The sequence below is a fragment of the Eleutherodactylus coqui genome, chromosome 9, assembly GCF_035609145.1.
Source record: "Eleutherodactylus coqui strain aEleCoq1 chromosome 9, aEleCoq1.hap1, whole genome shotgun sequence".
In the NCBI taxonomy this organism is placed as follows: domain Eukaryota; kingdom Metazoa; phylum Chordata; class Amphibia; order Anura; family Eleutherodactylidae; genus Eleutherodactylus; species Eleutherodactylus coqui.
This window is the reverse complement of record NC_089845.1, coordinates 57647371-57791549: the sequence shown is the minus strand read 5'-3', so window position 1 is coordinate 57791549 and position 144179 is coordinate 57647371. Positions and strand designations below refer to the sequence as shown.

The 144179-nt window shown below is 43.7% G+C and overlaps 4 protein-coding genes across 5 annotated transcripts; 3 read left to right on the top strand and 1 right to left on the bottom strand.

Moving 5' to 3' along the window:
* Window positions 1-901: 901 nt before the first annotated feature.
* TDP2 (tyrosyl-DNA phosphodiesterase 2) lies at window positions 902-17800 on the top strand. Of its 2 annotated transcripts, none has more exons than XM_066579434.1 (7): window positions 902-1002; window positions 4658-4770; window positions 5544-5720; window positions 12066-12157; window positions 12703-12821; window positions 15204-15374; window positions 16851-17800. In XM_066579434.1, the coding sequence occupies exons 2-7, from the start codon at window positions 4745-4747 to the stop codon at window positions 17130-17132; spliced, it is 867 nt and encodes a 288-aa protein (XP_066435531.1). In that variant the 5' UTR covers window positions 902-1002; window positions 4658-4744; the 3' UTR covers window positions 17133-17800. The 2 variants fall into 2 exon arrangements, with proteins under 2 accessions (XP_066435531.1, XP_066435530.1); XM_066579433.1 differs by lacking the exon at window positions 902-1002 and adding an exon at window positions 1013-1169 and having other exon boundaries at window positions 16851-17799.
* A 3873-nt stretch (window positions 17801-21673) lies between these two features.
* KIAA0319 (KIAA0319 ortholog) lies at window positions 21674-66019 on the top strand. Its single transcript, XM_066579432.1, has 21 exons — window positions 21674-21818; window positions 22801-22923; window positions 27486-28201; window positions 28635-28821; window positions 30121-30219; window positions 33039-33136; window positions 34441-34528; window positions 36811-36903; window positions 39306-39438; window positions 42700-42928; window positions 44144-44267; window positions 44415-44547; window positions 47369-47517; window positions 51553-51704; window positions 54250-54388; window positions 56358-56517; window positions 59149-59291; window positions 60055-60177; window positions 62159-62249; window positions 62581-62672; window positions 63537-66019. The coding sequence occupies exons 2-21, from the start codon at window positions 22860-22862 to the stop codon at window positions 63713-63715; spliced, it is 3192 nt and encodes a 1063-aa protein (XP_066435529.1). The 5' UTR covers window positions 21674-21818; window positions 22801-22859; the 3' UTR covers window positions 63716-66019.
* Window positions 66020-81267: 15248 nt separating this feature from the next.
* On the bottom strand, window positions 81268-96859 carry ALDH5A1 (aldehyde dehydrogenase 5 family member A1). The gene is made up of 10 exons (XM_066579431.1): window positions 96311-96859; window positions 94354-94437; window positions 92287-92457; window positions 90186-90302; window positions 89944-90087; window positions 88020-88163; window positions 86027-86185; window positions 84689-84858; window positions 83575-83633; window positions 81268-82660 (listed from the first exon to the last, which is right to left on the bottom strand). Exons 1-10 carry the CDS (start codon window positions 96554-96556, stop codon window positions 82455-82457), a joined length of 1500 nt encoding a protein of 499 aa, XP_066435528.1. The 5' UTR covers window positions 96557-96859; the 3' UTR covers window positions 81268-82454.
* Window positions 96860-102779: 5920 nt separating this feature from the next.
* Window positions 102780-143807, top strand: GPLD1 (glycosylphosphatidylinositol specific phospholipase D1). The gene is made up of 25 exons (XM_066578950.1): window positions 102780-102867; window positions 105226-105281; window positions 107634-107712; window positions 110127-110224; window positions 110384-110494; window positions 110728-110776; window positions 112626-112680; window positions 115373-115480; window positions 115569-115596; window positions 115721-115860; window positions 116589-116654; window positions 118160-118292; window positions 120384-120517; window positions 121479-121665; window positions 125324-125434; window positions 128328-128402; window positions 128516-128672; window positions 130585-130726; window positions 131084-131174; window positions 134010-134103; window positions 135342-135518; window positions 139129-139289; window positions 141767-141793; window positions 141870-141920; window positions 143207-143807. Exons 1-25 carry the CDS (start codon window positions 102780-102782, stop codon window positions 143285-143287), a joined length of 2499 nt encoding a protein of 832 aa, XP_066435047.1. The 3' UTR covers window positions 143288-143807.
* Window positions 143808-144179: the final 372 nt, after the last annotated feature.

Below are 144179 nucleotides of genomic sequence, written 5' to 3'. Positions count from 1 at the left end.
GTGACCAAATAACACAACGCCAGAACTGCACAATTTTTTTCTGCCAACACTCACCGTGTGGAATATTCCATTATTTTGATAGATTGGATACTTTAATGCGGACGTGACCGTACCAAATATGTTGTGTTTTTTTCAAATTTCTTGTATGAATACAGAAATCGGTAACTAATAATATATAGAGATCCTTATTTCGCACTTATTCTTTACTTTTTTTTTAACTACCCACAAGGGACTTGAACTTGTGATCGATTGATTGTTTATACCATATACTGCAGTACTTCAGTATTACAATATATGGTATTTCTGCTGGCATTCTATTAGTATAGACCACAGCTCTGTGTAACTGTATTCCTGTCCGCACGTGCTTCTCGTGCACATCTCAAAAGGGGGTGTGTGTATCCAACAACCAATGAGGTTGCTGGAATTCCAGCAAAGTGCCGCGGTATGATATATATGCGCCCGAGAGGATCACTACTAGAGCGGCTACGCAGCTCCGTACAGTGCCGGTCACCTACGAGTGAACTTATGGGCTGACAAGTCCCCCTCTACCACGGTCGGGGCGTTGCTGACAGAGCTGCAGTGGTTGGCTGTCCGAGCCTCCTCCGAGGGTCACCGGCGGAACTATTTTACAAGTGTTCTTACAGTGTAGTCACGTGGTGCCGAAGAGCCAATCAGGTGGCTCTAATCAGCAGCGCTACTGAACTGCGGCTGAAATCTGTCTCCTGTCTAGCTTGGAGTTGCTGCTGGAAGGTGTGATGTCACAAGACGGGGCGTGGCCTCACTGGGAAGGAGCGGTAGTCTACTGAGCCAGTCAGCTTCTGAGTGGGCACTATTTTACTTCCGCTTTTCGCGCTAGAACGCATCACGTGGCTTCACTGCAGCTGGCGATTGGCTGCGAATTCTAATTCGTAATATTATAGCTCGGGATGTCCTTAACCGACGGAAGGAGGGTTCCTCGCAGGGAGCACGGGGATTGGACGGCTCTTCAGGCGACACTCACGGGTGGGTGTGGCTTATGGCTGCTGTGCCCAGGCAATGGGATGGAGACAGCCGGTGCTGCGGAGCTGATAACGGAGAGGGAGCGGGCGTGTGCGGAGTTCGCCAGCATTGCGGGCTGTGACCGGGCGGTGGCGCAGTGTTACCTGGCCGAGAATGACTGGGAGCTGCAAGTATGAGCGAGCAGACAGTAGACGCAGTGCTATGGCAGTGTGCACACTGCTGGCAGTACTGGTGTAGCAGAGCTGTGCACGCTGCTGGCGGTACTGGTGTGTAGCAGAGCTGTGCACGCTGCTGGTGGTACTGGTGTGTAGCAGAGCTGTGCACGCTGCTGGCGGTACTGGTGTGTAGCAGAGCTGTGCACGCTGCTGGCGGTACTGGTGTGTAGCAGAGCTGTGCACGCTGCTGGCGGTACTGGTGTGTAGCAGAGCTGTGCACGCTGCTGGCGATACTGGTGTGTAGCAGAGCTGTGCACGCTGCTGGCGGTACTGGTGTGTAGCAGGGCTGTGCACGCTGCTGGCGGTACTGGTGTGTAGCAGGGCTGTGCACGCTGCTGGCGGTACTGGTGTGTAGCAGGGCTGGGCACGCTGCTGGCGGTACTGGTGTGTAGCAGGGCTGGGCACGCTGCTGGCGGTACTGGTGTGTAGCAGAGCTGTGCACGCTGCTGGCGGTACTGGTGTGTAGCAGAGCTGTGCACGCTGCTGGCGGTACTGGTGTGTAGCAGAGCTGTGCACGCTGCTGGCGATACTGGTGTGTAGCAGAGCTGTGCACGCTGCTGGCGGTACTGGTGTGTAGCAGGGCTGTGCACGCTGCTGGCGGTACTGGTGTGTAGCAGGGCTGGGCACGCTGCTGGCGGTACTGGTGTGTAGCAGGGCTGGGCACGCTGCTGGCGGTACTGGTGTGTAGCAGGGCTGGGCACGCTGCTGGCGGTACTGGTGTGTAGCAGAGCTGTGCACGCTGCTGGCGGTACTGGTGTGTAGCAGAGCTGTGCACGCTGCTGGCGGTACTGGTGTGTAGCAGGGCTGGGCACGCTGCTGGCGGTACTGGTGTGTAGCAGGGCTGGGCACGCTGCTGGCGGTACTGGTGTGTAGCAGGGCTGGGCACGCTGCTGGCGGTACTGGTGTGTAGCAGGGCTGGGCACGCTGCTGGCGGTACTGGTGTGTAGCAGGGCTGGGCACGCTGCTGGCGGTACTGGTGTGTAGCAGGGCTGGGCACGCTGCTGGCGGTACTGGTGTGTAGCAGGGCTGGGCACGCTGCTGGCGGTACTGGTGTGTAGCAGGGCTGGGCACGCTGCTGGCGGTACTGGTGTGTAGCAGGGCTGGGCACGCTGCTGGCGGTACTGGTGTGTAGCAGGGCTGGGCACGCTGCTGGCGGTACTGGTGTGTAGCAGGGCTGGGCACGCTGCTGGCGGTACTGGTGTGTAGCAGGGCTGGGCACGCTGCTGGCGGTACTGGTGTGTAGCAGGGCTGGGCACGCTGCTGGCGGTACTGGTGTGTAGCAGGGCTGGGCACGCTGCTGGCGGTACTGGTGTGTAGCAGGGCTGGGCACGCTGCTGGCGGTACTGGTGTGTAGCAGGGCTGGGCACGCTGCTGGCGGTACTGGTGTGTAGCAGGGCTGGGCACGCTGCTGGCGGTACTGGTGTGTAGCAGGGCTGGGCACGCTGCTGGCGGTACTGGTGTGTAGCAGGGCTGGGCACGCTGCTGGCGGTACTGGTGTGTAGCAGGGCTGGGCACGCTGCTGGCGGTACTGGTGTGTAGCAGGGCTGGGCACGCTGCTGGCGGTACTGGTGTGTAGCAGGGCTGGGCACGCTGCTGGCGGTACTGGTGTGTAGCAGGGCTGGGCACGCTGCTGGCGGTACTGGTGTGTAGCAGGGCTGGGCACGCTGCTGGCGGTACTGGTGTGTAGCAGGGCTGGGCACGCTGCTGGCGGTACTGGTGTGTAGCAGGGCTGGGCACGCTGCTGGCGGTACTGGTGTGTAGCAGGGCTGGGCACGCTGCTGGCGGTACTGGTGTGTAGCAGGGCTGGGCACGCTGCTGGCGGTACTGGTGTGTAGCAGGGCTGGGCACGCTGCTGGCGGTACTGGTGTGTAGCAGGGCTGGGCACGCTGCTGGCGGTACTGGTGTAGCAGGGCTGGGCACGCTGCTGGCGGTACTGGTGTAGCAGGGCTAGGCACGCTGCTGGCGGTACTGGTGTGTAGCAGGGCTGGGCACGCTGCTGGCGGTACTGGTGTGTAGCAGGGCTGGGCACGCTGCTGGCGGTACTGGTGTGTAGCAGGGCTGGGCACGCTGCTGGCGGTACTGGTGTGTAGCAGGGCTGGGCACGCTGCTGGCGGTACTGGTGTGTAGCAGGGCTGGGCACGCTGCTGGCGGTACTGGTGTGTAGCAGGGCTGGGCACGCTGCTGGCGGTACTGGTGTGTAGCAGGGCTGGGCACGCTGCTGGCGGTACTGGTGTGTAGCAGGGCTGGGCACGCTGCTGGCGGTACTGGTGTGTAGCAGGGCTGGGCACGCTGCTGGCGGTACTGGTGTGTAGCAGGGCTGGGCACGCTGCTGGCGGTACTGGTGTGTAGCAGGGCTGGGCACGCTGCTGGCGGTACTGGTGTGTAGCAGGGCTGGGCACGCTGCTGGCGGTACTGGTGTGTAGCAGGGCTGGGCACGCTGCTGGCGGTACTGGTGTGTAGCAGGGCTGGAGACCTTCGCCCACACAAGAGAAGGCGGTGTGACTGCGGCTGGGCTCACAGGGGCGGCATGTTAATCACGTATGGGCTGCGGATTGGACACCTGCATTGAGTGTGAAGGAAGTGATGATTGCAGAACAGCCACGGGCTTCAATAGAAGCAGTCAGTGCGCAACCTGCACAAAATCGCGGCATGCAATAAATTTCTGCTCGTGGGCAGGAAATCACGTTTTTTACATTGCATGCTATGGACTGGATTTGCTGCGGAATCCCACTCCGCACTGCAGATCCGTCCGTGGACAGGAGCACTAAATGGCGAGTCTGTCGGCGTGTGGCGGCGCGGGTCCTGCACATCACCCTGTATCGCACGCTCGCGGTCATGTGCGGTGTGACTGCCCTTTGTCAGTGCGGTTGCATAGGATCAGCCTTTACACAAGTATAGCGCTCGCTGCGTGGAGAGATGTCGCACGCCGCCACCTGTTTCTTGCGCATATCTACACGCCGGTGGCCGCGGATCAGGGAGGCCATTTATTTTCATTGACTCAATTCATCGCGCATCAAGTACTATAAATACTAGTAATCCGTCCCGATTCCACGGAGTGCGGTGTGACCTGAGACTCTCCGAGCGGCTGGTGTGTAACCCTACAAGGATGTACCTGCGGCGCCCCCTGCTGACGTACTAGTCCTGTATACATTGTATGGCGGTCAGATTCTAGAACCTCTAGCGTGTACTGCAGGCTTATTACAGCTTTCCATCACACGGTTGTGGTACCGCGTTTCCTGAATTTTCAGGATTTTCGGCAAGGCCTGAAATATAAGCCCTAGTTACATAAAGAGGGGGGGGGGGGGGGGGGAAGGCATGCATTACCCAGCAGGCTCGGCGGAGCCCCCAACGCAGATGTGAAAGCGATATGTACTGATGTCGTCTTCATCAGTTTTGTGTAGTTTTTGGGCCTCATTGCTTCCTTTTCCCTTTCCTACTTTCAGAGGGCGATTAATTCTTACTTTGAACCACAAGTGGAGGCTCCTCCAGAGGAAGAGACGAACGCAACCAATCCACCGCCGTCGGAAGCCATGCCTGTAACCTCCTCGGATACCTAGTAAGAGCGATGGAAGTTACTATACAGATGTACATGGAGATAGAAGAGCAGGTGCTACTGGCAACCACTCAGCCACCATATCATGAATGCAACTAGATGTCTTCTAATGACACCTGAGGCCTCATGCCCACGGGCACACGCCGAGTCCAAGGCCTCATGTCCACGGGCACACGCCGAGTCCAAGTGCAGAATCCCACAGCGGATTCCACCCAGGAGATTTTCTCACCTGTCCGGATGCGGTGCGGGTCTTCTCCATCGCAGCCAGATCTTCTTTACGTCTGCACTGCGGAGTGTGCGGGCACGCCGGTCGCATGCACAGTGCCTTTTTTTTTTCTTAGTCTCTTGCTTTCTCGCTGTGTCAGCCGCGGATCAGACAGCTTCCATTGCCTTAAATGGAAGCCATCTGTGCAGGAATCTGTAGAAAATAGAGCATGCTGTGATTTATGGTTTTAGTTTCTTTTTTTTTTTTATCCTGCGCATGTGATCCGCTATTTAATTACCTGCGGATAACCAGTGATCGTCTGTGGGCATATTGAACTGCGGATCATCCCTGCGGGGATTCTGCAATTCACTTTTGCCCATGGACAATGAGGCCTAAGCGTTTTGGTTTGTTTCCTATAAGTGTCCATGAAAGTTTTTCTTGCCCGACACAAGAACTGTCCTCTGGGGTTCATCCCCATAACAGTGCAAAACTTGTATAAAGTTCAGTTGTAGGACTAGAATTCCTTGGATAGTAGAATACTGCTGATGATGGTTCTGGTTTTCTTGCCTAGCATCGACCTGACAGATGATACGCCCGTCATTATAAAGCAAGCGCCCGTCTGCGATAATCCTGCTACACTGACCCAAGAAGACGAAAGCCACATTGTGCTTCTAACCTGGAATGTTGATGGAATTGACCAGTCCAACCTTGCTGAGAGAGCCCGGGGGGTCTGCTCTCATCTGGCATTGTAAGTCTGTTACGTGGCTGCTTTTTCACATATGTTTAAATTTTATTTTTTTTGCAAGAAAGAAAAGTTTAGACTGATGACCCCAATGTATGGGTGAACTATGTAAGAGAAATGGCAAGTGAGACTGTATGTAGTAGAATTTGGACTCGCTTCCCTAATAGGGCCAGCGCTTAACGTTTTTGTTTTTTTTTTCTCCTCCCATTTGGGGAGAAAAAAGTTGCTGAAAGTAGATTTTGATAAATTAACAAAGGACTTCTCACCCGGTAAATTCTGTTGCCGTCCTTCTATGACAATGTTGCAACTAATCAACGACACATCAACGTATGGCGTTCTATCGAGTGATCCTACAATTTCATTTTTGTCTCAACTAAAGACTATGTTACTACACGAACTAGAATTGGGCTGTATCAACGATAAAGAATATCAATATATGTGCCCTTTAAATCCAACTGTGGCGACATTTTACGCCCTGCCTAAAGTGCACAAAGGCACTAATCCTATCAAAGGGAGGCCGATAGTGTTGGGGGTCGATAATCTGACTCAGAATCTCAGTACTTACATTGACAAAATCCTACGTCCATATGTCTTATCCTTACATTCTTGCGTGAGAGACACTATGGATGTCCTCCGCCTATTAGACGGAATTTCAATCGACCCCCGACACTATCTTGGCATCGTTAGATGTTGAATCGTTGTACAGCTCCATCCCACATGAAGGAGGATTGAATGCAGCTAAATTCTTCCTGGAGCAACGAGGGGCTCACTTCACAAATCATAATCAATGTATCTTGAAATTCTTAGAATTCACACTGAGCCACAATTATTTTTTGTTCGACACTAAGTACTTCCACCAGCTCAGGGGTACAGCGATGGGGACGCCCTGTGCCCCATCTTATGCCAACCTGTACCTGGGCTGGTGGGAGGAAAGGTTTGTCCTAAACAATCCAACCTGGTCAGATAACATCATTCTGTGGCTCAGATACATTGACGATATTCTTGTCTTCTGGAAGGGGTCTAGCAAATCATTCACTAACTTTGTGAACATAATTAACGCTAATACCCACAATCTCCATGTCACGTATGAGACGAGTGATACATCTCTTCCCTTCTTGGACCTATTAATCCAGAAAAAGGAATGTGGTCTCATTTCATCTACATTGTACCGAAAGGAAACTGCTACAAACAGCCTTCTTGGATGGCAAAGTTTCCATCCAACTCCCTTAAAAAAGGGAATACCTAAAGGTCAATTTCTGCGCATCAGACGCAACTGTTCGGATGATGCATCCTTTGAGGAAGAAGGGGAAAAAACTGACAAAACATTTCAAAGACAGAGAATACCCCCAAGATGTGGTACAGGAAGCTTTTAGATTTGCATCTCAACAACATCGTTCCACCCTCCTAACGCCTCGAGAGCGCAATACTGACCAACATGTCAGAGTTATTGGCACATTCGACACGGCATCTGTCCAGGTACATAACATCTTGACACATTATTGGGATATACTGAAAAATGATCCTGATCTGAGTGACCTTATACCATCACTACCTCTTATCACTTTCCGTAGAGGACGGAACCTTAAAGGGGTTGTCCCGCGCCGAAACGTTTTTTTTTTTTTTTTTAACCCCCCCCCCCCCCCCGTTCGGCGCGAGACAACCCCGATGCAGGGGTTAAAAAAACCACCCGCACAGCGCTTACCTGAATCCCGGCGGTCCGGCGTCTTCATACTCACCTGCTGAAGATGGCCGCCGGGATCCTCTGTCTTCATGGACCGCAGGGCTTCTGTGCGGTCCATTGCCGATTCCAGCCTCCTGATTGGCTGGAATCGGCACGTGACGGGGCGGAGCTACACGGAGCCCCATTCAGAAAAGAAGAAGACCCGGACTGCGCAAGCGCGGCTAATTTGGCCATCGGAGGGCGAAAATTAGTCGGCACCATGGAGACGAGGACGCCAGCAACGGAGCAGGTAAGTATAAAACTTTTTATAACTTCTGTATGGCTCATAATTAATGCACAATGTACATTACAAAGTGCATTATTATGGCCATGCAGAAGTGTATAGACCCACTTGCTGCCGCGGGACAACCCCTTTAAGGATCATCTCGTTAAAAGCCATCTCCAAACAGATGATAGGAAAAAAAACTTGGCTTGAGTCAAACAAACCATGCGGGACATTTCCTTGTCATGGGTGTTCAGTTTGCCCTTTTAGTTTGAAAGGTAACACCTTCACAAGCGCTGCCACACGTAAAATATATCAATGCCGAGATTTTATTAACTGCAGGTCCAATAACATCGTCTATATGGCTACATGCCCCTGCCCTATGAATTACATAGGGAAAACCATACAGCAGTTCCGTCGCAGGATACAGGGTCATATTGGTAATATTGAACGCCATGAGTCCACACCATTGGCTGACCATATATGGACATCGCATAATGGGGATGCATCCTCTCTAAAATTTCAAGGCATTGAAATATTAAAATCATACGGTCGCAGAGGAAATATAGATAAACGGCTTCTGCAAAAAGAAGCAGCGTGGATATTTCGCATGAACTCACTGAACCCGTCAGGTCTTAATGCTAAACCTAAGCTTTAATTGCTTCTTATAAAGACCGGAATATTATATGTCGCCTTGATATAAAGACATGATGAGTCTCTGACGGTCTCTCTCGTGAAAACAATTTAGACACATCCAATTCGTAGAACTAAAATATTATCTGATTTTACGTTAGAATTGCATAAATTATGCACTGACAACCTCTGACCTAGAGCCTTATCTTTGATATCTTGACCTTATATGGTCTCTGCATCGTGGGATGAGATTAATCCATTTTTAATATATGGTATCTCAGAGAATGTAGTATGTTATTAACCTGTGATATGCAGGGGCGCTACTGTTTAATCATGTTCAGCCCAGACATTCTTTAATAATGTCAACTTTATTATACTATATTCAGCATCTGCTCTCTGATAAGTATTGTATATACAAAACTTACCTGGTTCTAATGAATAGATTCTGGATGTCTTCATCTCCAATAATACCATCATTAATAGATAAAGCTGAACATGTATTAGCAATATGTATCAACATGATGCAATCTTCCATTTAATTGCTCTAATGCATTAGGTGGACTGAAAGGATGTCTGCGCTGCCTAGCAACAGGCAAACGCTTGTAACTTATTCCACTGCTCTGCTGCACTAAGCCGATATAAGAAGATGCCTGCGCTGCTTAGCAACAGGTAAACGTTACAACTGTCACATGACAGACGTGATGACGTCACTCTAGAGCGTGCGCGTCACATGATGCGCGCACTGACGTCACCACGCTGCATGCGCAGTGAGTCCGGAGGGACTCCGGTACTATTCCTCAGTAACCGCTCCGCTTTTACAGCAATCGGCAGCGGTAATCAACGATCACCCAGCGGCAGTACGCTCTTAGGAATAGGCTTTACACCTGTCTCCTTCCTAAACTCGTCATAAGCTATCCGGGAGTACTATACTACATTCATCAATAAAGCAGTCCCTGACCCCTCCCCTGAGCTGACCCCTGATTGGTGAGGCTATTTGGCCCCTCCCCAAGGGTGGAACGGTGAAGGGCTATATAAAGCACCAACGCTGTGATTGTCATTATTGCCTCTGGCTCACCATCAGAGCCACAGGCGCTGCACCTTTCTTTATCATTTCTTTTATTTATCATTTGATTTATCTCTATCGACTTTAATGCTTGAGTCAGTAGACAGGCGTTAGAACTACTAATGCGCTCACTTTAGATAGAAACGCTGTGGGCACCTCAGTGATTGAACTATCTAAAGGACTAATAGTCAGACTATTGGTCTAGACTAGTCTCTTCTCTCACTACTGTTGATACTGCATATGCTCCTAATACTCCCATCTGGGACTATTGGATACTATGCATCTTTGGCAGACAGTTTATCTTTGAGAGAGTCAGCTAATCTCTCGATCTGTCTGTAAAATTAACAGCCAGCGTTTCTATATCTAGACCAAACTAATTCCCTTGATCTGCTAGGAGCTCCATTTATGGGCAGTGTATTAGAGCTAGCAATCATCTCTATACACAAGTCAAATTGACATTTACTACTAAGGAATCTGCCTATGGTTCTTAGAATCAGATAATCCTATTACCTGTTCAGAGCACTATCACTAACTAACTAATTGTTCTGAGAACTGGTTAACTCTTTCATGTGTAGTTGATCTATCGTCTCTGCATAACCGTCAAGATATCAGACAGATAGCTGATTGCCTTACTAAAGCTACAATCACTTTAATGGTTGCTCCTAAGATAAGGAAGGTGGTCTAAACAATAATAAATCAAGCGCATAATATTTGGAATATTACGACCTATATGATATATCTACTTACCTCCACCAGTCGATAATTATTCCTTTTACCATCAAGTGGTCTTTATCTATCACACAGTCTATATAAGACTGTGTATATTGACACAAATAGTCAGTCTTGTATACTCTTTTTGCTCCTGATGAACCACTAATCAGTGGGGAAACGCGTTGAGCGTATGAATCTATTTGTATCTCTGACTTTTGGAATTATAGTCTTTGGATACTAATGGCTATATATTCTTAATATCGCTGGGACTTAACCATTTCTCACTCTTTGAGGTGTCCCTCTGTATATTAGTCAACTATATACCAACTGACCTATTAGTGATTACATGTACTACTCACAATTATCAAAGGCTACCCAGTCATACTCTACTGTCTGGACGCCGAGTAGTGTCATGACCAAAAATTAGAGACTCGTTGTATGGAAGGGATATTGTAGTATCCTTTGGTCTTTATGTTGTGTGTGCACAAATTAGCCGTATATGTTTTTAAAGGATCTTAATAAAGAATTATTATTTTAGTCTATATCTGTGAAGGGCACAACTAACCAACATGTGGCAGCGGCAGGTAATCAATTTCCTCGGTGATAATGGTAGCCCGGTGGGCATATGACCAATGGGGACAGTGACTGGCTTTAGCAGTCAGATCTGGGTAGTCCGAGTTGTCGCTCTGCAGGACCGAGACCTGTGTGACCACCGGAGTGGTGCTGCTGGAGGGGGTAGGGAATTAGCAGGTGTTTAATGCTTATATTGTTTTATCACATTCCGTGCAGTTCTTTTTATTTTTTTTTAATCATCCCGGACAACACCTTTTATGTTTCAATGGGTTTTATTGGGTTTAAACTTAAAGTTGGCAACACTCTGCCTCAGTGACCCCACGCAGGGGGATGTAGACAATTTTCAATCTAGGAGTACAAAGATCCCGTATTTCAGACAGGTATGCATCATTAGTATTGATGAAATAAGAGCGGAGGGGTAGGAAAAGAGAAGAAGAAAAGACTTCTGAGAAATTTAGTGGTTCTGATAGTGAGGGGGGAAGGCGGGGAAGGTGAAAAAAGAAAAAGGGAAGAAAACAAAGAGGAAACAATAAACAGGGTACAGTTTTCAATTGCATGTTTAAGGATATCACCATCTCATTTTACCTCACTTTTGTAAGGAGGGAACTGATCTCGATGTCTCCCACTCATTGTTGTACTATAGATTGTTGGGGACTGAGTGGGGGTGTGGGGTAGTTCTAAGGTCTATCTTGTTGTTTTGAGGTGTGTCTTGTTCATTTTCCAACTATAGTCTTACAAAGTAGGTTAGGCTCGGTACATTAGTGTAGGCTATCCAGGGGCTCCACACCTTTTCGAATTGCTGGACTTTGTCCTGACGTATGGCGGCGAGCTTCTCATTTAGAAGGGTTTTGTTGATGCGGGTTTCTAGGAGTTCAAATGGGGAAACACCTTTTACTAAAAAGTAAACTAAATAAAGTTATTACTTACTAAAACTATCCATATGTGTCGTTAAAGTGTTTCTCTGGTCCTCGTTTAGCCTGTGTATGGAAATGATGATTTAGTAACGTAATGTAACAAAAACCCACCAAGCGAATCCATGCTGCGCACACCCCCTCAGTAGGCTGCAGAGTTATACCTAGTGTTAGGCTGCCTGTCCACAGGCATTACGGATACCGCTGCCCAGGAGCAGGATTCGGCAGATGGATCTCCGCTGTCAGCCTATCTGACAGGCTGACCGCGGAGAATCGCGGTAATTAGCAGCATGCTGCGATTTGTCATCCGCGAGCGGAGAATCGCAATGATTCTCCGCTCATGGACGGGGGAAGCGCTTTTCATAGCAAAGCTATGGAAAGCTTTCACTGCATTCTCCGCGGCCGATTATTGCCACGGGGAATGCAATGAATATACTCCCGTGGACAGGAGCCTTACTTTAAATGAATGCAGATTAGCTCATCTTCAGTGATTTGTATCTTACTTGTGTTATTGCAGGTACAGTCCGGATATAGTGTTTTTGCAAGAGGTTATTCCACCATATTATGATTATCTGAAGAAGAGAGCCGTCAGCTACACAATCATTACTGGTATGTACATATTTTTGACAATCGTACAAGACTTTGTTTTCACAGGCTTCCTTTTAAAAGGGCAACTCTAGTGAAAATGCAGTTTTTTTTTTTTGGTTTTGTTTTTTTAATATATACATTTTATATATATATTCTCTATCCCACTTGATTCGTTGTCACATTCTGGATATCTCATGTATATTGTACTCGCTTCCATGCAGTGGTGGGGGCGCTATTATATTTTACGTTTTTGCTGTTCACCATATAGTAAAAGCAATCTTATTTCATGGGGCGTTAAAATTGCAGCATTGTCAAATATGTCTTTTTGTGTGTGGTTTTTGTTCTTCTCGCTTAATCTAATTTAATAATGTTACATAGCACAGCTTCTGTGAAGGTTTTATTTTAACTGCTCGGTGGATGCATACATTTGGATGACTGTCAGTTTTAGGTATAGTACTAAAATTCTCACTGATGCTGTTGTCCTGAGTCCACGGTGAATTTGCTTCTGAAGGTGCTTTCTAGGATTGCACAAAGTGACTTATTTACTTTTTTTGACAACTTTCTAGGAAATGAAGAAGGATATTTTACGGCCATAATGCTGAAAAACTCAAGAGTGAAGCTCATAAGCCAAGAAATTGTTCCGTTCCCAAGTACAGTTATGATGAGAAATTTGCTTGTAGCCAATGTAAGTGTCGTAGTTTGTCTGCCTTGTGTTAGAACTGGTCGTGTACAATTTTTTTTTTTTTTTCCCAAGGAAACTAGGCCGGCTTCACACGGGCGACAAAATCGCGTAGGACTTATTCATTTAGAGGCACAAATATGAACCCCATTCATTTGAATGGTGTCATACACATGAGCGATGTTTTCCTGCCCGGCACCGTGATGCGAGGCTATGCAGCAAACACATTGCAGCATCATCTATCTTGTGCGTGCTCTTGCATCACAATGCCCATTGTTTTTATTGGGGCTAGGTGCACGCAATGCCACATCTCCCATTGAAAACAATGTAGGAAACTCCGCAAACTTCCGCCTCTGCTGACAGTCACAGTAGAGGAGGATCGCTTCATCCCCGAAGTGATGCGGGGCTATTTTGACATGTAAATGAGGAATTCACGTGGTGTGGAGCGCAACATGGGGGTGGGATTCACAGCCCCCAATCGTGTTCGCTAGTCTGAAGTTAGCCTTAAGGTATATTCACACATGGCAGGCATGCTGCAGATTTCCTGCAGAAAATCCATAGCCTATTACAATAGCAGCAAGCTTAATGGGAGTTTGAGAAATCCCATGCACATGTTGCTGCAAAAAAAATCAGTAGTGTAAATTATGTTGTAGATATAAGTTCCATCCAGCAGGTCCTGTTGGTGCGGATTTCACTGCTTTAAATGAGGCCGCTGTCACACGGCCGGGAAACTCGCATGAGATTTTTGCATTGCAAGATATAAATATAAAACCCATTCCTTTGAATGGAGTCACATGTATAAGCAATGTTCTCCTGCATCGCAGGAAAAAAATTGTGGCATGTCCTTTCTTTTTTTTCGAGTTCCTCAGACCACGTCACCCATTGATTGGCACCTTTTAATGTATCGCACGGCTCTTGCATCCCTGCAATGTGAAGTTTCCCATTGAAATCGGTGGGAAAACACTTTGGATCCTGTCTCGCGCCAGAGGATCAGAATTCCACAGATGCAATGCGGTTTTGCCTGGAAATCGTCTCCCATCCACGGGTAAATCATCGCTGAATCGCTGGCTTTTTGCTTCATATACAGTGTGAAGCCGCACTCCAGCGGTGATCTCTGAATGCTTAAACGCTCTGCACAAGCACCAACGACTTTAGCAGTGATGTCGGCGCTCGTGCAGTCGTGTTTAGATGACTTTTGTCCTGCCTAAATCTGACTTTAGTTATTCCTTTCTATCAGAAACTTCCTGGACTTCTTTGCCTCATTCCTGTGATCTCATTCTGACCCGCTGAGACGTACTTGACTTTGTCTCAAGGAGTCAGTTTTCCTTCAGCATAACTCCTGTATGATTGACCCTACCCCACACGCTCTTTAGAGGGGGCACAGAAATTCCTATCACAGCCATTACTGATTAGTAGAGGCTGGCCAGATGAATATACCCTTTCCAATCCAATTTGTATCCTGGTTTTCCTAGGGGGCTTACTCTTTTTCTGCCGTTATAAACGGCGCTATATGCTGGCTAAACACAGTACTGCATGAGGTGACACGTTGGATAGGCTCCAACAGCAGAGAGGATGTCTTCCAACATCGGAGCTGTACAGCCTTAAATCATAATGTCTTCAGAGATCAGACAGTGGATGGGAAAGGGTTAAAACCTCGATAAACTGTTTGTTTCTTTCCATCCGCTGGCCTTTACTCTAAGTGCTCAGAATCCCGACTTCTTCACTACTGATTTTTCTTTTACACAGTTGTACGGAAGTAGGAAAAAGTTCAGCTTCCTAACTCTATTTTTATAGTCTGTAGCTTATTTAGGTGAATATAGAAGTTAATAATAATTACAGTGTCCTACCAGTAGGCAGAGATGGTACAGTGCTGATGCATCATGGGATTGAGGGCACAGAATAGTGAAAGAGGAAGCAGGGGCAACTCTCAGCAGATGAGTATCGGGCAGGAGGCTGCATTGCACGGAAGTGACTGCAGTATACATAGGAGGCGTCCAGTGTATGACAGGCAATTGGGAGAGAGGTGCAGGGATGGAGAAAAAATGTATTTTTGCCAGAGTGGCCCTTTTAAAAGTTAAAATTATGCAGTTGAGGTTGTATTAGATAGTAACATAGGATGTTGGGCCAAAAAAAGACACCTGTCCATCTAATTCAGCCTATTACCCATCAATATTGATCCATAAGAACTTCAGATTTTAAATAATTAGATCTAAATGAATATTATTTTACTATCCATTTGCTCCTTTTTTTTTTTTTATTATTATTCTTTATTTCTAAATCCCTTTTTTTTTTCCCTGTGAACCTTCGCTGTTCTACCGTTCGTACGCTGCTTAATCTTTCACCCCCATAAGTAAGAGAAAATGGCTCATGTTTGTCCTTTCCAAATAGGTTAATGTCTGTGGACACCATATTTGCCTCATGACTTCCCATCTAGAGAGCACCAAAGAACACTCAAAGGAACGACTGACACAGCTGAACATCGTACTGAGGAAGATCCAGGAAATGCCTCCTTCAACCGCGGTCATATTTGGCGGAGATACAAACCTGAGAGACACAGAGGTCAGTGCCAGTCACCAGTTCTAAATGTTCAGCAATGTATGTGCTGGTGTCCCCCACCACACTTTCTAAGACTACGTTCACACATAACGGAAGTTATGCAGATTTTCCTCAGCAGAAAATCTGCACCAAAGCACGTACCTTTTATTGAGCGGTGAAACCCGAAGCGTATCTGCACTGGTAGTGCACATTTTAGTACAGGTTTTGTGCTATGGAAGGTGAGCGCTATTTCCGCTACATGTGAACATACCCTTATACACTGATCAGCCATAACTCTACAACCAATGGCAGTTGAAGGTACTATCTAGTTACAATGGTACTTATAGAGGGGTGTGGTAACATTAGGCAGCAGGTGAACAATCAGTTTTTTTTATTTGATGGGTTGGAAGTGCGAACCATGAGTAAGTGTAAAGTTCTGGGCAACTTTGACAAGGGCCAAATTTTGATGGCTAGACAACCGAATCAGAACATTTCCAAAACGGTAAGTCTTGTGGGGTGTTCCTGATATGCGGTGGTTAGTAACTTTTAAAAGCAGCCTAAGAAAGGTCTACTAGTGGTAAGATGATGGGCGCCCAAGGTTCACTGTGTGTGGAGAGTGAAGGCTAGCCTGTCTGGTCTAAAAGCACCGAAAAGCTACTGTAGTTCAAATGACTGAAAAAGGTAATGCGGACTGTGATAAACAGATGTGACACTATACCGTGCATTATAGCTTGCTGGGTAGTCAGTGGTCAGAATGCCCATGCTGATCGCTGGAAGAGCCTGCAATGGGCAGGGAGCATCCATAGTATAGCTTGTAGCAGTAAAGGAAGGTGGCCTGGTCTGATGAGTCTGGTTTCATTTTACATCATATGGATGGCCAAATACCTGCATGTTATGTGCCTGCGGAAAAAAATGGCACTAGAATGCTGTAATGTAAGAAGGCAACATGTTAAGGCAGTGTGCTGCTCTGGCACAAACCTTGGGTCCTGGCATACATGTGGGTGTTACTTTGACACCTATCTAAACATTGTTGCAGACTAGTTCATCTCATCGTGGCATCCGTAGTCGATAATGGCGGTGACATCTTTCAGCAGAACAATGTGCCCTACCGCACTGCAAAGACCGTCCGGGAATTGGCCTCCAAATATCCCAGATATCAATCTAGTCTAGTATTTGTGGCATGTGCTGGGAAAACTAGCCTGTCTGATCCATGGAGGCCTCGTCTAGCAGTAGATCCTTTTATTGATGGATGTTGCACATGTCTTGCTGCCAGAAACCACAGGACACCTTTGACGGACTACAGCTGCACTTAAAGGAGCTACACAATATTGAGTAGATTTAATGTTATGGCTGATGTGTGTATGGAATAAAAATTTCACTGACTACGATTTAAAGGTCTTTTGTGTTTTTTTTTTTTTGTTTTGTTTTTTGTTTTTTTTTCTTCCTCTGATAAAAAAAAAATGCAAATATATACTTTGTTTTTCTCCCTTGCTCCTACAGGTTCAGAAGATTGGAGGATTGCCGAGTGACATTTTGGACATTTGGGAGTTCCTGGGGAAACCTGAACGCTGTCGCTATACGTGGGACACAAAGATCAATAACAATCTGAAACTTCCATTCACCAGCAGGCTGCGATTTGACCGTATATTCTATCGCGCTGCAGTAGACGGGAGCCAGATTGTTCCTCAATCTCTGGAATTGGTTGGCACTGAAAAGCTGGACTGTGGAAGGTTTCCTAGTGATCACTGGGGTCTTTTTTGTGATTTTGAGGTGATCTTATAAAATCAAACAGCTGGGATTTATTTTAAAGCTCCTTTAAATAAACTGCTTCCTCTGAGAAGGATTTTGACATTTTTCTTGCACTACCAAATTTCTATGAAAAATTCTGTTATTTCTGGTGTAGAAAATTTGAGAAACTTGTTTTCTGTACCAAAGTTATTTTGGAATGTTTTTATGGTGCGTAAAGCCATTCTATCGCAATTTGTTTAATTTTAAATGTTAAGCAATTATGTAAATAAAAATTTTTTTGGATTGTATGGGTGCCTCTGTATTCACCCAAGACTTGTGTAGTCTAGAAACAAGATATCCACATGTGCTAAAGGAGAAATCTAGTTTCCTCCATAGTAAAATATGGACTTCTAGTTCTTGCATTGTTTTATATAGATCTAACCCCAACCACATCAAGAAACACACATTATTAACCTATTCCTGGTACATAAACTAAAACCGTGATCAAGATGACCAGTGGATTAGTAAGCAGAATGCAATGCTCCCCTCTAGAACCTCATATTTGCATATATCAACACTCCAGAAAAACACAAGATACAGTATAGGTTGCTAGACTACAAAGCTATAAAGAAGGTTAAACACAACCCAACACATAATACAGTTATAGTTACCTATATACAATAGGTCCAGGTAGTTTTCAGGCCCTTTCACTTTTTTATATTTTATGTGTCGTCTTGTGCAAAATAAAGAAAAAATAAAGATTATACTCACAATGCATATCGGAGCCAAAACCACATTAATGTTGACTGACCTGACTTTTACCTCTTTCCCCTTGATCTGAGGGGCAAAGTGAATTAGGGCAAGCCAGATTGTCCGAAGTTCCCTCATATGGTAGGAAATCTCTCCTGCGATGTCTAAATACCTCGTACCGTGCCTTCCTCTAGATGGGCACCTCAACCTAGTTGAGATTCCTCCATGGTCAATGGAGTCCAAAGAGGGTGGACTTGTAGACCTCCCGTCTATCTGGTTGCTCCACCAATGAAGGGAGCGATGGATTTTGCAAGGCAGGATGCACTTCTTGTTCAATCCTATGGGAGAATGATTTCAACTGCTCAAGAACTCTTCCTGTAGAGGTTGCAAATGCCCCCCAGGCCCATGGCACTGCTTCTATAGTTTTAGCTATTGTTGGAGGAACTTTGCTGCTATGTGAATCTGGTGTGCTAGGACCTCTTTGGAGGCTGCCAGCAGGAGACAGTCATCCAGATAAGGGACGATAGACAATCCATGAACCCTGAGAGCTTTTGCTGCCTCTAAAATCACCTTTGTGGAGGTGTACGGAGCAGATGAGATGCTGAAGGGCAAAGCTGTAAACTGATAGTGTTTGATAAGCTCTGCCATACGTACGGGTAATTCTTAGTTACTTCCTGTACTGACCGGCAAATGGAATCTGAAGGTAAGCATCCTACAGATCTAAGGTGACCATGAATTCCCCTGGCTGTAGAATAATTATAACGGACTTTTTCTCCATTCTAAATCCCCTCTTCTGTACTTTAGTAATTTAAGTATCTGAGATCTATGATCCTCATCCCCCCCCCCTTCCACCCCTGTGGATTTATGAATCAGAATAAACACCTATTGCTCTATCTGAAAAGGGCACTTCTTCTAGAGCTGCCTTGCTTTGTTATTCGGAGATGGCATCCTCTAGGTCCACCTGTTTCTCTTGAGTAAATGGGAGGTGCAAACAGCTCTCTTGGGTGTGATATGAACTCTACAGCATAGCCCAAACGGATTATCTTTAGGACCCATAGGTCCTGTATTGATGATATCAAGCTTTGTAGGAAGAGGGTGAGATGCCCTCTTACAGGAGCGTCTAATATAGCTGGAGGTGGGGAAGGTTATTGCTTGAATTCGGGTTAAATTCTTGGACTCCTATTTAGTGTCTTCCTTTAACCCGATTTCATTATCTGTAACTACTAACCTGGTGTACTGCTGGATGCAACTGGACACCTGAATGGAGAATAGTTGTGTTTAGTGATGAATCCCAATTCTATTTGGGGCAGAGTGATAATAATCAATGTATCTGTTGGTATTAGGGCTTTTTCCCATGGACGTATTTCTGCCGCGTAGTTCGCGGCGGAAATCCGCTGCGTTGCCCGCAGCTATTAGGTTCTATTGAACCTAATGGCTCAGTGCTCACGGTGCCGAATTCCACACCGTTAAATCCCCCGACCTCACCCGTGGTATGCTCTATTTGCCGCGGGTGTACGCCCGGATGGCTTCCATTGCAGTCAATGGAAGCCGTCCGTCACGCTATCTTCCGCTCTTAGCGAGAAACCACTTCCCCGCCTACCGCCGCCGCGTCATGTGATGCGGTGGGTGTGTCATGTGACATGGCCAGCGTGTCACGTGATGCTGCAGAGCGCCACGCCCAAGCGAGGACGTCGGATCCGCAGGTAAGTTTGGGGGTCTCTGGGGGGCGCCGTGACGGGCTCCGCCGCGGAATTCCGCGGCGGAGCCCCTCACGGCTGTGTGCAGCCCGCCTTAAGGAGAAAGGGTCCACCCTGCGGTGATTTCAGAGCACCACATAGCTCCATTTCCTCTGCGGCGGAACCCGTCACGGCCGTGTGCAGCCCGCCTTAAGGAGAAAGGGTCCACCCTGCGGTGATTTCAGAGCACCACATAGGTCCATCTCCTGGAGTCCTAGTTTGGGGAGCAATCAGTTATCACAGCAGGTCTGAGTTGGTGGTTGTTGAAGGCACAATGGCTGCCCATCAGTATGTGGACAGAGCGGTACGTCCTGTTGTCATACCCTTCATGATCACAATCCAAAATACTATTTTCCAACAGGATAATGCCTGTCCACATATTGCAGCCATCACAAGACATGCCTTGCAAAGTGTCATGACCATGGATTGGACTGAGTGGTGCCCAGATGTATCCCCAATAGAACATGTCTGGTATGCCATTAGGTCACATGGCCACCCACCACAAACTAACTGCACAAGTTATGCAGGCATGGACATTCTGGGTATGACTCCGTACATATCTACCATGTTTCATGAAATCCCACCAATTCCTTCAAGATGTAACGCTCATTTTCCAAGAGTGTATTAATAACTGCCTATGGAGGAGGAACGGGTCAGGGATGCACACAATCTCTGGCACTTACTTTAAAGGACTACTATGGAGAAAACACATTTTTCTATCCCTGTCCCCCTCACCTGATTGCCTGTCATACTCGGCCGTCTCATCTGTATATTGCAGCCACTTGCATGCAGTGAAGACCCCCTATCTGATATTTATCAATCATCTTGATGTTGAGATTTTTTTGCTTTCACTTTCAAATCAGTCCTATGATGCATAAGCACAGCATTAGCTGGAGGCTGTACCATTTCTACCCATAGACTTCTATCGGAGCTTCTATGTGTTATTGTACGGCCCCATAACATATGCAAATGCCGTCAGATTTAAATACTAGTAGAGACTTTTTATACTGTTGTAGAAACCTCACTACTGATATATGCCCATTTTAGATTTTATGGGGCTTATGAGGACGTCACAAAATGCACTTTACACTACCTTTACTACATATGTGTGTGTACTAGAGCATGATGTATAGTTTAAAGGGCCACTCAAGCGAAAACACTATTTTTTTAAATCCCTGCCATCCTTACCTGATTGCCTGTCACACTCTGTTGGTCTCCTCTGTCTACTCCAGCCACTTCCATGCAGTGCAGCCCCCTGATGTGATACTATCTGGAGACTGAAATGTTTTACTTTCAGTGCAATCCCATGATGCATCAGCATTAGCTGAAGTTATACCATTTTTGCCTGCTGGGGGGACAGTTTAATTATCACCTTCTATATTCACCTTAATAAATTACAAACCATAAGTATACAGACAGGAGGATGAGCTGTGATCTCCTCTATTATAACTATGTGACAGGAATGGTGTGATTATCATCATTAGTAACTGTGACAGTATACTCTGTGTTCCTCTCTAGGCAGATTCTGCGGTAGTATTCATGCAACAGCATCACACAGACTGAGAAATTGACTAGAAACTGAATACATAACCCCAAGTAAATCTGAGCTGGTCAGATTTGAGATCGCATGACCATATGGGAAGAAAGAGCGTGGGAGATTCAGATAGAGCGAAATAACTAACACTAGCTCACTTATATGTACTGGGGAATAGCTTCATAGTAACTGAAATAAAATCACCAGAGTGCCCCTTTAACTTAGTGATCTAGAGGGGAAGCAAAATGATTGGCTGTGAAAATCAGACCCGGTAATCTAGTCGCCATATTAGATTGGATGACCTAGAAGAGTCTTCCATATGCAATATACAGCCATAGGATCCCACTGGCAGGGTTCTCTTACAGACATTAATTTCTGGAATTCTCTGCAATGCATTCATACATAGCAACAGCCAAAGAAAATTGGGAGCGATTGTTAAAATCAGTGATCACTCCTCTCGCCTTTTTACAATCACTTCACCCACACAAGCATCAGAGCTCTCCTAGTCTTACATGTAGCAGCCCTACCTCCACCCCCTGCAGCAACAGCCCTTCCACCACTCCCCTCACCTCCAGCCCTTCTGGGAACAAGAGAAAAGAGATAGAAAGGAAGACATCAGGGAGAACAATCCATACAGCCAAGCCTCCGACAAGCAACATCCTGAATCTCCAACCTCACAAAGCATCAGCCAGCATCTCATCACCATTAGCAGCCATTCAGGTAAGAAACAAAGGACCGTGCATCTTGTGCTGCAAATCCGAGTCCGCCTGGCTTGTCATAAACCATTGCCTGCCTAGGGCCAGAAACTGCAAGCTCATGCTGTATGATGCTGTATGCTTTATCATCTACCACATGGGAGCTGTTTCACCTCTGGAAACCATTGCAACACATTGCACCAGCAGTGATGCTTGCATAATGTCGTATGATTCCTGACTAGAACCAGTATTGTCAGCTGTGGATTCCTTCTTCACAATTAGTCAAATATTTCTGTTAAAGCAGAACACCCTTTATTGCATTTTTTTATGTACTTACTGGATTTGCACTGGAGGAGCGCTGTATAACTTGTATTATTATATGCAAGGCGATATGATACGAAGAAACTGAATATACTAAATAAATGGCGACAAGATTTACCAGAATTTTAACTGGAGAAAGCACCCTTCACATACTTTGTCAGAATATATTTTTTCAGGCATCAATGCAACAACAAGGATTGCACTTTCTGTACTTGCTTGACGTACAATAAATAGGATATAGGCAAAGTTTTATATAGAATGAATGCATATTACTTGACACTGCAACAATGGAACTTACTTCCCTTATCGGTCCAAGCAATAATGGATTATAATAGGAACGGCCACCCCAGGCTCCAGGAGAGCAAACAGTCTGCAAAATTACCCCTATTGATAATCTGACAGCCCTGGAAAGGACATTTTTGGCAAACCGTAAAATTAAAAAAAAAAAAAAATTATATATATACATATATATATATATATATATGCTCACCTGTACCATTCTTCCCACTCCTGGCTTCTGCAGTCCACCCTGCCCGTACTGCTTACTGCTCCAGAGTATGATGGGCATTTAGGTGAGGGTGCAGTGATGGAAAAAAATATTTTCCCCGGAGTGGCCCTTTAAGAAGTGCCCAACACTTTTGGAATTTAAAGTGTATGTTTCTCACTCAGTCTTCTTTTCATGCCAGGTTTCAAGCAAGAATATGAATAATTCACAGGAAAGGGTGGTTACCGACGGCACACAATAATGGCAACTAATACCGTTTCTGTATGTATATACACTCTCTTTATCTGGTTGTGCACAATTGCTGGTAAGTCATATTAACTATATTGAAACTCATTTACTGTGTTATTACTGCTGTTACACAAGCGCTGTTAACGCTCAGACAATATCACTAATTGCTCGGCTGCACTTGCAGGGGCAGCCTGGCAGTTGTTGGAAAAATGCAAGCACTACTGGTTGCGTATGAAAGAATGAGGTTACAACATCTGCACTCTTCAAGGGGTGGTATGAGATTAGCAAAGAGCTTGTACTTCTTTTCCTCCAACAGTGCTACTCTAGTACATGGGTTGTGTCTGGTATGGTAATTAAGCCCCTGGGCTTTAATCCTGGCCAATGGTAAAAATACTGCACAGGATTAAAGCTCCTGCTCCTGCAACGCAGTAGGAGCAGGTCAGGTCCTCGGCTGTCATAACCAAGGATCCGGAGGAGCAATTTTTAACAGCTTCTGCCTTCTCTCTTACAGACCACATAGCCCTCAATGAGCACTATGTAGTGAAGAGGGAAAGCAGAAGTGCCACTTCTGCTATTTGATCCGGCGATCACGTGACTGTTAGATCCCCTTCTACAGTAGAGTTGCAGGGTCCTAGCAGACCCAGATAAGCTCTATTAGTGAGTACTGTCACACTAGGGAGATGTTTTTCCTGTAACTGGGGCTCATATGGCTGCCCTAGCTACAGTGGAAAAGTAAGAATTAAAAAAAAAAGACCATGTGTCTTATATGATGTCATAGATGTTAAAAAAATGATTACAAAAATAAGTACAAAAAATTACAGAATAAAATATATATAAAAAAAGGAAGCAACCCACTGCCGATGCCAACCGAAACCGTCACCATATACGCCTTAGTAGAAAAAATCAGGTTAGCGCTCCTGAATGTATTGGCAGACAATATCACTCCACACGTGTGTTAAATATATAAGTAACACACTTACCCGGTGTCTGGCAGGAACCTTGACTAAGATCCCTACCAACACCCCATATCCAGAAAAGCCTGTAAGTAAATGCTGCCGGTGAGTCCCTTAGAATCCCTCTGGGCTAGACAGTGGGAGAGCTTCTGCGGATCCTCCGTCTCTCTAGCAAGAGAGCCGCCAAAGAAAATGTCTGTATGTTTAAAAATAAGGATACCGCGCTCCTTAGAACATCCACGTCCTGGACAGTAGTTATTTTTCCTTCACCTTGTTTATTTGTACAACGCGTTTCGTCTATAAAGACTTCCTCAAGTACATACTATTTCATTAAAACACACATCTATATATACATACAATAGACTAGTTGTTACCTTTACCGGTGTGCTGGGCTCGTGGTCCCCGTCCTCCTCCGGCGTCCAGCGGCGTCTCGCCCTGCACTGTGCGTCACTGATGACGCAGAAGCACGTGACTCCGACGTCGCTGTGTTGGGCGCCGCCCCTAGTGTGAGGAGGAGTAGACCCAGGCCGTGCCGCAGCATCTGTTGATAGGGAGTTACCATGGTTACACATATGCACATCTGTGTATCTAGCCTACACTCTATGCTATTTTTCCATGCTATTACTGTGTATATTTCTACTCCCCTACTTCCTTTTGCACGAACTCTATGCATCAAAGCAGCATAAATTATATAAATATAAATATAGATATAAAACTGTTATTCATATAATTTATATAAAAAACTAACTTTTTTTTTTTAAATTAAAATCATTCATGTTATATAAAAATAGATGGATATTATCCTGTCATAAATAAATATATATATACTAAATACTCCCTATAAACCATATTCATATAAAATTTTAACCATTTAATTATATTTCGGTATAATCCCTGTATTGTGGCTAAAAAGGGTATACAGTTAGGGCCAGAAATATTTGGACAGTAACACAATTTTCGCGAGTTGGGCTCTGCATGCCACCGCATTGGATTTGAAATGAAGCCTCTACAACAGAATTCAAGTGCAGATTGTAACGTTTAATTTAAAGGGTTGAACAAAAATATCTGATAGAAAATGTAGGAATTGTACACATTTCTTTACAAACACTCCACATTTTAGGAGCTCAAAAGTAATTGGACAAATAAACATAACCCAAACAAAATATTTTTTTTTCAATATTTTGTTGCGAATCCTTTGGAGGCAATCACTGCCTTAAGTCTGGAACCCATGGACATCACCAAACGCTGGGTTTCCTCCTTCTTAATGCTTTGCCAGGCCTTTACAGCCGCAGCCTTCAGGTCTTGCTTGTTTGTGGGTCTTTCCGTCTGAAGTCTGGATTTGAGCAGGTGAAATGCATGCTCAATTGGGTTAAGATCTGGTGATTGACTTGGCCATTGCAGAATGTTCCACTTTTTTGCACTCATGAACTCCTGGGTAGCTTTGGCTGTATGCTTGGGGTCATTGTCCATCTGTACTGTGAAGCGTCGTCCGATCAACTTTGCAGCATTTGGCTGAATCTGGGCTGAAAGTATATCCCGGTACACTTCAGAATTCATCCGGCTACTCTTGTCTGCTGTTATGTCATCAATAAACACAAGTGACCCAGTGCCATTGAAAGCCATGCATGCCCATGCCATCACGTTGCCTCCACCATGTTTTACAGAGGATGTGGTGTGCCTTGGATCATGTGCCGTTCCCTTTCTTCTCCAAACTTTTTTCTTCCCATCATTCTGGTACAGGTTGATCTTTGTCTCATCTGTCCATAGAATACTTTTCCAGAACTGGGCTGGCTTCTTGAGGTGTTTTTCGGCAAATTTAACTCTGGCCTGTCTATTTTTGGAATTGATGAATGGTTTGCATTTAGATGTGAACCCTTTGTATTTACTTTCATGGAGTCTTCTCTTTACTGTTGACTTAGAGACAGATACACCTACTTCCCTGAGAGTGTTCTGGACTTCAGTTGATGTTGTGAACGGGTTCTTCTTCACCAAAGAAAGTATGCGGCGATCATCCACCACCGTTGTCTTCCGTGGACGCCCAGGCCTTTTTGAGTTCCCAAGCTCACCAGTGAATTCCTTTTTTCTCAGAATGTACCCGACTGTTGATTTTGCTACTCCAAGCATGTCTGCTATCTCTCTGATGGATTTTTTCTTTTTTTTCAGCCTCAGGATGTTCTGCTTCACCTCAATTGAGAGTTCCTTTGACCACATGTTGTCTGGTCACAGCAACAGCTTCCAAATCCAAAACCACACACCTGGAATCAACCCCAGACCTTTTAACTACTTAATTGATTACAGGTTAACGAGGCAGACACCTTCTGAGTTAATTGCAGCCCTTAGAGCCCTTGAAAAAGAGGAGGCTATGCATTACAGAGCTATGATTCCTAAACCCTTTCTCCGATTTGGATGTGGAAACTCTCATATTGCAGCTGGGAGTGCGCACTTTCAGCCCATATTATATATATAATTGTATTTCTGAACATGTTTTTGTAAACAGCTAAAATAACAAAACTTGTGTCACTGTCCAAATATTTCTGGCCCTAACTGTAATTCTGTACATATAGTCATATAGATACATCACATATTTTTCATAATTTTTCTAAAATTTCATTGAGTCCCTTAGGGACCAACGTACTGATGTATGCGCCTTGTAATCCGAGACCATACAAATTATATATTAAAACATCTAAAATAAAATGAAGAACCCATTCATGTACTTTATTTTAGTGTAAATATACTAATTTTAAAAATATAAACTATAAATTTAAAAAATTATATTTTTTCTTTTTACCCTAATAAAACTAAAAAAACAGAAAAAAATCAGTTTAAAAATATATTAAAAATATCCCTATATGTCACAAAAAACATCAGCAAACATAATTTTGGTAGCTGAAGAAAAAAAATATGGCTGTAAAACCGCCACATGGGTCAAATCCCTAAAAGCGCCTGGTCCTTTTGGACCAAAACATCCTGGTTCTTAACGGGCTAAATAGAGCTGAGCTGCAATACCAAACACAGCCCATAGAACAGTTATCCACTACCCAGTTAATAAAACAAATATTTGACATTGCTCTTTTTTTATTACATATCACGTACTTATCATTATGTCATTGAAATTTTTGGGTAATAGGCATGAATTAATTTATTTACAAACATTCATATAAAATAGATGCGTAGCTCTCTAGATCAATAGAAGTGGTAGCAGAAAAGGCTTACTACTAGAGATGAGCGAGTATACTCGCTAAGGCACATTACTCGAGCGAGTAGTGCCTTAGCCGAGTATCTCCCCGCTCGTCTCTAAAGATTCGGGGGCTGGCGGGGGGCGGGGAGCTGCGGAGGAGAGCGAGGAGGAACGGAGGGGAGATCTCTCTCTCCCTCCCTCCCCCCCCCCCCCCCCGCTCCCCACCGCAACTCACCTGTCACCCGAGCCGGCCCCCGAATCTTTAGAGACGAGCGGGGACATACTTGTCTAAGGCACTACTTACTCGAGTAATGTGCCTTACCAAGTATACTCGCTCATCTCTACTTACTACCCATCTACATAAATTCATATACAAAAAGTTATTTCATTAATAGAATAATAATTTTTTTTTAACTTATTTTTGAAGTTGAAACAACAGCCTGTTTTTACTTGTCACATATGATTTGTCTGAGATTTTACATATCTTCATTATCTAATTTTCAGGGCATCTTTGTGATCAATGCAGAGAAGGTGCCGTACTCACTAATGCAGCTATATCACCTAATTTACAAATGACACACCTAAAGAGAGTGCCGAATGCTAGAACTATGTCTGACTGCACTATAGCGTGTTGTAACCATTCCGGTTGTGACCTCTCCTGGATGTTGGGCAGACAATGCTATATTGTGAACTGTCAACATAAAGAGAGTTGTGAACCTCAAAAAGTAGACCATATGCAGTCTTACCTAACTTTCGTCTTGAGGCCTTCTCCAAGATTTATTCCATTTGCACTGTACGATAACATTCCACCCAATCAAGAATATTCATTGACAGATCAAGGTGACCTAGAGGAGGATATGGCCAGTTTTAAAGATCTTTCTTCCCTAATTAAGAACCCAAGTCTTGAAGATCTGACTGACTACACAGATGACTACAGCGGCCCACAATTAGATTTACTGCACCTAAACCCTAAGGAAGAGAACAAAGTAAGACCTGACTTGGATCTCATAGGTTGGATTTTGCCGGAACTCAATAAGAACTCCACTACCATAGAAATTGGCAGGCGTAATGATGATGTAATAGAACATCCCAGAGAAGAGTCTGTGACAAAAGGAAATGTGAACCACATATCTGGGACACCATCGGAAGATCCATTTTCAGCAACAACTGAGATGATTTCGACAAAACCAATGGAAACAACTCAGGCTTTTGTAGAAGAGGTATGTATTCATTCTTCTATAAGATAGACAGATTAATAAGGTGCGTGCTAATAGCTTTATAGCCTGGATTAGGATCATATACGGTGTATATAGAGTGTTCTGTATGTTCTGTACTTTTCAAGTTTATCATGAACAAGTGTCATTATTAGAATACGAACCAGAAATGCTTTATAGCTCCTTCAAAATCCTTCTTCTGGAACCATGCATGTATCAGATAAGCATTCAGCTAAAATACCAGTAACTCTTGGGTGTCAACCAGTCCCAGAAGGAATTAACTATTTGTGCATGTGTTGGTGCTAAAGCCTTATGTGCCGTTGTGACACTTTGTTTTGTTTTCCGGAGTTTCTGAGATCATACTGTATGTTCTGTAATGGAAACACATATGAATGTCTTCACATTTGCTCACTAAGGTTTTATGTTATCATATATGCAGCTTCCAACTCTTTTACCTTCCACTTCCAAAAATCATGTATCTTCTGATGTTCTTGGGATAAGTGAAAAGCAACCAACTCCTCAGTCTGTCCTAGAACCTCAAGAGAACAAAGACACAAATAACACTGTACCAACCAGGCCCTCTATCTTACATAATGTAGTGTCCACGTCTATGGCAAGCAAACCAGGTAAGTAGTAAACATTTTTTTAATGTGAGTTACCTCCAAACCAGAGGCATAGATCCAGTTCATAACAAAAGGACGTGTCTAAAGTATAAGATGACCCTCTGGTGAAGTCTTCACTAGACATTGAGCAGGGAGTTGGACCAGATGACCCTGGAGGTCCCTTCCAACTCTATGATTCAGGCTGGCCCAGAATTAAATCAGAAATCAATGTCACCTTCTCTATCATGTCAAGATGTAAAATATAGTTTTCTACAAAGCTTACCCTGAGGCTCAATGCACTCAACAGAGCAACTATATGGTGGTATATAGATTTTATGAGCCTTGTGTGGAGCAGAGTGTTAAGGCAGCAGAAATGCAGTCCTAAGCTCTCGCTCATGACCTGAAGGTTGCAGGTTTAATCCCTGAGTAGTTCAAGTAGCCGGCTCAAGGTTGACTCATTCTTCCTAGGTCGTTAAAATGAGTAACCAGCTTGGGGGGTAAAAGATGACTGGGGAAGGCAATGGCAAACCACCCCGCAAGAAAATGTCACAATGTGACATCACCCATGAGTCATGACTCGGTGCTTGCACCAGGGAACTTTATCTTACCTATTGGGGGTACAGTAAATTGGAGGCATATGTAGGTACAGTAAAGGTCCCATGCACAGCTCTGTATTAAATTAAAGGGGTTGTCCCGCGAAACAAAGTTGGGGTATACACTTCTGTATGGCCATATTAATGCACTTTGTAATGTACATTGTGCATTAATTATGAGCCATACAGAAGTTATTCACTTACCTGTTCCGTTGCTGGCGTCCCCGTCTCCATGGTGCCGTCTAATTTTCAGCGTCTAATCGCCCGATTAGACGCGCTTGCGCAGTCCGGTCTTCTCCGTGTTGAATGGGGCTGCTCGTGCTGGAGAGCTGCTCGTAGCTCCGCCCCGTGACGTGTGCCGATTCCAGCCAATCAGGAGGCTGGAATTGGCAATGGACCGCACAGAAGACCTGCGGTCCACCGAGGGTGAAGATCCCGGCGGCCATCTTCGCAAGGTAGGTAAGAAGTCACCGGAGCGCGGGGATTCGGGTAAGTACTATCCGGTTTTTTTTTTCAACACATGCATCGGGTTTGTCTCGCGCCGAACGGGGGGGCTATTGAAAAAAAACAAAACCCGTTTCGGCGCGGGACAACCCCTTTAAGCCATAAGTATTAATGAGGCCATGTGTGTGAGTTTATGCAGAAAAAGCTTTTAGAACACTTTTGTGAACTGTTGTACATTTATATGGTCTTGAAGAGATTTTTTTAATGTATGGTATTTTTTTTGCAGTGACTGAGCTCACAGTTACTACTGCAGGCAACATTGAGGTGACTCTGCCAACTCATGAAGTTCAGCTGAATGTCTTTGTGAGCCCTGAAGTTCGAGCAGGTGACTCTCACAGTATGCTCAATACAATATGGAAAACAGCAACCTGATAACAATGCACGCCCACGCAATGTATTATACTGACACACAGGAGAAAGAATTGATATTATGAATATGTTTTACATACAACTTGACATGTTATCATTACTGTATTGTTATGGGTAATTACTAATGTATAAGATAATGTGTGGAATACTGTATGTAATATTAATGAGCTCTCATATGCTCCATTAACGAACAATGGCAAAATACATCTTTGGAGTGAGGGTGACTAGGGTCAGTGTGGGTGCTTGTCAGAGGTATACAAATATACAATATATTGTAATCTTATGATATTATATTATATCTGTGCAGAGTGTAAATCAGATTTTATTTGTGGTTGTAGATGTATGCATGTAGATAGCACATATGGATTAGATATTTTGGTATTATGTTTATACAGTAATACAGTGTGATTCAAGAATCAGGGCTACCCAAAATTTCCTCTGAACAACGAGAAATACAAGTAGGAACTTTTGTAGAGTACTTAGACGGGTGGATGAAAATATTTGGCACTATGGTGGTGCCTGTTGGCCATCTTGGTAGCAACCATTTTGGGTTCAGGCTGTTAGCACAATTTTCGCTATTCGATATACTGTGGGTGCCATATTAGATAGGAATAATGTACAGGCCCGGAGACCCTTTAAAGGACCACACGTTTACATCATGTGCACCAAAAAGGTTCTAACTTTATTTAGGCGGGTAAAAGTTTATATAAGCTTTTTAAACACAGGAAGTTAGGTAATTTAGGTTGTGTGCTGATAGGTCATTCTCAGAGGGAGGTATTTGTGAGGTAGCTGTGAGATCATTCACCCGGGAGGAGCTTCCCTTGAGCATGCTCTATTCATTCTTGACTTGTTGTCCAAAGGAAATACTTCCTGTTTCTCTCCAGTCCGCCATTTCCTGTCCTTTTACACAAAGACATTCCTGGATAAGTTTTCCACTGGTTTAAACTGGTTTGACCTGTTTTTGGACACAAAGCACTTCTCCTTCAATTCTTGTGGAGGTGGGGGGGGGGGGGGGGCGATGTTCCCTTCTCCCAGAGGTTTAGATTAGAGACACAATATAGCATCCCCATGTTAGAATCTTCACAGCTGACAACAGAAAATACAGACAAGATGGTGAATCTCTCAGGCTTCTACCAAAAGGCCAAGAAACCTAAATAGAAAAAAGGGTCATGGGATACATGATTTAAGGGTAGAAGTTCAAAAGAAATTGGTAAGTGCAGTCATTTTTTTAAATACTTACAATCAGCTTTGAGTCATGGATGATGTCATGTTGAGTAGTAATAAAGTTGTCATGTTGAATTATGTGGCATGGAAAACACTAATCACATGTCTTTTTAAGTACCAGAAGATGCTATTAACAATCCAGGACAGAATCGAGATCATCCGGATCATCAGTAACAAAAGTTCATGTGAGTTGGCTGAGGCTTTCAATCGAGAACACCCAAGACAGCCAGTAAGTGCAAGCACTGTCAGGAAACTGATTCAGAAATTCGGGCAAACTGGTAGTTGTGCAGGACAAACCAAGAACTGGTCATCCGAAAACTTGTTAAGAACTCATGTGAATCAACCAACAAGGATCCTTCATCTTGTCATCTTCATGCAACTTCTGTTGCAGCTACAGTTTGTATGGGTGCCACTTGTGTGTCTTGAGGATCCTTACGTTGGTTGACTCACACCATGCTCCAATGCCAGTCTCCTAGTGCTTTTATGTAGTCTCTTCGTGAAAACAGCCAGCACAGCTGTCTACACGTGGGGACCTGAAACACTGCTCGGATGACCAGTTCTCAGTTTGTCCTCGACCCTACCAGTTTTCCTGAACTTCTGAATCAGTTTCCTGACAGTTCGTACATTTGCTGGCTGTCTTCCTAGGTATTCTTGATTGAAAGGCGTGAACATCTGTTACTGACCATCAAGATAATCTCAGATTTGTCCTGGATTTCTAACTGCATCTTCTGGTACCTGGAAAGACATGTGATTAGTGTTTTCCATACTACATAATTCAACATAACCGCTTTATTAGTACTCAACATGACATCACCCATGACTCAAAAATGGTTGCAGGTATTGAGAACATGACTCTCCTATCAATTTCTGATGATATTCTGTGCTTAAATAATTTATCCTATGACCCCTTTTCCATTGACTTTTCTTGGGCTGATTCCAAAATGGCTGTCACCAATATGGCCATAAGGTAGTGCCAAAAAGTTTCCCCCCACCTTTCAGTTCTACAAATTTTCCTACTTGTATCTTGTTGTGTTTATAAGATAATCCTGACTTTTGAATCACCTTGTATTTCAATTATTGAAAAGTTCATATTATTAACCCTTTCCAATCCACTGTCTGACGTCTAAAGACATTCTGATTGAAGGCTGTACAGCTCCAATGTCGGAAGACGTCCAGCAGGGTATTCTTACTGTATATTACTGGCTGCTCTGTTGTCAGGAACCTCTCCAGCATGTCCCATACCGCAGTACTGGCTCTAGCCAGCAGATGGCGCTATTGTATAATAGCAGAAAGAGAAAGCCCCTTAGGGAACCCTGAATCCAAAATTGGATTGCAAAGGGCTAATGACATATAATATTGGGGGTTATTATTATGCAAAGAAGCATGTTACATTTTGAATCATTGGCTAGGAAATAACTACAATGAAACCAAGCACCAGTAAATATATGAATAGCGATAAAATATTCTGTCCACAAAGTTTAACATCTGACTGTTGTAATCTTCCTAGTGCGACTATTATCACCTTATCCCTGTATTGTTTATCACCTACAGACATGCCTTATACCTATGAATGGAAGCTGATATCACAACCTGCAGATTTTCAGGGTGAACTGACAATGGCAAATACGAGGTCTCCCACTCTATCAAAAGTAAGTGACCTTCTGTCACAAGAAGGTACCAAAAAAAGTACAGAGCTATGCCGGGGTCACGGCTGCGAGTCTTTAGGGGCGTAGAATACGAACAGTGTAATAGGTATTGTCAAAATAATTTACCTAGCCAGTATAGGTTTGAAATTTTATTTTTTACAATGGATATATGAAGTAACATACATATGGTAAGAGATCGACACTAGAGATGAGCGAACGTACTCGTTTAGGGCGATTTCGCAATCGAGCACCGCTTTTTTCGAGTAACTGACTACTCGGGCGAGGAAAGAGAGAGAGCTCCCCCCTGTTCCCCACTGCTACCCCCCGCTCCACCACGCCGCCCCCCGGCGCCCCCCGAATATTTTCGCCCGAGTATTCAGTTACTCGAAAAAAGCGGTGCTCGATTGCGAAAACGCCCTAAATGAGTACGTTCGCTCATCTCTAATTCGACACCAATATTACAAGTGAAAGTTCAATCTATATTTGTACCACCCAGAGTCATGGGACATTCAATGGGCTGATAATCTAGATTAAAATGTGTTTTCATGAAGCTTAGCACATGTCAATTCAGTTTGACATCGTTATTCAAATTTCCAGCTTCATTATCACTCGGGTAATTGGTATGCACATCTCTGAGTTCCAAATCATTTTCCAACTCCGGACATACTACTGGGGCACTAAAAGTGCTCAGCTGGGGCTCCAGTAGCCACGGAACTCACCCACAAGATGCTCGGCCGTCTTAACTTTGAGACACTCTCCATAAGCCTTTTGACGTTAGGCATTAGTGATTTTAGACTTTTTCAAATTCTCACGAGCCGTTCTATCCTTTCAAAGGCATTTTCGATAATCTTGAAGCCAAATAGACATATGTCGCGACAGTTTGCAAAATACATTTTTCACACTTCTTAACACTACAATTTTCTTAAACGTTCACAATTTGCTTTTTTGTAGAACTAGCTGAGACAAATCAAACGACACCTCACATGATGTGATAGCATGCCAGAGTCCAGAGCTGCATTAAATTTTACCCGGCGATTTGAGTACCTCAAGGTGGCGCTATTGCATCCCCTGATAACGTCATCTTGAGGTCAGACTCTTGTTTCTAGGTACATTGGTGCTTCTTCTTTACTATGAGATATTTGACACTGTTGTCATACTTGTTATGTAGAAATAAATTTTTTTTCAACTTTCATGTTTTTGTAACGCTAACCCGCCCGAGTACGGTTACAAGACTATAGATGTATTCTATGTCAAAAAGTACTGTTAGTCCTTCAATAGAGATTTTTATATGTTTTCATCTGTTTCAGCTTACAGCAGGCCTGTATAGACTGAGAGTCTCCGTGTCAATGGACAATGTGGTTGGAGAAGGATTTGTTAATATTACAGTCAAGCCAGGTATAAATATCTTCTTATCGATGATCGCTCAAAGATCGCTCAAACAATAGTTTGAATGACAATCATTTTGCATAAACTATTAAGTAGTTACTCAGCAATTAAGTGTGCAAATGAAGCCTTAGCTGAAAGCAGTTAATAGCCTGAGGGCCCTTACCTGCTTTCAGTTCCTTTGTTCTCCAGCAGGAAACAATGCTATCAGCACTATCCGTGGAGAGCTGCTGATAAGGCTGAACAACGATTTTTAGGTTGGACTGAATTTAACGATCAGCTAGCAGTGTACGAAAAGTGCACGATGGCCGCTCGTTTAGACGCAACGATTATCGCTCAAACGATCGCTTTTTAGCGATCATCGCTCCGTGTAAATGGGCCTTTAACCTTATAGGTAAGACCATTAATATGTGATTGATCTGGCTCGGATTCCAGTATTTCCATCAATCATCAGAAATAAAATAATAGATGATATATATACTATAAAGGCCAAAGCTATAGCCCTCATTGCGTATTTCTGATTGGTTATGCATGCTGAAGGACTAGTGGTCCCTCGTCATTGTTCCTCATCCATATTCGGTGATCTGAAGCTCATTAACAGCAAAATAAGTTAAATGTCCACTATGGTGATTTTTTATCATTATGTAACTAGCCCCCCAGTTTACATAAGATAACAAATATGACCTTGTTTAGTTGTTCCTTTCTATCTGAAACTTCCTGGAGTCCTTCTTCTCAGATGGATCATGTGATCTCATTCTGACCATCTGAGATTTACTTGGGTTTATGTTCTTTTCACAAAGTCAGTTTTTCAGTCAGCATAATTCATGTGTGATGGGCACTACCGCACAAGCTCTTTAGAGTGGGACACAGAAACTCCTATCGCAGTTACGGCTGATGATTAGAGGCTCCTGTCACACAGTTATAATAAAGGAGATCACAGCTCATCCTGCTGACTGTATATTTATAATCTGTAGCTTATTTAGGTAAAGATAGAAGGTAATGATAACTACACTGTCCTAGCATGCCAGAGCTGGTAGTGACTCTAGCTGATTATATGATATTGTGCTGATGCATCATGGGATTGATAGCACAGAGCAGTGAAAAAGAAAGTAGGGAGAAATCTTAGCATAAGTAATAAGCATCAGACAGGAGGCTGCATATTACCAAAATATGAGCTTGAGTGGATGTATCAAATGGCTCATTTCCCCAATCGTTGGTTGGAGCTGGTGACAGAATAGGTTGACAAAAATAAAGAGATTTCTGCAGGAGTAACTTTAATTTCAATGAACAACTTTGGAAGAAACTGGGCTAATCAGTTTAAGCATGTAAATACAAAAACTAGGGAAATTAAGCATATCTGACATAAAGGCAAAGGTATGTTTGAGCAAGTTTCTTCAGTGTTATATTAGGATGCTTTCACATCTGCACTCGGGGGTTCAATCTTCCTGCTCCATTCGGGGAGCAGGAAAGGGGAATCTCCCGGGCCGGACAAATCCGTCTTATGATGGAACAGAGCAGTCCCGAATGAACCCCATTGATTATAATGAGGTCTGTTTGTTTTCCGCTCAGCAGCCCAGCATTTTAACCCTTTCCGATCCAATTTGTATCCTGGTTTTCCTAGGGGGCTTACACTTTTTCTGCCGTTATACAACGGCGCTATATGCTGGCTAAAGCCAGTACTGCATGTGATGACACATTGGATAGGCTCCGACAGCAGAGAGGCTGGCAATATACAGTAAGAGAACCCCGACGGACGTCTTCCAACATCGGAGCTGTACAGCCTTAAATCATAATGTCTTCAGACGTCAGACAGTGGATTGGAAAGGGTTAAAGGAAGAAGTACTGCATGCAGCGCTATTTCTTATGGTATTTTGTGCCAGATCTGTGACGAAACCTCCGAGCGGTGGCTCCAACTCAGATGTGAACCCGGCCTTATTTGGTTCAGTTATGTTTGACCGATTTGCAGAAAAATAAATATAGATTCAATTCTTGCATGATTATGCTTTGAGCCCATATTTAGTATAGTGCAGGAGCCGCCAAATGTTTTCAGCATGGGATCTACTTGAGTTAAAGTGACCTCCAGTATGAGGATAAGAGTCTGTTCTGGGGCAGGGGGTATATTATCCTTTGTGAAACCACCCTAATTTAGTCTTCCATCTTGCCAAAAGTCAATTATTGCTTGTACCGTTTCCTGTAAAACCACATACCCAAAATGTAATTGTGGATAGAACAACACACGTATATAACTAAACAAACAGAATTTTAACCAAAAAAATGTTTTTCAATCTCTGAAGCTGCCAGAATCAATCTTCCCCCAATCGCAGTTGTATCTCCAAAAACACAGGAAGTTTTGCTACCTACAACATCTGCTGGTATTGATGCAAGTCGTAAGTACTCTGATTATTCCCCTGCACGGCAGTTGGTATGTGTATAATGTAAATATTATGTTTTATTCACCATAACATACAGTAGAAGTATCAGTATTTGCAAATTTTTAGATGTCTATATAGGCCGGCTGTCTATGGGCGTTGTGAAGTCCCACGGCAGATCGCCGCCGTGGGAGCCGTGCCGAATCTCTGCGGGTCAACCCTCTCTGATAGATAGGCTGGCCGCGGAGAATTGGGGCAATTCGCAGCATGCTGCGAACTGCCCGCCACGAGCGGAGAATCACAATGATTCTCCGCTCGTGGACAGGGGCCGGCGCTTTCCATAGCAATGCTATGGGAAGCGTCGGCCGGCGTGACTCACCGGCGGTTTACCGAATACACGTCCGTGGACAGGGGGCCATAAGTAAAGTATCCAATATTTAATTAAATTAAAGGGTTTTCTGTTTTCAGCAAATAAACTTTATTCTTTGCATAAATCAGTTAGACAATTTTCCAACATACTTTTGTATTCTAATGAGGCACTCTGCGGAAACGTTTTATAGTTCCCCTGGGGTGCAATTGGCATATTGTGCCACTCTGTGACTAGCCGAATCCTACAGCAGACTGGAAGTCACTTTCTCTATCGATCCCTATTAGAGTCACATTGTGGCTGTCAGCAGAATGGATAAAGAAAGTGATGTTTGGTCTAAACAGCCATAAGGAGTCACAACATGGGTCACATTGGCACAACAAGGGACCAGAATGGAGCAGATGTCTTATGAACAAAGCAGTTGGTAAGTCCATTAAAGGGGTTTTCCAGGACTATGAAAAGTTTTTTTACCGGCTAAAATTTGTATAAAATAAAGGAAAGATGGATAATCATTAACTCCAGTATCTTCCCGTCTAACACTGGAGACCCAGTGCCTACCACTTGGAACTGGAAACATCTGGCGGGCGTTCACGTGCCTTCATTGTACATGTGACTGCTCAGCTGTGATTCTGCCATACCCACTGTAGCCTGTGATTGGCTGAGCACAGCCTGTGAATAGCCACCAACCTCTTCTAGGTTCTAAGAAGCGGGCTGTAGTGCTCCAGTGCTGGACGGGGAACCCTTCAAGTAAGCAAGTATTCATTTTTTTTTATTTTAGTCTACAAAATATTTTATCAAAGTAGTCACCTTTTAACATGCTATAAAGCCCAAAAAGTTCCCCACGCAGGGGTATATTAAAGTCATATGAACATGACATTTTATCGTCCACACAGGTTATTACACATTAACTGAGCAAGATAAACCAGCCTGCCTTTCTTCACTCCCCCCTCCCGTTTTTTTTCTTATCTTAAATGAGGTTTATTTCTTGTTTCTTCCCCTCCTCTCTTCTCCCTTCCCTTTCTCTCCCCCCCACCCCCCACCTTTCAGTCCTGACACACCCCGATCTTAGGGTAAGACCTCGACAGCCTCCACCCCCAAAAGTCAGATTCAGTCTGACTCCCTTAGGTACTATGTAGTAGGTTTAGGCCGGGTATCTCCAACAAAGAGGCCCCTGTTTGCCAGGTCTTGAGGAAAAGGTCCATTTTATCCTCTGTCATGGCTGACAGCTTTTCATATAATATCATTCCTGAGGTTCTTGCAATAATTGGGCTAAGTATAAGAGTGGGTAAAAGCCATTGGGATGCAATGTGAATTCTAACGGCCATGCAAATATATAGAGTTTATACTGTTGGTTGCTAAAACCAAGGGATTTGTCAGCCAAAAGGCAAGTCGACGGGGAGGTGGGGGAATATTTTATTTTTCCATTATTTTAAAGGATTTTAATAGAGATAAGCGAGTATACTCCCTAAGGCACATCACTCGAGCGAGTAGTGCCTTAGCCGAGTATCTCCCCGCTCATCTCTAAAGATTCGGGGGCCGGCGGGGGGTGGGGAGCAGCGGGGGAAAGCGGGGAGGAACGGAGGGGAGATCTCTCTCTCCCTCTCTCCCCCCCCCCCGCTCACCGCCGCAACTCATCTGTCACCCGCGCCGGCCCCCGAATCTTTAGAGACAAGCGGGGAGATACTCGGCTAAGGCACCACTCGCTCGAGTAATGTGCCTTAGGGAGTATACTCGCTCATCTCTAGATTTTAAACCTGTAATTTTTTGAGTCTCCGAAAACCCCTTTAACTGCCCCAATATGCTCTGCATGTCAATTCAATAAAACTGAATAAAAGTTCCCGTTGAATGGCAGCAAAGCAGAGACTTTGAAAACAGTGATTAGTTGTGTAACGTTCAATTAAATAAGGAAAAATCTCTTATGTATTGAAACTGGCATATATATCCCTTTAATGCTACTAGAGCATGTGATTCACCGAGGAGTCTAATATTCCAATGCGTGTCCAAAGTTTCTATAAAGTTTTATAATATTGTGTGTTCTCCTATGATTCCACAGAAAGCACAGATGATGATAAGATAGTGTCATATCACTGGGAGCAGACTGAAGGGTCATTACAGGAAATGAAGACAGGAGGAGATAATCCAGTTTTACATTTGTCTAACCTGGTACCTGGAAACTATACATTTAGGTAAGGCCTAGTCTCTACAAATCAGCTATGCATGGTTTATTATAAATTATAATATATCATAGAAAATATCAGTGAAAAGTAATGTTGTATAAAATATCTTTGTGAATGTAATATAACTTGAAGACATATCATTTAAAGGGCCACTCCAGAGAAAACACATTTTTGCTATCCTTTCACCCCTCACTTCCATGCAGTGCAACCTCCAGTCTGATACTTATCAGACACCATCTTAATTAACGATTTCTCCCTGCTTTCTGTTCCTCTATGCATGCTATAAATCCCATGATACATCAACATAGAATCACTTAATTAACTAGAGCAGGTACCATCTCTGTCTGCTGGGAGGATATTGTGATTATTATTGCTTTAAGTATTCTGCTAAATAAGCTAAAGGCCATACATTTACGACCAGGGAAGCCAAACTGCCATCTTCATTATAATTGTTTGACAGAAGCCTCTAATAAGTATCTGTGATAGGAGTGATACAATCTATGCAGTTTCTTCATATGGGATGTTCTGGTGACTCCTGGGGAGAACAGAGTGACATGTAATTCCCAGGTGGTCATAATGAGATCACATAAGGAGAAGGACTTCAGGAATTTTCAAATAGAAAAGAATAACAAACAAGGTAATACTTGCTGACATATATATACCGGGGATGTAGGTACATAAGGAATTTTACAGAGTGGCCCTTTAATATTGGACCTTGCATAGTTATTCCTTGCTGGGTAGTACAGACGTAGGCCTGCACAAAATCACAGGGCAGATGGATGATTCTGTTGTCTCTCTCTCACTCTTGAAGGAATATATATATATATATATATATATATATATATATATTTGTGGGGGTATTACGCTCACAGGGCCGCCATTATTCCTCCACCAGATGATTGGCAGAGAAGCATGAAGGGTCTTTCATGTATATTGCAGAATATATTTGCAGAGAATCAGCAGCAAATCCTACAGTCTTTACAGAATCACAATGTACAACATGCAGGAAACAAATGCGTGTGCAAATGTAAGAGAACCAATTGAGATCAATGGATTCTATTCACTGAATACTACGCACACAAAATTTGCATGCAAAATACGCTGCACAAATACGCCTGTGTGAATCCAGCCTAACATGACTCACAGCTATCACACAGGCCTACTGCCTTAACAGAACCCAATGTCCATCAAGTGTGTCAATCTAAGGGTCGTCCAGCCCTGTCAGATTTGTGGCTCTCCACGTGCCACCAGGACCTCCACAGTAGACCAACACTTGGTCTGCACTGGGCCTGTTATGGGTCACCAAATGGACGCAGAAGTCAGCAACACAGGACTTCTCTTCCATAGGCTGATTAATTAGCAGCAGAAACCGCTTCCAAAAGCCCCCTAGTAGCCATATTTGGTACTGCATTCCTAATATATATATATATATATATATATATATATATATAAATTTGCACTTTTTTGTAATCTATTGGAAATGTGAGTAGTCAATATTATATACATATGTCATGTTTACAGAGCCCGTACTGTGGCATACGGGCTAATTACACATCCTTTTAATGAACCTGTAGGCAGTCCATGGGTTGCCATATGAAACCTCCATGAGGCAATGCTTCCAGGGGATAATATATAATATATGTAATAAAGCATTTGATGGAGCATGCCAAGGGTATGGAGACACCTAGATAAATGGAAAATGGTGGCTGGGAATGCCATCCTGTGTGTAGCATGTTACTAAGGGGAAGGGGGTAAATTTGTGAAAAGATGGCGGACATTCTGAAAGCCGCCATCTTGGAACCAAGTTGATATTTTCAAATGGGAAGGAGTACATGTGAGATATGTATCTGATAGAGAATTGGCCATGAGGAATTCAATTCTGTGCTTCAATTAAATTAAGTTATTAACAGATTTTCTGTGACCTCGAACACAACAACGATCCACTACAGGATATGCCCCCCATTGTTTCGAATTGTCAAGGCTATTCTCTTTTTCCATTTACAATACAATTAGAATAGGATCTGCTGTAGCATGTGCGCCACACACTGGATTTGCACTGTGTAAGCCCTGGACTTAACATCACCCCACAGGTAGAAGTCCAAATGAGATCCAGCAAGTGCAGGGGCCACTCCACCGGGCCACGACACCCAATCAACTTCCCTGGAAACTGCTGATCCAGAATTACATCCATAATGTGGGGGGGCACCATCCTGCTGGAAGAACGCTGGAAAAGTGCCATCTTTGTTGCACAGTGATGGGAGCACCTTGCCACATAACAATTACAGATACTTGGCAGCAGTAAGGCTACCATCGATGAAAAATGGGCTTACTTTCTTCGTACCCCACACACCGCACGACACCATTACTTTCTATGCACAAATCATCTTTGAGGGATCTGTCCAGAAGTGAAGGTTTTGTTTGCTCACCTCCCCGTTCCATAGAAGTTTGTTTCATCACTGAGCAGTACCATCTCTGTAAAATGTGGCTCCCGCTGTAATTGTTATAACACCCATTGCGTAAATTCAATACAGTGATTTAGATCGTTCTCATTGAGATGATACAGCAATTGGATCTTGTATGGGTGCATTGCCAGTATCTGCCCAAAGGTGGTTCAACTCACCCTGCTCTCCTGTGACAGACACCTGGTGCTACCATGTGAGCTCTTGCAGAAGAATGACCACTGTTTTTGTTTCGTCTGTGGCAGTTTTGTTATGTCCACTTTTTGGCAGTTCCAGCACAGCTCAGCTCTTCCCATTTGAAAATATTGAGTAGGTTCAAAGATGGAGGCTTTCAAAATGTCTGTTGTGTCAGACACCACCTCTCACAGATTTGTCTCCTTTTCCCTTGCACCATGGCATACATAGAATGGCATTCCCAACCACTGGTTCCATTTATTCAGGTGTCTCCATACCTTTAGATAGACCATGCTGTAAAATCAGAGGAGCAGAAGTCTATGCCACCATATAACAGATCTCTATGACATGAACATGGACAAAACTTATGACATTTTCAGTGGCCTAAATATATAGAGAAGGTTTCACTTCGATAAGTAAAGAGTACATAAAACTTTACAGCAAAAATTCATCACTTTTGGTGAATTTAGACTAATTTAGAGATAGGACATAAAGTAAAGACATCTCTCACCAACTTGACTAAAACTTCATGTAGTTGTACAAAAAAATTACATCCTTATAAATAAAGTTGGTTATTATTTTACTCTAGGAATATCCTTAATATTCTTAGTTTTAGATTTTTTTCCTACACTTTCAGGTTAACTGTAGTGGATTCTGATGGAGCTAAAAATTCTACAGAAGCCTATGTTATAGTGACCAAGGTTGTGGACAACCCACCCAATGCCAATGCTGGACCTAATCAACTCATAACCCTCCCTCAAAATCACATCTCTCTGAATGGAAATCTAAGCAGCGATGACCACGAGATTATCAGCTATCAGTGGACTCTAAGCCCCAGTAGTACGGGGAAGGTGGGGGCTATGAAGGTAAGTTTGATGGGTTATGAGGTTTAGTTAAAGGGGTTGTACCAGAAAACACTTATCATCTGTACATAGGATAGTTGGTAAACGTGTGATTGGAGGGCGTCCCTATAATTGGAGATGGCTCTCTGCTCCCACCCAGAGTGATGTCAGATTGAATGGAGCGTTGGCCAAGCATACGTGGCCACCATTCTATTTATTTCAAAGGGGCTGATTAAAATAGCCAAGTGCTTGGCAGTCTCCGGAAATCCCTTTGAAAATGAATGGAGCTGCACTGTGTATGTGTGACCATCATTCCATTCAGTCTCCTTCTCACTGCAAGAGGGGGCGGGATGTGCGATAAACACACAGTGAGGGGGAGCGAGGACACGGGATCCACTGTGGATCTCCACCAATCACTATTTTATCAAGTATCCTATGGATTGGAGATAAAAGTGTTTTCTAGTACATCCCCTTTAATGGATATATGGAGACAAAAGTAAATGATTACACATTTTTTGTGGAAGAGTAGTCTTTCACCCATTTTTTCATCTTTTAATATTTTTCCATTGTATATGATGTCAGAAAACAATTATAAGCAATTTCTTAATGTAATAATATATTGTGCAATAAAAAACAAATGTATGTAATGTTAGTCCATCACCACTGGCGTAACTATAGGGGATGCAGTTGCACCATATAGAGAGCCCAGTACTATGAATAAAGCATTATAGTTGGGGGCCGTGTTACAAGTTTTGCATTGGGGCCCAGGAGCTTCAAGTTACGCCTCCGCGTTAAGGGGTTAAAAGAAGTTGGGGGGCCCCATGATAAATTTTTGCACCCGGGCCCATGAGCCTTTAGCTACGTCCCTGTCCATCACATGGTGTGCTTTTAGGCTATGCTCACACTGGATGGTATTTGCTATGGAGTGTCAGACATAATGCAGCCAAACTAAAGCCCAAAATCTTCCCTATTTGGTTCTGATTTTGATGTGGAATTTATTGCAAGATTCACCCCCTCTTTTGAAGAGGTGAAATCATAAATCCGTGCTAGAATTGACATGTTGTGGATTTAGATTTTAAAATCTCATTCACTTCGCTGCTACTGTAAGTGCCACCAATACTCCGTGCAGAGGGCCTACATGAAAAATCTGCTGCAAATCCGCCACGTGTGAACAGAGGCTTACACTCTTATTACAAAAGTTCTGTGGATCTCTTGAATTGTACCTCTTGTATTATAAAGGGTATGCACTCCCCCTATCTGCAAGCTACTGCCATGCAGGCTGGAGAATATACCTTTCAGTTGACAGTGACTGATTCCTCCAACCAACAATCCGCTGCTCAAGCCACTGTGATTGTGCAACCTGGTAAGTGAGCTATGTAATAAAATGACTCCTCTACAATGTATAATAAGAAAAATGAATTCAGCCTATGATGTAGAACAACAAGGCATGCACACATACAACAAAGAACATGTATTCTTCAGAACTGGTTACTTCCATTTTTTCCCATAGAGGATAACAGCCCGCCAGTTGCACAAGCCGGTCCGGATAAGGAAATCATTTTCCCTGTGGAATCTATAACATTGGATGGAAGTCAAAGTAGAGATGACCATGGCATTGTCGCCTATAAATGGGAAAACATCAGGTATATACACACTATCTATCTTTTTGTAACAAATGAGAATGGCTTAACTTCTTAGTGACGGCCAATACGCCTTTTTACTGACCTCCTTAATGGGCTTTAAATTGCACATACATCTTTTTAAGGTGGTGGCTTGGCTGACTACTGACAGCCATGCTCCTGCCCTAACCGCCAGATGGAGTAAAACTTCAGTTCTTGGCAGTTTAACCCTTTACATGCCATAATCAATAGCAACTGTAGCATGTAAGCAGATAACAGGAGGGGGGGGGGGGGGGTCTTCTGTCACCCTATCGGCACCCTGCAGTGTGATTGCAAGGTATCAATCAGTTCCCATGGCAGCCTGCCAAACGCCTCAATGTCTGCCATGTAACTCAGTCTATTAGACCCTGATTCCCACAGAGTCTAATAGGCTGTTGTCATAGGTTTAGTAAAATGCATTACATAAGTAATGCAGTGTACTATACTAGCGATCAAACTAAATGTAAAAAAAACTGTGTAACCATAGTCCAATAAAGTTAAATTTAAAAAAAAATACCTATTTTTCCCCACAAAAACCCTTTTTAAATGGATTAAATACCAAAGAAAATTTTTAAAAAACACAACACAATAGGTATTACCACATTCGTAATGACCCAGACAATGAAAATATTTTATTTATCGCACGCACGTGGTGAACGCCGTAAAAATAATTTGTAAAACTAATGCCTGAATTGCTATTTTCCTTTTGTGTGCCTCTCAAAAATACAATAGAAAGCAATCTAAAAGTCACATGTAACTCAAAATGGCACCAATAAAAACTGCAACTCTACCCGCAAAATGCAAGACCTCACAGAGCTCCATTGCCAAAAAAATAAAAATTTTATGGGTCTTAAAATGCGGCGATGAAAATTCCATTGTTTTTCTCTAAAAATGTGTTTTTATTGTGCAAAAATAGTAAAAAAAAAAAAATCTATAGAAACTTGGTATGGAAGTAACCCTGCTGACCAGACAAGAAAATGATTGTGTTATTTTTACCAAATGGCACACCCTGTCAAAACAAAATCCCAAAATAGTGGCAGAATTAATGGAAGGTTTATGCATCTCCACTAGAGATGAGCGAGCACCCAAATGCTCGGGTGGTTGTTATTTGAGTCGAGCTTTTTGTAAAATTCGAGAGCTCTACTCGAGTAACGAACCCCATTGACTACAATGGGAGACTCGAGCATTTTTGTATGTGGGACTCCGGGTGCAGAGCTTTTCTTCTAGGTTTCTCTCTCTCTCTCTCTCCTCCTCTCCCCCTCTCCCCCTCTCCCCCTCTCCCCCCTCTCTCTCTCTCTCTCTCCCTCTCTCTCCCCCCCTCTCTCTCTCTCCCTCTCTCCCCCTCTCCCCCTCTCCCCCCCTCTCTCTCTCTCTCTTTCTCTCCCCCTCTCCCCCTCTCCCCCCCTCTCTCTCTCTCTCTCTCTCTCTCCCTCTCTCTCCCTCTCTCTCCCTCTCTCTGCTCCCTCCTGCCTGCCAGACAAAAAATTTGCCATTGACGCACGCTGCGGCTGGAAGGGGCCAAAACAGGCACGTCACAGCGGGGAGGAGCCAAAAACTGGGGCGGGGTCGAACACAGCTTGATGCTTGTTCGAGTAACAAGCACCATCGAGTACACTAATACTCAAACGAGCATCAAGCTCGGCAGAGTATGTTCGCTCAACTTTAATCTCCACCCACTGCCCCCCCCCAAAAGAAAGTAATAAAAGTTACACAGCACATATGTTCCCCAGAGTGGTGCCATTAAAACATACCACTGGACCTCAAAAAAAGAAACAGGTACGGCTATGCTAATAAGTTATAGCTCTTGGAATGCGACGATGACAAACTCTTGGTCTTTAAAGCAAAAAATAGGCTCGTCACTGAAGGGTTAATCATATATTTTGCACGCAAATTATACATCTTTGTAGCAACCACAGGATTCCTGAGATAAGTACCTCCAGAACTAGAAAAAGAAAGTTCCACAGAGATGGATCATTCCCCAATATCCAACGAGATCCCAATAGAAGAGAACAACATCCAGTATACAAGTGCATGAGGGATATTTTGGCTCATCATAAAGTTTGGAGCTTGTAAAGACTGAGCCACTTTAACTGTAACAAGAAATATGATTCGAGTACTTGTATATTTCTGTAGTCCTGGAATAATACACTGACGCCCTTTAGGAAACACAAAATATTAGCATCCGTAGATCCAGAACTAGTCTGAAGTGTATGTGGGCACTGGGGCTGCAGAGTCACAGTGCACTCCATGTCTACCCCAAGCATGAACCCCAGATTGTCATAACCCCTCATTGCCTGTGGGCCTTAGCATCTGCGCAGGTTTGCCTGGCACCAATGCCAGCCTTCCATTCTGAGCATTTACAGATGAGAAGCAGTACTTTAAGGCTGTCCGTTTGGCATATGCCAGGCCTTTATTGTTGGAATACTTTTTTTTGCTGCATAGAAAACTATATTAGGTTACACTATTCTATTCAAGGCAATACAGTAACAAGACATACAGCCCATTGGTGATATAAGCCACTATATATCTATATGTTGCAGCCTTCTGACGGAGGTATACTTTGGGAACTTCTCCCAACATAGACCTCCAACGGGAAGCTCAGGCATAGTATGAACAAAGCCTGACTTGCACTGTGTAACAATAAATGTATCCTTTGCCTCCTCTTCACCATTAGTCCTATCAGTAACATCATTGTCATCATTATATTTATTCCCCTCAGTCAGCACCTATATGTACATAGAATGGATGGAAAGATACTCATTCAGATGTGTTCTTCATCTAAGCTATATCTTTGTGCATATTTCAGTGGGCCATCTGCGGTGACCATTCAGGACAGTGATGAACCAGTGGCTGTCGTCTCTAACCTCCAGCTCGGTACATACCACTTTCGCTTGACTGTCAAAGACCATCAAGGGTTAGAGAGCTCAGCTGTTCTCTCCGTAACAGTTATAGAAGGTATATGCTTTATTTCTTTACATCTGACTAAAATCTATTACGGACTAGGAGAACTCGCTCTGCTTCTTCTCTACACTGTAGATACCTTAAAGGTATCTCGTAAAGTGATGGCCTATTTCTATGATACACCATCACTTTATATTCGGCAAGGGTCCATATTTTGGGACTCAACTAATCCTGAGAATGATGGGACTGCAGCGCTTACTCAACTTTTCAACGCTTCCACAGTTTTTGCCTGCCTAGCATTGCTTCCAGAACGGTAGCACGACCCCATTCACTCGAATTCTCAGGATCAGAAGCGATGCCATTGCCTAGGGACATGCCACCACTTTATGCAAGGTTTTGACCAACAGGTCTTCGTTAAGCATGTGTCGGTCAAAACGTTGCATAACGTATGGAAGAATACAGGTTGTTTTATTATTGCACCTAGGATGCTGTCACATGTATGTACTTGATTGCCTCTTGCAGTCCCATTGAAATGAATGGGGCAGCAGTGCGCATGCTCGACCACCACTCCATTCATATGGGGATCTTCAGGCCCCTTGTTCTCATGGTCAATGGGGAAGGGGTACCAGTGGTGGAACCCCCAACAGTCAGGATGCTATCCACTATATTATGGATAGGGATTAACTTTCAATGTATATAAACCCGCCTCCACAAGTAAACACCATTACCAGTGATTTCAAGGACTGGCATAGCCTTCTGAGTCTTACAGACCCACAATAGCTTAAAGGAGATGTCTCGAGGAAGCAGTTAATTTTTTTTTTTGCCCAGTCCCCCCCATTAAACACACATTACTAAGCCCCCCTGTAAATGACATTTCTAGCTGGTTCGTACTTACCGTTCCAGCGTTTCAGCAAGTTATAAAAGTTTCCTCAAGATGGCCGCCGGCTCTTTCCCAGTCGCTCGCTGCAGCCCGACGTGCGCGCTCCCGAGACGCCGCCAGCTGTGTCTCCATGGCAACCGGACGCATCGCAGCCGCCGACCAGACGCCCCGTAGCCGCCGACCAGACAGCAGGTAACCGGCGCTAGCCCCCGGCTCCCCAGCGCTAGCTCCCCCGGCGCAGCGACAGCCCCCCCCATCGCAGCGACAGCCCCCCCGGCCTAGCGCTAGCTCCCCCGGCGCAGCGACAGCCCCCCCGGCCTAGCGCTAGCTCCCCCGGCGCAGCGACAGCCCCCCCCGGCGCAGCGACAGCCCCCCCGGCCTAGCGACAGCCCCCCCCATCGCAGCGACAGCCCCCCCGGCGCAGCGGCAGCCCCCCCCCCCCCGGCGCAGCCCGGCGCAGCGGCAGCCCCCCCCGACCCATCACTTACCTGGGAGGCTTCTCGGGGCTGCTGGGCTGGGCTGGGCTGGGCTGGTCTCCTCCGCTGGGCAGCTCCAGTTTCTGCACCTTCCTCTAACAGAGGATGGTGCAGAATGGCCGCTTCAGCGCGCTCCCGAGCAGTGACAGCTCGTCTGCGCATGCGCAGAAGAGCTGTAGCGGGGAGCACACTGAAGCGGCTCGTGCTGAATGGAGAAGACCGGACTGCGCAAGCGCGTCTAAAAAAGCAAGCTGCCGGCGAATTTAGACGGAACCATGGAGACGAGGACGCTAGCAACGGAGCAGGTAAGTGGAATAACTTCTGTATGGCTCATATTTAATGCACGATGTATATTACAAAGTGCATTAATATGGCCATACGGAAGTGTATAACCCCACTTGGTTTCGCGAGACCACCCCTTTAACATTTTTTGTACTCATGACCATGTGTGTTGTTTTTACCACACTGTATTTCCTATATTATACCTACTCATTGATCTTCAGCCCATCTGTCAAGATGCTTCATGCTTTCATGCTAAATTGAAATGCACTTATGATTTTAATGAATTATTTAGACATGGAACCGAACGCATAGCTTTTTAGGTAATTAGTCAAGAAATTATTAATGCCATTGTGTCAAAGTCTCAGAATGAGGATGCTGAGTCATACAACATTCAGTTTCTTTTAAAGGGCCACTCAAGTGTTTTTTTTAATTCATTCATTATGTATCTATTCCCCCAGGATATATTACCTTGATTAGTTATTTCTATCTGAATCTCCCAGCCTCTTTTTCCTCAGACGGTCATGTCATCTCAATTCCCACCAGCTCAGGTCTACTTGGGGTTATGAGATTCACTGCATAACTCCTAAAAAATAACTTTTATTAAATAATCTAAAATATTCAGATCAAAGGGACAAACAACATATATAAGGAAATTTCCAATGATGTTTACACTAGGTAAATAGTGGAGTAATGAAAGACTAGAAAGAGAGTAGCAAAGGTGGAACTTGTATAAAAGGTAGAAAACCCAACATAGTTAGAACGTCCACCAAAGTCTTAGTATATTCGAGGGTTAATGATGGCAAATACCCTATTAAACTATACTGACTATACAGTGTCAACTCTGAGGGTAGTGTATGGTTCTTCAGGTAGCTGGTTCAACGCATTTCTGCCGTACAATCGGCTCTTCGGGAACCACAATAGAGGCAGCTCATATCTGATTTTTTTTACCTAAGTGGGGGGTTTCTCTGCTTCTACCCCACAAGGAGTAAAGTGCAGAGTGTAGTTTATTGTTGATTTTGCACTTCTATTGTGATAGAGAGGTTCTATTGTGGTTCCCGAAGAGCCGATTGTACGGCAGAAATGCGTTGAACCAGCTACCTGAAGAACCATACACTACCCTCAGAGTTCACACTGTATAGTCAGTATAGTTTAATAGGGTATTTGCCATCATTAACCCTCGAATATACTAAGACTTTGGTGGACATTCTAACTATGTTGTGTTTTCTACCTTTTATACAAGTTCCACCTTTGCTACTCTCTTTCTAGTCTTTCATTACTCCACTATTTACCTAGTGTAAACATCATTGGAAATTTCCTTATATATGTTGTTTGTCCCTTTGATCTGAATATTTTAGATTACTTAATAAAAGTTATTTTTTAGGAGTCATGCAGTGAATCTAATATAGAAATTTTGGACTCCTCTGCCGCAGTGAAAGAGATACTTGGGGTTATGATTAGAGATAAGCGAGCACGCTCGGTATTGATAGCAGTTACTCGAGCAAGCCTCGCTCATCTCAAGTAACTGCCTTCTCCTCCGAGCGTTCTCGGGGGGGCGGCAGGGGTGAGCGGCGGGGTGTAGCGGGGGGGGGGGGGGGGGAGAGATATCTCTCTCACTCTCCTCCCCACTCCCCTCCGCTCTCCCCTGCTGCCCGCCTGAGCACCCCAAGACTTTATTTGCTTTTGCAGCAGCTGACTGGCATTGGTTGCTCCAGTTAAATCGACAATCCAGGTCTTTTTCCATGTGCATAACCTTACATTTATCGATGTTGAACTTCATTTGCCATTTTTCTACACAAACTCACAGTTTATCCAGGTCCATTTGCAGCCGTATATTGTCTTCTGTTGTATTAATTATCTTGTATAATTTTGTGTCATCTGCAAATATCAATATTTTACTGTGCAGCCCCTCTATCAGGTCATTGATGAATATATTGAACAGAATGGGGCCTAATACTGAACCCTGTGGCACCCCACTAGAGACCGTGGCTCAATCCGAAAACAAACCATTAACTACCACCCTCTGGTTTCTATCTACGAGACAGTTCCTTACCCAGCTGCACAATAAAAATTAACCAGCTATGCCTTTCATCATAAATCAGCCCCATAGTACCTACAGAACCACAATACAGGCTGCCACTCTGTGCGGCATGCATCTAACTATTTTTGTGGCTGCCACGCCATCATATTCACTCCCTTATTTGAAATATGTTTAGTTTTATTCCAAAAGGGGCATGTAGATAAGCGGCTGTAGTACTGCAACGTGGATTGTGGCATTCCACCAGATATGTGTACCAACCATACAATTATAACCTGGCGCACAGTACTATTGATCCGCGGCCCACATTGTGCAGACCTAGACACTGCGAGCAAAATTTTTGTATAAAAGTACAATTCTATGAATGTTTCTTTTATCATATGTGTACGTTTATAACTTAACTATCCTTGTTTTAGGAAAGAACAGCCCCCCTAAAGCTAACGCTGGTGGGAAACATGTACTTGTGCTTCCTAATAGTTCCATTTCACTGGATGGATCGAAATCTGTTGATGACATGGGCATAGTGTCGTACACATGGACAAGAGATGGGAAGAGCCCAGCCGCTGGGGTACTTACTAATACTTTATTCTAAACTTTTCAATGGATCTGCATCTCTGTGTGTTTTGTAAGAGAGAATTTATGTTAAATGATTGCCTCAAATCAATTAGAAATTAAGGTATACCCCCCATCGACATTTTAAAGGGAACCTGTTTGGACCCTTATGGGTGCGTATTTAAGGGCAGCATTGTATAGTGGTAGTCTGTTTTCAGTGGTCTGTCACATATACAACTCCATCAGCAGTGTTTTCACAGCATCAGATAGAGGTATTATGTGGCTCATGAATATTTATATATTTGCTGCTCCCCACACCTCAGCCATTGACTAACGGGTCTCGCTGTATGCATGGAGGGACCTGTCTGTCATCCTCTAGACCAGGGGTGTCAAACTCATTTTCACCGAGGGCCACATCATGCTTATAGTGACCTATAAAGGGACGATTGTAATTGTAAGACAGTATAGTAAGGGCCCGTTCACACAAGCGTATTTGCGTACATAATATGCAGTGAATAGAAGCCATTGATTTCACTGAGTTCATTCACATGATGTTTATTTTCACACAGCAGGACCTATTTTGTTGCGTACTACGCACCCCAATAGACGATTGAAGTGAATGGGCCGCGCAAATACGTGGTGAATGCGCAGGAAACCTATGTATTCCCTGCATATTTGTGCAGCATTTCAGTGGGCCCATCTGCGTTCTTTTTTGCGTGCCCAAATATGCAGGCATAAGCGATTTTCGATTGCGCAGATACGCAGCGTAGTTGTGCGACCGAAATACGATTACACCCGTGTGAACGAGCCCTAATAGTGACCCCTATAGTGGTCGCAGTAGTAATAGTGACCCCTATAGTGGTTACAGTAGTAATAGTGACCCCTATAGTGGTCGCAGTAGTAATAGTGACCCTTATAGTGGTCGCAGTAGTAATAGTGACCCCTATAGTGGTCGCAGTAGTAATAGTGACCCCTATAGTGGCCGCAGTAGTAATAGTGACCCCTATAGTGGTCGCAGTAGTAATAGTGACCCTTATAGTGCTCGCAATAGTAATAGTGACCCTTATAGTGCTCGCAGTAGTAATAGTGACCCTTATAGTGCTCGCAATAGTAATAGTGACCCCTATAGTGGTCGCAATAGTAATAGTGACCCCTATAGTGGTCGCAGTAGTAATAGTGACCCCTATAGTGGTCGCAGTAGTAATAGTGACCCTTATAGTGGTCGCAGTAGTAATAGTGACCCCTATAGTGGTTGCAGTAGTAATAGTGACCCCTATAGTGGTCGCAGTAGTAATAGTGACCCCTATAGTGGTCGCAGTAGTAATAGTGACCCTTATAGTGGTCGCAGTAGTAATAGTGACCCCTATAGTGGTCGCAGTAGTAATAATGACCCTTATAGTGGTCGCAGTAGTAATAGTGACCCTTATAGTGCTCGCAATAGTAATAGTGACCCTTATAGTGCTCGCAGTAGTAATAGTGACTCTCATAGTCGCCCCAGTAAAAATATTGACCCCACAGTGGGCTAATTACTAATAGCGACCCCCACAGTGGGCTAATTAGTAATAGCGACCCCCACAGTGGGCCAATTAGTAATAGCGACCCCCACAGTGGGCCAATTAGTAATACCGACCCCCACAGTGGGCCCAGTAGAAATAGCGACCCCCACAGTGGGCCCAGTAGAAATAGCAACCCCCATAGTGGCCCCAGTAGAAATAGCAACCCCCATAGTGGCCCCAGTAGGAATAGCAACCCCCATAGTGGCCCTAGTAGGAATAGCGACCCCCACAGTGGCCCCAGTAGGAATAGCGACCCCCACAGTAATATTAACCCCCTCAGTAGTAATAACCCCTCAGCAATATTATCCCGTCAGTAATATTAACCCCCCCCCGAAGTAATATTACCCCCCCAGCAGCAATATTAACCCCCCCCCTCGCCCTGGCAGCAATATTACCCTCCCAGCTCCCAGCAGCAATATTGACCCCCCCCTCCACCCGGCACCAATATTAAACCCCCCGGCAGCAATGTTAACCCCCACCCCCACCTCCACCCAGCAGCAATATTAACCCCCCAACCCATATACTTACCTCCTCCTTGCTGTCATCGCCGCTCTCCATCTGCTCGCGCTGAGCCTGGGTGCACACTGACATCAGTGTGTAGCCCAGAACGCTTCCTCCCTGAGTCCTCTCCTGTGGAACTGAAGAGCAGGGGACTCAGGGGAGGAGGATGCCCGCTGCACACTGACGTCGCAGTGTGCACTGGGATCAGCGGTAACAGCGCGATTACCAGCGGGGAGCTGCGGCACCCCCGCTAGTAATCGCTGCAGTGGTGGGCGGCCGTCGGCATGCCGTGGGCCACATAACATGAGGCAGCGGGACGGATTCGGCCCGCGGTCCTTGTGTTTGACACATGTGAACTATACAATGCCATATCCTTTATGTAAAATGGGCATTTGTAAAGTTTCATTTGTGATGGGATTCTATGTCTGCCGTCGATGATCTATGTAGGTTTCCTTTTTCATATCTCCTCCTTACAAATTATATGCACATGTCTTCATTTTCCAGGATGTGATGGACTCATCTGAGAATAAGCCAGTTCTACACCTCACCAATCTTGTAGAGGGAGTATATGTCTTTCAGTTGAAGGTCACAGATGCCAAAGGAGATTCAGATATTGACACAGCAACAGTGGAAGTGCGTCCTGGTATGAAAGTTTAAAAGACAAGATGGCAGATGTAGAATAGGGAATATGTCTAGATTATAATTATTGGAATGGAGTTGAGCACAAAATATTAAAATGTCAATTTTCTAAGTTTACATCAGCTGTATGATCAGTGTTGCATGTTGTTGAAATGATAGGAAGCACAATTGATATCATAACATGTTAGCCAGCACACTTGACCCGCACCATAGTCAACTATCATTCCATCTTTTTCACCAATGAGCCATGGAGCCAGGAGAGTTTAAAGGGTTGCCGTCCGTATAGTGGTTGCAATGGTACCCATTAGTTCAGGTTAAAGGCTGTTGTAAGCATCCATAACAGGCTGGCCTAGAGATTTCTCTCATGGATTCACATGGAATATATGACAAAAAGATTGTGACATGCTAAACCTAACTAAATACACCTCTAGTATCTACAGTTCAACAATAAACCAAGCCACCTCTTCAATACATAACCATAACCCAGGTATATGAAGGAAAATATGGTCAAATGAAAATAATCCAAAAAATCCATTTTATTAGCTTAATAATAAATACATATAAAGAGACAGTCAGCAAATGAGGTAGCAATGTGGGTGCCAATCCCTAGAGCATGCGCCGTAAACTGCAAACAGGTTATAGCAAATATAAATCCACATACTAAACACATAAATCGGGTGAAATGCTCAATGCCATATATCCCAAATGCATCCAATACAATGAGCCTCACATATCAATGGTTAACAGGGAAGGTATACAGATATGGAAGAGTACAAAAATAGAACTCAATTCATATAAATGTATAACTAATGGTAAGCCATCACCTACTCTGTACTCCGGCACCCACACACCAGATGCTCCGATGTGCATTTCGCTAAGAATAGTTTTGTCATGAGGCTAATATTAAAAGCAATTTGGACTATATATATATATTCCGATATGGGGCAGGCAGCACATGTGCGGTGTGCAACCTTCACATGCCTTACTACTCAAGTCTTAGTGTCAGGGCTCAAACCCAGGAGCGGCAGCTCTCCCTGCTGAGCTATCCAGCCATCTGGACTGCTCCCCTGCTGGACTTAGCCATATTTCTGTGCTTCTGATTCGACTCCCTGTCTTGGCTCCGCCCTGCCTCTTCATTGGACATACTATAAAAGCCTGGCCCTTCTACAGCTCCAGTGCGTGATTATTGTACTCCCTGCCAATAGTCTAGCTTCTGTGTCTACCTGATCCTCCATACTTGCAAACCGCTACCACCTGTTACCGACCTCAGGCTTTACTCTAGCTACACTACCTGATTGCTCCTTTTGTACCGCAACCAATACCACCTGTTACCGACCCCTGGCCTTTGTCTGACTACTCTATCTGTCTGCTCTGGTTACGATAGAAGAGGCTCCAACCCATAACCAGACCGTTACCATATTTCCACTTTTAGAGACTAATTGTATGTCATGCAGATGTACACGGAGCGCTAATGAGTCCTCGTGCCGCTGTGCAGGAGCCCTAAGGGGTTCTATACTAATAGTGACTGATAACATATCCTAGCATTGTATGCAACTACGGTAGTATGCTATCCCTGTAGGCCCAACCACTGGGACCCCCACATTGGTATTGCATTTCTTTATTCACTTAATAGAGGCTGAAGGGCAGATGGCACTCCAATAAGCACTGCGGCCCCAGTGGTTCATCCAGCATGATAAGCTCCATTTTACATCTCAATAAGTAGAAACGTAAATCCTGTTATTCAACCTCAGTAGCAATAAGGCAAATATAAAGTTACTAAATAATATTTCGGTTTTTCAGTTTATCAACCTGTAGTCACACCTGTAGGCTAATAGATTAGTCTTTGTGAATGTGAGAGTGCATGCTCTGAAATGTGCCTGATTTTCCCAATATGTAATAATAGGCATTTTTATTGCTATAAAATGTACTTTTTCTTTATAATCTTTTATATTTTTTTGCATATATTTTTAAAGATCCACGGAAAGGAAACTTAGTGGAGTTGATTTTAGAAGTTGCAGTCAGCCAACTAAGTGAACAACAGAAGGACACCTTAGTGAGACAGCTGGCCGTCCTCCTCAATGTACTCGATTCTGACGTGAAGGTTCAGAAGATACAAGCGCATTCAGATTTAAGGTATTTTTTTTAATCTTTATTAAATACACTTAACATAATTCCTAATCAGTATCAAAACACATATATAATATGATAGCAGACATATTATTTTTAAAAATTGGCAATCTTTACATGGTCACTTGTATGATATGCGGAGAACAAATCCCAACATGTTCTATCTTGCTGCGTGATCTCACAACGCACCCCTATCATTCTCAGTGGGCCAGCAGCAGCAGTGGCGGCCCCATTGAAAGCAATGGGAGAACGTCAGGTTCCTTTGTCCCAGCTGTGGTAGGGAATTCTTTCCTCCCCACGGGAGTGCCATCATCACTGAACACTGTGACAGTTCTGTCGATTAGTGTAGCGCATCACTCACTACACCTAATGTGCATGTCCAGGAGTGTCAGGGCGACGTAATGACGGCTAACACAACGCGTCACTTACTACATTTGTATCTATACGACTGCCCGACTGCATAAGCGCGCCCTCAGAGGGCGTGACTATCGAGGTCAGTATGAAAAACTAACTGTTCCTTTCCTGAAGCCCGTGGATCACTACCTAAACAATCAGGAGCACTATATTTATAGTGTCTCCAAACCTTAAACATATTGCGCTCTTCACCCTGGATAACTGTTCAAGCGATTGGAGATATTCAAGACACACGTTTATTGTTTGACATGGGTTGCTATGGTTGCGTTCATAATTGAAAGGAGACATGACAATAACGACCCACCCACGTCTTCCTTTGATTGGATGATGGTACTTCACACCCCAAAGAGGAGGGTTAAACAGACTCCTATAAAAGGAACTATGCTGGCTGTTGCTCAGTTGCACTGACAGCCCACCATCAGGGCGGTCAGTTTATCTGTTTGTTATTTTATTCTATCCCTCTCCTTATCATGATAGGGTTATTGAGCCTTCTAAGCTAGGGATATCTATGCCATTATAATCGATACTATATTATAATCTGTCTAGGGTTAGCCTTAGTTAGGAATAGATGGGAATAAGATAGTTTATTTTATCAATATGAATGATTCCAAAATAATTGAAATATAGGAATACTATTAGAGAGCGCCTCTGCTTCTCCTTTACCCTCCCCTATAAGAAGTGTGTTACCTTGGTGCATTGAATCTGGGAGTTGGTTGATTTCGACCCTTTTAGAGAATTATATTCCCAGCATTTTATCACCATTTCGGTAACAGACTATTGATGTTAAGTCTGGCATCATAGTGTCAGCTTCATCACACTGAGGCGCCTCTATATCCAAGTATTCCTAAAATACGGGGAAATATAGAATCCTATTTCCCTCTGCATGGGTCAGACAACTTAGTCATTGATACATATTTTTAATGATTTGTTATTAGAGGCTATCTGTGCCCCTGATGAGCTCTTCCTTGAGCGAAACGCGTTGGGATAATTGATTTGTGTCATCAGGGCTAAGTGATTTGAGTTATCGACCAATGATCTAAAACATCTCTTGGACGTATATCCTTTGCCAATTAGCTAAGTGAACGGTGTATTAATACATACCTCTGTTGGTCATTCTTTCTTCATCTATGACCCAGATGATTACATCTTGAGCTAATTAGCTAAGTGAACCGCGGACCTATATATACCTCTGTTGGTCATTCTGTTTTTCTCTACCAATGACCCAGAATTCCAAACATCTAGAAATACATCATTTCTCTCTCTATAAGTGACATATGCGATAAACTTCTAATATATCTGAGCAAATTTTGTGTTATTCATGTAATATTTATAATTACCTTACTGAATATTCCGGAATATATGTTCGTTCAATAGTTTTGATTTTAGAATATGTATTCCTCGCTGAAGGCAACTCAGTTCTTCTATGTAGCAGTCCAGTTTCGTCAATCATGACATTACTGCAAAAAGAAATGATGGTTGGGTGGGTGTCAAAGGCATTACACGTAATGGGCACCATGACACCAAATGTCCTTCAGCCGAGAACCTGGGAATGGTTCCGACAGACATAGGGGCCTGTAATGTTGGCGCCACCTGCCTCTGGATGGCGGACAATGAAACAGTTGGAGATGCTGATGCTTGTCAGACAATCAGACAATTCTCTCGCCCGGTCACCTTGTGTACATGCCCTCACTCATCCACTGGTCCCAACACCTCCCAACAGTTTGGTCAGAATGGCCCAGTTGACAAGCAACTTATCAATATAACCATCCAGCTTCTCACATTCCAATAATGCGCCCCTCTCAAACTCTGTTAACTGGGCGAAATCTCTTGCGTCGTAGTGATGTCTAGTGGTCAACAAGCTCTACAGAAGCGGAAACAGAGGTCACTACACACAAGGAGCCTCCAAGAGCTGCATTATAGGCCAAGGGGGGAAACACTTTTAGGGCCTCAGGTGGCAAGACCGTCCATCTAATCACCACAACTCTCATTATTTGTATATCTGCCTGAGATGTAACTGCATGCCGAATTTTGCAGCAAAACGACAACTTCTTCTAGGGGATTGACTTTCTTTTGTGACATTGTTTTTGTTTCAATGTGCAATAGATAATGTACAGTGCTTTTAGGTCCATTCCTAAAAATACAATTTATATTGCTTGTTTGCCCTAACATTGTAGTGTTATTTCTTAACTCTGAATGACGGGATCCTTTTGTTTCCATGTACAGCACTGTGATTCTCTTCTATGTACAGAGTGGTCATCCGATTAAAATACGAAAATCGGTCGATGTTGCACAGATGCTACAGAAGCAACTTCTAAAGAAAAAAGCAGATTTTCTTCTGTACAAAGTGCTGAGAGTGGACAGTGCTGGTAAGTGTCACTGTATAGACTGAAAGTATTGCAGTGTATTATAGAATATAACAAGAGATGAGTGAGTATACTCGCTAAGGCACATTACTCGAGCGAGCAGTGCCTTAGCCGAGTATCCTCCTGCTCGTCTCTAAAGATTCGGGGGCCGGCGCGGGTGACAGGTGAGTTGTGGCGGGGGGGAGAGAGGGAGAGACAGATCTCCCCACCGTTCCTCCTCGCTCTCCCCCGCCGCTCCCCGCCCTCCGCTGGCCCCCGAATCTTTAGAGACGAGCGGGGAGATACTCGGCTAAGGCACTGCTCGCTCGAGTAATGTGCCTTAGCGAGTATACTCGCTCATCTCTAAATATAACGGATTACAATGACTGTTAGCAATATTCATTATATCTATGCTACATTTGGTTCTCATGGGATAAAATCTGTTTCAGCTACTGTAGTACTCATTATACATTCTTTAAAAATGTTCTTGAAAAGTATTATGTGTAGTTAATAAAGGTAACAGCAAACGGGCGCTAATAACTATGATTGGCTAACTGTGATTGGCTGCAGCAGCCTGTAATTGCAGCCTCTAAAAAGAGTTCCGGCGTAGAGAACAGATGAGCAGCGCTGGAGCCGAGGGACCCGGGAACGGGTGAGTATAGTCTAGTTTATTTTTTTCGGGCATGGCCAGCTATATTTAAAAAAAAGTAATAATAACTTAGAAAACCCCTTTAATTACAATAGGTGTTTGCACATTTGCTAAACTTACCTAACCTTTTTACTTTAGTGTGCCTTCTGAAATGCTCAGGCCATGGGCACTGTGACCCGATAACAAAATCCTGTATTTGCTATCCATTTTGGATGGAGAACTGGTTACGCCGTTATGTCAGTGACGGAGAGAGCAATTGCGGTAAGTATATTTCCAATTTACTTTGTTGGTCTGCTTGCATTTTCATTGACATTGTGAAATCTATATGGCGTGTAGTTCACATACAATATGCATAGCCAAATGTTAGCCACCTACTCCTGGACCAATAGGTGAACTTTAAAGGGATTCTATCACCAGGTTCATGAAGTTTGAGCTGAGTGGTCAGTCTGCATGATGTGGGCAGGGAGAAGCCAGTGTGGCCCGCCTCTATGACTCGGAGTCAAATTCATGAATCTGGTGACAGAATTCCTTTCATTCATGTCCAACAATATGACCTAATGTTCTAAAATTCAGAAGAAAAGTCTGTTTTTAGGATTCACTTACCTACAATTTTCAGGTAAACTGAGCATTAAACTTTTACAGGGTCAGTCAAAACTCTCCATACAGTCTGCATACATGTTTATTCCTAGACAAATGTTACAAGTTAAAGAATGTGTTTGATGTGTGCACCATCCATACCAACACATAGGCGGATTTTCTCCTCCCAGTTTGCAAGCACGCTGTTCAACACGTTTGGGGCGATCTGTTTGCAGGTCTGGGTGATATGCCACTTAAGATGGGCTACATTTTGGATTTTTTCCTGATAGGCTGAGGCCTTTAGGCGGCCCCACAAATAGGAATCAAGCGGTGTGAGGTTGGGCAACCTCAGTGGCCTCTCCGGGTCCCTTCACCCTACTAGGCAGTGATGCACCGCAAACGCATAATGTGGCAGGGTGCCATCCTGTTGAAAGAACTGTGGTAGTAAGCCATCTTTATTGAAGACATTTGTCATTTCTGTCTCCTGCAACATTTGCCGGTACCAGTAACCATTTAAGGGTGCTATAGATGAAAAAAAGACACAGAAGGTGGTGCTTAGCAGGATGAAAAATCCAACAACTACAGAACCATGGGCATGGTTGGTAATGATACAAAAATGTACTCACACTTTGGATGGGGTGAGGACGTAGGCTGGCTTGGCTCCACCCACCAGAGATCCAAGGAAGCCTTAGTCGTAATTAAATGAAGATGTGCCCAGATACCACACCATGAGTTTGTCACCACCCTGAGATTTGATGGGCATGGTCCATTTTGGTTCTTGACTCCAGTACTGTATTTTCTGTTGCTTTATTTGCCCATTCACATACAAGATGGCCTCGTTGGAGAACAGGATGTAGTGTGGGGAAGTTGGCGTTCATTGCCAAAGCCCAATCACAAAATTCAACGCAGCATTCTGGACCGTTCTCTATCATCTGGTGCAGCAGCTGCATCTTATACGCATGCCACTTGTTGGTTTGCAGGATGGGGACCCCATTTGACTGACTCTCACCGGTTTCAAGTGACACACGTCGGATGCTCTTCCTGTAACTCTTGACAAAGGCTGCCAGAACCATGGTGGCTATTCCTTCATGTGAAGCTATTTTAGGGCACCCTGGTCATGCCACATGATCCACGCGTCCCGTTTTCTTGAACGTTTAAATCAGTTTCACAACATAGTCATGCATAACTTGCATGTCATGTGTCGTATTGCATGTCATGGCCCAATGACATGTTGATCCCAACCCTGCCAGCAGCATCACATCGATCCATTTTTCCTGTGTCAATGGCATTGCATATGTGGACCTACAAGACACACCTGGATGAAGATTTTTGACTGATCCTGTATATTCTTCCTCGACTGCTGGCCAGTTGCTATTGCTATATATGTGCATTCACACAAACAGGACCACTCTTATCCACAGGCTGTATCTAGTTTTGAAACTTAGTCCTATTGAAGCCAATCCAATACCAGACACAGATCAAGGCAAAAAAAAACGGACTTGTATGTGATCTCAAACATTCTTTTTTTTTATTTTAAGAAGATCCTGCAAGAACTTTAGGACTTTTACTGTCAATTTGATGATGTTTCATAAAAATGTTTGCATTTTCCCTATCAAGGCCAAAGTGATCGTGCCTCTTAGGTTTTCCTAAATGTCTTGTATTGCAGATTGGAGTGTTCTCTACATCATTGTACTAACTTTTGCCTTGGTTGCCTTCCTAATGGGACTGACATGGGTCTGCATGTGTTGCTACAAAAGGTAAACCTGATGGATGGAAATGTCTTCATTTGGTTCCGTTGTTGTAGAAGAGGAGTTATATATAATGTAATGTAAAGTATATTTAGTGCCTAAGTTTCTAACCTATGAAGAATAGACTGAAGTGTCAGGATACTATATTGTACAGCGATTACCCAACCATTTTCTCCCATTGAACGTTATTATTTCCTAAATCGCCATTTGTAAACAATTTTGGTCTTGCTGTAAAAATCCTTAGCCGCAAAATCAATGCAAAGATTCTACATGTGAATGTGGCCTAAATCTTATTTTTTAGTATGATATGTGCACATAATTTGTATTTTTTACATTTTAGCCGCAAAAGGACGAAAATACGGAAAAAAACAAAGTATACTATCCTGGATAACTTTGATGAGCAAGAAAGAATGGCATTAAGACCCAAATATGGTAAGTAGTAAAACGCCTTCCTGTCATATATACAACTATATACGTCCTACACGGGGTCTGTAGCTGCCTACAGCATATGCTTTTGATAAACTGACCTCAAGAGCCGAGCCCATTCCATACCGGGTATTGGCTGTCTTTGATAGTTAACACCTGCCCACAACAGCTGCGAGCAGAGATATTCCCCTAGCGCTGCTGTGATCATTTGCCTATTAAGGACTTGCCTATGGATCGTCTTTAATAGGCAACTACTTATCACGGGATGCCATCCAGTTACAATGGCAGCCTGGGGTTTGTGAAGACCCCCAGGCCCGCCATGGATGTCTTACTATTAAGTCCTGCTTGTGGGATTTTTTTACCCCATCTCCAAGAAAAATTGAAGCCAGTCATCAAAGAGTTGTGTTTACCCCAAAATGGTACCAACAGAAACTAAAGCTTACCCTACAAAAAAACTCGCCCTCACACCGGCTTTTAGATGGTAAAATACGGTGATATGAGTATATAGTTAGTGATAGAGATGAGCAAACGTGCTCGTTTAGGACAATTACTCGGTCGAGCATTCCTTTTTTTTGAGTAACTGCCTAATCGGGCGAAAAGATTCGGGGGGCACCGAGGGCGAGCGGGGGGGAAAGAGAGAGAGAGCCCCCCCCCCCCCCCCGTTCCCCACTGCTACCCCTGCCGCCCTCCGAATCTTTTCGCCTGAGTAGGCAGTTACTCGAAAAAACATAAGACGTTCTACCCAAGAGATCACATGGATCATACTCTCCAGTGATCATACCGAGTAATCTCTAGTAATTGTGTATATATAGGTTATTGGTCTATGCAAGCGGCATGAGCACTGACATTATCCTACAATGTATTCCACAGGTATAAAACACAGAAGCACAGAACATAACTCCAGCCTCATGGTTTCAGAGTCTGAGTTTGACAGCGACCAAGACACAATTTTCAGTCGTGATAAAGTGGATCAGGATAACCCCAAAAACATTTCCAGCGGTTCCCTCAAAAATGGCGCACCTTTTAATTTCAGCTCAAAATGCAGATAAACTTTAGTCCATAGAAAAATTAAATGGCTTTTGCTGGAAAATATAACTGACCCAAAACGAGGATGTTAATGTTTACAGTTTGATTACAGATTAAAGTGAATGTTCACCTTTAAACACCTTTTACAGCTTACACATAGATTATATTTACATAAGAAGTTCAGTACAAGAATTACTTGTATTGCCTGGATCATACTCCGGAGCTGCCCTCATAGTTCTGCAGTCTACAGAGCTGAAATATCAATGCATGTACCGAGATTTCTGTTTTAGAACCAGCACAATACAGTAACGTGGTACAGGAGAAACTCATGTTCTCACTCTGTGATAGAAGCTCGGTTCAGTTTCTAGGGGCGTGTTTGACTCCAAGCTTATGACTCTTGACTGTTTCTAATGACAACCAGCAGAACCGTTAATACCTTTCTAGACTGTAGTAGAGGGTGTAGCTCAGGATCTACACAAAATAAGTGCAGCGATGTACTGTATTTTCGAAGTTACTCAACTTTTTATGCAAGTTATATCTATCAGTATTGTAGAAAGGTGCTCAAAAGGCAGAGATACCTTTTTAAAGGGGTATTCCCATCTGGTTAATCAGGTTTAGGTTAAAGACGATGCAATAATCAACATAACCAATGGGACTCTTTTACGATAGCAGATATTCTTGGATTCCCAAGCTAACTCATTGTCAGGGGTTATGACCACCTCAGCAATCTGTGACCGTGCTTGTGCATGGACGCGCTTCTTTTGCAGATGGGCGGGATCTTGGGGGCATGCGCATTAGCTCCTGGCTGCCCACTTCTCTCCAGTTCTAGAGCGATCTATAGGGTATACAGGTAAATAGCACAATGATGTCAGCACAGCACCGTTGGCCTAAAATGTCAATTCTCAAAAGAGGTCCCACCAATAGAGTCGCCAAACACAAGAAGCAGACAGTCAGGGATTTGAGTCAGGGAGATGGGAATACCCCTTTAAGTCATTATTGTATGTTTTTTTGCTTTTGCTTAGTTTACAGACATACTATAAAGAGAAAAATGCCCAAAATACTTTTAAAAAATATTTTATTCATCATTACATACAATTGTACATGCTAAGAATGGATTTTTGGATCACTCCTAAAACTCTGACCCATTCTTCTTTTCCTGTTTGGATATGGGGCCAAGTTGTTCAGCACATGCTGAACTAGTACAAATGCGTTTATGGATCGAGCCAAGAACGAGAGGAGTGCAAGCCCTTTGCAATCACATGTTGACTGCAAGAGGAGAGGGAGGTGGTGCTCAGTCACGTGGGGCTGTGTTGGCACATCACCAACGAGGAAGAAACTACCCAGCTACTGGCACCATGTTACTGGGGTTTGAGATGGCAATTCCCGGCAGAATTAAGAAATAAAACAATTATGTAGTATATAATTACTTTATAAGTAATTAGGAGTTAAGAGCATCATTTTTGTCCTCCGGATAACCTGTCATTTGGAGAAAAAAAACGAGTAACAAAGAAAAGTGACTTTCCAATATAATGTCTGCACCAATGTTGTCACATGTATGCGCTGTACAAAATCTGCAGCCATGTAAACTGTATGATTTCAGATATCCTTACACTGGTTTCACATCTCGCTGGAACCTCCGTTCGAAGGGTCCGGCACAAAATACCGGTAGAAGAAGCGCTGCATGCAGCAATTTTTCTTCCGGTATTTTGTGCCGAGCAGCTGAGCAAAAAACGAATTGACACTAATATAGTCCATGGGGTCTGTTTGGTGCTGTTCATTTCCGTAATAAGGCAACTCATTTGTCCACAGGGATTCCCCTTTCCTGCTCCCTGAACTGAGCAGGAAAATGGAATCCCCAATGCATATGTGAAAGTAGCCTTACAGGGTGAGACACCATGGACAATGCAGTCACAGTCTCCTTGGTCATACTATTAATGGACAACAATGTTTTCTACAGCCCTTACCCATGAAAAAATATTGCCATAGGTATTATATTGGTAAGTTGCCCCCTCTTCATATCACATATTTTGTATAAGGCATATCACCTAAATATTTTTCAGATGTTGAAAACTAGACTGAAAAGGATGCTTTTTTTGGGCAAATTATCTAGCATTTCATTGTATATTTTCCAAGCAAGTATTCTAATTTTACAGTTGTTTGTTGGGATACAATATTTACGGTCATAGCGCCACTATGTAAAGGTGTATACTAGCTCTACAATGTGTATATATAGTACCTGAACTGTACGTCACTTGGAAATATTTGCTGAAATGAATGATTGTTTTGAATACTAATCAATCAAGTAAAAGTTTGTACTGTTAACTATTTCCAGTCTCCGGTTCGTCTTATTTCACAATATGAACATTAGAGGCATTGAGATTAATAATAAACTAGCAGAATTACTTGGCTTCGCACAGTCTATTTCGTGTAACTGTTTGTGAATGCTCAAATACTTTGAAAATAGTCTGTTGACGAGTTAGGCCTCATGTCCACGGGCGGGGCGGGTTCCGTGGGTGGGAGTCCCGTTGCAGGATCCCACTCTGCCCACGGCATGAGGACATTCCAGACGTGTGCGAGTCGTCCAGCGTCTCCTCTGTGCATGTGGGCAGATGCGCCGGCCGGCACGCCCCTCACAAATGCGCAGTGGAGATTTCCCCAGTCGTCTCCACCACAGCACCAATTGAGATTGCCTCCTCCTGATAGGACAGGAACACACTGAGAGGTTAAAAGCTCCCCCCCCCCCCTTCCCCACTTTCCTCAGTGTCTTCCTGTTCTGCCAGGAGGCAGGATCTCTGAGAGGGGCTGGTGGAGAAGCCAGCCAGGATTACTTACAGGTGGATCGGAGGGCAGTGGGTCAGCCTGTCCTCCCTTCCAAGCCAGACGACTCCCGGGACACCACATGGGGTGGTAACCCCCGGGCCAGGTTCCTCCCGCGGCGGCCCATGGGGGGTACAAAACGGGAGCCTCAGTCCCCCTCGTCCCCCCTGCAGAGTTACAGCGTGGCGCTCCAGGAAGCCCTTCCACGGCGGGGGGCTGCGCCACGTGTCCAGCGCGATGATGTCATCGCTCTGCATCAGGAGTGGAGGGGGCAGGGCTTAGCGCAGGAGCGCGTAAATTTAAAAAAATAGGAACCTGAGAGAAGCCAGAACAGACCAGCACTACAGGTCGCAAGGTGTCTGCAGCACCGGTATAGTAATGAGTGCTCCAGCCCCAGAGACAGCTGAAACCTCAGCCTTAGCGGCCGTAAGTAGCCAGTGCGGCAAAAAATACAGTGCAAATATCCAGTGTATTGTGTATGGAAAAATTGCATATTTACCCGCAAAAATGCTTTATTTGTCAGGGGGATAAAAGAGACATCCCCCCCAGAACAAAACTCAGAAAATGCGTGGAATGCGGGATAAGACTGCCAGCTACGTACCAGAGGCCTCTATGCAAGGCATGCGTAGCTAGGCTAGTCAAAGAGGAATCGGGGGGATTCATGGAGGACGTTAGGAAGCTGGTGAAAGAAGAGGTTAGATCAGCCCTAACGTCACAGCTGGCGCCGCCAGCGAAATGCCAGAAAAGGGCGTATGTTCCTGACGAGCCTTCCGACTCCGAGAGTTCTATCGGGTCGGAGCAAGAGGAACAGGCGGCCAAGGAGTCCTCACATGAGGACGACTACAAAAGATACTTAATCCATCAAGACGACTTAACGGAATTGATTAAGTCAGTCAGGGCTACACTAAAAATGGAAGAGCCCAGAGAACCACGTACCCTACAAGATGAGATATTTGGGGGACTAGGGGAGAGGCGCAAGCATACCTTCCCTGTCCACAAGAATATCACCAAAATAATCCAGAAAGAGTGGAGGAAACCAGACGCAGGCTCCTTCTCCACTAGAGGGGTAAAAAGAAGGTACCCATTCGAGGAGGAAGTTTGCGCAAGCTGGGAGGAGGTACCTAAGGTAGACGTCCCAGTGGCCAAAGTAGCCAGGAAAATGACCCTGCCCTTTGAGGACGCCGCACAGTTAAAAGATCCCATGGATCGCAAAGCTGAGGGCCTTCTAAAGAAATCATGGGAGGCAGCGGCAAACATACTTAGGCCAGGGATCGCAGCCACTTGTGTGGCGCGTACTCTGGGGGTATGGCTAGAACAACTACAGCTACACCTAACCAATAAAACGCCGAGGGAACAGATCCTAGATTCCCTTCCGATCCTGCGTATGGCAACAAATTTCCTAGCGGACGCCGCGGCCGGAACTGTCAAACTCTCGGCGAAAGCTACAGCCCGGTCTAACTCAGCCAGAAGAGTGTTATGGCTGAAATCGTGGTCAGGCGACCTAGCCTCAAAAAATAAGCTATGCGCCCTCCCGTTCTACGGCCAGTTTTTGTTCGGACCGGACCCTGACAAGATTCTAGAGAAGGCGGCCGACAAAAAGAAGGGATTCCCAGAAGAAAAGCCACAGAGAGGGAAGACCTTCTTCTGGGCCCCAGTGCAACAGCCAGAGGCCTACCGAGGCAAGGGCAAGACAGGCCGCTGGAGTTACCCCAAGGGGGGCAGAGGAAGGAACATCCTCTTTAACCCCCACCAGGGGGAGCCAAAGCAGAGACCCTGACGCCATCCCCGTAGGGGCAAGGCTGGGGAGCTTTGTGGATCAATGGGCCGCGATTTGCGAAGGCCCATGGATCCCAAAGATCTTACAGCAGGGATACCGGATAGAGCTGGTGTCCCTCCCCAGAAGAAAATTCGTTATCACGGGAGGCTCCAAACAACAGTTACACCTACTAAGGCAAAGCGTTCGGGACCTGCAACAACTAAACGCAATATCCCCCGTACCGCAAAACGAGGAAACCCAGGGCCATTATTCCAGGCTCTTCCTAGTAAGGAAACCCTGCGGGAAACAGCGGATGATAGTGAACCTGAAACCTCTGAACACCTGCATCAGATACAGAAAATTCAAGATGGAGTCCATCTCCTCAACGATAAAGTTGATTCCCAAAGGAGCCTACATGGCATCCATCGATTTAAAGGATGCTTATTTCCACGTACCGATCCACGAGGGGTCCCGGAAATACCTAAGGTTCGCAGTGGATATGGGCAAAAGAATAGAGCACCATCAATTCAGATGCCTGCCCTTCGGGATCTCCTCAGCACCCAGAATCTTCACCAAAATTATGGCAGAGGTAGCTAACTATCTGAGGAAGAAGTCGGTCCTAATAGTACCCTACCTGGACGATATTTTAATAATAGCAGAGTCCAGAGAACTCCTAACGAAACACCTGAGGATAGTGCTAGAACTTCTCAAATCCTTAGGATGGATCATAAACTGGGAAAAATCCAGCCTAGATCCCGACAAGCAGAAAACGTTTCTGGGTATAACGCTCAACTCAGAATCGCAATGCTCCTGCCTACCCGAGGAGAAAATACAAAAAATCCGACGGCTAGTCAAAACCTTTCTACGGAGACGATTATGCACAATTCGGGAAGCCATGTCTCTCCTGGGAAGCTTGACGTCATGCATTCCAGGAGTGGCATGGGCCCAGGCTCACACCAGAGCCCTGCAAGCCTCAGTCCTATCCACGTGGGACAAAAGGCAGTCCTCTCTAGGGACAAAAATGTACATCCCAAGCGCGGTAAAAACATCCCTACGTTGGTGGACATCCCCAGAGAACCTGCGGAGAGGGGTTCATTGGCTACAAAACCCAGCCACTCACATCACAACGGACACAAGCGCCTGGGGATGGGGAGCGCATGTAAGGAACCAGTTCTTTCAGGGCCCATGGCCTCAAAGGACAAAAGAACAGTCCTCAAATTACAGGGAACTACAGGCCGTATGGCAGGTCCTACAGCAGTTAGGGAACTCGCTACGGGACCAGCATATAAAGATACTGTCAGACAATATTACCGCGGTCGCCCATATACACGACACCAAGGGGGCACAAGATCTCCCGCCCTGCAAAACACTGCACAGAAAATTTTCCACTGGGCAGAGGGCCGGATCCTCTCGATCACGGCAACCCACTTGAAGGGGACGCTAAACTAAAAAGCGGACTTTCTCAGCAGGAGGCAAATAGACCCAGGAGAATGGTCTCTCTCCCTGGAAGCATTCAGAATCCTGACCAACCAGTGGGGGACCCCACAATTGGACCTGTTCGCAACTAGGGAAAATGCCAAAGTAAGCAACTTCTCCTCCCTCCGGCCAGGAGATCGTCCGACAGCAGTAGACGCCCTAGGCCAAGACTGGGGAGAGGGGCTGGCTTACGCCTTTCCTCCTATACCGTTGATCCCCAGAGTCTTACAACATTTCAGAACCCAGGTATGCACACTAATCCTGGTGACCCCCTTCTGGCCCAAGAGAAGCTGGTTCGGTCTTCTAGCAACATTGAGCATCCAGGACCCAGTCACCTTTCCTACCTGGACAGATCTTCTATCGCAGGGGCCACTGAACCATCCGAGCCTAGACAAGCTCCACTTAACAGCATGGCTCTTGAGGAATCCTCACTAAAAGAGTAGTAGACACGTTAATGTCCAGCAGAAAAAAGATGACCCACCTTATCTACCAGAAAGTTTGGAGAAGGTTTTCCTCATGGAGACAGGGAAGGGATCGTGGGGATTCTATCCCGGACATCCCTCTAATCTTAGAGTTCTTGCAGGAGGGCCTAGAGTTGGGCCTCTCTCCAAGCACCCTGAAGGTCCAGGTCGCAGCCCTTAGTGCCATATGTGACACAAAGTTCGCAGACAACAGATGGGTCAACAGGTTCCTAGCAGCAGCAACTAGATTACGGCCTAGGCCCATAAATCTTTTTCCAGACTGGAACCTTAATTGGGCTCTAAGGGCCATGACAACGGTACCATTCGAGCCGATCGAAGCACTACCCATAAAAATGCTTACTATCGAGACGGGTTAGCGAGCTGCAGGCCTTGTCCATTCGCCACCAGTTCCTGAAAATCTCGGACACCAAATTAGTATTTAAAACGGACCCGGCGTTTATGCCAAAAGTAGTATCACATTTTCATAGGTCCCAAGACATAATAATCCCCTCATTTTTTAGTAAACCTAAAAACGAGGAAGAAAAAACCCTAAGCTGCCTGGACGTTCGGAGAGCAGTCCTAGGCTACATAGAGGCAACAAGCCACTGGAGGCGGGACGACAACTTGTTTGTCCAGTTCAGTGGCCCAAATAAAGGGAGCAAAGCAGCGAAAAGCTCCATAGCCAGGTGGATTCGCCTAGCCATCATAGAGTCCTATAAGGCCCTCGGGAAGGAAATCCCTTTAGCTCTTAAAGCCCATTCTACAAGGGCAGTAGCATCCTCATGGACCGAACATAGCTCAGCTTTGGTCGAGCAGATATGAAAAGCCGCAGTCTGGAAGAAACCCCACACGTTCGTTAAACACTATAGGGTAAAAGTGCAGCAGGACAAGGACATGGCCTTCAGCCGCAAAGTCCTCTCAGCAGCAATCCCATCCTAGGGAAACTTTAGTTGGTACGTCTCAATTGGTACTGTCGTGGAGATGACTGGGGAAAAAATAGATTATACCTACCCGATAATCGGGTTTCCAGTAGTCTCCACGACAGCACCCGTATCTCCCCCCCCCCCCCCCCTCTAAATTGAGAGAAAAGAAACTATAGAATATAATATAAAAAAATATAATATAATTTTATAATAAAAAAAAACAAAACCCGGTTAGGGGAAAAAATTTAAGTTGAGCTCCTACCCCGGCAATTCGTTAGAATCCACTGAGGAAAGTGCGGAAGGATGGGGGGGGGGGGGGGGGGTAGCTTTTAACCTCTCAGTGTGTTCCTGTCCTATCAGGAGGAGGCAATCTCAATTGGTGCTATCGTGGAGACTACTGGAAACCTGATTATCGGGTAGGTATAATCTATTTTTTTTTTTTTTTTAAATCTCCTGTTTGCCCGCAGGACCTGCCGCATACCCGGAGTCAGAGTTCCAGGTGTGCCGCAGATCAGATGGCTTCCATTAACTTCAATGAAAGCCATCCCCACGGGTGCCGTGGTAAAATGCAGCATGCTGCGATCTGTTTTCCGGACCGGATGGTCCGGAAAACAAGCCCGCATGCTTTAATTAAGCTGCAGGTGCCAATGAATTGCCTATACACGGCTTGAACTCCAGATCATCCGCGTAGGTACACCACGCGGATCCCGGAATTCAAACCCATCCATGGACATTAGCTCTAAAGAAAAACGGCTGGGTTGCTGTGTGCAGAAGTTAAACATCTCGCCAGTGGCATCCTGAAAAGATTTTTCATTTAAAAGGGTTGTCCAGTTACTGGACAATCCTGCTTCAAAAGGACACCCTGTATTAGATTTACCCCTCCATGGCTACCAGGATCTAGTGCTGCAGCCTCACTGTGAACTGGTGATTGATATGACCTCAGCGCTCACAACAAATACGGTTTCTTAGATCTCAGTTTGATCCAGTTGCCTGTGGTCTACCATCAAGGCCACAAGTCTTGTTGCAGCATCCTTTTTTTCTTCTTCTTTGATTTACTTTTGGAATCATGATTTGTACTGAGCTAAGAACTCTAGTTGAGACAGGGCATTCTCTGCTATAATCTCTTTGAGTAATCTTACATAGTGGTCAGTACACTCAGGCTGGGTTCCCAAGGGACGGAAATCCCGCGGCTTGGCCGCACCGAAAAGCCTCGAGCTTTCCGCGGGAGAGCTGCAGTCTCAAAACCTGCAGCATTTCACCATGGATTTTGGAGCAGTTTGGCCGCTGGCATTCAGTTGCAGCTTTCACTCCCCATAGAGAGGAGTCCACAACGGAAAAAAAAAAAGAAGAAGAATTGACATGCTGTAGCAGTCAATTCCACGCCGCATCGCCAGTTCCGCCTGGCTTTGCTGCGACGGATTAGCCGCCCCATGTGGACGAGATTTTTGCTGGCTAAATCTCGGGATTAGGAGCCGTAGGTGGATTTGGCGCACAGAATTTCCGTGGCAAATCCATCGTGTGTGAACCCAGCCTCAAGCTTCCCTTTGGAATTTTTATTACTTGCTGGGAACTAGGAAACAAATGACTGACATTCAGGCTGAGTTCCCACAGGACGGAAATACCGAAGCTTGGCCACACCGAAAAGCTGCGAGATGTCCGCGGGAGAGCTGCAGCTTCAAAACCCGCAGCATTTCGCCGCGGGGTTTTGGGCGGTTTGGCCGCCGACATTCCATTGCAGCTTTCTCTCCCCCTAGAGAGGAGTAAGTCTACAACAGAAGAAAAGAAAAAAAGAATTCACATGCTGTAGCAGTCAATTCCTCCCCGCATCGCCAGTTCCGCCTGGCTTTGCTGCGACGGATTGGCCGCCCCATGTGGACGAGATTTTTGCTGGCTAAATCTCGGGATTAGGAGCCGTAGGTGGATTTGGCGCACAGAATTTCCGTGGCAAATCCATCGTGTGTGAACCCAGACTCAAGCTTCCCTTTGGGATTTTTATTGCTCCCTGCGAACTAGGAAACAACTGACTGACGTTCAGGCTGAGTTCCCACAGGACAGAAATACCGCAGCTTGGCCGCACCGAAAAGCTCCGAGATTTCCGCAGGAGAGCTGCAGCTTCAATGACCCTTCTTGTCCCGGGGGATTTCTCCTCTCCAACGGCAAGTATTGGACTGATGGAAAATGTCCAGCAGATCCTTAACCATAGTTTTTCATCAATTTTCTTTGACAAATTATGGCAAATAACCAAGTCTATTGACACGGCACACATTTATAAAACGGTTTATTCCAATTTTGTTGTACACAGTGCTGCTAAAATGGCACAAGTGCCACATTCTAGCAGTTACATGAGACTTTTCTAATTGCTTGAGTCATATACATCAGCGGCAATTCCTATCTGTTTGCAGGCCTTGGAACACATGGCCTATTGTTGTCAATATAAAACACATTGCACGCCCTGCGATATACACACGAGTGCGAAGGGAGGTTTCCCACGGAAAACAAATGGGAAATACTTGCTGATCCTCTAAAGCACCTGGAATCCACGCCAGGGGATCACTACTTCACACAAGTAATGGGAGGAGTTTTTGCCAGAAAATCTGCCTCGCATCCACGTAAATATGCACGCGCAATATCAGGTCGAGGTACTTAGCCCGATATCGCACTCGTCCTTGTGTAGGCAGCCTTACTTGGATGTCAAAACTGCCAGTGTGCGTAATGTACACCAATATAATTCTCTTCTGAAATGGAAGGACACAGCAGTAGAATGAGATTATATATATGAAAGTCACCAGTGATACCATGTGAATGACGGCATCATAGAATTCTTCAAAAAGTACATTCAAAAAAGGCAATTCCAGTGAAATCATAGATATTAAAACTTTATTATCATAGTCACACTGAATGACACTCCTACTGAAGTACTACAAAGGTCAGTTACAGAATATAAACCATTAACAAAAATGACAATGAACATTCTAGCCGAACAGTCTTAATCGGACTGCATTCCCATTTATACAGACTGCTAGAATAGTTTATTTTTCTGTTGGCTCATGGGATAATGCAGAAAAATATTTGTATATGACAAACAGGTTTGTGCTAATACATGGAGAGTGCTGGCGGAGTGATGGTGGTAGTACGACGTTATTAGCATTGTATTGATCTGTATTCTTCAATAGTCACATGACTGCAAAACACCACTAAAAATGAGTCGCGTACGAGTCTAAATACAGATCTAGGATTGTCTATAAAATAGCATTTCATATTAAAAGTTATTGGATAAATCATTATATGCACATGGCAGTACTTTCATCTATTCTGCTGTAATACTACACAGTTTCAGTGTGCACAATGGGGGATTTCAAAAATGATTACTGGATCATTAAGGATCTATATTACAGCATTACATAAACAACTCCACACAACTGTTCACAGATTAAACCAATGACAGAGGTCCTATAAATGTAGTGGTGTAAGGATTGGGAGATAATTTTCTTTCATTCTTTATGGCATGTAGCCATAGTCAAATGTCCTCGGTAAAATCAGTGACCTGCCAGGATCTAGAAGATGATGGAACCACCGATCACCAGGAATCAGTGACCACCAAATACTGGAACCAGTACCAGCATGATTGGCAATCACTTCTATTGTTTCAGGGCAACTGTTGTGACCAAGGAGTTTCAGGGCCTATATGATCAACACTGATACTCCAACATGGAGAATTATCATATCACTAGATTATGGTTTGTTGCGCTTGCTTTGGTTGGTTTAATTTAAAAAAAAAAATAACTTTTTGGCACTAGACAGACATTTGATTAATTTCTTGTATTAGATACAACTATTTGGCACATGAAAAATGTAGACATTTTAGGAGCACTTGGGGAAAATGTAGAAAAGCAGATAAAACCCTATCTAAACACAATTTTTAATTGGTTTGTAAGTTCGTGCATTTTGATTACACTTTATAGGATTACACATGGTTTTATGTCAGGACGACAGGCAAGCAAACAAAAAACAGAATTATGCTGCAAGAATAGCGGGGCTAGTCTGCTGCCACTCAGCAAGTTACATTAGAACAGTATGAGAAGGGTTCCTGTATCACCTAGGGCCCTGATAAATAACAGATTAGAAACTTAAATGATTGCTGCACTTTAACGATCATATTAACACAAGTTGTCTCAATGTGATAACTAGTAAAACTCCTTCTCACTAGTTACCTAAAATTACATTTTTGTGCTGGAGAATCCCTTGAGTGCTGACCACTAGGCATCTCCCTTCAGTCCAATTTATTGTCCACTGCCTGTTGAGAAGTGTAGTCCATCCTAGTTACAGAGATAAGACAGATAACCGGAAGGGGAGGAAGGCGATAACTCCTGTTGCCCATAGAAGATTCACAGAGGGTAGGCAGTTGAAGTCAGACTAGGTAGATTTAAAGCCCAATTCACAGACGTGACTTATATTAAAACTCAAATTTTTAATAAGATACGATTAAAAAACGAAGAAAGGGCACAACACTGACAAACATACAAAAACAAGGAACCAGGTGAGGTAGACCACGAAACAAATAGTGGTACCCGTAGCGACCTGGATTATGACACTCGATGAGTGTTTACGAACACTCCACTAGGACAGGAATCTAAAAGACCCCAACAGAGCAAGAGTGGAAGTTAAACGGGCTCATTTAATTGTGGTAGTGCCAGAGCCCGGATAGAGTTTTTTAGAATCTCTAAGCTCCACTCTGTCTCTGTGAAGAAGCGTATTAGACAGGTATCTATTCGCATCGAACGTGTATCGTTCGGTGCAAATTAAGATTTATAGGTCCTATCTGGACAAAATATGGTGGGGTGTAATAGTGTAATCACCCAACCCCAATATTTATAGAGCATCTGTATGTAATAGAAAAATGCTTAGGGTCAGTTAGAACTCAATATATTGTACTGGTAGTGTTTCTTTTCTCCAGATATTTGAGTACAAGACTCTAGATAACCAAGAGGAAATGTATATACGATTGTACTTTATTCCTCTATATGCTAAAAGGAGCTGAGAATTGATGATGCAATGATGGTATCTGCTTTCAGCAGTTAATGCGTGGAAATAGTACTTTAGACTCTACGCGTTTCACCACATAGTCTTTGTGGATCATCAGGAGATATAGTACTCAAGCTATAGATAACGAATTTGTGTATATTCACAAGAAGATGAGATTGTATCACGTCACAGAGTATCATAAAGGATTAACAACTGAAATAGGTGATAAACTCTCAGTTTCACTAATAAGAAAAATAGGTCACTTAAGGTAAGTGAACTATTTAAAGAGTCTAAGGAGATGGATCCTGACTCAGAAGTGCCAATAGCTCCTGCTCCTAACTGAGGAAAAATGAGCTATTTCTAGGTCAGAGGGACTATGACGCGATAGTCATGCTATAGAGGCAGTCAAGCGGCCTGATATTAACAAAAGTGAAGCACTAGAAGGGGAGACAGCAATATGTGTCTGTTAGCCCCAATCTTAGTTGGATGTCAAAAAAGACAAAAGGAGAGAAACTAGTGCTTCAAAATAAGCCTAGAGGCTGCCGCAATATCTAAGTCTCAAATCCCAATGATGGATTTTGAGATAAGCAAGAGGGGAACTAGTGCTTCTTATTAGAAAAAATAAGCCTAGAGGCTGCCGCAAGGTCTAAGTCTCAAATCCCGATGGTGGATTTTGAGATAAGCAAGTTGGTTAGGAGCCCCTCAAGTAGTAGCTAATGCCCTCATGTAAAAGAAAGAAAAAAAAAAAAAAAAAAGCCCCAGCAGGAGCATAGCAGAGAGAGTAACCCGTCGCCATTCCCTAGCCTACCATCAAGGCGACGGGTTACTCTCTCTGCTATGCTCCTGCTGGGGCTTTTTTTTTTTTTATTTCTTTCTTTTACATGAGGGCATTAGCTACTACTTGAGGGGCTCCTAACCAACTTGCTTATCTCAAAATCCACCATCGGGATTTGAGACTTAGACCTTGCGGCAGCCTCTAGGCTTATTTTTTCTAATAAGACGCACTAGTTCCCCTCTTGCTTATCTCAAAATCCATCATTGGGATTTGAGACTTAGATATTGCGGCAGCCTCTAGGCTTATTTTGAAGCACTAGTTTCTCTCCTTTTGTCTTTTTTGACATCCAACTAAGATTGGGGCTAACAGACACATATTGCTGTCTCCCCTTCTAGTGCTTCACTTTTGTTAATATCAGGCCGCTTGACTACCTCTATAGCATGACTATCGCGTCATAGTCCCTCTGACCTAGAAATAGCTCATTTTTCCTCAGTTAGGAGCAGGAGCTATTGGCACTTCTGAGTCAGGATCCATCTCCTTAGACTCTTTAAATAGTTCACTTACCTTAAGTGACCTATTTTTCTTATTAGTGAAACTGAGAGTTTATCACCTATTTCAGTTGTTAATCCTTTATGATACTCTGTGACGTGATACAATCTCATCTTCTTGTGAATATACACAAATTCGTTATCTATAGCTTGAGTACTATATCTCCTGATGATCCACAAAGACTATGTGGTGAAACGCGTAGAGTCTAAAGTACTATTTCCACGCATTAACTGCTGAAAGCAGATACCATCATTGCATCATCAATTCTCAGCTCCTTTTAGCATATAGAGGAATAAAGTACAATCGTATATACATTTCCTCTTGGTTATCTTGAGTCTTGTACTCAAATATCTGGAGAAAAGAAACACTACCAGTACAATATATTGAGTTCTAACTGACCCTAAGCATTTTTCTATTACATACAGATGCTCTATAAATATTGGGGTTGGGTGATTACACTATTACACCCCACCATATTTTGTCCAGATAGGACCTATAAATCTTAATTTGCACCGAACGATACACGTTCGATGCGAATAGATACCTGTCTAATACGCTTCTTTACAGAGACGGAGTGGAGCTTAGAGATTCTAAAAAACTCTATCCGGGCTCTGGTACTACCACAATTAAATGAGCCCGTTTAACTTCCACTCTTGCTCTGTTGGGGTCTTTTAGATTCCTGTCCTAGTGGAGTGTTCGTAAACACTCATCGAGTGTCATAATCCAGGTCGCTACGGGTACCACTATTTGTTTCGTGGTCTACCTCACCTGGTTCCTTGTTTTTGTATGTTTGTCAGTGTTGTGCCCTTTCTTCGTTTTTTAATCGTATCTTATTAAAAATTTGAGTTTTAATATAAGTCACGTCTGTGAATTGGGCTGTTGCCCATAGAAGTCTATGGAGATGAGGGGTTGAGGAGGAAGCTGAGGGAAAGACTTACACAAATATCACTGTGTGGCTTCAGTAAATGGACTCCATTATACAGATACCCCAGGAAGCAGTTTTCTTCATCGGCCCTCTGGAGATTATTTTAATCATCTCTTCTCAATGGTTCTTCCATCATTTTCCTGCTGGCTCTCTTCATCAACATCCCCCCCCCCCCCCTTCCACGGTTCCTTTAATCATTCACCTCTTACCAGTTCACTAGCAGCTCTATTTAACATCCCTTCCCCAGTAGCTCCTTTGATCTGTCCCTAGCTCCTTGTTTATCCCAATTCCGAAGCTCCCTTCCTCACCCCCCCCCCACTGCTCTTCTTTATGCCCCTCTCCTTTCCAGTAGCAGAACTACCCATCTGCCCCTTGAACCTCTTAATGACATTGCCATTTCTAAATGGATAGTTACTAGGGATGAGCGAACGTGTCCGTTACGGACACATCCGCACCCGGACACCGGCTTTGCCGAACACTGCAGTGTTCGCGCGTAAGTGTCCGGGTGCCGCCGGGGGGCGGGGAGATGCGCGGCGGCGCGGGCGGCAGTAGCGGGGAACAGGGGGGAGCCCTCTCTCTCTCCCTCTCCCCCCCACTCCCCGCCGCACCCCCCCGCGCTGCCACGGCGGCCCCCGAACTTTTTCGCCCGAACACTGAAGTGTTCGCAAAGTTCGGTGTTCGGGCGAAAAAGGGGCGGAGCCGAACGTGTTCGCTCATCTCTATTAGTTACGTCTTTGGGACATCCCCGGCGCCGCCGGATAGTTCTGTTCTCTACTCCGTTGCTGGAGGGGAGAGACAAGAGTGGGGAAGGGGCTGTTAGGCCTGTTGAGATGTCAGCCGAGGATAGGGAGGAAGGAAACAACTATCGGCCCGTGTAAGAGGGCCATAAGTTCCATCTCCTGGAATAGGACCCAATTCACTTTCCCAGATTCAGGATTTCATATAAATCAATACCAGGAAAGCGCCAGAGATAAGTGAAAATTTATAGTCTCACCTGGTGCAGACAGCTCAGCACCCTAGGGTACCAGCTGCTTCACCTATGGTTTAAGGGTGATTCCTGGTGTATAGGCTCCTATGCCAGGTGGCATCTGCTGGATCAGGGGAGAGCTGCAGGAGTTACAGGGGTCATCACAAGGAGGATACCCCCCCGTATAGAAATGAAAAAAACTTTGTTATAAAAAAAAAACCTGCGCTCATAGGGTTCACCAGATGATTATAAATATTCCGTAAGTATTCTACCAAGTGATGGAAGCTTACTGTGCACATTTAGCCTATTTATGGGAACACCGCTGTTCAGGGGATGATTGGAATATCATTTGAGGAATATGCAACAGGAGGTGGCTTCTGTGGACACCATATCCCCCTCCTCCAAAGTATTTCCATCACTTGGTAGAATACTCACAGGGATTGTATTGGGGATGGAAAGGACATTAATTTGTATCCATCTCGACAGGAATATCATAAGGTGAGGGAGTGCCTGACAATTCTGTTCGAGATAGGCTTAATGTCCACGGGTGGAATTGAATTACGGAATCCGTGTGGACCACCAGCGTGGCAGATCTGCAGTTCAAGACGCCCATAGAGAAACATGGGTGTCCGCAGCTGAATTAAAACATGCAGATTTGTTTTGCAGACCTTTTGGTGTGGAAAACAAATTGCAGCATGCTCCATTTCTGTGTGGTTCCCGCATGCAAGGCTTCCATTGAAGTCAATGGAAGCGGTCGGATCCGTGGCCCGTCTGCAATAGACATTATGGACGGGTCGGGGATTCCGCTGGAAAGCAGGAGATTTAAAAAGAAGAACTCCACTGCGCTTGTGTGGCGGCACGCCGGCTGGCGCTTCCCCACACATCCACAAAGAAGAAAGTACAAGACCTTGACAGGATACAGAAGTCCCGGACAGGTACGCAGTGTCCACGGTTCCCACATTCGGAATCTCATCCGCCTGTGGACATTGGGCCCTAGTCTTAATGTGGCTATCCAGCAATGATGACCACCTTAATGCTCTCAAAGCTAGAGAAGGTTGTGAGGGTTCACAGAGTACCTACTTAATTCCATATTGTGATTTTTGCAAACTGTTGAGACTCCAGATCTGTGCGGCCTGATAAGAGAACTTCAAATTAGAAAGACTTAAGCCGCCAGTTTTGGAGGATCGGTATAACACCAACTCAGGCTTTGCGGCCCACCCAGACAAATTTGTTGAAGAGCCCCCGAATCTGCTCAAGAGCTACATTTAAAATTTTTACACTGCATACTGTTCAAAAGGGGTTGTGCCAAGAGTTAAAGTTACAGGACTGAGGACAACTACATGATTGGTGGGGTCGAACCACTGGGACTCCTACAAATCACAAAAACGGTGTCCTGAAGATCCTTAAAGGGGTTGTCCCGCGGCAGCAAGTGGGTCTATACACTTCTGTATGGCCATATTAATGCACTTTGTAATGTACATTGTACATTAATTATGAGCCATACAGAAGTTATAAAAAGTTATTCACTTACCTGCTCCGTTGCTAGCGTCCTCGTCTCCATGGTTGCCGTCTAATTTTCGCCGTCTAATGGCCAAATTAGACGCGCTTGCGCAGTCCGGGTCTTCTTATCTTCTCAATGGGGCTCCGTGTAGCTCCGCCCCATCACGTGCCGATTCCAGCCAATCAGGAGGCTGGAATCGGCAATGGACCGCACAGAAGCCCTGCGGTCCACGGAGGGAGAAGATGCCGGCGGCCATCTTCACCGGGTAAGTAAGTCACCGGAGCGCGGGGATTCAGGTAAGCGCTGTCCGGTGATCTTTTTTAACCCCTGCATCGGGGTTGTCTCGCGCCGAACCGGGGGGGAGGGGGGGGGTTGAAAAAAAAAAAAAAAAAAACGTTTCGGCGCGGGACAACCCCTTTAAGGTAATGAATCCACGGTCGAGCAGGTGCACTACTACTCCATTCATTTCAATGAGTCTGACATCTTCAGCACTGTAAAAATGAATGGAGCGGCAATGTACCGGCTGGTCTGACTTTTTTTTTTTAAATTCGGGAACCTTCGTTCTTGTGATTGGTGGGAGTCCCAGCAGTCAGACACCCACCAATAAGTTAGTTATCCCCTATCCTGTGGATATATGCACAACCCCTCTTAATGTATTACTTTCTAAGCTTTCCCTAGTGGTTGCTGCAGGCAGAAAGAATTTTAGCCCTTAATTCTATGTTTACCCATCTCTGTAGGGAGAAAAAAAAACAAAAAAACAACAGCTCTAACAACTATAAAGATGTATTAAACAGCACAGAGCGTTCAATAGCGTTCAATACTGGGCATTAAATTCATATTTCAGAATCAAAAGGGATGAGCAGCGATAACAGCATGTTGGTGTATTTCCAATAAGATGTGGATACTATTAATTCTGTTAGAATCTCAGATCCTTACAGACTTCCAAAACAGCATGAGCAGATTGAAAAGTCCGTGTACAATCAGAATGCACCAAGAAAAAGAAAAAACAAAATAGAAAGGGCTCTGTCGCTTCTAGCTACTAATCAGAGTTAGAAAGAGACTGTCACTTACTTTTAGCCCTACGAACTAAGCTTATGGGCTGAAAGTAGGTGACCCACTGAGTCCGGGGATGTAAGTGTTGTACTTACCTCCACCATCGTGCAGCCGCTGCTCAGTGCATTGAGTGGTGCTGCCAAGTGGCCCATTCTAATTTTATTACGGGCGGACTACCTTAGCAGCGCCGTTCAATGCATTGAGCGGCAGCTTATAGTGGTGACACCGGGGGAACGACAGGGAAGGTAAGTATAACACTTACACACCCGGGCTCAGCGGGCCACCTACTTTCATCCCACAAGCTTGTCTTCTAGCGCTAAAAGTAGGTGACAGATTGCCTTTAAGTTTTCCTCGGAGATGGTTTTGATACACAAGGCTAAAATCAGTCTGTGGAAATGCAGAACTGATCTGCAGTCAGGCTTATTAGTCAGATTTTGATTAGCTAGTGATAGTCACTATGTGTAAAATGTGGAAGGACGACGCTGAATGATTTCTAGAGTTCCATACGCCCCTCTGACTTTACGTAGCGATCTCTTATTAGAGACCTCCAAAACAAACGTATTTAACTTCTAAATACTCATCAATGCCATATCTGGATCCTTCTCTTCCGAGACCCGACTGTTTCACTCCACCAAAGGGACACTCAACAGATGACAGCAATCCTTCATTAACTCCCACCATGCCAACTTCCAGCTGTTCAGCTACTCGCCAGATTTGTGCTGGGTCCTGGGAATAGAAGTAACCTGCATCCAGATACAAACATGTTCATGTGTCAAGACACACCGTAACCCCGCCAACTCATAACCTTTGACTATCCAAGTATGTGTAGAAACAAACACAATGTAGTATGTTTAGAGCTAATATTTACAAACAAGTTGTTACTATAGAAGATCCTGCACCTCTTTTATGAAGCATGGGGCTTCACGTTCATCATTGCTAATATTAATTGATACTATGACATAACAGTCCCATACTTCTCTAAGTAAAACTTTTATGGCCATGGCACTTTTCTATCTATTGCTATCCACTTAGTCTGTGTCGACTCGGACACTTTATGGATCAGTTGTTTCCATGCGGCTCTGTTTTGTACGGCTTCTTTCAGTTCAATCATTTGCATCTTGGAGTTGGCTTTGATAATGTCAAGCCATCCACTCCAAGCAAGATCGACGTTTCTAATGAATTAGCTTGCATTATTTGGCCGAAGTACGAGTGTCTCTGTTTCGTAATTTTGCCTTCCAATGAAAACTTTGATTTAATGGCCCTTTTCTACTATATTTAATATATAAAGAGAGAAGGAGAGACTACTGATAGCTCTACTCTACGTTTAGGTCTCTCAATAACTACATCTTAACTAGAGATGAGCGAACGTACTCGTTTAGGGCGATTTCGCAATGGAGCACCGCTTTTTTTGAGTAACTGACTACTCGGCGAAAAGATTCGGGGGGCAGCGTGGTGGAGCGGGGGTAGCAGTGGGGAACAGGGGGGAGCTCTTTCTCTCCCCCCCCCCCCACACTCCCCTCGGCAGGCGCCCCCCGCATCTTTTCGCCCGAGTAGTCAGTTACTCGAAAAAAGCGGTGCTCGATTGCGAAATCGCCCTAAACGAGTATGTTCGCTCATCTCTAATCTTAACCCTTTCTGTATTTAAATGAACACATACCTGCCAGGCCTACATTGGCTGAATTTGCAATTGCAACTGCCTCCTCTTCGGTGTCAAACCTGACAAAAAAAAAAGTTTAATTGTTTATCACAGACAACAAATCATGTCCATTACCCTAGAGCAGCTTACAATACATTATACATACACACATATGCACACTATTTTTACATCAGATCCAGTAGAAAAGAGCAGCACTATGAAAAAGTTGATCTCAGGTCGGTGTATACATTACGATTAGAGATGAGCGAGTATACTCGCTAAGGCACATTACTTGAGCGAGTAGTGCCTTAGCCGAATATCTCTAAAGAGTCGAGGGCCGGCGCGGGTGACAGGTGAGTTGCGGCGGGGAGAGGGATAGAGAGATCTCCCCTCCGTTCCTCCCCGTTCTCCCCCGCCGGCCCCCGAATCTTTAGAGACGAGCGGGGAGATACTCGGCTAAGGCACTACTCGCTTGAGTAATGTACCTTAGCGAGTATACTCGCTCATCTCGATCACTACTCATTTGGGATTAGGTGCTGTGATATTTGTTCACCCATTTTGGGCGAATAAACAGCATTGCACATCATCCATTTGGGAGTGCTGCATATTTTTTTCTTTTATACAAAAAGGAATTTCCCCGATGCCACTTATAAGGTACGTGTTCCGGCAACTCCAGTGACCGCCAGTCTACATAGATATAAAGAAGATGGCGTTTATCTGACCGCCAAGAATCTGACTTCTAAATCAATCAGCAATTAACTTTTATCACTGGAGGAAGCTGCTGGCATCTGCACAGCAAATGTAATGATGTACAAAGTGACCCAGCAACGGTGTAAAAAATGCTAATGAGTAGTCTTCCGGGCAAGAGCCGATGTAATATGTGGTCAAAGTGAGATTCGCTGTTCCTGGCCAAGGGTCCACTTACACTAAACGATTATTGTTTGAATGAGTGACCGATGTCTGAGTTCGCTCATACAGCCCATTTATACCGGCAGATACATGGTTGGCTCATTCAAACGAGAAATCGTTCAGTTGTTCACATTCGCTGTAATCAAGAATCACTGATCTCCCATTAGAATTATTCTATAACCCTGAGAAACAAAGTTCCCAATGGGGAAATGAACGGCTTCCTTACTTAATGACAGGCGCTAGTGGTCCAAAGGTTTCCTCTCTGGCACAAAGCATCTGCGTAGAAACGTTGCTCAGCAAAGTCGGCTCATAGAAGTTCTTTCCAACGTCGCATCGTTTGCCTCCAGCTACAACGTGAGCTCCTTGGGAGACGGCATCTTTTACATGGTGCTCCACCTACAGGGACATCAATAGAAGACTTGTGTTTGGGTAAAACATTATAAGAATTAGATATACATGTATAAGTCTTCCATAGGACAACGAGCAGCCAGAGACTGGTGGGGCAACTTCTTTTAGAGTCCAACCAACTTATACTGCATATCCAAACAATTGCAGCATCGTAAAGGACAGTGCATAAAGGCTTTCTATAAGGCTGTATTCAGACGGCCATATGCAAGTTGCACTTGAGCAACTCAGGTCTAACTTGTAAAAGTGTAGGTTCACATGTAGCGGAAATACTGCAGATTTTCTGCACTGGAAAATTGCCACAGCAAGATCTGCGGCATTTCTGCAAAAAAACAACAAGAGTCAAAATCTGCACTGAAATCAGCAGTGTATTCGCAGCCGATTTCATCAGCCACAATGCCCCCCCCACCTCGCAATTCTTTGCGTAGTCAGCACATACCTTCACCCGATACGCGGCAGCCTCAAGTGAGCGCAGTGCTGTTAGTTAAGTGATGCCAATTCTGCATCACCTGACCAGCAGGGCGGCACTGACAGCGAGAAAAATTGTGAGGTGAGGGTGAGCGCTGTGGCTGCTGAAATTAGATGCAGATTCACAACTGATTATGACCGTTTACTATGCAGAATATTTGCAGCATTTCCGCTATGCATGAACATACCCTTAGAGTGACTTCAGAGGAGCGTAATTTGCTGCATGCTGCCTGCATGAGACAGTCATGCGGCAAGAATGCAGTGACACCGCCATGCACTATTTTAGTGTGTTTAAGGGCGTAATACACACCAAGATAGAACATGCTGCGATCTTTATTGTGCAATATGTGTGAGTGGCAACATGGCCACCTATGACAGATTGGTACAGTAATACAGTATCACCACATGTTCGTTGTAAGGAGCCCTTAGCGCATGGACACCCATGCATGCGCTATGTAATATTCGCAGACACTGCGATTGTATGTGCTATTCTGGTCTGTGAAAACGGACAAAAAAAATAAGACATGCAGCAATTTCTTTCGCATGACTATTCATCCACGTGCATAGCTTCATAGGCTACTGTGAAAAGAAAATATTGATGATCCAGCTTACTGCTTTTACTAGTGATACAACACATCAAACCACATGCATCTTCAGAACCCAAATACCCCATTATTCAGTAGACCATTACCTTGTCCACAGCTCTCTCATTAATGAGGGGCCCCTGGGTCACACCTTCATCAAATCCATTCCCGACACGTAGTTCCTTTCCCATAAGTGCCGACAGCTTTTTTACGAAGGCATCATGTATTCCTTTCTGAACCAGGAATCTGTTTGTACATACACAAGTCTGGATGGAAGACGTATACAGTCAGAAATACACAGCTATAGTACCCCGGATTTAAGATGAGTCTACGATTCTATTCACATTCCATTTATGGCTCCGTTAGAAATGTATATGCTGGGACATACACATAAAACGTCTGTTGAATGCCATACAGTTACAATAGGAGACGAATGTATAGATTTTTTACTGGATACCATTGAATAGTCGGCTACGTTATTCTCTTTTTTTTTTTGCGGTATACTGACCTATACCAGCCAGGCGCAGGCCAAAAGGACACCTTAATGTAACCCCATGGACACGTTTAGGCCGTATCTTGGGAGTTTTTCCCAGACTACACACTAAGGCTGGGTTCACACAGGGCGGAATCCCACCGGAAAACTCGCGGTTTGGCCATAGCGAAAAACCGTGAGATTTCAGTTGGGAAAGCGCTGCTTCAAAACCAGCGGCACTTAGCTGCGGGTTTCGGTGCGGCTTGGCTGCGTGCTTTTCCGTTGCGGCCGGCGCTTCCTTAGAGGAGAGCACGGCCGCAACGGAAAAAAGTTAAATTGACATGCTGCGGCCGGGAAAACCGCAGCGCAGCACCGGCTTCTGCAGGCTTTGCCGTGACGGATTGGCCGTCCCGTGTGGACGAGATTTTTGACAAATCTCGTCTATATGGCTAGCTAACCCCGGGATTAGCGGCTGCAGGCGGAATCGCTGCAGCGAAATTCCAGACAGAATTTCCGCAGCAAATCCGCCCTTTGTGAACCCAGTCTAAAAGTACAAACCTGATGTGAACTAACCCATGTCCAGTGGATGCTTTTCTACCTCTCTAGTTAATCGCAGGGTTTGATGATTGAGGAAGAGGAGTGGTTATATAGTGACATTCCCATTCACCCCCATTGGGAGTTACATAAACAGTGTAAAACAGTCAGTTCAGCTGTAACGTAACCACAGCATGCAAACAAGTATTTCTATTTCAGCCATGATTAAAATGGAGATGGGAATACCTTTTTAAGACTAAATAAGGCTCTGTTAAAAGTTACAATCATCTAGTATAGTTCCACTTCCATCAAAAGGAGGAATGAGTATTCCAACCTTGTGGTAAAGGGTGGTTTCACATATGCATCGGAACCTCCATCTGGAGGTCCCGACGCAAATCCGATTGCATATACCGGATGTAGGCGGACCACATTATAATCAATGTGGTCTGCCCAGTGCTGTTCGGTTCTGTCCAGGGATGAAACCGTTCAGCCGCGGGAATCTCCCTTTCCTGCTCCCCAAATGGAGCAAGAAAGCAGAATCCCCAGCGCAGATGAGGAAGCACCCTAAACTCAGTACTTGCTGGACTACTCAGCCAAGCATTCCATGTGTCCTTGTTCTACACTAACCTTGTCTATTTCTATTCCTTCAGTGGGTTACATGCATCATGAAGCAATTAGTATGACGTTTACCAAATGATTACCTCCCAAAACATTAAGTGCCTATTATTAGCAGGCACATTGGGAAATGTAGGTGAAAGTGACCACAATCAACATATTCCTGGTCATCTTCCGACTTGTCAGGAGCGGTACAGTTTCTCCTTGTGGAGAGCACTTAGTAGGGGGGGGGGAATTATAAGGCCATGCATTGCTTTTCTTAAATTTAGTATGCACCATCTCCCATTTACATAGTTCTGAGTTTTGGGCCAGGAGGGCAGATCATATACAGAATGAAGAAGAGCAGAATGCATCAGATGGACACAATTGGAAAACAAACTCATTAGGATCCCATGCTGCTTTGCTTGTGCACATTTAATCAGTTTTTCCTCTCCATAAGGAGACCCGATACCGGATAAAATGTTACACAACTTCAGTACCTGTCCAGAATTGCGGAATTTAGAAGCGAGAGCTCCAGCAGCAGCCCTGTCAACATCCGCACTGTCAAAGACGATGAATGGAGCGTGTCCACCCAGCTCCATGGACACCCGCTTCACAGAGTCAGCTGCATACCGAAGTAGAATCTGCACATAGGAAGATATGTGGTCAGTCACACAAAGGAAGATACATGGTCAGCTACGGATTGTCTCACCTAGGAATTAGAATGTGTAATTCCATGAAAGAACTTTACAATAGGCAATTAATAGAAGTAATTTGGGGTTCTGCGATTGACACCAAACATCTTCCTGAGCTGGATACAGAAAGACTGCACCCTACTAAAGGAAAAAAAAAAAAGAACCGGACAGATACAACTGATATATGTACACTTACCATTTGTTCCTATGGGAAAACTGCATTAACCCCTTAATGACATGGCCCTCCACACCCCCCCCCCCCCTCCCCTTGTAAAAAATCGTTACTTCTTTATTTATCCATCGACGTCGCTGTCTGAGGGCTCGTTTTTTGCGGGACGAGTTGTATTTTTCAATGGTGCTATTTAATGTACCATATAAAGTACTGAAAAACTTAAAAAAAAATTTCTAAGTGGAGTAAAATGAAAAAAAACAAAACAAAACAAAAGAAACCCACGAACTTCTATAGCACACAAACTGCAACAAAAGTGATTCTATGGGTCACTACAATTACTACGGTACCAAACTTTTTTTTTCTTTTTGCTGTACTACTTGTATTTTTTTTAAAGACATTTAATTTTTTTAAATGGTTTTCTGCCACCATCTTCTGAGCGCAATAACTTTTTTATTTTTCTGTCGACATAGTTGTGCGAGGGCTCATTTTTTGTGGGACGTCCTGTAGTTTGCATTGGTACCATTTTGGAATACTTTTTGATCGCTTTTTATCGCATTTTTTCTTGGACACAGGGTGACGAAAAGTGCATTTCTGTCATTCTTTATTTTTTTCTGCCGACATTCATCGTGCGGGGTCAATAATGCATTACTGTGATAGATTGGACTTTTACGGACACATTGATACCAAATGTATTTTTTTTAGGATTTAGATTCTTTTATTATAAATATGGCAAAAGGTTGTTTTTTTTAACTTTTCTTTTTTTTATATATACATATAATTAGTAAAACTTTATTGACCTTGTTTTTATTTTTACTTTTCTTTTTAGTCCCACTAGGGGACAACAACTTGCGATGCTTTGATCGCTCCTGCAGTATGATGTGATGCCATAGCATTACATCATACTGCGATCTGGCATGCAGTCTATTAATTCACCAAACGGGGATGGCTTGATAGGCATTCTGCAGGGACAGTCCTGGGGCCTTTCAGAAGGCCCCAAGCTACCATGACACCCGCATCGCTCCCTGCAATCTTATTGTGGGGGGGGCGTACGGGGAATTTAAATGCCAGTGTCAGAATTGATAGTGGCATTTAAAGGGTTAACAGCTCCGATCAGCCGCTGTTGCAGCCAGGTGTCGGCTGTAAGAAACAGCTGGTGTCCACGGTGTATGATGGGAGATCGCCAACTGCCAAGAAAAGCCGACAGCCGTAGGTTCACATCACTGAGGCGATTACTTCTCCACTTCATGTTAACGATCAGTGAGGCTCTCAGCACCAAGACTTTAGTGATAAAAACTTTTGACATGTGAAAAGTTTCTTACAGTGCAGTTACCCTTCAAATAGCCGCTTTGTGGTTATCACATAACACAAATTAGAATAGTTGGGCCATGTGTGTAATGCAGAGGTGCCAGAGGAGACTTCCATCAAAGTATTTAGCAATTTTTAGGAATGTTTACTTAGTGCGAGTTTCTTTATAGTTAGTGTTTATCCCTAATGTTCAAGACACGACCACATTATCACAGCAGATCACTTTATGTCAGACATCCATACGCTGTTTACCTTTCCTGTTGCGGTGGACCCAGTAAAAGAAATTTTAGCTACAAGCGGATCCGTACAGAGAACTTCTCCAACTGCTGGAGCCTTCTCCCGGGAACAAGGCACAACATTATATACGCCTGCTGGGATCCCAGCCTGGTGAGCAAGCTACAAAATACATCAAGAGCATATAGCAGCATTACTGCAGCGGAGCTTAGAGTTAATAAATTAGTTCTTTAATGTAGATGATAAGCCTAACTTTTTACCTCTGCAAGTGCCAGGGCAGACAACGGGGTATCTTCTGCCGGCTTCACAACCACAGTACAACCAGCAGCTAAGGCGGCACCCACCTTCCTGGTGATCATGGCACTGGGGAAATTCCACTGATGAGAAAAGTAGAAGTAGTAAATTACTTGTATGGACCAAGTATAAAGTTATTTATAGCCAAGTTCATGACCATTTAAATGTGACCACAAGGCATCAAGATGCAGGTTTAGGAGTCACTCAGATTATTGTTCTTGAAGATGCATATCAGACTTCTACTTTAAGATTAACCTCTTCGGGACTTTCCACAGTAAATTTACGTCACTGCTGCCTGAACTCTGTGCAGCAGAGGCGTAAATTTAAGTTATGCTGTCAGTGGGACCTGACAGATTGCTAGCCTAAAGTACTATTCTACTGATTGCCAATAGCCCATTGGAGAATCCACCAATAGAGTAGATTTGATAAATAAACATACTGGTACTCTACTCCTGATGCAGAAACCGTGCCCCAGAACCAGATGGACATAACTCTACAGATATATATGCCAGCTTGTTAGTCTCCGTCACAGATAGGACTAGCTAAAACTATTCTTTATTAAATCAAATCTTTAAAAAAAAACATAAATAGGGTAAAAGGACAACAAACTGAACAGAAATGACAAATAACACTTAAAATTAGCTTCGGGTGGTACGATAACAACGGCTAAGGTCATGAGATAATGACTAATATGGATGCCTCTATATTTAATAGATTTTCAATACTAGAAGATCCAACTGTCTTCGGTCTCTGGCGTTATAAATGATGTGGGGTAAATTGATGGTCTATAGCGTACCATGTGGCAAGAGGACTGTTGCTCACAGCTTATAATCGATAAGTATGGTCCATAGTAGTGGTTATCGTACCACCCAAAGCGAATTTCAAGTGTTATTTGTCATTTGTTTTCAGTTTGTTGTCCTTTTACCCTATATATGTTTTCTTAAGATTCAATTACATAAAGAATAGTTTTATCTAGTCCCATCTCTGAAGGGTAGATTATTTAGGTGACTACTTCTGCCCCAGCGAAGAAGCCTTGTTATTCCCCAGGATCCAACTGGCTGTGGTGGTTTCTCCATTACAGCCATCCAGAAAATAGAACTAGCTTCTTTATCGCTCCTAGGATCTTAATAGAAAAACAAAAAACAGAAGATTTCAAGAAAGGAACATAATATTACACATGGGATGCTCCAACGTTAGTACAAGCCTAAGCAGAGATTTTAGTTTCTAGTTCTAAACTAGAAAGTTAGGAAGATTTGTGTAAACCGCTTATCATGTAAGAACTCCCAACTGAAGTCGAAGTAACAAAAAACTGATCCTAATTATCAGTATTCTAAGGAAAGCAAGAAGTCAAGGGTAAAAGCACCTACGACTTCTCCTTTACATAAGGACGTGGCTTCAGAAAGAAAGTTTCTTATACAATGTTTATTCTACGTTTCATGTTTAATTAGGTCTTTTCTTGTAAAGATTTCAAAATATTTATTAAGTCTTCAATTTCTATATATTATTAGTTACTGCACCCATCCTGGGTGGTCTGGTACATACGATTACAGCCAGTAAGTGCTTGTATAAGCCACATTACAGGGGTGCAAGCACTTCCGGTCCACGGTCACACGACTGACTTGCTGCACTCATGCGTCACAACACATTTCTGTTTGGTGGAGACGTGGACAGATCACTGCGGCCATCTTTCCCCACAGCTGACGCACATAGGTCTGCGATCACACAGCCAGAAGTGTTTATGGTCAATGGGCATGCACCCAAGCGTTATTTTGCTGGGAATACATGCTTCTTTCTCCCCTCTCTCCCATCCCAATAGAAATAATCAATTGCTGGGATGTTTCTTTCAAGAAGGGATCATAGATGAAACAAATATCTTCAAACATTTCTGAAGGTCTTTCTGGAAGAATGTCGTAAACTAGAGGGTTTGTACAGATGTTCCCAACAGCCTTTCTTGAATATAACTTTCCAAAAAAGTCTCACTCCAAGTAGCGGCTATTTTCATAGGAAACATTCCACCATTTCATCTATAATATTCCAAATGGCTTGGAAATCGAGTTTACCACTCACCGGCGTTATAATGGAGGCAACCCCGACAGGTTGTTTGAGAACTACAGCTCGGCGGTCTTTCATGGGCACAGATATCACATCTCCATATATGCGACGCGCCTCCTCGGAAAACCACTCGAGGAATCCTGCTGCATAGACGATTTCTCCGAGCGCTTCTTTAGTAGGTTTCCCCTATAAAACAACGCAAACATGTATTTATGGTGCGCTTAGGAATAAATCAAGACATACAAGTTGTGCAACGGGTGCAAAAGCCACAACGCAGGGGTGAAGTTAACCTTAGCAGGATAGGATGAATTGGTCCATAAGGTATTCTGTACAAACAAGTCATTCTCAAAGTAGTTTCTTCAGGGTCATATTTTAGCAGCATTTTCTAGCAAATTGCCCATCATACAAAGACACATAATAGACTGGTGGCACTCCGTATCCGCTCGCTTTAACGTGCAGAGCCAAGTCTTCAGCAGTGGTGCTTCCAGTGGGCAGTGCCAAGGGACAACATTCACACTTTTACTTTAAGCCGGACTTTAATAAAGGGCCCCAAGCCAGAATCCTGGCATTAAAAAAGTGCATATTTATGTACAAGCTGTATTTGCACAGAAAATTGTGACTTTTTGCCCTTTTTCAGCCATTTTTGTCTCTTTTGTTAATTAAAAAAACACATGGGTGAAGCTTATAGAAGGGGTGCGCCACAGTGGCCCAACAAGTTTACTATCATTTACACCATAAATCTATTTGGCTTTCAGGCACACCAACTTCTACAAGTGCGCAGAATTTAATGAGAGGCATATTTTATTTCTTAACACGTCTGTCACATCTCAGGGTACTTTTACACGTAGCGAGAAATCGTTCACTCCGAAATAAATAGTTTATTTTAATTGGATCGTTCAGTTCTATGTAGCAGTGAATGACTGAACAATCGGTATTTAAACCGAACGATTATTTGCGAACGAGCCAACAATTATTTTTATGCTTGAACGATAAGCTGCTGAATTAATGTTCATCGTTGGCTGCGTTTACACCGGACAATTATCGGTCCAATTCGTACGATCCTGCAATTCTCTTTTAATGATAATTGTTGTGCGTAAAAGCGCCATTACTCTCGCACCAAGGCCAGCTTCTTATGAAACGCCAGTCGTATGCACCAATTCCTACAGCGTTTTCACTGCACTGTGGGATTCCTTCTTGGGGCGTCCTCACAGGTACCGAGAACAGCGCTGTGACGGAACCCCCAAACAGAAATATTCACTGTCATCAGTGAAACAAAATGTGAATGCTGAAAAAAAAAAGGAAAGGTGGAGCTACCGTAATTTATTGGTGGTGGATGTGCATGTCCGGAGGTGCCGCCGGCAGGGCTGAATCAAGGTTTTTTCATTGGTTTCTGTTATAGTGAGAGTATAGAACACTGCAGTCTATTATGTTATTCTATACTCCAAATATAATGGAGACTAAAGCTCCATTAACACGCAACGATTATCGCTCAAAATTTGCTCAAACTATGTCTTTTGAGACATAATCGTTGCGTGTAAATGCTACCATCGTTTACTTTTCGGCCGAACGATGATTTTTAGTTAATCTTAAAATCCATTGTTTGGCCGGAGAGCTGATAGCAGGGACCACATGTAGGAATTCTCCACGGGAACGCTGATGACATTCTACTCAGCTGCAGTCCCGCGGCAGAACAAAGGAGCTATATGCAGAGAACAGACCACCTGCTGTTCTCTGCATACAGCGAAGGGAGCCTCATTTGCATGCAAATGAAGCTAATAAGCTACTAAAAGGCATTGGTGCCCATTAGCAGCTTATGCAAAATGATTGCTCAAACTGTCAATTTTGAACGAATTTTGAGCAATGTAAATGGGGCTTATCAGTACCCTTGTGAAAAAGACACCCAAGTGCTGACTGTTTCTCTAATGACAGTGAATGGTACCGTTCGCAGGCTCTGTCATAATGCTGTTTTCAGCACCTGCAACGTAACCCCCATGTTGCTACATGTGCCTCCAAGTAGTGAGCATAATGCGGTCCATGTCCTACATGCGGAACCCAAAATGCTGGAAAATAAAGGTTTCTTACATTTTCAGCGGTGATGATGCGAGCCAGGTCGTCCTTGTTCTGGATCATCAGGTCGTACCACCTCCGCAGGAGGACGCTTCGTTCCTAGAGAAACCGACACAAGAACGTCAATATGGCGACAGCAGAAAGAGCGGGATATAGCGGCAGTAACGTCCGAGTAGGTTTCATTAACTCCTGCCAGGTCACAATATTAGATGGCCCTCCTACATTGCTTCCGTTTTCCCAATCACTAAGGGGTACAAGACGGCACTAATAAACGGTGCTGGGATTGGATCGTGGTCCGTGCTCTAATGATATATGTTTGGAAACAGTAGATCTGTCAGGATTCCGGAGGGGAGATTTTCCAAAGAGCATTTTAATTTTGCAACGCAATGTGCAGAGAATAGATTTTGCGTACACCAAGGATCCCCATGGAAATCAAAGTGGGGAACGTGCAAATGTGCGAGCGATATGCGAGGAGATGCGCAAAACACTGCGGAATTCTGCTAGAAAAAGAACACATCTGCAACTAATTAGCCTCTTTAATCTGTGTTTTTGTTTGCCGCACACACACACTGTTCTATGTTAGCAGAGGATGGCGGTCAGTGATGACCGGTCCTGGCCATCAAAGAAGTGGCCGCCAGACCAAGAGCATGGATGGCCTTAGGTCTCTTCACACCTTCTAGGTGCTCTCCTTAAGCAGAAACAATAGCGTTCCTGACAAACTAAGTGGGAAACTCTGACATGGAGAAGGACTTGGGGATGTTAGTTAACTGAAAGCTTAACTGGAGCAACCAGTGTCAGGCAGCTGCTGCCAAGGCAAATAGGATCATGGGGTGCATCAAAAGAGGTCTAGGGGCACATGACGGGAGCATTGTTCTTCCTTTTTACAAGTCACTGGTCAGATCATACATGGAATATTGGGGACAGGTTTGGGCACCAATACTAAAGAAGGATATCGCAGAGCTTGAGTGGGTACAAAGGTAATAAATGGAATTGGAGGACTACAATACCCAGAGAGGTTATCAAAATTGGGATTATCTAGTTCAGAAAAAAAAAAGATGGCTGAGGGGCGACCTAATAACTATGTATAAATATATCATGGGACAATACAGAGATCTCTCCCATCATCTACTTATACCCAGGACTGTGACTGTAACAAGGGGGCGCCCTCTACGTCTAGAGGAAAGAAGGTTTCTACACCAACATAGAAGGGGGTTCTTTACTGTAAAAGCAGTGAGACTATGGAGCTCTCTGCCTGAGGATGTGATTATGAACTCACTAAGTGCTAATGCCCACGGACAGATTTTCGTCGCGTGAAACGCAGTGGAAATCCGCGGCATTTCACCACAGCCATTAGGTTCTATTAAACCTAATAGCTCAATGTTCACGCTGAGGAATTCCATCGCGGAATTCCGCAGCGTGAAACAACCCGCGGCATGTCCTATTTGCCACGGGAATACGCGCAGACGGCTTCCATTGTAGTTAATGGAAGCCGCCCGTCACGCTATACTTCCACTGTAGCACAGCAGATTGTATAGCATGAATACGCGCTCTGCCCACCACGTCATATGACACTTCCGGCGCATCATGCGGGAGCTGCGCAGCGGATCTGGAGGTGAGTATGGGGTCTTTGGGGGGGGAGGGGCACTGTGATGGACTCCGCTGCGGTATTCCGCTTGCGGAGCCCATCACGGCTGTGGGCATGAGCCCTAAAGGAGTACAAGAGGGCTGGACGCCTTCCTGGAGGGTAACAGTATTACATGCCATCACTGATCACTCCAGGAGGGCCGCTGATCCGGGGATTTTTTCTTTAGCTGGGGTAAAATTGTTTTCTACCTCCTTGGTTTTTTTTGCCTTCTTCTGGATCCACATTGTGGGGTGATCAGCTGAACTGCATGGACGTGTATCTTTTTCCGGCCATACATTTTATGTGATTCTCTGGTATCAGCCGCCCCTGCGTGTCGTTACTTCTCACCTTACTGGACACGTCTCTCCAGGAGCGGAAGGCTTCGGCCGCCGCCCTCACTGCTTCCCGGCACTCTTTGGGTCCGCAGTCCACAACCTGAACCAGTTCTCTGCCGGTCGCCGGGTCCAGAACCGGGAAGGTGGTGGAGGACTGTATCCAGGAGCCCCCCACGTAGGCCGCCGGGCGCAGGAGGGAGGCGGGCAGCGAGGCGCAGCTGGAAGCCATTCTACATGGAAGCCTCAGGATGCCGGACATCACAGACTACAGGCACACAGGGCGCTGATCATTAGACTGCAAGCTCATCTGCCAAGAACCACATTAATAACCTGCAGCAGCATGCACAACCAATAGACGTAAAGTGAGAGCTGAACAATGCTGCAAACTAATAGCCCAGTACTACCAGCTACTGCTGCCGACGCTAAAAAGCGCAACCCGGTAACACCGACGAGCGGGCAAAGTGCAGCAATACTGCGCCTGCCCGAGGGAAGCCTTGACAGATAGATAAGGAGGCGGTAATAGACTTAGCCAGTCAGCACTCTACTCCAATCGTCATTCACTAGCCGGGGCTCTCCTCTAATCATTGCCGTCCTCCAGTCTGTCTCCTCCAATCATCGCCGTCCTCCTGTCATTCTCGTCCAATCATCGCCGCTCTCCAGTCTTTCCAGTCTAAGCGTCGCCCTCTCATGTCATTCTGTCTATTCGTCGCCCTTCTCTTGTTATTTGCCTGCTCGTTTGCTTCTGAAAGACCTTCCTTTGCCGGTACTAATAGAAATCATTATCGCCATCTCGTGGTGGGAGGCCAACATGTCTATAAAGAGAGCTATAAAATACACTCATTGTCAAAAAACATTAAAGGGGTTGTCCCGCGGCAGCAAGTGGGTCTATACACTTCTGTATGGCCATATTAATGCACTTTGTAATGTACATTGTGCATTAATTATGAGCCATACAGAAGTTATCAAAAGTTTTATACTTACCTGCTCCGTTGCTGGCGTCCTCGTCTCCATGGTGCCGACTAATTTTCGGCGTCTAATGGCCAAATTAGCCGCGCTTGCGCAGTCCGGGTCTTCTGCTGTCTTCAATGGGGCCGCTCGTGCAGAATGCCGACTCCGTGTAGCTCCGCCCCGTCACGTGCCGATTCCAGCCAATCAGGAGGCTGGAATCGGCAATGGACCGCACAGAAGAGCTGCGGTCCACGGAGGGAGCAGACCCCGGCGGCCATCTTCAGCAGGTGAGTATGAAGACGCCGGACCGCCGGGATTCAGGTAAGCACTCTCCGGTTTGTTTTTTTAACCCCTGCATCGGGGTTATCTCGCGCCGAACGGGGCGGGGGGGGGGTTGGGGGAGGGGTTTAAAAAAAAAAACCCGTTTCGGCGCGGGACAACCCCTTTAAGTGCCTAGAATTAGTTGTCAGAATGGAATGAAACTTTCTCTGTGCGATTGTAAGGTTGATATAAGTGATTACAGTATCAGAGCAAAAGGATCATTTATTCTGCAAAAAATGACCCCTTAAGGGAAGGCTCCAGATCCCTGTTGTACCGCTTTTAGCTTGGATACAACATATGATGCGGTTGGGCATGGAGGCTCTACTACCCTGTTGTACCACCTCGAGCTTGGATACAAGATGTGATAAAGGCAGACATGGAGGCTCTAGTACCCTGTTGTACCACCTCTGACATGGATATAAGATGTGATACAGACATGCATGGAAGCTCTAGTACCCTGTTGTAGAACCTCTAGCTTGAATACGAAATGTGATACACGGGGGCAGGGAGGCTCTAGTACCCTGTTGTATCGCCTCTAGCTTGGATACAAGATGTGATACAGGTGGGCATGGAGACTCTATTACCCAATTGTACCTCATCTAGCTTGGATACGAGATGTGATACATGGGGGCATGGAGCCTCTAGTACCCTGCTGTACCTTCTCTAGCTTGGATACAAGATGTGATACATGGGAGCAGGGTGGCTCTAGTACCCTGTTGTACCACCTCTGGCTTGAAAACAATATGTTATACAGATAGGCATGGAGGCTCGAGTACCCTGTTGTACCGCCTCTAGCTTGGATACAAGATGGGATACGGGCAGGCATGGAGGCTCTAGTACCCTGTTGTACCGCCTCTAGCTTGGATACAAGGTGTGAGGCTCTAGTACCCTGTTGTACCACCTCTAGCTTGGATACAAGATGGGATACGGGCAGGCATGGAGGCTCTAGTACCCTGTTGTACCGCCTCTAGCTTGGATACAAATGTGAGGCTCTAGTACCCTGTTGTACCGTCTCTAGCTTGGATACAAGATGGGATACGGGCAGGCATGGAGGCTCTAGTACCCTGTTGTACCGCCTCTAGCTGGGATACAAGATGTGAGGCTCTAGTACCCTGTTGTACCACCTCTAGCTTGGATATAAGATGTGATACGGACGGGCATGGAGGCTCTAGTACCCTCTTGTACCGCCTCTAGCTTGGTTACGAGATGCGATATGGGCAGGCATGGAGGCTCTAGTACCCTGTTGTACCGCCTCTAGCTTGGATACAAGATGTGATATGGGTGGGCATGGAGGCTGTAGTACCCTGTTGTACTGTCTCTATCTTGGATCCAAGATGTGATACGTGTGGGCACGGAGACATACAGGTTGTGTATGGTATCCTGCAGCATGTCGGTCAACATTTGCTTAAACGAAGCTTCGATATTGTGGAAACTCATAGGTGTGGTATAATGATATTGGTTAAGTGTCACCCAACTGTCCATATCAACTTGTCGTTCTAGGCTGTGTGAAAGTTGGATGGAACAACTCAATATTTTTTTTTTAATGCCCGTTTCCTCTCTCACATCAACCACAGTCTCTGATATGCATTTGGCCTTAAGAAGTCTTTGATTATGATGGCAAAAATGTTAGCCAGTGACAGGAGGATGTTATTTGCCCCTCTGCCAGCGAGGTTTGACACCTCTGATATTTATCACAGACACGGTGGCTCCAAGATGCAAATCAGAAGAAAGTCTCTTAATAAGGATTATTGGTTGTGCAAAGGTGCACTGCTAGCCCAATAGGAATTATATTTTCGGAATTAGGCGGGCCAGCAAATGAAAACGCATCTACACACATTGAGGTGCGGACCCCAGAACACTCCCAAATGGCATATCCACATACCTGGGAATAATTTCCGTGCCATGCTTGGTATCACTGAGTAGATAAAATCATGACTGGAAATATGGCACGCATATATTCCAGATCGGAGGATCTTCTGCAGAGCCAAAATGGGGAATTATGTTTTTTTTTCACAGGTACTTACACCTCCATGCCTTCCTGAATGACCTCAGAGAGAGCGGGGGAGATGTGTTCCGGGGAAACCTTTAAAAACTAGGGGGTCACAAGGACTGAGTGTCAGACCTTTGGAGGTGCGCTATAGCATATGGACTGTCCTGTTTTGCTTCCCGTGACTTTGCACAATCAGAACCTTGAGCCGAGCATCCCAAATCTGGTACCTTTCTGTTATTTTCTCCTTGTTTTTTTTGAAAATCTTGACTGTTGTGTATGCCTGTAAACCTTATCTCCATTGTAGCATCCTTTTCGGTATATTTTTGTATATATATATATATATATATATATATATATTTCACACTGCTAGTCTTTTATAATAATTCGGCAATTTATTAGTCGAACCTTGTCTGTTTTAAAACGAACAATATCTAGGAATTTTGTGTTCATAATTCACAGTCTGGGTTCCAGCTTACCTTTAAAAGCTGGTGGTGGCAGCGAGTGAGTGTGGATATTGTAGAGTGCTGAAGGAGTTTACAGCAGATCAGGGCATGATTTGAGCTTTTGTTATGCATGCATGCAGAAGCCTGGGAAAGCTGGGTACAAATCTGCTTGTATTCTAAAGACCCCACACTTGTAATCCCTTTAGAATGATTAATCGAGGTTCTGCTGTGACAATTGGTAGCGGTGAGGGCGTTCAGATTACTTAATCTGTGACAAATCGGTGATGGAGGCGGGATTAATAATAATCTTTATTTGTATAGCGCCAACTTATTCCGCAGCGCTTTCAAGCATAGGAAAAATGCAAACAATACATGTGAGGTTCGTATTAGAGGGGTGTTTAGTCTGAGTGTGTTAGTGGATCGGAGTGTGCGGGCTGGGTGGTGTACAGACAGGAGGGTAGCGATCTATGGTGCAAGTCACAGCCACAGGGCAAATCCTGTGAATATGCCATAAGCGTCTATATTAGCAATAACTCTTTAATCCATATTAACTTTTATTATGGCAGAGATGCTACTAAACAATCTCTAAAATTAATTTTATTGTATTGGGTGATTTGGTTATGAAACTATGTATAATAATTTTTTTAAAAGGGATTTTTAACTAAGAAGTGATGGTATAGCGTTAGGATTTGCCATAACTTTCTCATCGGTGGGTTTGACCAACCAGGACCCTTGCTGCTCGTCAGAATGCTAACAATGAAGCCCCCCTTTTTTCTGAAAAGTGTTTTATATTTCTAAACCAGCTAATAAGACAGCTTCTAATATAATAGAAAATCTAAATGTTTTGAGAGGTACTAATGGTTTAGAAAAATGATCAAAAGACAGACTCCTCCATAACTTTCTAGCCAACAATCCATTTTCCCTGCAGCCAGCTTCTTCTCACTGCAATTATAGTGGCCCAGAGTCAGCAAGGCCCCTCTATAAGCATGAATGTATTTGCCTCGTGCTTACTGTATTGTCAGTGTCTTTGTGTTGTATGAATATGATATGTATTGCATAGTTGCAGCACTGAATGAGTTACTGTCTGGGTTATGTCTGGAAATGTATCTTTTGTATGTCATGTGACCTTGTTTTATATATATATTTACAAGGGGTATGCGAGTAGTGCTAGTTGTTGTTGGAGTTGGAGCGAGTGGAGCCGCCAGAGACCCAAACAGGCACCTTCAGTCCATGGGCGCTGTGATGGGAGAGAGAGAAAGGTAATCTCAGCTTTCCCTGGGCCCGTTACACTCAGAAGATCTCGGTGGTTTGCCCCCACTGAAGTTTTGGAGGAGAGGAAGAGAGTGGCCCGCCATTGCAGAGTGGCGTGTGAGTTGGATGTCAGTGTTGACCGGTAGAGAGCTGGAGAGGAGCATAGGAGTTGTGCCAGGCCCGGAGCCATACAGATAACTGAGACTGTAGACTACTTGGTGTACCCGTGATTTCCTCCCTGTCACACCACTTTGTGAAGTTTGTACTGAATACTCTGCTGGCGTGGATTATTTCTTGTTGGACTGTAAATAAGTTTATTCAAGTAAAGTGGCATTGCCGACCGTTCCCGGCTTTACTAATTCAACTACTCTGTGTGTGTGTGGACTAATTCTTTCAACATCCGGATTCACCGCAGAGGACGGAACAGTGGCATCACACGTGACAAAAGGACTCAAGGTAAACCACTGTTTGGTTTCCCTATTTAACAGCCTGCCCTCGGCCCCTTAGACATGTCCCTGGTTATCCTCTGGGTGTGAGACGGTAGCGCCACCGTGACAAGGCCTAAACTCATCCCCGCCGTCTGCTAGGCTGGGGCCCGCTCCTCGGACGCTGCACAATAGGTGATTATAGCCAGCTGCAAACACTTTCTAATAACTTCTCATAGAACAAAAACTCACCAACTTCAGAGTTTGGGTACGGTCAGGCTTAGCCGCCTCTGAGTGGGTGAAAATCATTCTGAAGTGATTTTACTGCAAAATGGTGCAATTTTCAAATTACTTGCACGATTTTGCAGATAACCAGCAGTTTGCTGCCCGTTTTTTATGGGTAAAACTGCTGCTTACCTGCAAAACCTTGTTGCCATTAACAATCGATATGAAAACAGCAGTGATTTGTGGCATAGTCTTTGACCACTGTGGCCATACGCTAAGTTTTGTATTGTCTTTTTTGAGCCTTATACACTATGTTACTATGTGTTTGAAGAATTACAGCCAATTACAATGTGTCAAAACCGCTAGTGTAACTATAGAGGGTGCAGGGGGTGCGGTTGCACTCGGGACCAGGAGCCTTATGGTGCCCATAAGTCCTCTCCTCTCCATATAGGGAGCCCAGTACTATGAATAAGGCATTATAATTGGGGGCCCTGTTACAGGTTTTGTATTGGGGCCCAGGAGCTTTAAGTTACATCTCTGGTAAAAAACATTCACTTTTTACAGCAAATTAACATGGTTTGGGGGTGACATTTTGCCTGTGCTGCCTGTACAGGTCAAACAAAGTAAAAAATGAAAACCTCATGGCAAAACTGTGGTTAAATGCATGTGGTACTGGCCCACAGTGATGAGCCATGTTGTACACTGCCATTCGGCACTTACTCCTAACTACTACAGTTAACATGTTAACAAAGAATATAATTGACAGTTTAACTTTTGTGTCAACATCGCGGTCCCCAAGGACAGCAAACTCCAAAGGTTGTTCGAACGTTTGTAAATAGGTTTCACTTATCGTATGATCCTCACACACTCTCAGAAAGCATGGCAGCTTACGCAGCATTATATATGGTCCTCTTACTTTACTTACAACGCAGTGAGTCTTGCGGTATATCAACACATATAGAAATAGGTAAGTTGGGTTCTTATTGGTTTATAGTATACAATTTAAGGCCATGTTCTCATCTCTGGTCATATTTCAGTTGTTTGGCTTCGAAATAAGAAAAACAACAGAAACGCCAGATTTGGCACATGCCAGACACGAATGGTGCCCGACAAACCCCACTGACTAGAATGTGGACAAAATAGTGCAGCCTGGGTATTTTGTCTGGGATAGTGTGGTAGATCGTCTCCAGAAGCCCTAAGGTCTTAGAATCACATTGACACAATCTGTAAGAGACAGGAGTTCTCTTTTGCAGAATATTTTGTGACACATTCACTTTTTCAGCGTACTAATGGGGTTGCCCCATCTCACCAAAGTATCCACTATCTACAGGATAGGGGATAACTAGCTGATCAGTGGGGGTCTTACAGCTGTCAGACCCCTACTGATCTCGGGACATGGTCTCTGCCACATTCTGAAGTTTTCACAGTGGTGGCTGCGTATATGCGTTCCCGTTCCATACAAATCAATGTGATCATTAGAGATGAGCGAACGTACTCGGTAAGGGCGATTTAGCAATCGAGCACCGCGATTTTCGAGTACTTCACTACTCAGGTGAAAAGTACTCGGGTGCGCTGTGTTCCCCGCTGCTACCCCCCACTCCCCTCTGCAACCCCCCGCCCCACAGCACACCCGAGTACTTTTCACCCGAGTAGTGAAGTACTCGAAAATCGCGGCGCTTGATTGCGAAATCGCCCTTACCGAGTACGTTCGCTCATCTCTAGTGATCATCAAACATAGCCGAGTTTAACTGCTTGGCAATCTGTGGTAGTCCCACTAAAGCAAATGGAGCAGTAGTTTACATGTGCAACCACACTGCTGTTTAAACTTTCGGCTGCAAGATCAGGCTTCCACCTGTGAATAGTGAATAGCGCCACACAAGGAAGCTCCTCAACTCCCATACATGCACACTAAACATGCTAATTTTACTGAAAGCATTTTTCCATGAAATCAATGAAATCACAAAATTTATTAAGCTGCCTTGCTGGGATACGGCCATATGCATGAGGCTTCTATGTATAGCCAGCGTTCCAATTCAACAACAGACAAGAAGGCCCGATCTATAAGTTTGCAATCCACAAGGAACGGGGAAGTGATGCAATAAGGAGGTGTTTTACAGCATCATATTAAATAAGGATATAGACTGCATTGTGTGTTTAACTACTATGGTTGTGTGAGATCACAAAAGTGGTGTATCCATGTTCACACATGTAGGTCATGGGTTTCGTGGTGCAGGCATTTGTTTTTCAGCTTAGCGCTGAAATGAATTGAACAGAATGGCATATCATGAGTTCATGTGGACTTTTATTGGTGTTGCTGTGACTTATGATGTGATTCTCCTTATCCTTCAGTTGTAGTTCCCTAAAGAATTCCTCCATTGCAATGCACTACTGTACCATGCCCATGGATCTTACTGGGGAGAAAGATAGTCTTTTGACAGTAATGGTACTTTTGACTTGCTGGGGTCACGTCGTTGTCGGCGCCGACAGTTACATGTCCAAAGAGTGATCAAAGCATCATCACCGGATTACGTGATGCGTCTGCTAATGAATGCACAGTGTCATTTGGCTGTGGACGCTAAAGGAACAACATCTCCTTTTGGTTCCACCACTGATCGCCTGGCTGGTCTGCTAATCGCATCAGACTGCCTATCAGTGTCGGTGTTAGGGTATTTTAACCAGATCCTTTTGGCAAAGGATGACGATTATACTTTTGTGTTTCTGGTCTGTGCCAGTAGTTCTGGATAAGCACCCATATTCTGCTGGGTATTTGCCTAAACAGCAGTTCTTGGTTTATGGTGAGAGGTCTTCCCAGTCCCTGCCTGCGTTCCCTTACATTTCTCAGTTTCTCTTTTGTTTTTTTGTTTTTTCCCCTTTGTTTAGTTTCTCTACTCTTTTCCTAGGTTCCAAAGTCTGGGTCGCCCTTTATCAGGGCAGGTGCTCCGCTTTTTAGATAGGCTCTGTTCCATTTAGAACAGGGATAGTTCCCAGTTGTTTATGTCTTGTTGGTCTCTGTCATCTAGGTACTCGCGTACCCCTTGTTGTATCACATTATACAGCCCACCGCTAGCTCCCTGTCGTTGGTAGCTGTCTTATTATTCTATCATTTGTTCTGGTTCAGCATGACAGCTGGACTCCAATATCAAAAGGTTGATTAGACAGCACTGGTGCTATCTTGCTTTCGTTTGAATGTGACCATATCTCTCATAGCTCTATGGAGCAGGCTATGCCATCTCTCAGCAGATTCAGTATATTTACATCTAATATGTATAGGTGACTTTTAATGATTTCTTTAAGAAATCTGATAAACGGATTATTTTTTTAACAGCTCACAGAGGTCTGGCATATTTTAATGAAGAAAATGGAAAAGTGAATTACAGAGAGGTACGGCTACAGTAACTGAATTATAGATTCAGATAATTGATTTTATAGATGAATTTTAACCATTCTGAGGAGTTGCCCAAATTTAATCAGTTCTTGCATTTTATTGTTGTTTTTTTACCTGTTGTCACGAGTCAGGGGGGCTTCACTCTAAGGATCACCATCTCTTGGGTAAGATGGTTGGCACACTAAGAACTTTGACTCCAACACATTTAAAAGTGGTCACAACCAGCTTTATTTTCTCATTAAGGCAAAGCATTTTAGGCCACTTTCACATCTGCGCTGGAACGTCTGTCTGTTCGGAGGTTCTATCACATATCTGGCACAAAATACTGGAAGAAAACATCCTACATGCAAGACTTTTTCATCCAGTAAAATGCCGGACAGCCAAGTGGAAACCAAACAAATCCCATTATAGTCAATGGGGTCCATTCGGTGCTGTTTGGATCCATTTGGCCACTTGATTTCTCTTTCTTGCTCCCATAATGGAGCAGGACAATGGAATCCCTGACACAGAAGTGAAAACAGCCTTACATCGGTCTCAAAACAAATCCTAGGCCGTCTAACTACTAATTGATCTAATAGTGTCCATCGCAATCAGGCTGTAGGTCTACTGCCTAGCACCTCAAAACACACACTGTCGATGACATCACTCAGGACTACCACGGACTGGTAATGACTGTGTTCCCCAGACTGGGATCACGATGTGAATTACTCAAACCTAATTTAGGGAGCTCCCCCAGATGACTCCTAATTCGGCAAATTAGGTAGGCAAGTACATAGACTTGCCGCTTCGGCAGCCAGGCTTTAAATGAAACCAGTTGCATAGAAATACCTTTTTCTCTGCTGCACATACTCCCCGGTTGTCTTTCTTAGTTTTCGGTAGTTTTTATAACAGGCAGATGTATAAAATCTGTTGCCATTAACAGTGATATTTCCCACAACACCCAACATATTTTGCAAATAAAGTTTAGAAAATGAGAAAAGTTAGTTATTGAGGACACAAGTTTTTATCAGTAGTTGTTTTTATATTTGACTAGTCATTCCTATCCTAACCACCTAGTGGTGAACAATTAAGAGGTGTCGGCTCCTCCTGCTCCTCGTTCGATATTCTACTAGTAATTACACATGACATTTCTGCCTTCCCGTCAACTGAAAGGGGTGACCAATAACCATATCTGTGTACAATATTAGGGCATATCAACATATAGATCTTATGGACATCATAGATAAGGGTTCCAGGTCTGGGACCTCTTTCATTAGCCATGCGGTAAGTCAGTGAATTCTCATACACTGTACATTAGACATATTTGATCTTCCACTGTTATGCGCTTTCAATTATTTCTATACTTATTGTCAATCCAGGTTTTCAGACTCAATAAGGAGCATGGATTTTTGGCTCCTAAAGTCAGACAATATTCTAAGTTTATCGAACTGTATTTATGCCACTTACTGCAATTTTTTAAAGGGATTTTTTATTGCAAGAGTTTTTTTTACTAAAGCTGGAAATACAAAATCTTGCCTAGTGTTGAGTCTTGTTGAGGTGCATTATATGAATTAAGACCATGGTAACATCTCCTGAAAGTTTTTCCTTGGTTTGGTAACGTCATAGGAGGCAACGAAAATTCCAAAGGCACCAGATCTGGTATATGCTGGACATGAATTTCTTCCAACATATCCTACTGGCTCGCATTCTGCACTATTTTGTCTGGGATTTTATATTGTATCTGTGTTGGAGGCCCTTACACAGATCTGAACATGGCCTACCTGATGTCTGAGAAATGGTGTTGTCAGAATAAGGATAATAAAGTAAAATTCATAAGTTATTGGTCACCTGGGGTAGTTTGATAGTAGTTCACTTCCTTCATTAGAGAGAGGAGTGAAAGAATAAGGTGTAGAGATTCTCTCCTGCGAATGCATGGGATTGGTTGGTTGAGAAAGTGGATAATAATGATGTTTGGGAAAAAAGTTTTAAAAAAGTATGTTTTAGGCCGGTGTCACATCTGCATTGGAACCTCCGGTCAGAGGTTCTGCCGCAGATCCAGCTCAAAATACCGGAATAAAAAGCATGCAGCACTTTTTCTTCCATCTAGAGCTGGGCAGCTGAGCAGAAATCGAATGGACCTCATTAAAGTCAATGGGGTCGATTTGGGGCTGTTCAGTTCTGTCCTGTGACGGGGCCGTTCACCTGTGGGGATTCCCCTTTCTTGCTCCCAGAACAGAGCTGGAGAGCAGATTCCCGAGCGCAGATGTGGAACCATCCTTTTACAATGTATACTAATATTGTTTGTTAACTTGAATTCATACATATTAGTTTATACCACTGCTGCTTTAATGCATACAATGTTTCACCAGTTATTGCAGAAACATTCTGATGCTTTCCAAGCTGGAAGTGTCTATCCTGACACCTTCTATCAGGGTCTGTGCAGGCAAGGTGAGTCTATGAAATGTAACTGAATTGGGGGGGGGGGGGTCAGCACCAACAACATCAATTTGGTAAGGTTGTTATGACTACAATGAGGGCTCTAAGAACCATATGTAGTAGACCAACTGGCAGTTGCCCAAAAGAGCATAACATAAGGGTGACGTTTAGGAATGGGACTGTCTTTACTTTAGGTTTTCCAAATACCATGGTAAGATGTATGCGTATCTGTTTTCCAAGCTACATGGACTAAAGAAAGATGTTAATTTCAGATAGATTACCTTTATTTATTAGACAGGATGATATTAAGGCCAGTGAGCCCACGAGTAGCTAGCTAAGTGCATGAGATCGTGCCCATTAGAACTTCAGCCTCTCACTTGGTGACTTACGGTATCCTTAACTTCCACCTTCAATGGTGACATTTTTTAACCATTTTTTACTGCTGTCCATCTCCATGATCATCCAACAATTATCTGGGGTCCTCCTCAGTACTCCTAAGAAGATTTACTTCTGTGGTTACCGACAGATTGCTCAGTAGTAGAGGACGATTTGTAGTACACTCTAAACCTGGCAAAAGACATGGAATAATGATGTTTTTAGATCTGACAATCTAGTATATACTCCGTTACCCTGAAAATAAGACCTATCCCAAAGATAAGCCCTAACATAATTTTTCAGGATTTTTGAGGGTGCTTAAAATATAAGTCCTACTCCAAAAATAAAAGGTCCTATATTTGGGACCAACATGAAAAGACCACAAACAAATATACTTCTCCAATTTAGGCTACAAGCCAGTATTGAAGAAATGTCCAAAAATACACAATGGACCCGCCCAGGGCAAAGCGGTCCTGTGTATTTGGGTGATAAACGTGTGTCAATTCAAGTCACTATAGAGCGCGACCAGACTAATACCCATCAGTGATAGTTCTCTATCTATGATGCTGCAATAGAAATATGGCGATTGCTGATATTCAGGTAAAATTGTGTATACTCTTAGCACAACGGCTGTTGTACACATAGCTCTGTTCTGTGAATATATCGTTTTATATAACAAGTTCCATGCGTTTCGTCTGCTAAGAGAAACTGACACACGTTTATCACTCTAATACTAATCCAAATACGCAGGACCGCTTGGCCCTGGGCGGGTCCATTGTGTATTTTTGGACATTTCTTCAATACTGGCTTGTAGCCTAAATTGGAGAAGTATATTTGTTTGTGGTCTTTTCATGTTGGTCCCAAATATAGGACCTTTTAATCCTTAATAAATCAATAAAGGTTATGTTTTAGGGGTCCCACCCAGTGATTACTTAACTCCCGTCCTGGGGCCTTTCCGCTTCAGCGACTACTACTCCAAAAATAAGCCCCAATAAAAAAGTCAATTTAAATAGTGTCCAGGCAGCTATACATGTAAAAAAAAAGTTAAATATTTTGGAGCAAAAAGTTATATAAGATCCTGTTTTAATTTTGGGGAAACGGGTATGTCAGACGCCCTACTTTAGTGATTTTAACCTTTATTTTTTCAATGGTCTATTTGTTGAAAAAAAAAATGTTCCCCTAAATCCTACCAAGCTCCTTCCTCTACCCAAAGAAGTTTAACCATTTCCAATTCACTGTCCGACATCTAAAGACATTCTGATTGAAGGCTGTACAGCTCCGACATCGGTAGACGTCCGGTAGGGTATTCTTACTGTAGATTACTGGCCGCTCTATTGTTGGGGGCCTCTCTAGCATGTCACATACTGCAGTACTGGCTCTAGCCAGCAGATGATGCCATTGTATAATGGCAGAAAGAGAAAGCCCCCTAGGAAACTCTGAATCCAAAATTGGATTGCAAAGGGTTAATGTGCAAGCCAACAAAATATTCTGCAAAGGAGATTTAAAGGAAAGTAACTGAGCAAAAGAACAAGCTCCACCACTCTTAGGATGCATGGAGGTCTCAGTGGTCCTAAACCCACAATTGGACAATATGGAATTTCAAATCAATATACAAAAATATCTCTAATGGAAAAACGTCTTAAATGAATTAATGTTATGTTAATGTCCAGTTGAATATATGAGACAAACCATTGTGTTAACAATAAAAAATAAAAAAAAAATATTGGTACACTATAGCAATTGATGCTCAAGGTGTGTTCCCATCTTGGTCCAACATGGCCGAGATGGGAAAACTGCTAGTTACAAGGTGGCCGGGATGATGGAAACAGCCACACTGTTTCTGTAACTCCCATAGAAAATAGTGGGAATTATGCAATCAGCTCCTAAGTTACAAGATAGCATAAACCTTTGTAGACCTGCACCCTATCAGACCTTTATGGCATATCCCAGGGATATGGCATATAAATCTGAGATCAGAATGCCCCTTTAAGGAATTTGTACTACATAAGTTCAAACTCATGCAAAAATATTGATCCCTGCTGTATTTGTAGGACAATATCGTGATGTGTCAGAAGACTCTCATTGGACCCCATTCTTGGAGACTAGTGTTAATTACATAAGGAAGACATATCCCTTACCCTGGAATGAGGTATTACTTCATTCTATAAATGTTCTTTATGTGTCAGTTTAAGATTATACATCATGTACCTAGTCTGACCTGACATCATACAGTATATTCCATGCAGAGTGCCCACAGCCCAGTGGTAGGGTCATTTTACTTATATATTTCTTCTTCACTGTGATACAGGATGCCCAGAAACTGGTAGCCTTCCTATTTGGTATAGCCTCCCATATGGTAGCTGATGTGAGCTGGCACAGCTTGGGAATTGACCAAGGATTCCTAAGAGCTATGGGCGCAGTAAGTCTACAGACATACACTTGGAATTTCACTTGTGTTCTGCTTCGGTCAATATGTAAAAGGTAAAGCGAATAGATAGGTTGTGGAAAGCTATCATACATGTAATGCCTCAAACATTCGCTTAATTGATAATCTTCTTAAGACAATTTTTGTATAGTATTTCTATGCCCCTTTCACATGGAATATAATGACTACTGCTGGTTTAATATTCTTTATTGTTATTTTTACTCCAGATTGATTTTCATGGTTCGTACTCTAAAGCACATGAGGCTGGTGATTTCGGTAATTCTGAGTTTAATTAACGTTTTAATATTAAAGTTAAACTATGATCACTTAAAATTAGTTTCTTCTAACAAGTAAATAGTTTCATCTGTTGAGATTATATTTTAGGCATGTCGGTGTTGTCAGCAATAAACTTCATTAGTTTACTTCACATTAAACTGGGGCCACATAAGGGCTCCCACCCACTGGCGATATTTTCTTTCTTGCGCTGCGAGAGCCCTTAGCTATTCATTCATAAATAGCTAAGATATAGCTATTCATGAATGAATAGCTAAGAGCTATGTGTGATTGGCTGAGCGCTTAGCCAATAGCTAAGCAGTAGCTGCTATTGGCTGAGCCCTCAGCCAATCTGCAAAGCAGGAGGACGTGGCTGAGCGCAGGAGAGGTGAGTAATAATTTTTTTAATTTTTTTTACACACTTTTGGCAGATTATCGGGGAAGGGCTTATATTTCAAGCCCTTCCCCGATAATCATTCTGCGAGGCTTGGCAGAAAGCAGTGCTTTCAATGGGATCGGCAGCTGTGCCGATCCCATTGAAAGCAATGGGCTAGAATACCGGGGACTTCTGCCACAGCTGTGACAGCTGTGACAGCTGTGGCAGAGGATTCCTTCATTCCCGTGGTCCCCACGGGGATGAAGGAAACTCCTGCCACAGCTGTCACAGCTGTTACAGCTGTGGCAGAAGTCCCCGGCATTCTCCCTCTCTTTTCAATGGGGCTAGCGTTGCTGCCGCTGGCCCCATTGAAAAGACTGGCAATATGTCGGCGTGATGCCGATAATCCGGCGTGATGCCGATTTTTTCTTTTCTCGCACTGCGATGCCAGACTTTAACTTTAGTCTCGCACCGCAGTGGAGAAAATATCGCCAGTGAGTGGGAGCCCTAAGTATAATAAAACTTGGATCAACTTTCAACTATAATAATTCTCTGGCTTTTTTGTGTAGTAGCTTTTACTATAGCTTTACACAAGTACATAAAAGTTAATCTCATAGACACAGAGGCGTAACTTGGAACTTCTGGGCCCCAATGCAAAATCTGTAAACAGGGACCAAATATAATGATTTATTCATAGTACTGGGCTCCCTATATGGAGAAGAGAGGCCTTATGGGCCCCCTAAGGCTCCTGGGCCTGGGTGCAACTGCATCCCCTGCATCCTCTATAGTTATGCCCCTGCATAGACATACAGTACCTCCCAGAATTTTGGGATTTCACCCTCGCTCTGTACAGGAATGCTCCAAGGTAGTCTGCAAATACGACTTTTAATTGAGAACTGCATGAGCCTCCCTTTTTATAAAGACTATAGGTATGCTATAGATCACATGTATTGTAGAACTATCCATTCTCTGTATAAACATACACAATAGTAGGGCTCAGTCACTTGAGCGTATTTGCGTTGCATATTACACGTGTATTTATTACATGCGTTATACGCAGTGCTAAAACCCCCAATTGATTTACATTGGCCGATTCAGACCTGCATTTTTCATGCGCGTGAAAAAATTGCAACATGGCCTATTTTGGTACATATTACAAAACAAAATCGCCCATGCAAATCTATGGAAGTGTTGAAAATCCGCAGTGCATCTGCACGATACGAGCAACTAGGAAATCAATGGGTCCTCCTTACATTTTTTTGTGTGTAAATCCGCAGTGATCATTGTATATTTACACACGCAAAAAAGAACCCTGCAGGGAATACATGCAGTTCAGCCGCGTAAATACACAGTGCTTTTGCAAGACCAAAACTGCATACGCCCGTGTGAGTAAGCCCTTAATCTGATTGTTCTTAACTTTGCCTTCCGACAAAATATCTCTGTGTTTTTAAATATATATTTCTTTTTACCTTGCAGGTGGCGATGTACTCAGTCAATATGAACTTAATTTTGATTATTTAGAGAGAAAATGGTGAGCACAATTGGAAATAATAGTCTTAACCCTTTGCAATCCAATTTAGGATTCAGGGTTTCCTAGGGGGCTTTCTCTTTCTGCCATTATACAATGGTGCCATCTGCTGGCTAGAGCCAGTACTGCGGTATGGGACATGCTGGAGAGGCCCCCGACAACAGATCAGCTAGTAATATACAGTAAGAATACCCTGCCGGACGTCTTCGGACATCGGAAGCTCTACAGACGTCAATCAGAATGTCTTTAGACGTCAGACAGTGGATTCGAAAGGGTTAATCCTCTGTTTTTCCCAAAGAGTGTGTTTAAAGGACTCGAAAACCATGTATATATGTTTTTGCGTTATTTTACTTATCACCATATTCAAGTGAGTGTTTTCCCCCATAGCTGGGCTCTTATGGATGCTTCAATTAAGCTGAATTCACAGGAGTGTATTTGAGTGCGCAGTAATAAGAAAATAGAACCCATTGATTTCAATGGGTTCGTTTACATGCGCCTATTTCGCATGTGCATTTCGGTTGTGCAAAAAAATATGCAGCGTGTTCTATTTTCCTGTGCATTTCGACAGAGAAAGAGATCCATTTAAATTCATGAAACCAATTGGCCATTTCAATGCCTGAGAGCATTGTTGTGTATTACTTTGAGCGCACAAAAAATACAGTAAAAAATGTAGCTGTGCGTGCAAATATGCGGCGCCCATTTTGCAAATTTGTGGCACAAATGCACACACAAATATGCTCTTGCTCGTGTGAATTTTGGCTTTACAGTAGAAAAGTGTGAAATGAAAAAAAAATGACAGTGCGAATGTCCCCCAGAGGTCTTGTATGATCACATGGGGGAACATAGATGTTAAAAAAATTGTTGCAAAAAAATTATATTCATACGGTGGATATAAAAAGTCTACCCCCCCCCCCCCCCCGGTAAAATGCCATGTATTTGTCATGTTAAATCAGACGCAGATGAATCATTTCAGATTAATTTCCACCTATAGTGTGACCCATTACCTGTACAATTCCATTGATGAATAGACTAGGGCTTATGCCCACAGACGGAGCAGGATACGCCCGCGGTTTTACCCTGCAGAAATCTTGCGGGAAGAATAAAAAAAAGTCCCCCCTGGCAATCGTGGAAAAACACGATTTTTACCGCCTTTTTCCACAGTCTCCATGAATACTATATTAATGGAAACCTCCCGCTGTGGAAAAATGCAGTAAAATAGAAAATACCACCATTTTTTTTCCCACACCATAAATCCGCGGTAGAATCCCACATGTGAGGACTGAGCTATTAGGTTCAATAGAACCTAATAGCTGCGTTATTCTACTGTGGGCATTAGCCCTAAAACCTTTGAGGGTGGAAAAATAAAAATAAAAATTATGTGGTTGCATCAATATGTACACCCTAAAATAAAATTATATTGTTGTACCCCTTGACTTCATGACAGCATTCAGACTTTTTGGGTAGGTGTCTATCAGCATGATACATCTTGACTTAGCAATCTTTGTCCATTCTTCCTTGCAAAAGTGTTCCAAATCTGTCAGACTGCTAGGGCGTCTCATGTGTAGCGCCCTCTTCAGGTCACCCACAGATCTTCAATGGAATCCAGGTCTTGGCTCTGGCTTGGCCATCCCAAAACTTTTATCATTTTCTGGTGAAGCCATTCTTTTGTTGATTTGGCAGTATGCTTTTGGGTCATTGTCATGCTGAAAGGTGACATTCCTCTTCATCTTCGGCTTTTTAGGAAACGCCTGAAGGTTTTGTGCCAAAATGGACTGATATTTGACTAAAGCCCCAGTTCCAGCATCAGAAAAACAGCCCCAAAGCATAATGTTGCACCCATCATCTTCACTGTGGGTCTAGTGTTCTTTTGTGTGTTGGCTTTATGTCAAACATTCCTTTTGGAATGGCGGCCAAAAAGTTCAACCTTGGTCTCATCAGACCAGAACACGTTCTCCTGCATACTTTTGGCAGACTTTATGTAGGTTTTGGCAAAACAGAGCTGGGTTTGGATGTTTTTCTTTGTTAGAAAAAGCTTCCGTCTTGCCCTCCTACAACACAGCCCCAACATGTGAAGAAAATGGGAAGCGGTTGTCACATGACTACACAACCAGTACTTTCCAGAAACTCCTGCAGCTCCTTTAATGTTACTGTAGGCTTCTCGGCAGCTTCCTGGATCAATTTTCTTCAGGTCTCTTTATCAATTGCAATATTTGGCAATATCACTGTTATGCCAAATTTTATCCACTTCCTGTTGACTGTCTTCGCTGTGTTCCATGGTATAGGTAATGCCTTGGATATTTCAACAATCAGATCCCTTTGATGTGCTATAAGCTCTTTACGGACCATGGAGTGAACCCAAGAGCATCGCTGTAGGAACAAAGTCAGTTTTAGTGGGAAGATAGGCAGCTGGTTTGCAATGGTTGGCTCTTTATGGCTGTTCACAGAGAACCATGGATTGCATCCAACTGCACAGCAAATAAAGATCTGACTCTAAGTTTAGCGTTTCCCTAAATCCCCGATGTTGGGTAACCCAAATGTCAAAACGAGTTTTTTGTCCAGTGTTGTGTATTAATTGTAAATTACGTGTCCATACTTTGCAAACATACAGCCAGTCATAATGTTCCATCAGAAAGCTTTTCCATGTTGTATTAATAGGACACACAAATATGGCTCATCGTCTTTTGCTCTTCTCTAGGTATATACCCGTGAAGGACCTTTTTAATATATATCAGGAGCTTTATAATAAGACAGTCATAACCGAGAATGTAATCATTGAATGCACATACATACTTTTTCTTGAACTGTGAGTATTGAAATCTCATAGTCACGGTGACCCATACTGCATGGAAAGAAGTCTTCTTTCTTTTAAATATATTTATTTTCTTCCTTAGATATGGAGAATATATGGCTGTTTCCCAGGTACAGTATATACATTTACCAAGAGTTACATTTCTGCTAACCAAATGTATACATTTATTTTATTATATACTTAAGCATAAAGACAAGTTGGTTACTAATTGTATTGTTTTCAATGGTTCTACAGCTTTACTCCACATTTGCTAGAAAATCGCCCTTCCTTGTGGAGAGATTCCATGAATACTTTCTTGGTGGCATGGATGACATGGCTGCTTGGTCAACAAACATATTTCATATCGTGAGCTTTCTACTAGATAATGGTACAAGGTATGTTATACAATTTATGCCGGGTGATTTATTTGTTAGTTCAGGCTGAAAGATAATCTTGAAAGGCTATTGCAGCTATGAACATTTATCCACAGGATGTTACGTTCGTGTGGGCAAGTGAGCACCGGGCCCACACGAATGTGACCAAGGATTATTAGGGAACACCAGGTGAACTACCTCAGATTAGCACCTCTCCCTATCTTCTGCTAGGGTAAGTGACACAGACCTATCTGAGTGGGGACATCGCCTCAATAAAGGGCGGCTCAGCGGTCTTCGGATCTGGCCTCTTGCTGCTCCTAGGAACCCATGCACCCTAGATAGGGCACATAAACATGCTTCTCCATTCAACTTGGCTGTTTTTGTAACTCCCATGGAATTATAAGGTGCAGCGCTGAGCATGCTTAACCTGCACTCCAAACAACTCCTACTCACTGCGTATGTACTAGTATGCAGGGTTGAGGGATCTGGATGCACTGTTCAAAGGATCACGGGATCCCAAAGGTCAGAGCGCCATTGATCTAACAGTTGAAACGTATTTCATGGATAGGTGATCAATGTTCATAGTTGATATACTCCTTTAATTATATCCATTTTTCCTGAATATGTCATATTACTTGGTTAATTAATTTTCATCACTGGGATATGGTATCTAATATAGGTATTTCAGTAGAGAAAAGCATTAGGCATGAAAATTGGAATAAGTCTTTTTCTTACTATATTTCATTTAGTGACTGCTACATGCCTGAAAATCCTATATTCATACAGTGCAATGCACAGAAGAGGGACTTCAGTCTGTAAGTAGAGCGCTTGATGTCTTGGAGTTGCTTTAGAGTTTAGAGACCTGATGTAACAATTCAGAAATGTAGACCCTTTGAATGTCATTCAGAGTGGTGTGGACTAAGGAATTCAAAGGAATTCTACTTTACTCCTTAAGGAGGTTACTAAGGATGTTATGGCTCCTGAAATAGGCATAGAAAGATCAGTATAATAGACTGGAATTAGATTCAGGAACATCCCATATACATAAAATGGTTAGAATACCTCCAGCTGCCTTCCCTTCTGAAGGTCAACTTCGGGAAATACCAGCTCCAATCTCCCCCAACCCTGATGGAAGACCTACTACTAAGGAAGGAACCTCCAACCAGGACCCTATCAAAGATCTATAACATTCTCCTGATGCAGATTACCCCAGGGAGCACGGAACAGACATCTGTGACCGAAGGAACTCAAGCATTCACACATCCAGATTATCAACAGCCTATGCTTAATACATATTCTAGAAAGTCATCATAGATGCAGTAGATATAATAAGTCTACACACTCCTGTTAAAATACCAGGTTTTTGTCATGTTAAAAATCCGAAAAGATTAATCATTTCAGATTTATTCATTGAAAAATAAACTGAAATCTTTTAGGGTGGAAAAATGTAAAAAGAAAACTAAAGTAATGTGGTTGCATAAATATGCGCACCCTAAAACTCTTAACTTGTTGATGTACCCTTTGACTTTATGATGGCATTCAGTCTTTTCGGGTAGTTGTCTATCAGCATGGCATGTCTTGACTTGGCAATCTTTGCCCACTCTTCCTGGCAAAAAAACTCCAAATCTGTCAGATTGTGAGGGCATCTTGTGTGTAGCACCCTCTTCAGGTCAACCCACAGATCATCAATGGAATTCAGGTCTGGGCTCTGGCCGGGCCGTTCCAAAACTTTGATCTTCTTTTAGCAAAGCCATTCTTTTGTTGGAGGTATACTTTGGGTCGTTGTCAGGCTGAAAGGGGAAATTCCTCTTCATCTTCAGCTTTTTAGCAGAGGCCTGAAGGTTTTGTATGAAATTGGATTGATATTTGGAACTGTTCTTAATCCCCTCCACCTTGACTAAAGCCCCAGTTCCTTCAGCAGAAAAACAACCCCACAGCCTAATGCCGCCTCTACCATCTTCACTGTGGGTAGGGTGTTCTGTTGCTGATACGCAGTGTTGGCTTTGCACCACACGTACCTTTTGGAATTATGGCCAAAAAGTTCCCCCTCGGTCTCATCGGACCATAACATGTTCTCTCACATACTTTTGGCAGACTTGATGTAGGTTTTGGAAAAAATAGCCAAGCTTGGATGTTTTTCTTAGTTAGATTTTCCTATGGTGACTCATTGTTTTAATTTATTATTTTTCATGTATTTACAATTAAATATTGTTTTAAAATGGCATTTTTTTCTTGTTGGGTTGCTTCACTAAAGTAAGTTTGACACCTGTTGACCAATATGTGTTATTCTTGTTGTGACACTTACTTTACCGCTTTATAGTCCAGGAAGATTACGACCACAGAGCAATGAATTCTACAGAGACTTTAATTCATCATCATCTATAAAGTCTGTGGGGACTGATATAATCTCATCTGAATCTGGAGTCTATTTCCAACTAAATCAGTGGGCAGAGGTACATACTTTTATCAGCTCTATTTCTAGCTGTTTAGACTAACCAAGTTTTGAAGTGGATTTCCAGTTACAACTACACTCTTTGTCAAAAAAAAATCAACTCAGAAGAAGTTGTTGTTTTGCTGCAATACTCAGCATGCAGTTACATCTCAGGCAGATCTGCAAATGGTAGAGCTGTGCTGTGATTAGATGGACGGTCTTGTCACCTGAGGGACTAAAAGTGATTCCACCCTTGGCCTATAAAAAGGCTCTCGGAGGCTCCTTGTGTGTGGTGACCTCTTTTTCCACTTGTGTAGAGCTTGTTGACCACTAGACGCCTCTACGAGGCAATCAAAGAGACTGTGCCCAGTTAACAGAGTTTGAGCGGGGCGCATTATTGGGATGTGAGGAGCTGGATGGTCGTATCAACAAATTGCTGCCACCCGGGCTGTTCTGACCAGACTGTTAGGAGGTGTTGGGACCAGTGGATGCATGAGGGCACGCACACAAGAAGACCAGGCGCCCTTGAGACATTGCTAGTAGGAGAGAATCGTCTGATCATCCGACAAGCACAAGCAGCTCCAGAATATACCTCCCACCCACTGCGATTCATATAATCCTGTCACATACCCCACTCAAACTTTCTTTTACAAATATTTTAGTACAGTATATAGTACATTAAATGTCACCATTGAAAAAAGTACAGCTTATCTTACAAAGAGCAAGCCCTCATATGACTTTCGAAAAAGAAAAAAAATATGCCTCTTAAAATGTGAGGACGAATAATGAAAACAAAAAGCAGAAACAAACGTCTGGTCTTGAAGGAATTAAAGGCTACATACATACTCACAGACAATTTTTTATTGTCCCAGTGCGTCTAAAATGAACAATGTAGCAGCTTTGCAAATATTCTTTGTTAGAAATGACCTACCATTTTGTGTCTACCAGTCATCCTACAATACGTTTGGTAGGTTAGCAAGAAGCAGAAGATAAAGGGAGGACGTGTGAGTGTAGGTTCAGACTACATAGAGTTTGTTTGCTGTCTGTTATTATGGAGACGTTTCTAGCAGCTAAAGACGCAAGATAATAGGACATTTTTTAATGAAGACTCTGCATAACTCCTTCATTTTCCGTTGTGCTTAGTACGGCACATTGTAAATAACTTGTATTTTAAGTTTCAAAAACTATAATAATCTGGGTAAAATAAAAGTTAACATTATGGGAATCTTTTAGTGAAAATCATCATCAATCAAAAGTTAATTTCTCACTGGTTCCAAAACATAGAGCACATCACATCTTAATCTGTCCTGAGTAGGGATGAGCGAGTATACTGGCTAAGGCACATTACTCGAGCGAGTAGTGCCTTAGCCGAGTATCTCCCCGCTCGTCTCTAAAGATTCGGGGCCCGCGGGGGGCGGGGAGCGGCGGGGGAGAGTGGGGAGGAACAGAGGGGAGATCTCTCTCTCCCCCTCTCTCCCCCGCTCCCCGCCGCAACTCACCTGTCACCCGTGCTGGCCCCCGAATCTTTAGAGACAAGCAGGGAGATACTCGGCTAAGGCACTACTCACTCGAGTAATGTGCCTTAGCCAGTATACTCACTCATCTCTAGTCCTGAGCTTCAGACCGGATTCACATGAACGTGTACGTATTTGCGCACGCATGACTGCAGCGTTTTTGCGGAACAACCATTGCTTTTTGGTGTACGCATCGGTGTAATTTACTGCACCTTTAGCATGTGCAAGTTGTGCGCAATTGCGCGAGCAAGAAAAATACGTACTGATGCTATCAGCCATAAATAGCATAATGAGTTCCAGATATTTCACGCATCTCCTAGTGTATTTTGCACGCACTCGCGCATCGCCATTGACTTCTATGGGGACATTTGGTGCGCAAATGAGCAGGAAAGTAGAACATGCTGTGTTTTTTGCAGGAAAATACACTGATGTGAACGAACCCATTGAAATCAACGGGTTCTTTTCACTGCGTATTGCTCATGCAAATACATGCGCAAATAGAGTTGTGTGAATCCGGCCTTATAATAATGTTATGTATTATGGCTTAAAAAATTATTCTATAATGGATATTAATATGTGCTGTCATGTCACCATCGCAGAGCTCAATGCAGCTGATAGCCAGCGCCACCAGAGCTGTGAATGTGGGAAACGTGTTTACATTCCAGTATGCCAACCATATTCATACGCCTGCAGCCACCTACTTTGTGAACTCTTCGTATTCCAGGCTAGGATGGTAAGTGTAAATGTATAGCTTTATTCTTTGGGCATAACATTACAAATTGTGTGACTATGCCTCTCTGCCGTTGCCCCAGACCATCAGTAAACCTTCATACGTTCATGACTTTCACGGAACCAGATCTAATATTTTATTTGCTCTTTGCACTTGCAAGACGCTACACTTGTGGCCATGATGCTTACTGATGTCCTGGCACCATTCTGGATAGCCATTAGTACTGGAAGCTACTAGATGTTTAGCAGTCCTCTAGAAATAGATGGCTCTGAATACATAACAATGGTAGTAAATGTAAGAGAAGATTACCAACAGTTTTCCTAGGAGTTTGAAATCAAGTATTGGAAAAAGTATGTGAACACCCGCACATCACACCTATATGAGCTTGTTAGATCTTCTACCCCAAAACTATGGGCATTGGCCTTCTTTATCAGCTATAACAGGCTCCACTTTGCTGAGAAGGCTTTCCGTAAGATGTTGGAGTGTCTCTTTGGAATTTTGTGCCCAATTAACCAAAAGAGCGCTTGTAAGGGCGAGCCCTAAGAGGATGAGAAGGTCTGACTCGCAATTGGCTGTGCAGGCCACTTGGGTACCCCACACCAAACTCATTAAACCGCGCCTTTATGGACCAATATTGGTGTACAGGGAGAAAAGTCATGCTTAGATAGTAAAGGGCCTTTCTGGAACTGTTGCTGCAAGTCTGGTGTGGATTTTGCCGCAAATCCACGGCAGACTTCACCCCTTCAATTTAAGAGTTCATTGAAATCTGCTGCGGATCCGCAGCAAAATCCCCTTCAATAGGTACAGATATGGACGTGGAGTTTGGTGCAGATTCGCAATAACATATCCATATTATTTATCTTCTCTACTATAATTCACTTCTTTCTGGACACCCTACCGCTTGCATGATTTTAAATCCAAAGATAGGTGTCTGAAAGGGAGTAACATAATAATATTTTCACAGGTCGGTCACCACAGCTGATCTTAACAACGATGGCTGGGAGGATTTAGTTGTAGGAGCCCCAGGCTGCAGCACTTTGGGCCATTTTCAAGTTGGCTGCGTGTATATTGTCTACGGTAATGATTCAGGAATTCCTTCAGACAACATCGACTTGGATGAAAGCGCTGATGTATTGCTGAGAGGCTTTGAGGTAATAAGACGTAGGATGCCTGACTCTTGGTTATATAGCCATAAGGGCGGGCACTACTTGTCATGGTACAAAGGATGTCCATAGCATAAATTATGCCAGTATCTCCAACAATGATACCATATGCATTTTATAGGTGAGGATGAAAGGGCAAACATCAAAATGCACATGGTTGGTTCCTACAATGAAAACCCAACTATTTTGGAACAGTGATGGCCAACACTTGTTTGCTTCCTCCCTTCTTTTACTTTGTGGAATAAAGGATATGGAAGGAATCTCATAATAGGTTAATAAGCTTTAAAATGACTTGTTTCCTTGTTCAGTGATGGTTTTGTATCTATAGAAAATAGTATACCTGCCATAGAGAAAGGGTTGGGGCCAAACACAGGGCTTTTTCATGTTGACGCTTATAGATGACAAAATATATATTTAGTATACATAGTTCAGCCAAAACATTTAAGCCAAAAACACCTGCCCAATAATGTACAGGTCTCCCGAAAACAGCTCCGATGCATTGAGGGATGGAATCCACACGAGTCACCGACTTCTGAAGGTGCTCTGTGATATCTGGCACCAAGAGGTTAGCAGCAGGTTTCTTATGTCCCATAAGGTGGGGCTTCCATGGATCAGATGTCCATCTGTGAGCCTTGGGTGCCTGTTACCCTGTTGCCAGTTCACTGTTTTCCCTTCTTTGGACCACTCATGGTAGATACAAACGATTACATACTGGGAGCCCCACACAAAACCTGTCATTTTGGAACTGCATTGACCCAGTTGTGTAGCCCTTTTGTTTATTCGCTTTCGAATTTTTCCTGCTTCCAACAAATCAACTTCACACTTTCACTCCCGAATCATTTTCATTTTTTTTATTGCCATTTTCTCGTCCCTGCCTACAAGAGCTAAAACTGTTATTTTGCTGTTGTTTTTTTTTTGGGGGGGGGGGGGGGGGAAGTTGTATTTTTCCAGTGGTGCCATTCAATATACCATATAATATAATATATATAGGTAATAAGAACTTTAAAAAAAATTTAAGTCAGGTGACATACAAAAACCTCCCACAATTGCAATGGTGTTCTCTGGATTTCGTTTTTATGGTGTTCATGGTGCAGTAAAAATAACATCATAGGGCTCCTACCCACTTGCGTTTTTTTAATGCTGCGATATCACTGCGTTTTTTTAACGCAATTGTCAACGGGACTTTCTAATGTTAAAAACACATCGCACAAAAATCACAAAGCACAAACTTGCGATGCTTTTTTAAAAAATATTATAAAGTCCCACTGACAATTGCGTTAAAAAAACACAGCGATATCGCAGCGTTTAAAAAAAAATGCAAGTGGGTGTGAGCCCTTACAGTTATTCTTTGGATCCTTACAATTACAGCGACTCCGAATTTAAATAGTATGTTTGAAGCGTCCGAGAAACGGGCCCACAGTCGAGGAGATAGCAGGGTAGAAAAAGGCCTTGTCATGCGGTCTACCATCTGCTCCCCTGGGGATAGCTCAGGACTAGACCAATTTACTGCTGGGGAAGGTCACAGGGAAAAGTAACCTGTAGTCTTCTCTGACACCACTGTTTCGTCCTCTGCGGTGAATCTTGGCGATTGAATAGAGTAGTCCACACACAGGGAAAAAAACGGGAACGGTCGGTAGTGTCCGTTTACTGTAACTTTCGTAAAGTCCAATTCACAACAGTAGTATGGCACAGATACAACAAGATAAGGTGGTGCGACAGGGAGGATTGTCGAGTATTCTGGACGATCCACAGTCCTAGTTATCTGTGTGATCCCACTCCTGGCGACTATCTCTTTCTCTCTACCGGTAAACACTGACGTTTCTTGTGCCTTTCTCTCGCCAAGCAGCAGTCCTACTCTCTCACTCAGTGCTTAGTGGTAGCATCGGCATATCCTGGGTAGACTGGTCCCAAGCCAAGCACAAGGAAATCGCTCGGCTTCCTCCATTCTCTCCGCACACAGACCGATCAGTGTCTGTGCAGCTCACTCACTGACTTCTCTTTCCTGCTAGCTTACAAACTTAAACTTACCTCAGACTAACTTTAGACCGCCTAGCAGAGCATCCTTGCAAACACATATAGAAGACATAGTCACATGACACACAAAGCGATACATTTTCCAGGCGTATCCCAGACATTAACCCATTCAATCCTGCAGAGGTGCAATACACATAATCCACATGCATACTACACATAAGATATTTTTTATTTTTCCACCATTGGGGTTATATCAGGACTTGCTCTTTGCAGGAAGAGCTGTAGCTTCTATTGTTACCATTATGGAGAACATGCAACTTTTTGATGACTTTAGATTCAATTTTTTTTAGAAATGGTATGACCAAAAAAAACTTAATTCTGGCATTGTGTATTTTTTTTTACCCCGTTCATTGTCCGGGTTTGCCCAATTCAACACAGCTGTCACCCATTAGATATGGCACAAGTTTGGCTCCCAGGCTCACTCCATATACATGTATGCTCTTTTGCACCAAGTGGTTAAAGAACTGACTGTTCACTTGATTCCTAATACATTTCTCCTTTTAACAGGTAGGTGCCATTGTCATGAGTTGATCAATATAAAGGCCCTTTTAGATGGAATGATTAGCGTTCAAAAAATTGCTCAAACGAGTGAAAGTTAAAAATAATTGTATAGTCTAAACACAGCCAACAACCAAACAACAAACAAAAAAAGTTTTTGTACAGCGTTTAGCGCTGCTTTTCCACCATGCTGTACAATGCTGCCATTCATTTCAATGGAGATGTTCATACAAGGGTCAAAATGCAGTGTAAAAATGCTGCACTTTGACAGCATTGCATGTTCTATCTTTGGCCATTTTCAGCCCTGTGTTGCCCATTGAAATGAATGGGCAGCGGTTTCGGCACTGCCAAAAAGGCGGCACAACTTGGTACCACACTTTTGGCAGCGTAAACGCTCTAGCTACACTGCCTGAGAAAAAAAAATCCATACTCACCTAGCAGGTGCCGCCTGGGTCTCAGCTGCTATTCTCCGTAGTTCTGGGCCGGTTGCCCAGCACTTGTCAACGCATCTATTGCTAGTGACGGGGATTTAAACCCCCACCTCCCAGTGAGAGATTGCTCTGAATATCTGACCCAGCAGAGTGACAGCCGGTTCATACAATCACAGCCAATACTGGATGCATCATTCAATGGCTGTGATTGGTGCATCCAGTCACTCAGCCGACTCAGCCAATAAGAGCAATCTCTTGCTGGAGGCGGGGTCTTCAAACCCTGTCACTAGCAAAAGATCCTCTGTCGGCTTGACTAGTGCCTGGCAGCTCCGCTGCGGATCTTAAATCATATTTTGCCCGTGGACATGAGCCCTAAGTGCGAGATGTAAATTAATTAATTGAAATCAGTCGGTTATTTTCCAGTTAATTCTGCCCAAATTGAAATCAGACGGCACTTGTGAGGCCGCTATTGCACACAGCTCAGCACTAACTGCCGGACTGCATCTGCGTGAAATGCGTGGACTAGCGGTGGCCACTAGTGCTCATGTTATGCATATGACTAATTTTCTCATTGGCTATTATGTACAGCTATCAGTTTATAAACAAGGTTAATAGAGCATATGTAAATACCAAAGTGAAATGCATCTGCGGTAGACAGTAATGTATTCACCTTTACTTTACAGTCCGCTGGCAGATTCGGTTCTTCTGTGACAATGTTGGACTTTAATGTTGATGGACAACTAGATCTGGCTGTTGGGGCTCCATCTGTTGGCTCTAGCCAACTTACATACAAAGTAAGAGAATGTGCGTTATCTTCTATCCTATATACATTTAGGTACATACAGTATATGAAAGTTTGTGAACATGAAAAATGGAAGTCCACCTATCAAAATACTAATGTCCACCTGTCCATGAGTGACTGTGTGAGTTACATGCTTGTGATCACATGACGCTGATGTCATCAAAGGTCCTAAGACATAAAACATGCATATCCTGACAGCAGCCGTGTGCTTACAGCACCTGTGATGATGTCACTATTTTGTGATTAGTCACCTGGACTCTGTGTCCATGAATGAGTTACATGCTTCACCCTTGATCACATGATGGTTATGTCATCACAGGTCCTTCATCCCTGTGCAGATTACGGATGGGCTACATCCCATACAACCCCCCGTGGCCTCAGTCGCTATGGAATACTAATGACCACCTGTCTGTAAGTGCCTAACTGTGTGAGTTACATGTGAAGATGCCACCATCATGGGATCAGTCACCGGGGCTCTGACCTCTGCCCCTGATCACACGACAATGATGTCATCGCAGGCCCTTCACTTTATTAAAAACCTGCAGGGCCAGACAACAGCCCTGTGCTTACACCGGTGATGATGTCACCATAATGTGATCAGTCACCTGTGTGGGAGGAGACTGGGGTCACATGACCAGGGGGTGATCAGTCTGTGCAGGACTCTGCTGTGTGGGTTGTGATCCCAGTTGTACGGGATGAAAAATGTATGTAGCAGAGCTGTATGTGATGTACATGTAGCAGAGCTGTGTATGTGACATGCATGTAGCAGAGCTGTGTATGTGACATGCATGTAGCAGAGCTGTGTGTGACATGCATGCAGCAGACCTGTGTGTGTGATGTGAATGCAGCAGACCTGTGTGTGTGATGTGAATGCAGCAAAGCTGTGTGCGTGATGTGCATGTAGTAGAGCTGTGTGTGACATGCATGTACCAGAGCTGTGCGTGTGACGTGCATGTACCAGAGCTGTGTGTGACGTGCATGTAGCAGAGCTGTGTGTGTGTGACGTGCATGTAGCAGAGCTGTGTGTGTGTGACGTGCCTGTAGCAGAGCTGTGTGTGTGACGTGCATGTACCAGAGTTGTGTGTGTGTGACGTGCATATAGCAGAGGTGTGTGTGTGACCGACGTGCATGTAGCACAGCTTATGCCACCAGAAACACTGGTGCTATAATTTCCTAATAATTACTAGTTAATTTTATAAAATCAGAAGAAATATTTATATGTTCCAATAGCTAGTGTCAAAAGTGAAACAAAACCATTATTATGAAGCCTACAACCCCTGGAGAAATCAATAAACTTTACAGAAAATCAACATAATGTGGACTTAGACATATCAAGCTGGCAGTGTAATTAATTTTAATCAATTCTGAACAAATAATAGATATATTCTACAATCGTAGAGGACCCTCAGCAATGTGTCATGTAATGGAGTTTGCCATAATCTAATTATTGAGGAATCTCAAGGAATCTGAGAGGAAAAGAAATGGATGTAAAATCAGAGGTACGATAGAGGACCATTATAGCCTACAGTGTCTTTACACACTTCCATAATGTGTGTGATTCAACTAGTACTTGATGTTTATAGCCAGCACTTTAGATTCCCCAGTTGCTGTTTGTAAATTCAGTCACTCAATGTCCTGACAATTGTGTAGGGGGGTGCCCCACACACTCCCTTATTATGTAAGTGTCTCAGTCGTCCGAAATCTGTCACGGCTAGGGAGGGGAGACAGAGAGAGGGCACAAGACGCCATGGTTCAAGCACCGAATGGTGCCATTTTGTAGAAACTTCTTAGAAGCTGCATGCGTGTGCGGAGAAGGACCTCTTAGCACGCCATGTCCATAAGAAATAGTGAAGGACTAAGCCCCCCCCCAGCAAACAGGTCCAGCAAGGTGACTAGCAGGCCTGCAGAACTATAAATACATTTGTAGCTCCGTTACAGAGCAGTAGGAGGGGAGGCAACAGGCTAGAGAAACAGCAGTTGTGGCTACTGCTCTGCAGACATTAACTACAGAGAGGCCGTTGAGCATGTGGCAGTGGCCATTAACAACTTTTACCACAGCGCTGTCTCCATCCTGGAGAAGCAGCGCAAGAGCAAGTCACTGAAATAACCCTGGTGATCAGAGGGAAGATCTTGAGGACAGCAAAAGGGCCCGATGACCAGGGCCAAACGAGAAAGACACAGACAGCGTGGAAGGAGGTGCTACGTGCAGTAGAGAGGCTATAATATGGAAGTGATGTACCGCATGTAGTGCATCTGTATTTGATTTACTCTGGCACCTAGTGTCTGCTGCAGACCTCCTGAATGAAACAGATATACATAAAGTGGGATTAACCCTTTCCAATCCACTGTTTGACGTCTTCCTACATTCTGATTGAAGCTTGTACAGCTCCAATGTCAGAAGAGGTCCGACAGGGTATTCTTACCATCTATTGCCAGCTACTCCGCTGTGGGAGCCTCTCTGGTGCACACACACTGGCTTTAGCCAGCAGATGGCACCTTTGCATGACAGCAAAAAGAGAAAGCCTTTTAGGAAACCCTGAATCCAAAATTGGATTGGACAGGGTTATAGTACCTTGTTGGACCAAGATTGAGGCATACTGTAAGTGTGATTTCTAGTGAAAGTTTTACGCAACGTTCAAGTACCGTTCCTTCCTATGGAGTGGAAATATTCATCAGGCTGCTGTTTAGTAATGTTTATTTTTGGTAAAAAATAAGTAAATCTGGCCTCCATATCCATCTGTCAGCTGCTGCACCATCGTGAACCTGTTGTCGCACCACCTGTGAACCACCCAAATAGACTAATATTGATGATTTTTCTTTTTTGCATAATTTATTTTAATACATTATGCTGAATTTAATCACCTGAACACGACTCTTTCTCCTAGGGTGCTGTATATGTGTATTATGGCTCAACGGAAAGGGGTTTTTCATCTCAACCAAATGTCACCATAAAATGCAGAGTAAGTAATTGTTAAAAACACAGCCACTGAAATAATTCTGAGGATGATAACTACATTGAACTACAGATTTTCAATATTATCAGAAAATGAACTATACATTCTTTACATTGCAGTTTTCATATTGTAACTTCGGATGGATTCTACACTCCGCTGACGTGAATGAAGACAAAATGCTAGACTTAGTAGTTGGTTCTCCTTATGCTCCTGGTGGAGGAAAGCAGAGAGGTTTGGTGGTTGTGTTTTATGCAAGTCATAGAAGATCCACAACAGGTGATGGAAGTTATTTTAATTCTTCACTCAATCATGATACCTATTTTTTTCTAGAAATTTATTATGTAGAAATTTTCATACAACAGTATAAGTAAGGATGGTTTCACATCTGCACAAAGGGTTCCACTGTCCTGCTCCATTGTAGCTAAACTGCTCCGTCTTAGGACGGAACTGAACAGTGCCTAATGGACCCAATTGACTATAATGGGGTCCATTCAGTTTACTCTCAGCTGTCCCCGGCAGACACGCTGCTAAACTCCCTCCCACCTCCCTTCTCTGGCAGCTCCCATAGAAGTCTATGGGAGCTGCCGACGAATTTCGGTGGTAGGTCACTGTTACCACTAGGGCCACTATGGGGGTCACTATCACTACTGGGTCCACTAAGGGAGGTCATTGGTATTACTGGGGTCACTCTGGGGGGACACTATTACTATTGGGGCCACTATGGGGGACCATATTACTATTGGGGCCACTATGGGGGCCACTCTTATTATTGAAGCCACTCTGATTACTTTGGTAACTTACTACTGGGGTCAATAGGGGGGGGGGGTCACTATTATTACTGGGTCCACTATGGGGGTAATTTTTATTACTGGGGCCACTATGAGGGTCACTCTTATTGCTGGAGTCACTTACTACTGGGGGCACTATTATGACCAGGGTCATTGTTACTACTGAGGCCACTATAGGGTTACTATCACTACTGGGGCCACTATGGGGGTCACTTACTACTGGGTCCACTATGGGGGACCCTATTACTACTGGGGCCACTCTTATTATTGGAGCTACTCTGATTACTGTGGTCACTTACTACTGGGGCTACTATGGAGGACACTATTATTACTGGGGTCACTATGGGGGACCCTATTACTAATAGGGCCACTCTTATTATTGGAGCCACTCTGATTACTGTGGTCACTTACTACGAGAGCTACTATGGAGGACACTCTTATTACTGGGGCGACTATGGGGGACCCTATTACTACTGAGGCCACTCTTATTATTGAAGCCACTCTGATTACTGTGGTCACTTACTATCTGGGCTAATATGGGGGTCATTGTTACTACTGTGGCCACTATGGGGGTCCCTATCACTACTGGGTCCACTATGGGAACAACTCCTATTATTGGAGCCACTCTGATTACTGTGGTCACTTACTACTGGGGTCGCTATGTGGGTCACTGTTACCATTGGGGCCACTATGGGGGTCACTATCACTACTAGGTCCACTATGGGGGTCAGTCTTATTACTGGAGTCACTTACTACTGGGGCCACGTTTATGACTGGGCTCACTATGGGGGTCGCTGTTAGTACTGGGGCCACAATGGGGGTCCCTATCACTACTGGGGTCACTATGGAGGTCACTTACTACTGGGGCCACTATGAGAGTCCTATTACTACTGGGGTCATTATTACTACTGCAGCCACTATGGGAGTCACTATTACTATACTTAAAATTACTATCGGCCCTTTGAAGGCACCCATAAGGCTGATGTGACCCTCTGTGAAAATTAGTTTGACGCCCCTAGTCTAGAGGAAAGAAAGTTTTTACACCAATACAGAAGGAGTTCTTTACAGTAAGAGCAGTGAGACTATGGAACCCTCTACTTGAGAACGTGGTGATGGCGAACTTACTAAAAGAGTTTAAGAGGGGCCTGAACGCCTTTCTTGAGTGTAACAATATTACATTATACTCACTAATTACTTCAGAAGGGTCGGTGATCTGGGGATTATTCCGATTGTCAGATTGGAGTTGGGTAGGAAAATTGGCTTCTACCTCATTGGGGTTTTTTGCCTTCCTCTGGATCAACATTGGGAGGGTAATAGGATGAACAGGATGGACACAAGTCTTTTTTCAGCCTAACATACTATGTAAGACATTATGTACTGACTGGTATGCTTTTCCTAAGGCAGCTTATATGTGGAAGAAGCTGACTGGAGTATTTCTGGGGAACAGAACTATGCCTGGTTTGGTTATTCCATTCATAGCCATGACCACAAGAATAAAACACTACTGGTGATTGGGAGTCCAACCTGGAGTTCATGCAAGAGGTATTTCTTTAATGTCAGTTCTCAACAAGCCATGTATAGGACTATTGACCATACCAGTCTATATAATCATACGAATTGTAGATAAGATGTAACTATAAACTTATATATACATAAATAGACAGGAAAATGAGTATTATATAGCACTATGTGAAGCGTGTTGGACATTAGTCTGTTATTCCAACTCATATGATTTCATATTTACCATTCATTTCTGTGGATACTGGGAGACAGTCTAGTCCACTGGACAGTATAGGAGACCAAGATGTAGTATTGGAGTCGAAATCTGATATTTTTCCCGCCTTCATATGACAATGCGATTTACACGATATAATGCAAAAATATTATATTTTTCTACAGGTATTATTGTGAAAATCCACAAAGTGTTGGGAAAGCATTTGGTTTCTACCCACCAAGTAAAAGCATAGCTTTCATTTTGCATGGAACTGAAGTAAGTTCCCTTTTTCTGTCACAGTTTGTGATACATACTAATTCAGTTACCACATTTCATTTCCTGGAATTGAGTAGTGATGAGCGATTATTGGAATAATCGGTTCTTGTTGGGTTTGGGCCAATTTCATCAAAATAATCGTGAATTGGGATGATCGATTCCGACTCACATTGAAGTCAATGGGAGTAAAAATCTGGTTTACTACTTTGCCCTCCAGAAGGTCCCAATGCAGGCAAAGCCTCCCAAATTGCATGGGAATACAGCAACATATCTGGTAAAAATAGTGTAAAGTGGTGTGGGGGTCACTTGTACCACAAGGGTGTCACTGAAAATAAAAGAAGGTCCATGTAGGGTCACCTAGATCATATGCCAAGTAAGGCAGCAAGTGTGCTGCTCGTTTTAAAAGCTATGTCATAAATTTTGCAAAGGACAAATTCTACCAGGTGAACAGAACACTCAAGTACAGGCCTGCTCCAAAGAACAGCTGTAGCATTACAACTGGTTCTTGTGCTTTAGAAAATTTTAATTTTGGGAGGAGGAGGAAACATGGTGGAATCAGAGGAAGAGCAATTCCACCACCACGAACAGTGCCTTGAGGGCAGAGTGTGCTCCTCATGGAAGCATGATTGCTGTAGCTCTGTATTTCTATATTGACGATCAAGGAGGATGGCCAACCAGTAATGATGATCTTATCTTTTGATGTGGGCTATGCGACAGTCCTTCTGCAAGCACCGCAGCATAAAAGGGGACCAACACAGATAAATATCCCACAAGTCTTGGGGATACCATGAAACATGGGCCACCCCTTTTGGCTTCTTACCCCACCTTCAGGACATTGACCCTACTCGCTGCCTTGGCAGGTTGCTGCCCTGGAAAGTCTGCCTCTTCCTCCTTCCCCTGCTCCTACCCTTGTATCTTAGATTAAGTACCTCAGCATCTTCCACTTCCTCTTCATCGCCCTTCTCCTCCTAAGTGGATTCTATGTTAGATTGAGCACCGGGAGCTGACTTCTCCATTTACGCAACCCCGAGTACACATTGCTTGTGGAGGGCTTACCACATGCACTGACCCACCCTCATCTTCCTCTTTGGAGGAAGAAACTGAAATGGTCATCATTGCATTCAATGTCTTGGTCTTCTTCCTCTGGTTGTTTGGACTGTCCCATTAACATCCATGACACATCAAACAGCTCCTCAGACTGATCCATGGGGACTGCTTTGGAGTGTGTGGGGGATTTGGCATGGGATGAGGTAGAGGAGGATGCTCATAGCCGACTGATGCAGACTGACTGCTGTGTGCCTGTGACTGGAAGGAAGAGGAGGTGGTGCTACTTGAGACATGCTGTCTCATCCACTCTACCCCCTGTTCTGCGTGTTGTGGATGTAAAGCACAGGCAGAACCACTTCTAGGGAATGGCAGTGTACTTGCCTCACCACCTACACAATGTAGAGCTGTTGCTTCAGTGGGAGTCACCTGACGTGCCTGTGCTCTACCTCCTCAATCACCACCACTACGTCCCTTACTCCTTTCTTCATCTTTCATTTTTATTTATTTTTTTACTTTAATTTTTTTGGTTTAATTTTTAGAGTAGTTTTATGTACCCTTTCAGCTAGCTTTGTGATTTGCCCAAAACAACTACTAGCAGATAACTTGTAGGGGCTGGACTCGTGACTTCGACTAATGTCTGAGGCTGCTCACACGCACTGTGTGTATTTGCTCCTTCCCTGTTTGGAATTTTTTGTTTTATAGTCAACAAAAACTATCGACAACTAACTGGGCCGCATGATATGTGAGAACAGAAGGCCATACCATATAGGTTGTATATTGTGAACTCCCCCTGTTTTGTGCAGTGTAATTTAATTCCCCTCACCCTACTGCTAGCTGCTAAGGCCTGCAAATAATTCATAGTGGCCATACTTGTGACTTTGAACAATGTCTGAGGCCACAGAAAACTGCAATATTCCCCACGCCAATTTGTAGTTTGCCCGTCTGCGTTGCTGCTCTATGCCGTGACAGCAGCAGAAATACTCCCTCTCCCAATGTACAGACTATGTTTTGTATATGCAAATAAGCTTAATGCAACTTCTTTCTCTGCTCCCTCCAATACAACCCTGTTTAATGTCTCTGTTGGTTTACAAGCTTTCACACCAGCAGGAATATATCCTCTGTAGAATATCTGTCCCTGAGAACATATTGTTTACCACTAGAAGCAATTTCACTCAGAATTAAACTGCTGTAATACAATGCACAATAGTAATCTGGTTTGCCCACCATATTCGGGGATGATTATGCACATGCTCGTAAAGTCTAAATCCGATGATGAACAATCCGTTTCCTATAGGAGAGGTCAGGAATAGAGATGAGCGAGCATACTCGCTAAGGGCAATTACTCGATTGAGCATTGTCCTTAGCGAGTACCTGCCCGCTCGGGAGCAAAGATTCGGCTGCCGGCGGCGGGCCTGGAGCTGCGGGGGAGAGTGGGGAGGAACGGAGGGGAGATCTCTCTCTCCCTCTCTCCCCCCGCTCCTCCTGCTCATGGCTGCAACTCACCTGTCACCCACGCCGGCAGCCGAACCTTCTCCACCGAGCGGGGAGATACTCGCTAAGGACAATGCTCGATCGAGCAATTGTCCTTAGCGAGTATGCTCACTCATCTCTAGTCAGGAATATCAAATAGGGGAACCTGGAACAGGCTGGGTGCCTTTAGAGTTACATAATATGTAAAGTTATAAATGAGGGACTATACCTTTGGAGCATATGATATGCTAACAATGCTGCTTTCATTTCCAGTATAAAGAAACCTTTTATTTACATTAATTGGTTAATGTTTTATAGGACCAGAGTAAGATGGGCTCCTCATTTGCAAGTGGAACTCTGGCTGTGAACGGAGAAAACAAACGTGTGCTGATAATAGGTTCACCCACACAACGTATGTAAATCAGTCTAGCACTATCAGTAGATTATGAGTACATCTTTGGGAAAATAGAGGATTTACTGTGAGCAAGTGTGAGCGAAACTTTAAAAGTCCATGTCTTTCACTGCCCACGTATTACCGCAGTATCGCCAGCAATTCAAATCCGCTCGTGTGAGACCCCTTAAGGCTCTATTCACATCATGGCTGAGCCTTCCATCAGACGTACACATTGGATATACTGTCCAACATAAACCTCTTATGTTTGTCGCTGTATATTGATATAGTGGCATAAGTTACCTACCGGTATATACTCGCACATTAAAGATAGAATGTATACCATGTGGTATAGTTTTTTTTGTGGGATGCTACATCTGGAGAGGAAGGATATTATAGGTTATAAATCTAAGGTTAATTGTTAATCAAGGTATACAGGTAGGATTTATTAGGGGCTGATCCAGGGAACAGTCTGATTGCCATTAAGGAGTCAGGAAGGAATTTTTTCCCCAAAAGGGCTAATTGGCTTCTGCTCTTGGGGGTTTTTGCCTTCCTCTGGATCAACAACACAGGAGGATAGACAGGCTAGACTAGATGGACATTGTCTTCATTTGGCCTTACAAACTATGTTACTATGCTACATTTTCTCTACAGCTAAAAAAAAAGGTATACTGATGTACAGTCGTGACTAAAAGTCTTGAGACTGACTCAAATGCTGGTTTCCACAACGTTTGCTGCTTCAGTGTTTTTAGATTGTAGTCAGATGGTTCTATGGTATACTGGCATCTAGCATGGCTGGGCGAACTGCAGAAGTCTTGGATAAAAAAAAAGTGAACACTGTAAATAGATTTTTTGCCTAAACTTGATGTATTAGTCAATGAATGTTTCAAAACATATGAAATGCTTATAATTGAACTTCAGGACACCATAGAAACATCTGAATAAAAGATCTAAAAACACTGAAGCAGCAAACTTTGTGAAAACCAACATTTGTGTCAATCTCAAAACATCTGGCCCTGACCATATACCAACCCAGCGGAGGACAAAAGCGCACTCTTGACCTCCGTTGGGGGAATGAAGCCCTATGACTATGTTTAGCATATACTTTGGGAACTTTTCCTAGCGAATATTGGAAAACCTAAGGTTCAAACGTGATGTGAGCAAACCCTTGTATTGATAGTTTAATGACTTGACAAAGCAGTGACACAAATGACAATGTCTTCCTTATATCAACATTGATTGTATTTGGATTGTTTCAGGCACAAGGTCCAAGGTTGTATTCATATCAAGTGAACTGAAGCATGCTGGTACAGCAACCGTGTACGACCTGAAAGGGAAAACTGATCCATCACCCCTCGGCACACTAAGGGGAGACAGAGAGTTTTCACGTTTTGGAACCCAACTACATTTAAGTGACCTGGACGACGATGGTCTTGGTATGCTAAACAAATGTTCTTGAATGGGTTGACTGGTTGCATGCAAATACAATGAAATTAATATTTAAGGAAAACTTCTGAAACTATTAAATAGACTTCAGATTTTCATCATTTCGCCTACACCAGATACTACCTGACCCACGTTCCAGCTATGAGAACTAGTCTGTATGAGTTTTCAGATGGTGCATGTAAACAAGAATGTTCCCATTCACTGATAGGAAACATAGCTTAAAATTGTCAACTGAAAACACAAAATATAAAGAAAGACTGGATACCGGCATCTCCATAGAAAATCTGTGTTGATGAATATTTAAAATGCCCATAAGAGGTTCAGAAGAATCACAGTGAACTCACACTACGCGTTTCAAACCGAAAATGGTTCTTTTCACAGCACAGTGAACATCTTTTGCTTCAACTATTTGAATTCACAAGAACTACTGAAACAAGATAATAAAAGAATAGTGAGGGGTGCGTCAAGTTTTTCATAAGACAGAAGAAAAATCCAAGACGGTGCACAAATATACAAATGCACTCACCTGGTGCCAGGCAGGGAAAATCATTCAGATAGACCCTGCCAGCATCGATATCCAGGAAAGCTTTGAAAGGAATCTTTAATCCCTGATCCGTGAAGCGACGGAGAGCTGCAATATCCAGCAAACAAAGCACCTTGTAAGGTGCTTGGTCAATTACTCGTAGTAGGGAAAAAAAGCTGATTGCGCTCGTGGGGTTAAAGAATTTATTATTATGACAGAGCGATGCGTTTCGGCGTATAATCACCGCCTTTTTCAAGCTCAAAGTGAGTGGTCTTTTGTATTTTTTGTGCTCATTCTCTTTAGAATTTGTTTTTTTGTGTTTTTCCTCTCCACTTAACACAAGCCGCTGTATTTCATCCACACTGGTGTATTATGGGATACATATGCCTTTAATTGAAAGAGCTTATTTGATTGGTTCTTGTGATTTTAAATAGTTGAAGCAGTAGATGTTCACTCTGCTGCAAAAGAGAACCGTTTCCGGTTCGAAACATGTAGCATGAGTTCACTGTTTCTTCTGAACTTTTTGACATTTTAAATATGTATTAATAAAGAAACTTTTCTTTTATATAGAAGAGTCGATTTTCAGTCCTTGTCTGTTCTTCTTGGCTGTTGGCTAGCAGCGGTCAAGGCCCTCTAGTTTGAGCATGGCCTCTTCCACATATGGAGAATACGCTGCGGCGAGCCCACGTTTATTACCGTTGAGTAACACAAAGTATATTATAAAAAGACAGGTAAATGCATAAAACCATCATGCCTCCTAAACATTAACCCCTTCTCACATAGTGGATGACTGACAGGCGCTAAAATGCTCAACAGCCATCCCTGCGGTGATTGATTCTGTTCTTTCACACAAGATGATCATCACTCAGTGAACGGAGGCAGAGCGAGCCAAAGATCATTCCGGGCCGCCTGCCCCCATTCACAGTAAGCAGGCCATCGTTCCTAGATGAACAGGTGCCTGTTTAAATCGAATGATGCGATAGCAGACCAACAATAATTTTATGGTCTACATGAAGGGTATAATCAGCGATGGATTGCCGATTGTTTTTTTTTTTATTGCATGCGTTCTCACATTGCACAATCATCTTGCAAACCACTCAATCTAAAGAGCGATTTACAAAATTCTAAAGCACCATTACACGGAACGATTATTGTGTACAGTCCTGGAATACTCCTTTAAACATGTTAGATATAAACATTACTCTCCTGGGAGATAAGTAGAGATGAGCGAGTATACTCGCTAAGGCACATTACTCGAGCGAGTAGTGCCTTAGCCGAGTATCTGCCCGCTCGTCTCTAAAGATTCGGGGGGCGGCGCGGGTGACAGGTGAGTTGCGGCAGTTCCTCCCCCGCTCTCCCCCAAATCTTTAGAGACGAGCGGGGAGATACTCGGCTAAGGCACTACTCGCTCGAGTAATGTGCCTTAGCGAGTATACTTGCTCATCTCTAGAGATAAGCATTGCTATAGGTGTCTGACAGCAAGTCTATCATGGCTATAATGGTTGTTAAGAGGCCCATGAGCTTTAATTCACAGGGCCACAGTTCACTCCTGGCTGGATGGCCAGAATTAAGTGTTACTCAGTCAAATCAACATTCATTTTAAAAAGTAAAAAATAAAATCAAACTTTTTTTAGGCAAATTTACAAATTCTTCATATGGGGTGTTTCTTCTCTACACGGTGTTTGTCACTCTTCTTCATACTCAGAAAAGTCCTACTTCGTAATTTCAAGGCATTCACAGGTAAGATTCTAAAATATAACCTTTATTGTCGACAATTAAAATAAAATAGGCAAAAGACAGACAAACACTAAGTTTGCTCGTGCAAATTGACCCCTCAAAATGGCTTGAGGTTATGTGGTCGCAACCAAACTGTTCGTATAGCTTAGAGGAGCCCAAAATTATGGTAGAGTCAGGCCTCCCCTAGAACTCACAGTGGTATACACTGGTCATAAATTCTCCGACCAGATGTGCGAACAGGAGTGGATCTGTTTGCAGTATCAGGTTAGTGCCTAAGAGAAACCCTGAAAGAGTGTAAATACTAAACTGGTATTAATAGTTCATGATTTCATGGTTCAGAGTAGTGTAAATGACTCGTGGTTCGTAGTTCATGTAAATGACTTGTGATTCGACGCGTTTCAGCCGTTTAATCGGCTCATCAGGAACCTATTGTGAACCTACTTTTTAATCTAACAAGATAACCCGCATAAGATGGCCGTAATTATCAGAAGTCCCAGCCAACTGAATCCCCGTATAATTAGGGTAGTATGCGTAGGATGGCCGTACTAATGCAGAAATCACGGCCAGCACTGTACCCGTGTCTAAAAAGGAGCAGCACACTAGGAATAAAAATGTGCTGCGCTAACTGACCCTGTAAAGACGCTAGGTATCTCCTAAGGCTATAAACCCAGACCTAAGTAACTAGGATCAATCCCTAGACTGAAATAACTCTGTCCTGAGCTGACAGCCAAAATAATAATAAAAGGAGAGCCTGCCTATAATAGCCAGAAAGACAAAAAGCACCTAAATACTAGTGCATCAGGACAAACCAATAGTCACACCAAACTAGAAATCAAAATAAAGAAACAAAAAGGTCAGGTAGCATAACCTCCAGCCAACCACCAAGTAGGTTCACGATAGGTTCCTGATGAGTTTCTCTTGGGCACTAACCCGATACTGCAAATACATCCACTCCTGTTCGCACATCTGGTCGGAGAATTTATGACCAGTGTATACCACTGTGAGTTCTAGGGGAGGCCTGACCCTACCATAATTTTGGGCTCCTCTAAGCTATACGAACCGTTTGGTTGCGACCACATAACCTCAAGCCATTTTGAGGGATCAATTTGCACGAGCAAACTTAGTGTTTGTCTGTCTTTTGCCTATTTTATTTTAATTGTAGACAATAAAGGTTAGATTTTAGAATCTTACCTGTGAATGCCTTCAAATAGAATTTGATTCTCCTGTCGCGGTGAATTATACTTTGTAATTTTAAAATGAATCTGAAACAGAAAATCTAAATATTAGTAAAATCAACAAAACAGAAATATTTTGACGTAATTTCTTAACATTCTTTGCAGATGAAATCATTGTGAGCGCCCCTCTAAGGAATGACGACATTACTTCAGCAATGTTTGGTTCGCAGACTGGTCGGGTTTATATCTATAATGGGAACATCACCTCTACGGGAATGTTAAGTGGAAAATGCAAGTCATGGTTTTCGCCGTGTCCCGAGGACTGGGTATGAGAGTAAAATAGCTAAAGATTGATGGTGGTGCTCTAAATTAGTGGTTCTCAACTCCAGTCCTCAGGGACCTCCTCCCCCTCTCCCCCAACAGGTCATGTTTTCAGGACTTCCTCAGTATTGCACAGGTGATGTAATTATTGTCAGTCCTCAGACTTTGCCACAGGTGTTCTTACTATAGGATATCCTGAAAACATGACCTGTTGGGGGTCCCTGAGGACTGGAGTTGGGAAACACTGATCTAAATCAGTATGGCTGCACAAATCCATTTCATTATCTCCCCAACCAGAAATATTGCTAAATTGTCCTAAAATTGTAATGAGTTAAAATGCATACTTTGGAAAAGGACCCCTTATCACAGGGTAACAGAGAGGACTAGTGTCCAGTAATAAGCTGTACTCCTGGCTAGAAGAATACAAGTAACAGAAAGTTATATTCCTTCTTCCCAGCCATGAAAGCAATAAGCAAAGAAACATTTCCATGCCAATATTGCATAATTTTTCCAGCAAGCACAGATATATTTACCATCACCACGTAAGTCATTTACTCCAGCACTTCAAAACATCTCAACATCCGAAACTGGTTGTTCAGAACCCTGACAGTTTTGCCACATTACCTAGACTAAATGTTCTAAAAAGATACTTAAGAAGAGTCATGGAAAACCTGTATTCAATTGCTGACAGTTGCTTTAAAGGTGCTCTGCCATTGGAAAACAAAAAAAAAAAATCTATACTCACCTATTCCTCCCCTGTCAGTCTTCTTATCGCATCTTCTCCCTGCCAGTCTTCTCCTGGCTCCTGCATTCCCCCGGGTCACCTCACCACAGTCCAGCTGATTAGTCTTTTGGTGACAAAGCATTTGTTCCCTGCACTCTCCTTCCTGCAGGGCAGTGTACCCAGTCACTAGTGACGTAGTGTTCAGAGCCTAGCAGGGAGTACCGATCTATTGCTGAGACTGCGCATGTGTGTTTTCTCTCTGCTATAGTATATGAACACATGCGGTGAGACAGCGAGCATGCGCAGTCTCTGCAATAGCTTGGCGATCCTTTCTAGGCAGTGAATGTTACATCACTAGTGACGTAACCTTCACTGACCTGCCAGAAGAAGAATGCAGACAATGGATGCATCATAACAAGAAAAGGAGGAACCGGCCAGCTGGAGGTGAGGTGACTAGGGAGACTGGAGAAGATCAGCAAAGAGAAGATGCGGTAAGAAGACTGCCTGAGGAGGAATAGGTAAGCATTGATTTTTTTTTTAAATGACAAAACCCCTTTAGGCCTCATGTCCACGGGGAAAATCAGGCCCGCTCCGGATTCTCCATGGAGAATCCGCAGCGGGTCCCTCCTGCCCCGCGGACATGAGCGCTGAAAATGAGAATAAACTTACCTCCCGCCGGCTCCGGATCTCCTTTTCGCTGCGGCTTCATCTTCTCTCCGTCGCGGCCGGATCTTCTTTCTTCGGCTCGCGGATGCGCAGAATGACGTCGGTGACGTCAGGCCCCCTTGCAATACAGACAGCGCTGTCCGTATTGCAGTGGCTTGGTCTAGTACTGCAGGTAAAGCTCATACTAAATTCAATGGGTATTGTGTCTGTAGTACCAGACTGGGCTGCTGCAATTTTGAAAGCGCCGTTTGCGGGCTTGGCAATCAGCTGATGGACGGGGATCCCAATGGCGGACCCATAGCCGATCAACTATTAAAGAGTATAGGTCATCAATAGACAATCTTTATAAGCAGGCAATAATTTCAAATCTGTAATTTGTATCTTAATATGCATCCCCAATCTCCCGCAAACCTGCTGTGCGACGCAGAGAGAAGACTACTGAGCACGAACATAATGGAAAGGACTAGTCCTTTATGCATTGCATGGCTGGTTTGCAGGTGCCTAGCGGGAAAATGTGAGTCAGTATGAGGATACAAATGATAGATCAGTGAACTTTAGTTACTGTAGTTTATGGGTGCGGGCGAAGGGGACAGATCTTAGATTCAGCCTGTAAGAGTAAAGGGTAACAACTAAATGGTGATAGGTATAGGTTTTGAGTAAAATGATTATTTTTAAAAGGCATTCAGAAGAAAACCTAAGGATCATTTTGGTGTCAGACGGGTTAATGGTTATTGGTTACCAGAGGTCTAGTTAAAAGCCAGAGTGGTTACCTCCTACTTCCTCTTCCGCCCCTCCTCCCCCAATAAAGGAAGAAGTATCTCTCCGCCCTTTTTTTCTTGTATCCTTTTCCCTATACCTCCCTCATAAAGCTATGTGGGAAGAGGTTTTGAATAAATGCATCAAATTCAGGTTAGATTAGTTATACTGAAAAACTCTCAGAATTATCTGATATTTTACTGATTTATCATATTCAGAGTATCTCAGTAAAACAGATGTTACCTGTTTACCCTTTGTAAAGTAGAAAGGAATTTAATAAAAACATTTAAAATAAAATAATCCATTTGCAGTAACCCTGTTATTTTTTGCTTGTAGGCACAATATATCCTGGTTTCTCCTGAAGTAAGTGTAATAACTGCTGTACTAAGTAAAGCTCTCTCTTAATCTGTATGTTCACCTACTGTACATCAAATTTCAGGAAAAGGCGAGATTTGGGAGTGCTGTCACCACCATCAAATCAAAGCATAAGGTAGGTGTATTCATATAGTTAGCTCACATACGTCTTATATTTACAGTATGACAAACATACTTCTATACCTGACTATAGATCATCTCAAGTCATCTTAACATTTGTTAGGAACTGCTCTCTTAAAGTGAATGTCCACCTTTAAACAGCCTGCTTTAGGTCGAAAATTCTGTATTGATGAATCTTCTAATATTTTTACAAAAGGGTTAAAGATCAGTTTTTCCTGATACTAAAACCCCCCTATCCACTGTATGGCCATAAACGTAAAGCAGAACTACTTCCCTAAATAAGGGCAGCGTATAAGCTCGACTCTGCTGGGCAAGACACAAAAAATCTCCATAAATATGAACCCCATTCTTTTGAATGTGGTCATATAAATGAGCGATTTTGTTTCCCACATTGTGGGGAAATTACATGTTGGTGAGTGCGATATCAGGCAGAGCTTCACAGCCCGACTTTGCACTAGCTAGTGTGCAATTAGCCTCAGGGCTCCTGCACATTGGCGATCGCGATTTTTGTGCAACCCCTTTTGTAACATGAGAAAGTCCTATTGACATTTGCATTAAAAAAAAAACAACAAACGTAGCGTTATTGTGATCGCCAGCGTGCAGGAGCCCTTACACTTTTTGTACCAATTTTGGTGATACTCAAGGCGCATCATAGGCTTATCAACCAGGTGTGCCAAATTGTACATGTGATACATCAGAGAAGAACACACTGAGAAACACTCAAGTGATGTTTCTAAGCTCTCCTGACAAATGGAATGCAGCGCCACCTATTGGAAGGCAGAATTCTTGCAAGTCAATGTCAGACTTTTTAAATAAGCGTTGTAACAATGACTGGGACTTGTGAGCCAAAGCCAGAATAACTATACACAGACAGCTGTTTCGGAATGATTGAACCTCATCGGTGTGCAACAGATATCTGGCTTGGCTAGTGAGAGGCCTATAGGCCTGACCCACGTTAATATGCCTTTATAGGAGAAACTAAACTCCTTTGAAGCATGTTTATGATTGCATAGTTTATATAGAGGAGTGTAAAGCAGTGCTAATCATCCAAATATTATAAGTAGTGTAAGCATAGAATAATTCTACAGCATGTTACCAATCAGTGTCACGATCTTTAATGACATTTGAATACATTAGTTCATTTTATACCCCTCCAACAAGTTGTTTCCAGCCAGCTTGTTCTGCTTTTGACCACTTTTATGAGTCTTTAAGTGAACTCTAGGGTACAGAAACAATGGCTTACAGTATAAAGACATTTATTAACTGATTTAATCCTTTCAGAAACAGGTTGTGGTAGCAGCTGTAAGAAGTTCCAGAAAAGCAAGACTGGCTGGAAGTCTCTACATTTACAATCTATACTAAATATTCCATTTACCACAAATCTTGCACTATATGTAGGTTTGAGTAGGTTACAAACTTCAAAAAATAATTACTTTTGGATGAAAGCCCTAAAACAGACATTGTTGAAAAGCCCAAGCTTTTACAGATCACATTTGAAAATCCAAAGTAATAATGAGTTTATATTGATCCTATTTGGAAGTGTTCTGACAGATCTTGCCATTAAAGCGTCCCCCTAAACAGAATTTTAATAAACTATTAAGCTGGTATCATATAGCCCCACCGCACTAGTCCCCCTCAAAAAATATACGTTTTTGATATTGGTAATTTATCGCTTTATTTGTGGCTAAAAAAGCCATGTCCAGATGCCAGCTGTAGGTCAACAGAATTAGGAAAAGCACTACATGTATTTCTATAGGGAAAGGGGGGGCAGGAAGTCCTTGATTTTGGTACATTTTCCCTACTAGGAAAAAGCCAAAAACCTTGTGTGTGACCTAAAAACACTACCTGAGAAAAGCTTGTAGAAAAAAAATAAAATAAAAAGCATTAGAAAGAAGGCTAAGGCCTCATATGTCCACGGGCAAAAGAAGAATTAAAATCCGCAGCAGATTTTAACTCTTCTGCCCGCGGATCCGCATCCCATAGGGATGCATTGACCACCCGCAGGTAGATAAATACCCGCAGATGGTCAATAAAAGGGATTTTAAAAAAAATGGAGCATGAAAAAAATCTGGACCATGCTCCATTTTCGTGCGGGTCTCCCGCGGGGACGGCTCCCGCGGGCTTCTATTGAGGCCTATGGAAGCCGTCCGGATCCGCGGGAGACAAAAATCGGGATTTACTCACCCGCTCCGGTTCATCTCTTCGCCGCGGCGCCATCTTCTCTACGTCGCGGTCGGATCTTTTTTCTTCGGGC

What these genes read in the sequence shown, in the direction of transcription:
- TDP2 (XM_066579433.1), top strand. Translation starts at nt 1,041, where the DNA reads ATGGAGACAGCCGGTGCTGCGGAGCTGATAACGGAGAGGGAGCGGGCG. An exon ending in GTCTGCTCTCATCTGGCATT is followed by an intron (nt 5,721 to 12,065) that starts GTAAGTCTGTTA and finishes GTGTTATTGCAG; the next exon opens with GTACAGTCCGGATATAGTGT. An exon ending in CAGCTACACAATCATTACTG is followed by an intron (nt 12,158 to 12,702) that starts GTATGTACATAT and finishes ACAACTTTCTAG; the next exon opens with GAAATGAAGAAGGATATTTT.
- KIAA0319 (XM_066579432.1), top strand. Translation starts at nt 22,860, where the DNA reads ATGGCAACTAATACCGTTTCTGTATGTATATACACTCTCTTTATCTGG. An exon ending in TGCTGGTATTGATGCAAGTC is followed by an intron (nt 36,904 to 39,305) that starts GTAAGTACTCTG and finishes ATGATTCCACAG; the next exon opens with AAAGCACAGATGATGATAAG. An exon ending in CACTGTGATTGTGCAACCTG is followed by an intron (nt 44,268 to 44,414) that starts GTAAGTGAGCTA and finishes TTTTTCCCATAG; the next exon opens with AGGATAACAGCCCGCCAGTT.
- ALDH5A1 (XM_066579431.1), bottom strand. Translation starts at nt 96,556, where the DNA reads ATGTCCGGCATCCTGAGGCTTCCATGTAGAATGGCTTCCAGCTGCGCC. An exon ending in TTGCCTCCATTATAACGCCG is followed by an intron (nt 90,303 to 92,286) that starts GTGAGTGGTAAA and finishes TTTTCTCATCAG; the next exon opens with TGGAATTTCCCCAGTGCCAT. An exon ending in GGTCCACCGCAACAGGAAAG is followed by an intron (nt 88,164 to 89,943) that starts GTAAACAGCGTA and finishes TCCTATGTGCAG; the next exon opens with ATTCTACTTCGGTATGCAGC.
- GPLD1 (XM_066578950.1), top strand. Translation starts at nt 102,780, where the DNA reads ATGGCAGCTTACGCAGCATTATATATGGTCCTCTTACTTTACTTACAA. An exon ending in TATTGCTGAGAGGCTTTGAG is followed by an intron (nt 121,666 to 125,323) that starts GTAATAAGACGT and finishes TTTACTTTACAG; the next exon opens with TCCGCTGGCAGATTCGGTTC. An exon ending in ACCTGGAGTTCATGCAAGAG is followed by an intron (nt 130,727 to 131,083) that starts GTATTTCTTTAA and finishes ATTTTTCTACAG; the next exon opens with GTATTATTGTGAAAATCCAC.